At 41.0% G+C, this 120,471-nt stretch overlaps 2 protein-coding genes across 4 annotated transcripts; both read left to right on the forward strand.

The window, feature by feature from the left end:
* The first annotated feature begins 9,055 nt into the window (after positions 1 to 9,055).
* On the forward strand, positions 9,056 to 24,255 carry DSCC1 (DNA replication and sister chromatid cohesion 1). The gene is made up of 9 exons (XM_024572234.4): positions 9,056 to 9,278; positions 9,687 to 9,855; positions 12,203 to 12,337; positions 14,408 to 14,498; positions 15,277 to 15,415; positions 17,712 to 17,764; positions 18,016 to 18,170; positions 20,210 to 20,358; positions 23,216 to 24,255. The coding sequence occupies exons 1-9, from the start codon at positions 9,097 to 9,099 to the stop codon at positions 23,322 to 23,324; spliced, it is 1,182 nt and encodes a 393-aa protein (XP_024428002.2). The 5' UTR covers positions 9,056 to 9,096; the 3' UTR covers positions 23,325 to 24,255.
* Positions 24,256 to 24,656: 401 nt separating this feature from the next.
* Positions 24,657 to 84,261, forward strand: TAF2 (TATA-box binding protein associated factor 2). Of its 3 annotated transcripts, XM_045181490.3 has the most exons (27): positions 24,657 to 24,981; positions 25,417 to 25,471; positions 28,357 to 28,517; positions 32,992 to 33,110; positions 34,859 to 35,000; positions 36,318 to 36,549; positions 38,884 to 39,068; positions 40,089 to 40,202; positions 42,910 to 43,009; positions 44,826 to 44,911; positions 47,702 to 47,837; positions 48,866 to 49,020; positions 49,685 to 49,799; positions 50,136 to 50,245; positions 52,003 to 52,068; positions 53,991 to 54,243; positions 55,590 to 55,730; positions 57,296 to 57,406; positions 60,438 to 60,631; positions 61,400 to 61,539; positions 64,179 to 64,248; positions 67,960 to 68,069; positions 68,519 to 68,748; positions 70,036 to 70,191; positions 70,666 to 70,771; positions 73,606 to 73,728; positions 82,845 to 84,261. In XM_045181490.3, the coding sequence occupies exons 1-27, from the start codon at positions 24,899 to 24,901 to the stop codon at positions 83,105 to 83,107; spliced, it is 3,756 nt and encodes a 1,251-aa protein (XP_045037425.1). In that variant the 5' UTR covers positions 24,657 to 24,898; the 3' UTR covers positions 83,108 to 84,261. The 3 variants fall into 3 exon arrangements, with proteins under 3 accessions (XP_045037425.1, XP_024427920.1, XP_045037427.1); XM_024572152.4 differs by lacking the exon at positions 70,036 to 70,191; XM_045181492.3 differs by lacking the exons at positions 24,657 to 24,981; positions 25,417 to 25,471; positions 28,357 to 28,517; positions 34,859 to 35,000 and having other exon boundaries at positions 33,000 to 33,110.
* Positions 84,262 to 120,471: the final 36,210 nt, after the last annotated feature.

The raw sequence follows: 120,471 nt of genomic DNA on the forward strand, positions 1-120,471 counted from the left end.
GGGCGGGGCCGAGGGAGGAAAATATAAACATCTGGATGGGGCCGCGGGCTCCGTGTTTCCTGTCCCCGTGGAGATTGAATTAGGTGAGCACCTCTTCTTTTACCCACGAAGCTTCTGCTGTGGACCCTAGGGACAAGCTGGGAGGTTACTAAACAAGTGTGAAGATATTTTAATTATACTGCCTATGTCCCAAATTGCTAAAAAGTAAAAATAATAAAGTATAGCTAAATAGTGAACGGGAATAATATACAGGTCACTGCAGGGCATGAAGAAATTAATTTTCTCGCCCCAATCCCCTTCACCAAAGACAGTTTACTTATGTTGAGGTGTTATCAATAAAGAACGCTGGTCTGGGGATCAGACAGACCCAGAATCCAGCTTCACGCCTACAGTTAATCCTCAGTTTACAAAATAAAAATAATTGTGGCTACCACTTGTTGACATCTGCTGCATTAAAGATGCTTCAGGTAGTTGTTACCTTCTTTAATTAGTGCAACAAATCATAAGATGGGTATTGTCTTCATTTTATCTGCGGAAGGCTCAGAGAGATGAGGAAACATGTCCAAGGCAAGCAGCTAATAAGTGCAAAAAGTATTAAGAATGAAACCCAGGCTATTCTGGCTTTAAAGTTGTGTTCTTAAAGATTGTCTCTTAAAATAGAGGGACCAATATGTCTCTGTCTTTCATCACAGTGTGGACAGAAAAAAATATTTTTTTTCTGTGGAATAACCTCACATGGTAATCTGATCACTCATTCCTAACTGGGCAGGTCGGGGTGGGTAGTAACACCCCAGGAATATAACTTCTTTACTAAAAGGCCTATCTTTGCCTTAAGCAAGCCCTGCCGGTTGTTCCTGTGCCAGGTTAACGCACCTTTGAAACGCCCCTTTTCCGACTGCTCCTTCTACAGCAGCTGGAGAGCACAGAATCTTAACTATCCTGTAATCTGATCCGCATGTTGCTTTCTCCCACCTTCTTGTATTCTTCCTTCTGTCCCCTCCGGAATCTCAAATGCATAAAGCGAACTGCACATCTACTACTCTCTGCAGCATTTATTTCAGTCTGGTGAGCCCCTGCTTCCAGATGTAGACTCTGTTTGGCTCAAATAAATTTTTATAAAAATTCTCCGCTGGTTTGGGCGTTCCTAGATTGACAACGAGTGGTGATCACCCGTTGGCCGACCGTGATTTGAAGACTACTGGTTAATGGCAAAAGGCTGTGTAAGACACGGAGCCAAACATGCGGAAGAATATTGTCGATGATGAAGCTTCATAACATGTTAACTATCATTGTTGATGCCTCTTAAAACACACCTGTATTATTTCTGCCTAATCTTAAAGATTAACTTAAATTCCACATCTCTGTGATATGGTCTTGCATTCCCCAAGTAATGTGTTGCTCTTTTCACTGAAATGTTACATGGCATCAGGAGACTTAATTTTTAACCATTAATAAAAGGCTTGATTTTCCTGCCGCTACAATTTTTATTCTTCCTTTATGCATAGAAACAAATTAGTGGTTTAGCAATGTCCTGGTTAGATATTTCTGTTGATAGATTCTTAAAGGGAACTTGTCTTTAGAAAATAAATGTCAAGATAGAGAAAAATAAAATGTTCATGTATTTATTATTCACATTCGTTTTTAATATTTGTTTTGTTTCAGTAACCTTTCTGTAGTGCTAAAAATAAAACATTATAAATAAATCTGAGGTTCTTTTGTTCTCTAGTCCCAGCCCTGCTGACTTCCTAAGAAGTCTTGGTGTTAACCTTGGGTCTGTGCAGTCCTTGATGCTAGTGATGGCAGGGCAAAACAAAAATGCTTAATATTTTGGTATATACTGCCACCTACTGACTTCTTCTGCAATGACACTAAGTGATAGCGAGTCTCAAAAGAAAAAGGCCATCCTTGAGAGTGAAAATTTTCACCTTTGAGAAAATTTTGGGTTGTCACGTTATTGGGGGTGCTACTGGATTTTAGTGAGCAGGGACCAGAGGTGCTAGATGTTAAGATGGTCCCATTTGCTTGGGACATCACTTCACAAAGAAGAATTGTCCTAAATCCAGAATGTTTTCCTTATCTCCTGTGGATATTCATGCAGATGAAAAGTCTATTTGCTGTTATCTGAACCTGTAACATCATTTGGATTTACAAAGAAACACAGTGTATTTTATAAACAATTTTAATATAATGCTGAGTTGTTCAGGATGCAATTATTGTGTACATCAAGAAAAGACTGTATTTTGTTCATTTCAGAACTTTACCAAGAAAGGTTCATCATTGCATAAAACTCTTTCATTTGTGCCCTGGCTGGTGTGGCTCAGTGGATTGAGCACTGGCCTGCAAACCAAAGGGTTGCTGGTTTGATTCCCAGTCAGGGCACATGCCAGGTCCCTGGTTGAGAGGCAACCAGTCGATGTATCTGTCACACATCAATGTTTCTCTCCCTCCCTTCCCATCTCTCTATAAATAAATAAAGTCTTATAAAAAATAAAAGGAGATAAAATGAGAGTTAATGTTTAGTAAACAAATGTTTGTTGGGGTCCTCTGGAAACAATAGGAGATTTTGATTAAAAAGGGCTTTGCTAGGTTCCTCCCTATTTATCACACACTAGTTCAGATTAAACTATACTTGTCTATGATGATAGTACCTTCCTGAAGTAGGTCCTCATTTGTCCTCTAAATCCTTTTGTGGGGGAGGGGAAGGTCAAAGATTCTTTCTGAGTCTTTTGTTTCTCAAAAATAGTCATCTTAAATAACCAAATCTTAAAGAGGCCTATTTCTGTGTGGCAGACTCTGTTGCCCTTCGGAAGCAACCTAGGAAGTCAGACACCTGGAGAAACACAACTCACGCCTAAACAATTCAGGAGCAAAGAAGTAATTATGACGAGAATTAGGAAATATTACAAACATGTGATCATGGAAGATAATGTTTCAAAATTTATGGGATGCTGCTAAAAAGAGCTTAGAGAAAAATTCATGTTTTTAACTGTTTACATTAGAAAAGAAGGAAGGCCTAAAATCAATGATAAAAAGCTAGAAAAAAGTAAAGCGAATCCAAAATAAGTAGCAGTTTAAAATAGATAAACAAATAAACAAAAAACTAAAATAAGTAGCAGTTCATATTTACCAAATATTCCCTTTTATTTTGTAAGGGACATGAGATAACTTTCGGCACAATGAGAGTCGCTGGCGATGTTGGTTCTCTGTTCTTGAGTTTGGTAAAGAAGAATTCAGAGCCAAAAACTCTAGCCCAAGGAGTTCATTTAGCAGGCAAAGTGAAAGTACACTCAAAGGGAAGGGTCAAGTGGGCTGTTCACTGCGCTGCCTTGGCCTTTTAGAAGGAAAGTCACAGAGGAAGAAGTGAGCCGGCTAGGAGGCGTAGACCCAGGAAACAAGCTACCCAGGCAAAAGAAGGGCCCTTGGAGTCAGGGTCAGGGGTTAGCCTGAGCGGAGCTGGTACTGCCCACTTCTCCCCTGGAGGCAAGTCTCCTGTTCGCCTTACAGTTTAGGAGAAAGAAAGCAAAGATGCACACCTGAAGGGAGAAGGGGGAGGGGAGGGGTATGGATTGGTCCAAGGAGAGCAGGTGCTGGGTCCTTTTTTCTAAGAATTTTTATCTGTTTTCTGAAAGGCAGGAATTTTAGGGGATGTCCGAAGGGAGGATCTCAATGAGGTATTCATCAGCTTTCCAGGTGTGTCCTTTTGTTACGAATAGCAAGTGGATTGCTGCTGTCTGCCACCATCCTCTAGGCAAAGTTCCAGAGGCCAGGGTGCGGTGATAAAGGATAGCAGTCTTTATTCAAAAGCTACACAATTTTGGGATTACAGCTTTCCACATGCATTAGTCACTTAAGCTTACCAATTAAGGCTAAAATCTTTAAGTCTTTAGTTACAGCTTTCATCATTTAAACCTATCATTTAAGGCTAAACTCTTTAACACCTGAGTTTTATCTTTCCCCCTGTTAGTTTTTAATTATCTTATTTTTATAGGGTGAGTTTACAAACTAAAACCATGTAAGATACAAAAGCTACACAACTTTGGAAGAACGGCAGACTTCTGCCTCAGAGCTCGTCCCCTCTAGAACACCCAAAGAATAACCCTGCCACCCTCTGCCAGGCTGGCCTGTTCCTAGGCTGCACCCTGGAGTTCCGTCCCATTCAAACTACCGCCTGCAGGCAGCTGCAGTGATACCATCCAGGCATCCTTCAGGAAGAAGAGCCTGAGAGCCAGTCTCTGCCCTCTTTATTTTAAATCTTCCAGCAGCTCCCAGTTCTATGCACTCTGGAAGCAAGGCATTCAGCTTCTCAGCCTGTCCTGTCCTAGGCTGTTCACCATCACCTGGGGAAGCCTCCTCCTTTGGCCTCTCCCTACTCCTCCCCAGTGATCTCATCAGATCTCTCCAGATCACTTTAATATGCTGACTCATCAAAATAAGCATGTAGAATCAGGAACTATAAGATTGTAGTTTCTACTGGTTGGTTGGTGCTGGGGTAAGGGACTCATTGGTCAGCCGTTGCACTGATTCATCTGGTTCTGATACTTTTCTGGGCCTGGATCTGAAACACAACTGAAGCCTAGATGTTACCTCTAGTTTGGCCAAAACTCTCCTCTCTGTGGTCAACAGCCTTGTGACTTTGTTCCTAAGATGACTTGATACAGATCAGAACCTCATTGTCCTGAGGGCCTTATGCTTAAGGGAGTGGTGCTGGGACGCAGACGGAGGCAGGTGAGCCAGGGTGCTGGGTGAGGCCATTCTGAATCAGCTGTCTGTCTCAGGCACCCCATTCCACTTGCCAAGGAATTTTCCTGCTTTTTTACTATCTTGCCTCAATGAGAATGTTTTGCACTTGTCAAATAATTAAATGTACCCTTTCAATGGGTGCAGTTTATTTTACCTAATTTATATCTCACTCAGGTTGATTTAAAAACAAAGGAGCCTTGAGGCAGAAGTGCCTCCTGTGAATTTAGAGAATGTGGGGGAAGGGGTTGTAATGGGGATCATATAAGGTCTTAAGGACTTTTCTTTTGTACTCCGAAGATTGGAATCCATTGGGAGATTTTGAACAGACGACTGCCAAGATCTTATACTATTGCAGGGATTGCACGAGATAACATACATCGAGTACTCAGTTCAGTAAATATTTAATGGATTTTCCTTAGCTTTTTAGGGCAGCGTTTCTGTGAAACATGAAACAATACCACCATCTAGTGGCGAAAATCCTGATTGTTTTTCGAGCAAAACCTTAAAGGTTTATTTAACAAAGGGCATGAAGTTAAAATTTAAACTACTGTATTTCCAATAGGAGTAAATAAATCTGGTAAATCAGAACTTCTTTATATGAAGTGACTTTAAGTAAGCACAAGGTAATATAGTTTCCAAGACACTACTTTCTTCCGTTTCTCCTCCCACCTCCAATATTGGTAGGCCTTCATGTTAGCCTAGTGTTCAGTGGTAAGTCACCCTCTCCCTGGGTGATCTCATGCACAGGCACTCTTATATCTGCCATATACGTGCATTTAAAAGCTTTATCTTTTAGCTCCTGGCCAGACCTTTATTCAAATCCAAGTTCTGAAATAGAGTATTTGGCAGAAGAGCTGCCATCAATCAAAGCTACAGAAACTGTCAAGAAGTAAGACCACCCCATTCCCCATCCCTCCCCACACCGGATTTATGCCTTAAAACTGGCAGAGACCAGCTCGACCCAACAAGGTGACTAATTTCATCTACCGGTAACACCTAGCCTCATTATACACTCATTATACAATAATACATTAGCATGGAAGTATGCTAAACGGCACACCCCACACTGCCATGATCGGAAACGAAAAGCCCATATAAGGACACAAATTGGCCAGTAGAGCTCCTCTGGGAAATCTCCACCTCTTTCCCCGGAGGATTGTGCGTGTTCCTCCCCCTTATTGAATACCCTACCCCCTGCCTGATTAAATGAACCTCAGTATAAAGGAAGCAAATTCCACTAAAGGGGGCTGCTCTGCCTGTGGAGTAGCCTATTTTCTGTCTCACTGCCTCACTAATTAACTCACTTCCATTTTAAAATGTGCCTGCTTGTGTTTGAATTCTTCCCTGCGTGAAGCCAAGAAGCCACAGTGGATCGTGGACCTGTGGGTCCTTAGACCCCCCGAAACACCTGCATCATCTGTAGATCAAAGTTCAAGGCATGTCCTCACCTGTATATTTCCATGGCCTCTCAATCTCCACATATCAAAACGAGAACTCATCCCATCTCCCCCCACATCTGTTCCCATCCTTCCTGCAGCGTGTTGTAAATGACAGGCAATGCTCATGCAGGGACCTAGAACTCATTCTTGCCCCTTTCCCTTCCTAGTCCCCATGTCAGGGCACATAACCACTACTGTGCACTCCATCTCAAAAATTATTTCTCACACCCAGTTACCTTGATCACTCGTTCAGGCTCTGCCTGGTCTCCTGTTACTCTTCTCTCTCTTCAATCTGTGCCACAGAACAGAATGAGCAACTCCTGCTTTCTCCCTTTTCCCTCCCTTCCTCTCTCTACTCGGTGCATGACTGATTTATCACCTGTCCATTTGAAGTTACTTGTCTGTACATTGGATTTTATAATACCAAGAAAAATATTTCTAATGTATTTAATTACACATATTTAATGCATGAATAAACTCAGTGCTAAAATTCATACATTAAAGATAAATCAAAAAACCTCTTTTGATGTTGTCTTCCACCCCCCTCCTTAGAGGTAAACATTATTACGACTCACTCATTTGTTTATTCATTCAATTTTTCAGCAAATTTTTATGAAGGTACATTATGTGCTGGGCACTCTGCTTAATGGTGTCCTAGTGAACTTTATACCTTTACCATCTTAGAGACGATAAAAGACTTGAAGAAGTCACACAATTAAATGCAAAATTGCTTAAAGTCTGAGAGCAAGAGAATTAGAGAGACTTGACCTGACTAGTAATAGTAAATGAGGGCCCACACCAAGGCCGAGGTTCTGACAGTCAGTGATTTTGGGACGCCTGGACGTCAGCATGCTCTTCACTAAATTTGAAAAGAAGAAGAAAGAAGAGGGGAAAGAAGAACAAAAAACATGCTCATGTGTAATTCTTACGTGAAGTATGCTTTACTAAGCAAAATTCCCCTTTCCAACTACGAAACACAGTATGTGAACACTATAATCAAATGCGTAACTTTAGTATGGTTGGTTGGCTCTTCTGAAGTTTTTTCTGTGACTGTTAGTATACCTGTTAAACAAGTTTTTCTCTCTTCCTGTCACCAGATGAATAACTGAGCAAGCCTCAAACATTTAAGAAAAATACATAGAATATGTTTTTATTTAAAAGAATATGTCCATTAACATGCTTTTAAAAAATGAATTAATAAAAATGATCATTATTGTATTTGAAGAGAGGAGCCCAAGTCCAGCTCCCTGCCCTAATAGCAATAATCTGATGCCATTAATTAATAATAAAATTATTTAATAAATGAGACGAATTAACAAGTACCAAAAAGCTGTCATTTATTAAACATCCTTTGTTTTACATGCATTTTAGAATAGGCAGTATTTGTCCTTTTTATGGTTGAGGAAGCTGGACTGAGAGAAATTAAGCAAACTGCTCTAGGTCACAAAGCTAGTGGGCCAGAGTCGGCCTGTCTGACGGAAATGCCAGCGTTCCCTTTGACTAAGCTGCTTCCAGTCGCAGCGCACGTTTCCCATTTAAAAGGGCATCCACAGTGGTTGATCCCCTTCCTGATCGTAAGTTCTCATCAGGCAAAGTCCTTCATATCCAGCACTTTGCTCCACCATATTCTTTATGCGTTCCGCTGTAGTAAAACAGAAGGGTAATGAATTCAGTTACGGGAACCTTTCCACCACCCAGCCCCTTCGATGCTCTCTCTTCTTTGTGTTTGTATACAATTCACCCAAGAGTTCAAAGAAAATGCCTGCTCATTCCTTTGAATTCAACCCCTCAGTCACCCACCCACCTCATTTTCTTACTCCTACCAAAGTCTGATTTACACAGACTAGTGTGAGGCCACCACGTTTCAAATGGGATGTTCCTCCCAGGTTCCTTCAACTCTGCGGCAGCATGAATCCCAAACCGGGCCTGCACGCAGCCCTGGGAGAGTTCATATTATGCTGTTACAAGTTACTCATGTATGTGCGTCTATGATGAAGTCTGCTTTTAAAACTTTGTCTTCAGCTCACTGTAAGGTCTGGTCTAGAAGACGCCTTACAGAACGCCCACTGGGCAGTTTATATGTCTTACAGTGGCGAGTTGGCCTGCCTCCTGCAGGAGACTGCAGGACCTTACCACCCGCAGAAAGGTTTTATTCCTCTTGACAAGTCCCAGCTTGCTCCAGGGCAGACCAGGTTGGTATTCCACCGACCGACAGATGGGCCTAGTTCAAGCCATCGTCTCCGAGATATGATGGTCCACAGATCCAAAGAAGTGCGATGCCCCATCCAGTTCTACCAGGGCGTAGCTTCCGGTCCGAAGTGTGGGCACTAAACTCCGCAGGATGGATTTGGAGCCACAGAGTGGGGTGGAATCAGACTTTGCCACCTCTTAGCTGCGCAACCACCGGCAAGAAGCTTGCTTCCTCGTTTGCAAAACGGAGTGACCAAGAGCCCACTTTACAAGACTGTGGTCAAGGGTTCATGAAATTATTTATGCAAAGTGCTATCACAATGACAGATGAGACTATTTTGCTGGCAAGGAAATGGGAGTATTGGCGGGCAACCAAGGGGACGGCGGGAGGGGTGAGTAAGGGTTCCACGTGGTACCCCGCGGGATCGCAGCTCCGTTTCCGAAGCTTCCGCCAAGTCGGCCCGGGGAAAAAACGTATTTCTTTATCACAGCTCAGGCTCCCCCTGCGGAGACCTGACCGCGCCGAGATCACGCTCGGAGAAAGTTTTGGACTTTCCCGGGGAAGCCTGCGCAGCGCGCTCCGCCCCGGAAACACGCCCCGGCCGCCTTGGCGCGCTTTAGAAACAGGCTCCTGTTTCGTGTAAATTTCGGAGTCGCATCAACTCGGGGGGTTTAGTCCTTGCGCTCTAAATCTGCGGCTCCTCACCGCCCCCAAACGCGCGCAGCGATGAGGAGGACCCGCGACGAGGTGGACGCGACGCTGCAGATCGCCAAGCTGAACCCGGCGGAGCTGCTCCCGGCGGTGCAGTGCCTGGGTTTCAGCCCCGGGGCCAGCGCCGCCGCGGCCGGCGACTTCTACCTACTCGAGCTGGATCCAGCGCTGTGCCAGGAGTTGGAGGCGGGGCGCAGGTGAGCCGGGGCCGGCTTGCGTGCAGCCTCGGGCCGGCCACTTTAAGATTTTGTTTGCGGGGAAACGCGGGATTGCGAACTGAGCCTGGGAGGTGCATTGTTGATCTGCTGGGCGGGCGAAGGGGCGGGGGAAAGCGTCACAGCAGGCTGGTGGCCCATTCCGCAGCTCTCTGCCTTTTCCCTAGGATCCCACGCCGCTGCTGGGCAGTCCAGACAGCTGGAACGGCGTGATCTATGGGACTGCTCCCGCTGATTTCGGAGGCCTGTGTCAGCGGAAAACAGCTCAGGAGACAGAACCTGCGTGAAGTTTTGCAAACGTTAACAATGGTAGCAGGGACTGTACAGAACCTTTGGCCAATTCGACCCCGAAGGGTAGGTCATGCGTTTTCTTTTCCCGTCTTCCTGCAGCATGGTGATTCGTGGTGATAAAGACGAGCAGGCGGTGCTGTGCAGTAAAGACAAGACGTATGACTTGAAGGTCGCAGGCACTTCCAATATGTTGCTTGTAATTCCTGGTTGTAAAACTCCAGACCAGCTGAAGATGGAAGAAACCCACTGTAACATTTTCCACTCCGAGGTACTGTTCTCTGTCTCCTGATTTACATAAGTATAAGAATGACAACATGAATTCTCATCTTGCCTTTAATTAAAAACTTTAGGTAGCCAGTATATAATCACAGGGAATCTGAGAAGTTCTGTGATGAAATTTGAAATTTTTCCACATTATTATTATTATTATTATTAACTTTTTTGTAGTCTGGTGAAGTTGTCTTTGTTTTCCTGATTTAATTTTTAAGCCACAGACAAGATGCCCATTTTCTGCAATGTGGAAAGTTTGCTATTAGGTGAGATTCATGCTAAGAGTTTTATCTATTTTTGTTAAGTTTTGCTCTGGATATGTTTTGAAAGGAGACTCCCTGAAACCATAACTAATGCATTAGGTAATATTTAAGAGGTAGAGAAATAAAGAAATTTGAATTTTTAAAGACATGTTATTTACTTTTAGAGAGAGGGGAAGGGAGGGAGAAAGAGAGAGAGAAACATCAATGTGTTAGAGAAACATTTTCATTGTCTCTTGCACACCCCCAACCAGGGACCTGGCCTGCAACCGAGGCATGTGCCCTGACTGAAAATCAAACCAGCGAGCTCTTGGTTTGCAGGACGACACTCAACCAACTGAGCCACACTAGTCTGGGCAGAAATTCAACTTTGGAGGAAATTGTGTTTCTCGCCTTTGAAGATGGTTTAGTTCTTTACTATCCATAGCCATGTATGACAACTGCTTAATTAGTTTGGAGACTAGTGATGGCAGATACCAAATGAAAGTCCCCATCCTGGCTAGATTGTTACACATGTAACAATTAAAGCACAGCCCCTAATTCTATCAGTATGACTTCAGGTCAGCTACATCCATAACAACAGAATTGGAATAGAAATAAGTAAAAATACTGGGAAAGCTCAGTGATTTGTATGCTATTGGTAGAACAGAAAAATTTCCAAAATATTATATTTTGGTTTTCGTAGGGTTATGCCATTTATTATGATTCATTACAAATATTGCCAGTTCATCATCCTTTTGTAAAAGATGTTATTTTTCTTTTTTTAAAAAAGGTTTTATTTATTTTTAGAGAGAAGGGAAGGGAAGGAGAAAGAGAGGGAGAGAAATATCAATGTGTGGTTGCCTCTCGCACACCCCCTACTGGGGACCTGGCCTGCAACCCAGGCATGTGTCCTGACTGGGAATCCAACTGGCAACCCTTTGGTTTGCAGGCAGGCACTCAGTCCACTGAGCCACACCAGCCAGGGCCATTAAGCTCCTCTTTTGAAAACCTTAAATTCAGCAGCAAACCGCAGGCTATGGGCCTCGTCTTGTCAATCGTGCTTTGTACTAGTTTGAGAGCAGAAGTATCCCTTGACCCTCCATTTTAGAATTGGAAAGCACCCACGATAATCCACTTTCAGCATTTTCTCCTTTCGTGTGAAACACGTACTGGGCACCTACTAACTGCTAGACACTGGGCAAGTGCTGGAGATACAGAAAGGGATAACAGATGCCCTGGCTGCTGTGGCTCAGTGGATTGAGCACTGGCTTGAGAACCGAAAGGTTGCTGGTTTGATTCTGGTCAGGGCACAATCCTGGGTTGCAGGCCAGGTCCCCTGCTAGGGGTGTGCAAGAGGCAACCAGTCCATGTTTCTCTTGCCCATTGATGTTTTTCTCCCTCTCTTTCTCCTTTCCTTCTCCTCTCTCTAAAAGTAAGTAAATAAAATCTTTTTTTAAAAACCTGTAGAATTAAAAGAAAAAGAAAACAAAAGAAAGGGATAACAGATATTTGTCCGTCATTTAGCCCCTATCAGCTGGTAGGACTCTCACTGTTCTCACCAGTCCCGCAAGGAACTAGCTGCCTGCCATTCTAAGTAAGACAAAGTTCTTGCATTGAATAGAAGTCTCCCTTCCTTAACTTCCGTTTAATTTTGACATCATGAGACACACAGAACAAGGGTTCCCCCACTTCCCTTTAACATTCCTTTGTTACTTGAAGACCGTGATAATGTCTCTTCTTTATCTTCTGTGGTTCAGCCTAAAAATACTCATTTTCAGTTGTTTCTATCTGGTTTGTAAAGTTGTCACCATTCTGGTCATTCTTTCCTGGGCATACTCTAGTTTCCAAAGTCCACTTGCGATATGGAGCTGAATAATTGGTTCTCAGCGTGTTGGCAGCGCCTTCTTAACTGGGGTTTGAAAAGACCCCTGGAGATGCCCATCCACCGGATTGGCGGCTGGATGGGTGCGTTCCGCACAGAAGGCAGCACCACTGTGTCCCTCTGCTTGTTTTTTGTTGAGGGCAGTTGGGGGGGCTGAAATTTTGCCTGAGGTTTTTCTTTTAGAATGGCCTCTAAAAGGTTGTACCATTTGTACTTTCTAGATCTTTGGTTTTTCTAATAACTATTGGGAACTAAGAAGATGTAGACCTAAATTAAAGAAGCTAAAGAGACTCTTGATGGAAAATACCTATGAAGGACCTGACAGTCAAAAAGAAAAGGATTCCAGTTCCTCAAAAGTAAGACTACTATTTTCATTTTTTATTTGGAATTTAAAAATAGAAATGTAATTAAGAGTCAATTCCTGGTGACATCTTTGCTTTTTAAAGTTTACAGTGTGAAAATTTCAGATGTATCCAAAAGCAGAGAGACTCCCATGTATTTATCACCCGGTTGAACATTTATCAGTATTTTCTCAGTCTTGTTTTCTTCTTTCCCGTTTCCTCCTACCTTGTTCTCCTTTTTCTGTGAATTTTAAAGCAAACTCTACATATCATGGTGACATTTATGTAGCTGAAAGCTCATGTTCCTAACTATGCAAAATGGTTTTTACACGTTACATTAATTTTTTATTTAATCAAAAGTTATAATTAGAGGTTTTTTAGAAAAGATGTGATAAGTATTGGATTTACATATTACATACATACATCATTGAAAGGACTCTTATTCTAATGTCAGAACTGACTAATTCCTGGACATATGGTAAGATATAAACCAATTAAAATTTTTTTTTTAATGTTTCATGTAATTCAAAATTACAGAGCTGTACTGGTGTTCTGAAGACCATATTTATATAAGAAGTTCTCTTCCTCCGTTGACTGAATGACTGACTTTTGGGGGGGAGGGTACAGCTTTATTAAAATATAATTTATATACCTAACAATTCACTCATTTCAAAGTGTAGATATAATTCAGTGGTTCTAGGACATTTACAGTGGTGGGCAGTCATTACCACGGTGAAGTTCAGAGCATTTTCATTGCTCCCAAAAGAAACCCTGTACGTTTAGCCATTACCTTCCAATCCTGCTTTTCCCAACTTCCCTCTTCCACCTCAGCCCTAGGCAACCACCAGCCTACTTGCTATCTTTATTGATTTGCCTCTTCTGGACATTTCATATAAATAGAATCATATCACATGTGGCCTTCTCTGACTGGCTTCTTCTTTGACTTAGCATGATGTTTTCAGATTTCATTCATGTTGTAGCATGTATTAGTAGTTTATTCCTTTTTAGTGCTGAATATTGCCCTGTTTTATGGAGGTACCGTATTTTGTTCATCCATTCATCAGCGGATGGGCATTTGGGTAGTCTCTACTTTGTAATTGTTACGGATAACACTGCTGTGATGCGGTGTTCACACACAAGTTTCTGTCCGTTGCACCTATGTTTCCATTTCTCTTGGGCATACACCGGAGGGTGGAATGGATGGATCATGTGTTTATTCTGCATAGTCCATTGAGGAACTGCCAGGCTGTCTTCCAAAGTGGCTGCACCATGTTGCATTCCCACTGCATGAGGATGGTTCCAATTTCTCCACATCTCCGACAGCACTCGTTTTATCTGCCTTTTTAATATCCATCCTGGTGGGGTGGAAGTGGTATAATTGTGGTTTCAGTGTGCATTTCCCTCGTGCCTAATGATGTTGACCATTTTTTCATGTGCTTGTGGACTATGTATCTTTGGGGAATTTCTATTTAGGAACTCCTTTCTTGATTTTTTAAGAATTAGAAATGTACATGACGTAACATTTACCATTTTAACAGTATGCGGAGAGTTCTGTGGTGTTAAGTGCATTCACATCGGTCTGCAACTATCATCGCCATCCACGTGCAGAAATTTTTATCTTCCTGAGCTGAAACTCTCTACCCGCTAAACACTACACCCTAGTCTCCCTTGCGTCTCAGCCTCTGGCAACCACTATTGTACTCTGTTTCTGTGAATTTGGCTACTCTAACTATCCCATGTAAGTGGAATCATGCAATATTTGTCTTTTGTATTGATGATGTTGTGAAGTACAAAAGTTTTTCATTTTGCTGAAGTCCAGTTTATCTGTTTTTTTCTTCTGTTGCTTGTGTTTTAGTGTCAGATCTAAGAAACCGTCATGAAATCCACCATCACTAAGATTAACCCCTATGCTTTCTTCTAAGATATCCACCCATTTTGTGTAGTAATCATTACATGTTAATGAAAGAAATTGAGCTAGTATATAAATATTGCCTTAATCTAGTCTATGTACTTATTCCCTCAAATTCGGTAGTCTTAAAAGATATTAGTCAAAGGCTTTAAAGTGTTTTTTTTTTCTCGTTTCAGTATACGACTGAAGATTTGCTTGATCAAATTCAGGCAAGTGAGGAAGAAATAATGGCCCAGTTACGAGTTCTAAATGCCTGTGAGATTGGAGGTAGTGTTACTTGCCATCGTTACTAATAATGACGGAATTGAGCATCATATAAAAGAGAAAGAGACAAGTTCTTGGACATCTTTGCCCTGTGGCATATTGCTTACTCTTTTGGGAGGGCTCACAGATGAGAGTGGTAACCATGGCAGTGCCCTATAGCAGAGGTAATGGTGGGAGGTATTGAGTCCCTGACCTTGACTTCATTTGTATGACATTCTAATGAAATGACTGTGCCAGCTGGAAGTTTCCATTTAGAACAACAAGATCATTGTGAGATAATTGAGTATTAAAGCCCTTGAAAAAAGTCAGTCTTAGTCCCAGGTAAAGTTCTCACTAAGCACTGCCCTGGCTAGTGCGGCTCAGTGGATTGAGCGCCAGCCTGCGAACCAAAAGGTCCAATTCCTGGTCAGGGCACATGCCTGGGTTGCGGGCCAGGTCCCCAGTTGGGGGCGTGCAAGAAGCAACGGATTGATGTTTCTCTAGCACATTGCTGTTTCTCTTCCTCTTTTTCTCCTTCTCTCCCTTTCCCTCTAAAGGTAAATAAACAAAACCTTAAAAAAAAAAACCCAAAACATCTGCTCTCCTTCAAGGCACAATTTGTAATGGCTGGGAGATAGCATTAAAAGAAGCATTGTTTATTAAGAAAGTGAAGACTTTTTGTTTTTGAAAGCGGAGCATCTCTTTTTGGAGCGGCCAAGAGCAGGCTGTTATTTTATCAGTTTATTAGCCAGTCAATTTGCTTAATGTGTTTGTTGATAACTCTAACTTTTCCAATTTGTAGGTTATTGGAGGATTCTTGAATTTGATTATGAGATGAAACTTCTGAATCATATAACTCAGCTTGTGGATTCCGAATCTTGGTCTTTTACTAAAGTTCCTTTGAATGTGTGCCTTCAGGAACTTGGACCATTAGAGCCAGAGTACGTATTTTAATCACCATCCCTACAATTTCCCAAAGGGGAAGAAAAGTATCTCCCAGGATGAAACTAAACCTAGGGCATAGACCACTTATATTTTGATATTTTATAAACCATTAAAAAATATACAACCAAGGAGAGAACCAAGATGGCGGCGTAGGTAGACACACTGCGCCTCCTCGCACAACCAGAACTGACAGAGAATCGAACAGCAAGGGGGACCAACACCAAGGAAACAGAAAATAATCATTCATCCAGACTGGTAGGAGGGGCGGAGACGGCACTGGGGTGGAGAGGACTCGCGTGGCTGTGGCGGGACTGAGACTGGCGGAGTGTGGGACAAATGGCGCAGGCAGTCCGAGCACTAGCAGACCCTGCGGTCCCACATTTGCACAGATAAACCCAGAGGGCCGGACTCAGAGTGGCGGAGAGTGGGGCAGGCAGAGTGGCAGGTAGCACCTTGCGGCACCACATTCGCCCACAGATAAACCTGACGAACGGCGGGCAGAGAAGCAGACCACTGCGCAACCCAGGGCTCCAGCTCAGGGAAATAAAGCCTCAAACCTCTGATTGAAAGCGCCCCTGGGGGTTGGGGCGGCAGGAGAGACTCCCAGCCTCACAGGAGAGGTTGTTGGAGAGACCCACAGGGGCCTAGAGTGTGCACAGGCCCACTTACTCGGGAACCAGCACCAGAGGGGCCCAGTTTGATTGTGGGTAGCGGAGTGAAAGACTGAAATCCGGAGGAGAGTGAAGCGGGCGCCATTGCTCCCTCTCGGCCCCGCCCCCACGTACAGCGTCACAGCGGTGTGACCAGCATTACCCCACCCCGGTGAACACCTAAGGCTCCGCCCCTTAAAGTAACAGAGGCGCCAAGACAAACAAACAAACAAAATGGCCCAAATGACAGAACACTTCAAAGCTCCAGAAAAAATACAACTAAGCGACGAAGAGATAGCCAACCTATCGGATGCACAGTTCAAAGCACTGGTTATCAATATGCTCACAGACTTGGTTGAATCTATTCGAAAAACAGATGAAAAAATGAAGCCTATGCTAAGAGAAACAAAGGAAAATGTACAGGGAACCAATAGTGATGAGAAGGAAACTGGGACTCAAATCAATGGTATGGACCAGAAGGAAGAAACAAACATCCAACCAGAAAAGAATGAAGAAACAAGAACTTGGAAAAATGAGGAGAGGCTTAGGAACCTCCAAGACCCCTTGAAACGTTCCAACATCCGAATTACAGGGGTGCCAGAAGGAGAAGAGGAAGAACAAAAAATTGAAAACTTATTTGAACAAATAATGGAGAACTTCCCCAGTCTGGCAAAAGAAATAGACTTCCGGGAAGTCCAGGAAGCTCAGAGAGTCCCAAAGAAGCTGGACCCAAGGAGGAACACAACAAGGCACACCATAATTACATTACCCAAGATTAAACGCAAGGACCTACATCCAAGATTACTGTATCCAGCAAAGCTATCATTTAGAATGGAAGGGAGGATAAAGTGCTTCTCAGATACGGTCAAGTTGAAGAGGCTCATCATCACCAAGCCCTTATTATATGAAATGTTAAAGGGAGTTACCTAAGAAAAAGAAGATCAAAAATAGGAACAGTAAAAATGACAGCAAACTCACAGTTATTAACGACCACACATAAAACAAAAACGAGAGCAAACTAGGCAAACAACTAGAACATGAGGGTTGTCAATAAGGGAGTGGGAGGGGGAGAGGGGGGTAAAGGTACAGAGAATAAGTAGCATAGATGATAGGTGGAAAATAGACAGGGGGAGGGTAAAAATAGTGTAGGAAATGTAGAAGCCAAAGAACTTATAAGTATGACCCATGGACATGAACTATGGGGGGGGAACGTGGGAGGGAGGGGGGTGGGCAGGATGGAGTGGAGTGGGGGGGGGAATGGGACAACTGTAATAGCATAATCAATAAATATATTAAAAAAAAATATATATACAACCAAGAAGGACTTGGGGATTTTCATCACTGAGGTGAATAAATGTGCATCGTGTTATTTTTGCATTAAAAATATGGAGAGATAATTAAGTGTAGCTATTTTCTGATAGATGTGTACTCACATAATTCACGTAAAATTATTTAGCATGGGGTCTGGCACATAGTAGTTCCCAGTATAAGTTAGTTCCTAATGTAAAGTTTTACTGGGCAACTAAAATCACTTACATTTATTTCAAATCACAAATTTAAATCTTAGCTAGCAATGGTATTTCAAATATAATGTATAAAAAAATGTGATAACTTTTCAAATGAGTGCTTTTACTTTTTTCAGAGAAATGATCGAACACTGTCTTAACTGTTACGGAAGAAGATACACAGAGGAAGGTAAGATCTGGAAAGTACTTTAGTGGGTATAAGCTATTGTACATTAAAATTCGTATGCCATTCTGAGGTGTGATCCTGTTAAAAACAAGGACTCCATGGGTTTGTGGGAGGTGAGTTGTGTATCATTCCTTCTGTGGGTTTCACGGAGGACAGAGAGACGTTAGGAGTGTCTTTAATTGTGAAGACAGTCTGAAAGTGTCCATGCCTTTTCCTTAGGGGAAGTTTATTATTTACTCACTTCCTTTCCCAAGGTGAGATTTACTTTGAATTGAGTGCTGACAAAATCTGCAGGACAACGGCACAGATGCTGCTTCAGAACGCGGTGAAATTCAACCTCGCCGAGTTTCAAGAAGTGTGGCAGCAGAGCGTTCCAGAAGGAATGGTAACGCGGCTGGACCAGCTGCAGGTGAGGGAGTGGTGCTGACTGCCACTGCGCCTCAACAGCTCATCAGGCATTATGAGGTGAAACGAAACTTGCGTTGGAACTGAACTTGGAGCCAATTTACTTTCCTAGCCACCCATTAGAAGGGCACCATGCACTCAATCCATCACAAAATCCTTAACACTTTATGGAAGTATAATTTACATATCATAAAATTCACCCCTTTAAAAGGCTTTTTAAGTAAATTTAGTGAGTTACACTGCCATCACTACAATCTAGTTGTAGAACACTTTTTCACTCCGATGAAGTCCCTCAGTTAATCCATTTCTAGTTAATCCTGATTCCCACTCCATCTGTTTTTCTCCATGTCTACCAGCACCATCTCAGCTCAAACGACCATGTTTGTGTGGCTGTCAGTGATAGCCACATCCCTAAGCAGGCCTTCCATACTTTCAATTTTACCCACTTCCAATCCATTCTCTGTGGTGCTACTAGAGCACCTTTTTAAAATGCCTATCAGATTAGATGACTGTCTTACTTAAATTCTTTTAATGGTTGCCCATTGCACTTAAGATATAAAATCCAGAATTCCTGTCTTGGCTCATGAGCCCCTTCATAATCTCCCCTGTACCCTCATCGCCTGCTGCTTTCTCACCTACTTACCACACACCCAACATTCTTTCAAGTTTACAAGATGATCCAAGCTCTCTCCTATCTTAGGGCCTTCTTCACCCGAGGCCTTTTGTTCCAGAATGATCTTCTCCCTAATTTCACCTGCCACCTCCTACTCTTCTTTGAGCCACTTCATCAAGGAGGCCTTCCTTCATTCTGAAAAAATGCCCCTGTCTTACTTTTCCATAGCACCCGGTAGTTTTCCTTCATGGGGCAGATCACTTAGCTTTGGAAAAGTGTTTAATTTTGTGGTTGCCCACCTCCACTTTGGTAGAAGTCTGTTCACTGTTGCTTGCAAGTATATAGTGTACTGCTTGGCATGTAGTGTATGCTCAGTAAGCATTTGTTAAATAAGAGAAAGGACTTGCTCGACATGTGCAGTGCTCCTTGCAAGTCTCGGCACCGTGCTCGATGCGGAAGAGAAAACATCACACAAGGTGCCATCAAGGCCCTAAACTCTATCTGGGAAGCTCTCTGGGCCCACTCAGTGTGTTAGTTAGAAGAGCAGCCTGATGAGTTTTGCCTTTGGAAAGAATACTATGACGGTAATGAGGAAGGAAGGGTGGGTGGATGGAAGGAAGGAAGTTTGGCTAGATGATAAAAAGGAGAACTCTCTAGGCTCTCAATACTTAGTACTCCTTAGAGGGTAGTGGCCAAAGAAATAGGTGATAGAGAACAGACAGAAATGATGAGACCTTAAAACCTATAGGATTTAATGACAACTTAGGTGTGGGGTTTGAATGGAATCTGAGATGATGCCTTTGTTTCCTGGCTTCCTGGGATAGTGAGACTAGAACAGCTTTGGGTGACAAATACTGTGAGTTCATACATAGGTTTGGATGTAGAGATCAGGTGCTCAGTCTAAGAGACATTTGAGTCACGTGTGCTAATATTACAGTCATTACTAAGTAAATGGTCATTGAAATCATGGGTTTAGTTGCGGTCACCCAGGACTGTGGCAACGAGGCAAGTAGAGGGGCTGGGATGGAGGCCCAGGGCACTGTGGCATCAAGTTAGAAGGCAGATAGTGAGATGGCGATGTCAGAGATAGAGATGTGAAGAGGAAGGAGGATTAAATATGAACAAAGAAAACAGGGCTAATGAGATGAATTTAAGAAAGAGCGCAGTGGAACTGGCAATGACAGGTCACTGGTGACCTTGAACTAGAGCTGTCTTGATACATTGTGTGGTAGAAGGCAGACTGCAGAGGAAAACGGAGAGGCCAAGCTTAAAGCAGCTCTTTATGGAAGTCTCTGGGTGGTTTGTGTATGCTCCCGTAGCTGGCATCTTACATGCCTGGGGCTACGCTACACCTAAAGGTGAGAGAACAAGTTGCATTTCAACATCAGACTGTTACTTTCACTGCTCTTTTTCTTCCCGTTTCTTAATAGGGTTTGGCCTTGGTGGATAGACAGTCAAGACCAGAAATCATATTTTTGCTAAAAGTAGAAGATTTACCTGAGGATACCCAGGAACGTTTTAATCGTCTGTTCTCTCTACGGGAAAAATGGACAGGAGAAGATATCGCTCCATATATTCAGTAAGTAACGTATTAAATATGAATTTTGAGGGTTATCCTTTTTACACAGAGTGGCATAGGGTTGGGAATTACTATCAGGACACAATTTTTTGAGTATTTCCCAAGGACACCACTTCTTCTGAAACTTTCTCAAGTGGAGACTGGCTTCTCTGTTATCCTCCACAAGCAGTGGTCCTGAAGGCGGGGTATGTGTCGTCTTTCTTCCTTACTGCTGTATTTTGCTGTGTATAATGTGTACTTTTTTGCCCAAATTTTTGAGGGAAAAATAAGGATGCGCATTATACATGGGCATAATGATTACATGCCCTGGGTATAATAATAGGCATAATAATCTTGTGTATAATGCACACAAAAATGTGAGCACGCATTTTACAGGGGATTGCATTATGCACAGCAAAACACGGTGCTTCTTCCGAAGCCACTTCTCTGCCCCACTCCCTGCAAAATCGCAGCTCTCTGAGGGACAGTCAGACTATACACCCCAGCAGGACTCTAAGGCAAGCACCCCTTTCTGACGGCCCCCTCTTAGACCTTTCCTGCTACCTTGCTGTAACACTTACAGAAGCCAGATTGCAGGACAAGTCAGCCCAGAAGCCACTGCTTACAGGACCTCAAGTCCACGAACACCGCCGCCTCTTTGCTGTGTTTCTCCTCTCAGGTCCTCTCTCTTTTAACCCAGATTGGATTCCCTGGTTAATCTTTCTACCTATTACTCTACACAATCTGCTCCTTTGGCCCCCTTTCTCTGTCTTCTCGTACCTCCCAGGCAAAAATCTACAAAGATGAAACCCAGCTGTCTGCTTGCTCTGTGCCTACCCCTGGGCAGCTAAAATTTCTTGGAGAAAAATACACAGTGGGGCTCACCAGGCTCTCTAGGCACTTTGCATGGCCCCTGGCAAGGCACCATTTCCTCATGGAACTTTTCTACCCTTGGAGCTCACTTCACAGCTTTTCTCTTTTCATATCATCAGTACCCTCTGTTTCCTCTTCGCCCTCAGCTTATGACCTTGCTTTTTCAGAAAATAGAAGCAGACAAGAGAGGACAAGAACTATTTTCTTTCCCACTCCAAATCAGCGGGCCTACTCATGTCTGCAGCCACTTCCTTTGCAGTCCCTTATGTATAATGCATGAACTGTCTCTGAGGTCAGTCCTCCTGCATTGGATCCTTCTGGGCTTGTAAAGGCTTGGAGTCCTTGTTATTCCGCCCCCTTTGTGTTATCAGTGTCTCCCTGGATTCTTCCCATCAACATGTGATACTGTGTAGACGTTTACTTGGCCTCAGCACTGTTTGATACTCTGGGCCACTTCCTTCTTGAAATAACACCAGTTTTCTCCCTCTCCCCAAGGCAGCTACTTGTCTCTCTTTTGCTGATGTCTCCCTGTTCTTCTAAATCTTTAAATGATAGAGTGCTCCAGGACACTGTTCTTGGCCATCTTCTCTTCTGTTTAGATTTTACCCTTGATTTCCTTATCAAGGCCTGGATTTACAGTTAGCATTTTTTAAAAATATTTTTTAAATTTATTTTTAGAGAGAGTGGAAAGGGAAGAGGAAGAGGGGGAGAAAAACATCAGTGCGAGAAACGTCAATCGGTTGCCTCTCACACGCCCCCAACTGGGCACCTGGCCCACAACCCAGGCATCTGCCCTGACTGGGAATTGAACAGGCAACCTTTCAGTGCACAGGCCAGCGCTCAATCCACTGAGCCTCACCAGCCAGGGCTAGCATTGTCTTAATTTTATCTTCATACTTGACCTTTTCCTTGGGCTCCAGATTCTTATATCAAGCTGCCTAATTAACACTTCCATTTGAATATCTAATAGGAGTTTCACACCTGACCTTCTCATAGCAGAACTGCTGATACTCCCTTGTCCTAAACCCATCTTCCTCATCTCAGTTTACGGCAGTACCATTAATCCAGTTACTCAGGCAAAAAGGCTAGGACTCACCTTTGTGTTTTTCTTCTCTCACCCCTTGGCTCAAACTATGAGTGAATCCTGGTGGTCATCTTGTACCTGACTCTGAATTGGTCTCCCTACTTCTATTTTGCCCCCTTACCCTCTCCTTCTTTTTAAACTTTTTATTTTGGAAAATTTTAAATATTCAGAAGTGACAGTATGATATAATGAACCCTCATGTACTCACCACCTGGCTTCCATAATCATCCCCACTTCCACTATCTAAAACTTAGATGGATTATGCTCTCCGTTAGTTAAAACTCTCCTAGTGGCTTCTCATTATGCTTAGAACTAAATGGTAACTCCTTTCCATGTTCTTTGAGGCCCTACACGATCTAACCCTGCTCTCTTCTCATGTTCTCCCATTCCTCCCTCTCATTGTGTTCTAGTCATAGTCTTCTCCTTTTGTGGGTACAGAAGAGGAAGCTAAGTTCAACGAGGGCAGGTAACCATGACAAGCGCAAACAGGTAGCCTAGTATCCAGGTTCTCCGAGTCTGGGTCCTGCTGTATCACATTGCATGTGTTTCTAATTTGAACATTGTGTGATAAAATGGAAGAAAACAAAGACATAACATGGACTTTGAAGTCATACAGCTGACTGCAAAATGTGGCTCTATCCTTTACTACTTGAGCCTCAGTTTCCTCATATCTAATGTGGAGGAAAATAATACATTACTCGTACTTTCCTTATAAAGTTTGAAGATTATGCATTTAATGTACCTAGTCAATTAAGGCTTAGTAACTGCTCCCTACCCTGTCTCTCCTACACACACATACCCTTAGGCTTATTGGGAAATTGAGATTTAGGGGAGAGAGAGATAAACAAATAGTATTGTGACTGTGAATATTACGTTATGTTCCCTAAAATATGCTATTCATTTTTTGTTTTGTTCCCACAGAGATTTATGTGGAGAGAAGCAAACCATAGGTGCATTACTCACTAAATATTCTAGATCTTCGATGCAAAATGGTGTTAAAGTTTATAACTCAAGAAGACCCATTTCTTAAAAGAATAACAATCTTTTCTTTCGGACTGAAGTTGCTGGTTATAAAAAAAAGATCCTTTTACATTTGTATTCCAGACATTTAAAAACCTCATGCTTTGAGGCATTTTTCTCCTCATCTTAAGCATTGTGAAATTACTGCTGTTCTTTTTTCTTAAATGTAATAGGATATTTCCATCTTTCAAGTTATGTTTGTATTAGGTACACAGTGTAAACAAGGATAAAAAGGAAGTTATTTTTCATGGTTAGTATATGTTTTTATTTATTGAAATTTTTGCTTTTGAAATATTTAACATTGCATTTCTTTAATTAGGATCTGACATTATGATCATTAATAAATTTAAAAGTTTTCAGAGAACTAAATAGCCAAGAAGATTATTTATGCACTTAACTGTCATATCTCAAGCAAGTGGGTTCTCCTCCACTTTCATCCTTCCACCAAAACAGGAAGTCACTACATGCTATCAGTTGTCTACATTAGTCATTTTCATTGATGAAATTGGCGTGGTAATTGTCCCTCTATTTGCTCGGCTGGGATGGGATGAAATGGATTTGATCCTCAATTGTATGAGGGATACTAATAGAGCAGTTTATAATCCTATAATGGAGACACTGATGCAGGTAATACTCACTAGAAAACTACAGAATCTAGTTCAAATTAATTTTAACTTAGCAAAAGCACTTGGCATTGGGAAGGGGAAGGCCAAAGTTGTCTGGTTCAAGGTTAAAAATAACGTTAATGGACAATCCACAATCAACCAAGATTTAACTGTTATTGAAATTTATAACGTTTTTATTCTCAAACACATGAAACACAGATAACGATGGTTTCAAAATTGTTTCCTGTCGTCCAATAAAATTTTCTCTTATCTATATGGATCATTTATTTTTAAATATAAATACCGAGTTGGCCGTGGCTAGTGAACTCTGGAGTTTGAGTCAGATATCTAGGATCTAATTACCTATTTTACGACTTAAATCTCCGGGGGCCCAGTGAGCTGATGGTTGCTGCTCACACAACAGCCTCTGGTTTCAGAACTCCCCAGTTACTAGCCCCAGTCCCTGGCTCGTCGCACACCTTGCCCCCGACTTCTCAACATGCACTCGCGCTAGACCTTTGTATCTCTTAAGTTCAAACATTCCCTTCTTTCCTACCTGCTCTTCCCAACTTAGGCAATAAATATTTGCATTCGCTTTCCTAAACTTAAGCAGTTCTCAACAACCACATACCCAAGCAAATCCGAAACCGCTACAGTATCACTTAAGCCCCGCCTGTTTACAAACTTCCGGCCCTCGTCGCCGTCCCACTTCCGCTGACGTGAGAGGTCATAGGTGACAGGAAAAATGTCCGCTGATTGTGGCTTTGAGTGGTGGCTGAAAGGAGCATCTCCGTGATCGGAGCTCGGCGAGCTCCGGGAACGTGATCGCCGGAGCGAGTTGGAAGCGACGGGTCGTGCGGGGCCGGGCGTGGGCGCCGAGGAGGCCCCGGCCGCGTAGCGTGACTTAGGGAGCGGGGAGTGCGGGGTGCTGCAGCCGAGTAATGCCCCGCAGCCCTCGGGCAAGCCGCAGAGCTGCTTCATGCCGCCGACTGGTTTAGAGCCCGCCAGAATGAACAGGAAGAAAGGAGACAAGGGCTTTGAAAGTCCAAGGCCATATAAATTATAAGTATTTCTTATATCTTCCTTTTCTCTTCTAGGTTTTGTTTTCATTAGTTTATTTTGAGATTGCTTGAAACTGACCTGGTGGGCCTGGGAAACCTAGTGGGAAATGAGAACCCCCTCACTGTGATGGAAATGGTGTTTTTAGGGCAAAAATACTTTGCATGAGTGTAGTTCAGCAGATTTAATGCCCCTTGTAGGTTGATAAAACTTGTTCTTGAGGTGTTAAACTATTTCTCCGAAGGCATTTACTTTCGTGGCTGTTGCTAAATTTACAACAAGCAAGTTACCCAAATTTGTAGGTTTTAAAATGAAAGATAAAGTGTGATTTTTTTTGAGCTGCTTAGAACATAGTCTTTACTTGTACTTGGATAGAATTATGCTTCACTTAATGATAGAAAAACTTTACTTATTTTATTTTTGTATTTTTTAATGTACAACCCATCAGGTCGTCTGCATTAATAACATAAACTTCCAGAGAAAATCGGTTGTGGTAAGTATATTGTCAACAATCATAAGCAGTAACAAATCCACCCTTTACAATACTTAGAAACTTAGAAAAGTTATTTCCCTTCCAGATAATTGTTTCAAAAATAGGTGAGAATTAGTATTCAGATCTGTGTGACTCCAAGGTCTATGACCTTACAATGTACTGGCTGCCTGCTTAATTCTTCTTTTTATTTTTTTCCCTATCTCCTGATTCACATTTTATTCCTTTTAATCTATTGTGGAATATGAAAGTCTGAGTTATCAAACATTTTAGAATTTTTTAAAAAGAAGAATAAGCCCACATGAGATTTTTTCTCCTGTGAAAACATTAAGGTTGGAGCATGCACTGGCTTAGCGTGGCTGCTGAGAGGCCAGTTTTGTTTTCCGATTCTTGGCTGACCTGGTTTCTGTGACATTGCTGGTTAATGACATTTTAGAGATGTTTGAAATCTGGTAACATCCCCCTCTGCCGTTCAGATGTATAGATTGCAGATACGCTTTCATTCCAGGAAAGCCCTTGACGACCTAAGTGCTTAATTTACTGTCTCAGGGGGACCTATATTAAGTAGAACAGAATCTTAGTGAAACCTGGTTTTCTTCGAGTTACAGTATGAACGTTCCTCTCCCACTTACTTACTTAAGATGAGTGGTATAGATTTTAAAGATGTAATCTTTCCATAAGAGTCATAGATTCTTAGATGTTGAGGATCCTTAAAGATTCATTAAGTCCAATTCCCTTATTTAAGGAATTTCTCTTTCAATATTCCTTGCATATGATTCTTTGAATGCAGGCAGTCTATCTCCAGAACATGTGCTTTTAACAATGACATTATACTACCCTTGCTCCTTTACTATATGCTACATAAAATCTGTAAGTTGTCTATGAGTAGCAGTGGAAACTAGGAGGTTTCCTGTTTTCCTCTTTATTAATTTATAGTGAATGAAAGAAAATAGCTTCTTGTCAAGGGGGATTTAAGAGATGCTTTATCTAAAGCTAGAAGGTGGAAAAGGAGTTTTTGAAAAGGTTGAATGGCAGGAGGGGAGGTCACTTAAGGTAGGATAGGGGCTCTAGGAGGATGGTCAGCTGGGAAGTGGGGAGAGAGCAAGGAGCAAGAATGAGATGTTAGATGACCTGGGGGCGGTTACAGTTACACCAGCTGCTAAGGATAACGGATTGGCTGCCAATCAGTGGGGTGAACCCAGGCAGGCAAGCATAGGTTAGGGCTCTAGGTGGTGTCGGAGACCTGATGATACGAGATAGGGCTTTCCTCACCTTCACGAAATACGCTCCATTTGCAGTTTTATTATTGTTAACCTTCATTTAGAAAGCCAGACCTTCTTCTTATGGCCCACCCGTGCAGCTAACTGTTGACAGCACTTTCCATAATCTTTTCTGGTTTACTTTTGACATTATCTTGGTTCTGTTTGCTGTCTTTCAGCTGATCCAAGCTCATCTGTGTAAATGGTCATTGTATTGCTGATACCCTAATTAGGGGAATTTGGGTCTTCCTCCCTACAAGAGCTCACAGTTTATACCTTTAAACACAGAGATTTCATCAACAGCATTTTTGCATTTGCTCTTCTCTGTTCTCATTTGCTTCCATCTGTCCAGATGTAATTTAAGGATGCAGGGTTCTCCCTGTTATTTAGAAATTGAGGGAAAAAGCAGTGGAATCTCTAGGCTTTTGAACAGTTGAGTTGAATGGTATCTAAGAATTCGTGCATTTTTTTTAAAAAAGCCTTATACTGAGACATTATGACATAGTGAGTCAGAATCATTTGGGATTATTTAGGAGGGGATTTGAATCTCAGTTTTCTACTTATTAATGATATAATTTCTTAACTGTTTTAATTTAGCTATAAAAAGTATAACAGTACTTATCTTTTAAAATTGTTATATGAAAATAGTATAATATCTGGCATTTAATAGTGCTCATTAAACAGTACCCATTATAATTGCTATGCTCTAGTCTTCTATGTTTATTGCCTGCCTTTCATCTTAGATATTCCTGTTACAGCCTCTGAAATTTTTCTGTTAACTTTGTAGCCCCTGAAATGTTACTGTTTCATGCCTTCCCATAGTCGTGTTTGAGAACATCAGTGTTCAACTCAGGGTTTTAACTTACTGGACAGAAATGCCGTGTTTCATTGGTCTGTCTTTCTCATTTGATTCAACACAAGAGGGTGGTGGCCAGTCAATGTATGTAGCTGTCTTTTATGTCTTAGGTGCATTTTTCAGGTTGCTCACCACACAGCTAGCGTGGTAGAACGATTTATATGCATATATATATGCCCTCTGTGTCTACTTGGTTGGAAGTCATCCAGCATTTTGAAGTGTCTGCTCCTCTAAGTGGCAGCAGTAGATTTTCCCTGCTTGTCTGAGTGCTTATTGTAGCTCTTGCCTCTTCGCATGTCCTGGTTTACCTTCCATGAACAGGGACTCATACTGTTTAGCTTCGTTGGTGTAGTTTTCTTACCTGTTTGGGATGCAGGGGGCATGTTTTTTCACTGACCTGGTTTTGATTTTCTTTTTGCTCTGTCATTTTTTTTTTCCTTCCTCCTTGTTTAGGTTCCAGTCTGGCTAGAAATTAATGTATTTGAGAGTAGTGAGTCCTTTTCCTTTTCTCCTAGCAGGTGGTCTCATTTTCACTGATAGTGAATGTGAACCACCAGGAGGATGAAGCATACGTAGTTCACACCCACTCAGTCACTAGGACTACCATGTTTGAGATGAAGGTAACTGGGAGAGCACTTGTATGTATGTAGTAGTTACTTGGGATTTTGTCTCTGCAGTGTGCTATGTGTAGTAGTAGTAGTAGAAATCAAAGAAATATGTTCTAAAACATACCAATCCTAATTATAATGAAGTTTCTGTTCTTTTCTTTACAGGGATTTGTGGAACTGACCATATTTCCCACAGTTGCAAACTTGAATAGAATCAAATTGAACAGCAAACAGTGTAGAATATACCGAGTAAGGATCAATGATTTAGAAGCTGCTTTTATTTATAATGATCCAACCTTGGAAGTTTGTCACAGTGAATCAAAGCAGTAAGTTATACACTGTAAAACTTGATATTGCTAACAGTCATGTCTCTCATATGATTTGATTACTTTTTTCAGTACATTTTACTATGATTATTATTAGAGTCTGGTTCCCAGGTTTGTTTTTGTTTTGTTTTTCTCATTTTATTATGTTTGAAGGATTTTATTTATTTAGTTTTTTAGAGACGGGATGGGAAGGAGGGAGAGGAACATTAATGTGTGGTTGCCTCTTGTGCGCTCTCTACTGAGGACCTGGCCCCCAACCCAGGCGTATGCCCCTGACTGGGAACTGTACTGGCTACCCTTTGGTTCGCAGGCTGGCACTCAGTCCACTGAGCCACACCAGCCAGAGAATGTTTTTCTAATTTTGGTATCTGTTGCTTTTACCACTCTGTACATTTTGGTTCAAGAACTTTTATTAGCTCTGCCCAACGTAGTAAGTTACTGTTTCTCTTCTTCAGACTACAGTTTTAAAGAAGTATTATTGGAGAACTTTAAGTTTTCTTAGCCATTTTTTTACATTTAATGTTTTAAAAATATTAAGTGTAATTTCTAATAAGTTAGATGGTCCTCATAATCTGTAGACCAGACACTAGTTTAAAATACTCTATAAAATATTTTTGCTACTTTAGAATACCATGTAAAATATTATGTCTGAAATATCTCATTCCTTCACCTTAAATTAATTATATTGCATGTATTGAGGCTATTTCTGACTTTTATCAGTAAACATATATTATTGTGATCCGTTTTATGTTCCACTTTTTTAGTTTAAATACTTTGTTTTTACTTTTTCATCTATAATATGATAGACTTCATTTTTTATTATTTTATTGGTTAGGTAATCTCACTTATTATACTATAGTTTGAATGATTATTTTCTAATTGTTTGGCATTTGTATATGTGTAATTTCCAGCTTTTGTGTTCATAAGTAATGTTGAGTAGGTATTTTGGAGCAGATTAGATTTTTTTTCCTTTGAATTATTTTCTTAGGAAAATAAGATTACTTACTATTAAAGCTTTTAGCATTTTACTTGGTGGTGCCCCCGTAGGATTCGTAGTAACTTGAATACCGTCATCTGCATGTGAAGGCACTTACATTTTCAAAGCTCTGATAGCATTGGATTATATCATTTCTGTGCTACCCAGTGTTTTGGGGTAGAATGTCCCAAACATAAACTTTTCTTTTTTTTAATTATAAACTTTTTAGTCAAGATACTAGTCTAGGTGTATAATAGTCTTAAGGCAACAGTTCTCAGAGTATGATTCCCAGACAAGAAGCCCTAATACTACATGGATAGATATGGAAATTCCCAAGCATTACCCCAGACCTGCTGACTGAAAACCAGGGATAGGATCCTCCAGTTTGCTTTTAACAGCCTGCCAGGTGATTATGATGCAAGTTAAAGCTTGAGAACCACTATCTTAAGGGATTGGGAGGGTTGAGGAAGGAGGTTTATCTCTAGATACATATGATCCCAATAATCACTGGTTCAGAATCTTTCAGACTCAGAGAAAAGACGATGGTACTGGGAAAATTCAGGAGATCTCTGAATTGCTCCTGCGCCTTCCCATTTCACAAAGGTGATCAGTTGAAATTACATTGCTTTTGCAGCCACACTTGTAGAACTGACATAAAAAGACATTACAGAATCATCTGCCTTTGGAGTAGTAACTCTGTATGGAAACTAATGAGTGGAAGAGGCCCCTCCCTGTAAAAGGACAGGTAGGGGTGCCGTTGCCTTGCCAGAAGGCCAAAATGCTACGCTGTTGAGCTGAGAACACTGAATCTGATGATAGAGTAAGAAGCCACTCCATCCGCCAGTCACAAAACACGGTGTTTGCACACCCGCTTTACCGGTGGTTGCTGGTCGGGTCTCAGAGACGATAATCTGTGACACTGCAGTGACAGGAACCGTGGACCTCAAATCGGTTGAGTAAGCAGGCTTTACTGGGCTGTGATTACTGTGAGGTTGATATCCCTGAAATTTTTCTGTGGAGATAGGGAAGATGTCTCATCACCTCTAGTGTTACAGGTAAAGAAAAGGAAGTCGTAAAGGAAGAGCTTTTGCAAGGTTAGGGATTTGGGGAGGAGAGGGTGTACTGTGAATTTTCGTTAAGCTGGATCCAGAGCCTGGTTAGCCACGGTCACTTGGTAAATACTTGCTGACTGCCTCTGTTTTCTGCCTAGCTCTAGAGTTTTTTGTTTACTCTTGTGAGAGTTCATTTGTGCCAAACTGACTGCATCCTGAGAGACAAGAACTCAGATGCTCCCTAACTCTAGAATCTTGATTACTTTTTAAGAGTGATGACATAAATTATTTTTGCTGGTGTTTGTTTATTCTCTGCTTTAGAGTTTTATTAGACAACAGTTTTTAAAAGGTCTTCATGAAATTAGTCTGTGGGGTGAAAATGGATAGGATGGTGTGTATACACTATGAAGTGACTGCACAATTAGTAGGAAAAAACTGTAGACTTAGTTTTGATATTTGTGATTGCCATACTGTAAAGGGAAACACTATCACTTGTAAACACTTGTTTATAAGGTTCATAAGACAAGACAGAAACATGTCACTTATTCAGAAGAAATACTGCTTTTTTTAGCAGTCAGGTGTGAAAAATATCTCCCATGGATGATGTTATTTTTGAAGGGAACTTTGGGAAGGGCAGATAGTTAAGGTTTTTAGCATATCCCAAGATATTTCTGTTACTTTTCTTATTTCTAAAATAGCTTGCTTTCTTGAGTGAACCCAAAAAATTTCCACTAAAGCTGAAACAAAAAAAATATAGCAGTTTCGAAATTGAAAATTAAACTTAAAATTATCAGTGGTAAAATTTGATCTTTAATATGTACAAGAATGTCCTAACATTCAAAGAAGTAATATACTGCTTAATCACATTTTATTTGTTTTAAAGTTAAGATGCCAGGACCTCCTATTTTTAATGGAAAGAGTGTGCTTATTTACCTTGATTGAGATCCATCACCTTTGAACTATAAGGGGAATTGTAAGGCAGGGAAGCATTTAGATAAGAGTCTAAAAGGTATTTCTACCTATTTTATCCCACTAGATGTTAGCTGTGTTGTTAAATTATGTGTACTAGCACCTAAAAACCCAGTAGTTTATGTAACATCTGTAACCCTTCTCTCGCTCTGGGCTTTCCCCATTCCCTCCCTGCTTCTCTCCCCCCTTGGCTTAGTGTCTCCCAGGAAAATAAAAGTAATTTCAGCACTTGAAGTTTCTTCAAATATATTTTATATTTGAATCTTATGAATTATAGACAGGTTACAGTTTGTATCCATAGGAGCTAGGGCTCTTTAGTGAGTTTTTCTTTCTTTTTTTTTTTTGGCTACATTTCTCTTTTTAGAATAAAATAAGTGTGGACTTTGTCAGGGAAACTGTTTCTGTGGATGGGTAGCCTGCAGTGGCTGACTTCTCTCTTTCCTCTGTGTTTTCTTCCCTAGTGTTCGCCACTTTGGGAAGACTCTTCTTACTTTGCTTGAAAAGTTGGAGGTGGTGGTTATTGGGCAAGGGCGTATTAATATTTTGTAGTCATTATTATTCTGAAAATTGAAAACATTTATTATCTTGCCTTGTAATTTTTGGCTTTTATGAGGTTATTATGAAAGGAAACACATTTGATTTGTATTACGAAAACAAACACTGAAATACAAACCATGAGAAAATTATTCTTCATAACTGACTTCCTAATAGATTTCATTTCTAATGACTCAACGTTTTATTTGGACCACTTTACCTTTCTCAGGAAATGAGGACATTACCAGAATAATTTCCCGTAAAGAAAATGAGCAGCGTAGTATGTAATATTTAAATTTGACATTTTGTAAAATGATTTTTTTTAATTTTTGAATTTCACAGATAACTGTGGGAAATTACAAGTTCTTCAGCTATCTTTCAGCCATCTTTCAAAGCTTTATGTTAAAAGCCATAGTTAATATGACATGCTTCCTGGTTAGTAGAGAGATGGAGATGGAGAGGAATGGCCTCTGTCAAGTTAAGAGTGTATAATTTGAATGTTTTAATGGCTTTTCTTATAGTAACTCTGTAGAGTGTTTAAAACTTGTCTTTTTAACTAGGTTAAACATTTATTGAGCTAGGGAAATTTCACTAACTGTACCTTGTGGATCCATGTATTGGATAGATGATAAGACACATAAGGGGACACCCTCCCCCAAAAAACCCGGGAATAGCTTCTGGAGGGCTTTGGCATTCCAGAATTTTTGAGTTATATGCTGATCATAATAATCACATAGCATTGGCGAGTGGACTCAATATGTCGTCGAGTTTGTAGTTCAATAGTTGTAGTCATGGTGAGTAGAGCAGCAAGTACTTGCCTAAAAAGTGTCCTTAGGAATTATGTAAGACAATGCAGTGCTTTCAAACAAACGGTATCACCTATTGAAGAAAACGCTTGGTGAAATCTGTGGCTTATTGTTAACGTTTCTTTTTAACCCCCCAGGAGAAATCTCAATTATTTTTCCAATGCTTATGCAGCTGCAGTGAGTGCTGTGGATCCCGATGCAGGAAATGGAGAACTTTGCATTAAGGTTCCCTCAGAGTTATGGAAACACGTTGATGGTAAAACACCAAGAATATATTGACTGTGCAACACAATTCCATTAGATTCAGTGACTAGGACTTTTATGTGAATATAATGTCAAAACTGTACATTGAAATATACACAAGTTGGAATCTTTTTTTCCCTTAGGGATCAGATTGCAGACTGATAGGAAAACAGCAGTCAAGGGCTTTGACAAAAATCAGCTCATTTCATTGCTGTTTTTAAAGTGAAAGTTGTAAAAAAAAAAATTAGATGGTTGGAACAGTTTGTCATTACTTGAGAACACGCACAATATCAAATCAGTTTAGAATTACAGCATTTTATAGCAAGAGGGATCCTAAAAAATTACTTGGTTTAATTTCTGCCTTTTACAGAAAAGTCTCTGAAGTCCAAAGAGAGTAAGTGACCTGCTGAAGGTCATTAATTAGTAGTCGAGTCAAGACTAGAACATAGGGTTTCCAGCATTCACTCTGCATACTTTGGAGCCTAGCCTCATTATTTCTAAATTCTTATTTTGAATAAATTTATGGCCATTGTAATACTATATGTAGTTACATATAATACTTTTGTTTGGCCTTAAAGTAATTAACCATGTTAAGGAAGTAAAAGACATTTTTAAAGGTTTTATTTATTTATTTTTAGAGAGAGGGGAAGGGAGGGAAAAGGAAAGGGAGAGAAAACATTGATATGTGATTGGTTGCCTCTCACACGCCCCCCCCTGGGTCCTGGCCTGCAACCCAGACCCGGAATCAAACCGGCCTCCTTTCAGTTCAGGCCTCCTTTCAGTTCATAGCTGGTGCTGGGTCCCCTGAGCCACACCCACCAGGGCGGACATTTTGTTTTGATTTTGCGTATCTTTGGTAGCTTTTATGCATGAGGGTGTTTTTTTTCGGGGTTGGGGGAGAGGCTTACCCAATTTAGGGGACAGGCATGGAAGGTCATCATTTTATGTTGAGAGATTGAAGATAGTCCATATGTTACAAGGTTTGGGGGGAAATTAAAAGAAACTAATCTTATTGTAAAAGCACATTTATTCTGTAGAAATCAGACAAGACAAAAACATAATAAATGACGCAAAATGAAAATTCTTGAGTAGCTTTTCTGTCTCCTCCACCCTTCACTCCTTCACCTACTCCCCAGAGTCTACCAGGGTTAACTGCCTGTGGGGTGATGTAACCCGAGAACAAACTTTGTTGGTCAGTCTGGTTTTGTTTTTATTTCTGTTTATTTTGGGCTTCTGTGTCCTTTTATTTTTTTAAAAAAATTTAAGTTATTGGGCTGACATTTATTGGGTTAATAAAATTATATAGATTTCAAATGCACAGTTCTATGGTACGTCATCTGTATATTGCATTGTGTGCTCACCACCTAAAGTCAAAGCTGCTTCTGTCACCATATATTTGACCTGAAAAGTAAGTTTCGAATTGGATCTAGAAGGACGTAAGTGTCCGATGTGAGAGTTTTGAATTTTTTTCTTTAGGCAGCGTAGCATTGTCAGGAATGTTGGCACGAGGATACAGCATAACCAGAGCTACATTTTGGGAGAGCGTAGCAATGACCCCAGTTGAGTAAAGGCAGGCTGCTGAGTTAACCGAGACGGAGAGATGGCGAAAGCCAAAACTAGGTTGAGTAGGGTGGTTTTTCATGTCAAGCTGAGCCTTGATTCCTATTTTATGTCCAGTGTAAGTCTGCCCGTATTACATAGACCACCATTACTTAATTATATTCTTCCGTATCAATGTATGTGTGTATTTATGTGTTGCAGAATTAAAGGTCCTAAAGATACACATCAATTTTTCGTTGGATCAGCCAAAAGGAGGCCTTCATTTTGTGGTACCCAGTGTAGAGGGAAGTATGGCAGAGAGAGGTGCTCATGTTTTCTCTTGTGGGTATCAGAATTCCACAAGGTAGATTATCACTTCTTATGTATTTCAGTTAATTTTATTTTTCAATTGTATTTTTCCTGTGTAAATACAGTACATGTATTTAGTGTAAAATGAGAAGTACCAGCTTGATCTCCCAAATTTGTTCTCCCTCTTCTGAATCTTGTTCCATTGGTTATTCCTCCTAAATCTTAGGTCTTTCCTTTTCTCTCTCATTAGCAAGTCTACTGCTCTAAAATCATGTCAGTTCTTTATTTTTTTAACTTTATATTGAAGTAAAACAGAATATTACACAAGTTGTATGTAGAAAGCTCAGTAAATTTGCACAAGTGGACAAACCCATGTAGTTAACACTCACTTCAAGAAAAAACATTGCCATCATCTCGGAGTTCCCCTTCCCACCCACTTCCACTCACTATGTCCCTACCTGATATTCTCCTGCCGTAGGGTAATCACTATTCTGATTTCTAAAATACCACAGATTACTTACCCATTTTTGAACTTTACGTACCATATTTTGCTGCGCACAATGCACACTCGCCCAAATTTTGGGGGGGAAATAAGGATGCCTGTTATACACAAACAGCACTGAAAGAATGGGTGTGCATTATACACAGCAAAATACGGTACATGCAAGCGTATGCATCATGCTCTATATCTGGCTTTGTTGTCGGACACTGTGATTGAGATTTAGCTTCACTGTGTGTAGTTGTTTACTCTCATATTTCTACAGTTCATTACATGTTATTGAAATACTACTTTATAATAAGCGTTTTCTCCTCAGATTATTAACTCCTCCAAGCCAGGGATGATATCATACACTTCTTTGTGTCTCAGTACCAAGTACAAACCCTGGCACATGATAAAACCTGACCCGAATTAGTAGAAAGTCAACCAGACATTCACATATGGCTTTACCAGCACTGTGTGAATTTGTACAACGCATTATATACTCCAAAACAGTTTCCCAACCTGCGACATAGATTCTGAACAGTAACTGTGTGGAAATGAACGCTGCATCAAAACTGACTGAGGTGTATATGCAAGTGAAACTTACTCTGTTTCTAATTTAAAGACTGCAAACTAACAATTGCTTACTTGTGTTGAGGGTTTGAACTGAAGGTACCACATGATATATTTACTTTTTATTGCCAAATAATATTTGGAGACATGTTTCTATCTTTAATCAGATTCATTCAAGTTGCACAGGGAACAACTTCAGCAGTCAAATAGCTAAAGCTTTTTGTGGATGCTCTGTGAATGTTAAAATAATTTATACGTGGGGAAGCAATGTCGGTTATACTTCCGGCATATTTCTTACAATGTTGGTCTCCCTTCTAGATTTTGGTTCCCATGTGTTGACTCGTACTCCGAATTGTGTACGTGGAAATTAGAGTTCACAGTAGATGCTGCGATGGTGGCTGTTTCCAACGGCGATTTGGTGGAGACAGTGTACACCCATGATATGAGGAAGAAGACCTTCCACTACATGCTCACCATTCCAACCGCCGCGTCAAATATCTCCTTGGCCATTGGGCCTTTCGAAATACTCGTGGATCCATACATGCACGAGGTATGGCTTTTTACTCCTTCCCCTTTTACCCTTTCCCTCCTGAGAAAAAGAAGGATATGAATGAAATACTAAGGTTTTCTTAGGTCTTCTTTTAACTGTCAAGAATATCACTAGAAAGAAAAGGTTCCCTTGTCTGACACATTTTTAATGATTCGAACTCCTGAATGAATTCCTTTCAAAATATTGTCATATTGTAGATAAAACTTCAGGGTTTTTTTTTTTTTTTTCAGCAGAGGGCTTTGCATTCAAAAGGGCTTCAAGTATACTTTGATTAGAGTATATAGCTTGGTTTCTGAAATTAATCCTGTTCATTATTACTGTCCTCTTTTTGTTCGGCGTGTATTTATGAATGTGGCAGCCCCACGCCTGGGTCTGCGGGCTTGCAGTTCAGAGTGAAAGGGTAGGATTTGTTCCCACCGCAGTGCACAGAGCAAAAGAGAAGAGGCTGAGGCACGGCTAGAATTTTGGTCGGCAAACTCACAAAGGCTTCTTCCAGTTTCCTCCCGTCCCATGTCTTGCAGCAAATCATTTATCAGCTTATAGGTCAGATAGTGCTTTTATATTTCCCCAAGCATGAGACTGCTTATGGTTAGAAAGTAATTCATGGCTTATTGACCCTCTTGGCTACTGTACACATTTAAAGTAACATTTGAATGAGTTTATGATTTACTATTAGTCCTTTATGTTTTCAATTTTAGTTATTATTTTTAATACAAGGTTTATACTGTGACCATATGTATCTCAGCAGCATTTCTTTGAGTTATGTGAGCAAAGATGAGGGCAGCTAGGTTTGGACTGTTGGTGAGTTCCTTGGGCTGCTCTTGTGTTTGCTTTCCTGAAATTCACAAGATTTTTGAAATCACTCATGGAAAATATTCAAGATATTTTGTGAAGAGTTTTGCTTTTACTGTCTTGACAATGTCTCTGGAAAGTATATTCACTGATAAGATTGGCAGTGAATTTTATTGTCTTTGGTAACTGATCAACCTTAAAACATTTAATTAGTACCTACTTTGTGTTTTGGAAGAATTCCTTTCCCACTCTGAGCCATTGGAAAGGTGAATGACAGTCAAGTATTTTTCTTGAACACTTAGAGCCCATATCTTAGGCTTTCTCTGTCTCAAATAGTTTCATTTTTGCCCCAGTATCAGTAGGGCAATCATGTAGTTTTGTCTGCAAGTGAATTCTTTTGGAGGGGAGTGTTTTATTTTTGGTTTGTGAACCAAGAGGAGTGTTAACCATGATGCAGTTTGGACCCTGCCCAGTAATAATGCATACATTTCCATCCCTCATTATCATGGTAGTCTCTGACCTCCTGTTTTATAATGCTGTCAGAAGAGAGATTTTTATCATACGTTTAAACTTTCCTTGCCTCCACAATCCTGCAGTAAACAGAACTCCTTAGAGTGGCTTTTAAGATCTACTAAAATTTGACCCTAATACTCCTTTCTAGCTTTTTTCTTATACTTTCTTATTTGTGTTTGTTATGTTCAATAAAGTTTACTTAGATTTTCCTGATCATTTCTTATTTCTTCCTATTTTTGACACTGTTTGGGATGCTCTCTTTTCCTCTCCTTACCTATCAAACTTTGTCTAATTCAAAAAGATTGGCTCAAATTCGATCTGCCTGAGACCTTGCCAGGTCGTTCTAGTAAGAGTGAACTCTGACATTGTTGATGCCATTGACTTGGCACAGAATCCTGAATTGGGACAACAAGATGGAATGTGATATTTGTGTGTCTTGTCCATGGTGTGATGTAGCCTAGTGAGAAAATCAGAATTACTCATTCTATTGCAGGCATTTCTTACCTCATAACAAGTAATAAACTTCCTGCGGCTTTCTATACGTAGTTGAGATGGTAGAGGAGGACTATAGTAATTGTTCTCTGTGTGCAGTGAAGATAGTATGATTAACACTGACTATTAATTACTAAGTTAGTACTATGACATGCAATATTCACTAGGTTAGATACTTATACATCAAAGGTAAGTCTACAAGTCTTGGAGATTTAAATCTTTTTTGTTTCGTGTGCATATGCAGAAGAATTTTAACTTTATTTGGAACCCAAGTTTTATTTTCATTGGGTATAAAAGCATTTTACAGACTTGCAATCCATCATAAATTTGATTTTTAAGTACAATAAGTATTTTGTTAATATAGTAAAAGGAATTTGTGATGGCACTCTGGCATTTTCTTTCAATACCATGAATTTGTGAAAAGGGAAAGAAGGACTTATATGAACATTTCAGTCTGTCTCAATTTAGGATATTTAGGAAATACAGAATATTAAAGTTAATTTATTTAATGATCTTCTTCTTTGCTTTTATTTTCAGGTTACTCATTTTTGTTTACCCCAACTTCTTCCATTGCTTAAACATACCACATCATATCTTCATGAAGTTTTTGAATTTTATGAAGAAATTCTCACGTGTCGATACCCATACTCCTGCTTTAAGACTGTATTCATTGACGAGGCTTATGTTGAAGTTGCTGCCTATGCCTCCATGAGCATTTTCAGGTTGGTGTGGCTTCGGATGTGAAAGGCTTAGCTAGGGTAATGATGTGAAGACAAGTTATGTATATTATGATCAATTTCAAGATGTTTTGAACTTCTCTTTAATTATGGTTGGCTTTGTAGAAAGTCTAGTGTTTTTAGAATTAAAAAATATAAAAAGTATAAAGAAGAAAATTTTAGAATAACCCAAAACACTCATACTATTTTCATCTAGAATTAACTGATATAAATGTGTGACATATTTTTTTAAAAGCCTCTTTTCTAATGCAATTTAAAAAATATTATACAAGTTATTTTTTGGATAACTGGTGAGATGAGAGGTTTTTTTTTTTTTTTAAACACTACTTAAACATTCACTTATATTGTCAAATTATTTCTAAGAAAAAAGGAAAACTTTATTTTTATTTTCTTTTTCTACCCTCTTTACCTCTCTTCCTTCTTTCTTTCATTCCTTGCAAAGTTTCAAATCTTCAGAAGTTTTATGTGTCAAGGTCAATCATTTTACCCTATCTAGACCTACATTTTCTCATCTATAAAAGGGGATAATGACACTTCCCCTGCACTCTCCAGAGCGGTGTTAGAAGGGTCTTATGGGTCAGTGTGTGTGAAAGTACATAACAGAACATCCAAAATTAACAGTTTTTGTTTGAAAAAGGTTTTTCAAATTAGAAGAGCCCTTTGTAGGAGGATTGGTTTCTAATTAACATATCTGACTGATGATGTTTCCCACTCACCCCCCAGAAATAGGGTGTGTGTGTGTGTGTGCGTGTGTGTGTATATATATATATATATATTCATGGAGATCAGTGGGAAACATTGCAATCCTTGCCTTAAGCAAAACATATCAAGATTATGTGTTCAAGCTAAATTTTGAAAAAATGCAAAAGAACTTCCAGAGAATATTCTAGTCTTTTCTCTTTTATGCCTCACTTAAATTCTGTTCCTTTAAAAGTGTGACATTTTATTTTGACTCAGTAGTTGTTTCTTTCTTGGTTGTAACTAGCTGTCTCTTTTGAATCCCAGCACAAACCTGTTACATAGTGCCATGATTATAGACGAGACACCTTTGACCAGAAGGTGTTTAGCCCAGTCCTTGGCCCAGCAGTTTTTCGGATGTTTCATATCCAGAATGTCTTGGTAAGTAATTTCAAAATTTACAACTACTGAGAAAGAGAACTGAGAAAAAGAAAAGAAAAAGAGAAGGAATTTACAACTACTGAAAAAGAATTGAGGTTTTGTTTTTATTCTTTCCTGCAGTGTAAGTTGACTTTTGTGCTAATGACAGCAGTTCATTTTAGACACTATTCTGTACATATTTAAAGAAAAATAATGAGTATAAATTTTCTCTTGCTGCTTTTAAGACTCTCTCCTTATCTTTAATCTTGGGTAATATAACTATGATGTGCCGTGGTGTGTGCTTCCTTGGGTCCAACTTCTTTGGGACTCTCTGAGCTTCCTGGACTTGCATGTCTAGTTCCTTTGCCAGATTGGGGAAGTTCTTCATTATGTTTTCAAGTAAGTTTTCAGTTTCTTGCTCTTCCTCTTCTCCTTCTGGCACCCCTATGATTCGGATGTGGGAATGTTTAAAGTTGTCCCAGAGGTTCCTCAGCCTCTCTTCATTTTTTTGAATTCCTGTTTCTTCATTCTGTTCCAGTTGAAAGTTTATGTCTTCCTTCTCTTCCAAATTGTTGATTTGAGTCCTGGTTTCCTTCCTGTCACTGTTGGTTCCCTGTACATTTTCCTTTATTTCACTTGGCATAGCCTTTACTTCTTCCTCTATTTTGCAACCATACTCAATCATTTCTGTGAGCATCCTGATTACCAGTGTTTTGAACTGTTCATCTGATAGGTTGGCTCTCTCCTCGTGGCTTAGTTCTTTTTTTGGAGCTTTGATCTGTTCTTTCATTTGGGCCATATGTTTTTGTCTTGGCACACCTATTACGTAGTAAGGGGGGTGGAGCCTTAGGTATTCACCAGGGCAGGGCAACCCACTTTGCTATGTTGTGGCGCTGTATGTAGGGGAGGGGTCAGAGAGGGAACAATGCCACTTACTCCGGTCTTAGCCTGCTTTCAGTCACTTCCCCTTCCATCCATAAGCAGATTAAGCCCTTCTGGTGCTGATTCCCAGGTGGGTGGTTTTGTGTGTACGTTCTAGGACCCTGTGGGTCTCTCCAATGGACTCTCCTGTGAGGCTGGGAGTTCCTTCCACCACTGCAGTACCCACAGGTTTCTACAGCCAGAGGTTTGAGGCTTTATTTCCCCACATTGGAACCCGGGGTTGTGCAGTCTGTCTTGCTCCCCAGTTGTTCCTCCCGGTTTATCTGCACTCGTATGTGGGACTGCCCAGTCCGCCAGCTGCCTCCTTGTCAAGAGTCCTCTCCGCCCCGGCTGCCTGTCTCCACCCCTCTTACCAGTCTGGATGAATGTTTCTTCTTTAACTCCTTGGTTGTCGGACTTCCATACAGTTCAATTTTCTGGCAGTTCTGGTTGTTTTTTGTTTTTAAACTGGTTGTTGTCCTTCTTTTGGTTGTGAGAGGAGGCAAAGTGTGTTTACCTACACCTCCATCTTGGCTAGAATTTGGCAGCAAAATTTCTTAAGAAACTGAATGAATACGGTAGATCAGAAGACTTGAATGTACAGAAAACTATAGTTAGAATTCCAATGTCAGTGCTCAGTCAGTTGGTAATGTTCAAGGTAGTGTTTGAGGCAAAATAATTGTCCTCTACAATAGAGATAATGAGATAGGGATTTTCCTGCTAGTGCCTAGCTTTGTACTAATTTACTGGTACAAAGAGGTAACAGATAAGAACACTTTTTATTTTCTTTTTGATTAACTTGAGATGAACTTGAAGAAACATAGGAAACACTGTTAAGATTATATCTGTAACTGTGACCGTTCTGTGCTATAAATAGTATATAAATAGGGTCCCCCCCCCCATTGGAGAAGAGAGGGCAGAGGGTAAAGCCTCTAGATTTATACCTTTCTTTTAAAAAAATTTTTTTTTATTGTTGTCCATAGATTTGTAACTTTCTTAAAATTACATAGTGTCACTAAAGAATAGTACCTGGCCCTGGCTGGTGTGGCTCAGTGGATTGAGCACCAGCCTGCAGACTGAAAATTTGCCAGTCTGATTCCCGGTCAGGGCATGTTGCCTGGATTGCAGGCCAGGTCCCCGGTTGGGGGCGTGAGAAAGGCAACCAATCACTGTTTCTCTCGCACATCATTTTTCCCTGTCTTTCTCCCTCCTTTCCCCTCTCTAAAAATAAATAAATAAAATCTTTAATGAAAGAAAAAAAGAATAGTGCCTGGAACATGGTAGGGGAAATGTTTGAATGAACAAATAAATGAATGGATAAAGATACGCATGAAGAAATAGATGATGATGTCGATTGCCTTTCTCTTGAGAAACTGAGAAAATTAATTAAGTAATTTGATATCAGGTCTTGGATACCCACTGATAATTATGCATGGGGTTGGTAATAATGGAGTGTGCACTTTAAGAAGTCAGCAGTACAGTCCTGGCCACAGGCACGCGTGTTTCCGAGACAGTGCGGACATAGGCGTGCGAGAGGGAAGCCACACTGCCGGAGCAGAGCGCGCACAGGCGCGTGGCACTGAAGTGAGACCGTGCGGCAGTCCTGCAGCTAAAGGTGACGCCAGATGTGAAGAGGGTACAAGGCACTGACAAGCAGAATTTGGCTGGAAGAAGTGGGAAAACCAAATAATTTGTTACTAACTTTCATTTTCTTTAGGACGCAGAGAAGTATGCACTACACCTGTTACCTCAGTCTTAGCTGAAGAATTTTCATGATTAGTAGTTCTTTTTTTTACTTCTTGCTTAGGTCTGATGAGTGGGTACTGAAGGGAATTTCAGGCTATATTTATGGACTTTGGATGAAAAAAACTTTTGGTGTTAATGAATACCGCCACTGGATTAAAGAGGTAAAACTAACTCGATCCATTATCCACTTCGAAGTCACTAAGACATGTTAGTGTTCTCCTGATTTCCAAGTTGCGTGTCCTTCGATTTTAATAATTGTAAAATACTTACTGTCATTCAAAGTCTCTTAATTTTTTCCCGGTAAACTGAGCATCACTGTGCTGAGAAAGACTAATGGTCTATTTTTTCAGTTTCCATTGTCAGTGTTGGCCTCTAAAAACTTTTTCGCTGAGGAAGAGAATATTTCCTTAATCATCAAGTTAGTCAGTATTCCCGCTTCTCGTTTTTAATACGTTTCTCTGCTTCCTAAATTTGTTTAGACTTAGAGCCCAGGTTCCAGAGTCGGATTGCTCTGCAGTCCGCCTCATACATTTATAAGCTTGGTTACTCTGGTTAATCTTTCCAAGTCTCATCCGTGTATGGAGAGTGGTGTTACTATCTGCCCCATGGATGGGGATTATGAGACATCATAACCTGTAATACGCACGGCGCCGTATGCATAGTAAGAGCTCACTGTGTGCTGGCCAGCTTTGCGTTGCACATGTGTTCCTGTCATTCTTAGTCTTTTTCCTGTTACTCAAAGATTTGGCCCAGAAGAAAAAAAATCAACTGTATTTTGCCTAGCCCATTCTATTCATGTACATATACACTTTAATCATATCATGCTTATTTAGCTTCTTTCTTCCCAGTTGGAAAAATTTTAGCCTTTAATGTCCTTATTAAATAGACCCTTCCACCTTCCCCCTTTTCTCATTTTATTTATCTGCATCATCCAAACCTGAATTTAAGTAACCCAGAGGTAATTGTAAAGGATTTCAAGCATTTAGAACTGTGAAAGAATTGCTGCATCTAGAACTGAATAGTTCACTCTCCATTTCAAAAACTGTTAGTGAAGGAAAATGACATACAGCACTTACAGTGTTTGTAACAGTTGGGCACTGTTACAAACATTTTATAAATGCTCACTGTCTCAATCTTCCTAACTACTCAGTTGTTATCCCCATTTTACAGATGAGGAAACAGGCACAGAGGGGTTAAGTTATTTGACCAAAGTTACACAGCTAGTAAGTAGTAGAGCCAGGATTTAGACCCGGCTTTTAACCACTTCACCATGGTTTTTACCACTTCTCTGTTCTGCTTGTATATTGTTTAAACTAGTCATGAATTTCAAGCATGGTTGTGCTGTCTCTCTCTCTTCTTAAACTTTGATGGATGTCATATTGGAGAATACTGGAGGAATTTTAAAATGTTGATTCCTGTTCTGGCTGGTGTGGCTTAGTGAATTGAGCGCCGGCCTGAGAACCAGGGGGTTCAATTCCCAGTCAGGCTGCATGGCTGGGTTGCAGGCCAGGTCCCCAGTAAGGGGTGCGCAAGAGGCAACCACACATTAATGTTTCTCTCCCTCTCTTTCTCTCTCCCTTCCCCTCTCTAAAAAATAAATAAAATCTTTTTAAAAATTGTTGACATTTGACATAATTTTATCCTCATTTCTTTTTACTTGCCTAAATTCTCCATCAAAGCAAAACTACAGAGAAGGCAGAAATAAACTTGGAAAACCAATTAGAGAGGTTGGGAAGGTCCTTTAGGAAGAATTGCCAGGAACCCTGAAGTCCCAAAGTGGACGAGGCTGTTTAGGCTCTGTCATTCAGCCAGCGGTGCAGTATGCTTTGTTTATAAGAATGTGAACTACTCTCCAAATACATGTCACTTATTTTAATAAATTTACATTCTTATACCAGGAAATGAGAAACTGCAGTTCAATTTGAAGTGTATATGTAAAAAAATTTTCAGTGACACCTGTTTTTATATATTCTTTAGGAGCTGGACAAAATAGTGGCATATGAACTGAAAACTGGCGGAGTTCTACTACATCCCATATTTGGTGGAGGAAAAGAGAAGGATAAGTATGTCCGTTGTTCAAAGATGATACTGTAAACCTTGTTTTATGGGATCGTTCTTGGAGGATCCTTTGTATGGTGTTGCGGCCCACACAGAGCAAAGGGACAGCAGTAACGGTAGATAATAATACTGGGGCCACAAACACTGGCAATCTCATTATTCCTTTCATTACTGTTTTTATTGCACGCGATGGCTGTAAATGGATTTCAGCATTTAAAAAAGGCTTAAAATACAATGCTTTTTTTTTCCATGTTAATTTTTTAATACTACTATATTATACTCCTGTCATAAAAGATTTAAAGTAATGGAAACACTGATAATTATTTTAAGTCTAAGTCAGTAATTTCAGTATCAGGACACCCTGCCTGTACCTATTGATTTGACTCTTCATGTATCTAGATACTTACTTACCCTTTCCTTTTCTCCGTTCGTTCCCCTCTCTCACCTTTCTTCCTTTCTTTCTCTTGCTCTTTTTCTGTTGTGTAGCAAGTCACTGCAAGGGAGACAGCCACACACGATAAAATAGTGGTGCTAGCAGGGATTCTGTTGTCTTTGGGTTCATGGATTCCTGCCGGGAATGCGGATTAAATTGGATGGGAATTTTTTAATATTTTCACGACGCATAAAGTGAAATTTTACGTTTTCTTTGTTTATGTAGACAACAGACAATGCTGTGACTTTGCCAACCGTAGACGTGGATATTTTCATTATATATCCATGAGTTGTTAGCAGGTATCTTGAGATATTCTTTGCACTCATCACTACCTCATATTTACTACAGTAGGCCAATGCTAGATCTCACTGTTTAATGCGTTGATAAATTAACACATATAATGGTATATCGTAACTTTTTTATATCTTGATAACTGCGTTTTATTTTTTTTTAAGATTTCATTATTTATTTATTTTTAGAGAGGGGAAGAGAGAGAGAAGGAGAGGGAGATATTAAAACATCAATGTGTGGTTGCCTCTTGTGCGCCCCCTACTGGGTACCTGGCCCACAACCCAGGCATGTGTCCTGACTGGGAATGGACCCTTTGTTTCACTGGCCGGTGCTCAGTCCCCTGGGCCACACCAGCCAGGGCTGATAACTGCATTTTGTATCATTGACTTTCTTTGTAATCCTGTAAATTTTATTTTGTGCATTTTAAACTGTTTTCTCACATGGGGCTGATAGAATTAACCAGACTGCCTAAGCGTCTAAAGCACAACAAAGGTTAAGAAACTTGAAATTGTATAAATAGTAGCCTTTTTTGTTAGGGTCATTGAGACAAGGTTAAGTTAGTGGAAAGGCATAGGATTTGAAGTTAGAAAAGCTTGGAGATTTTGCCATTATTAATTTTTGTGATCTAAGAAAATTGCTTATCTTTTCAGAGAGTGTGCATGTGTTATAATGTATAAGAGACAGTGGTGGTCCATGACCCATTTTGAGCAGGTTGGTTGTGAGGATTGTTGAGATAAGACTTCATGCACACTGTGTGTGGTACACGCTCACTCAGGAAGCATTCGTTCCTTTCACTTCCTTCCCTTGGCTGCCTGCTGTATGGCAGTTTCCCGGAATATAATTAGAGCTTTCCTACTGTGCGAAAACATTTACACAGGGTGCTCTTACCGTAGTTCTTCCCATTTATTTAGTTCTTGTTGTATGTTTAATTGTTAAAATTTATATACATATAAAAGTAGCACATGAGTAATGCTCATTTGAGGAAATTAAAAACTGAACAGTTTAGAAGCATGTGGAGTAAAACGTAAAAGATCCCTTTTAGCTCTGTTTTCCCGCCCCTCACTCCCACCAAAACCTCTCCTTGGGGATAACCATGATTATAAATTTGGCATATTGTCTTTCAGTATATAGACCTGTTTTATTGCCTTTATTTATATGTATATGACATTTATAAAATGTAATTCAGTCACATGCATATTACTGTGTCCTTTTTAAAAAATTATATATTTTGGCAAATATACATTAATTTAGTTTTGTTCCACGTTTGTTCCATTATACCTTGGAATTTATTTAACCTTTTCCATATTGCTGTGCATTGCTAAAGCTCATAAGCTTATACAGCTTATAAGCTTGGACGTAATAATGAAATATGAAAGTAATTATTTAAATATCAAATTGATAAATATTTTAAATTTCAATATGCTGTGTTTTTAAGGAAGTATAATGACTACTCTTATACATTGATTTTGAGAGTATAATATGGTACAGTGATTTTAAAGGGTAATTTTTGGTACCAACAAAATGGGTAAATTTTAGATTCAGCAGTTCTGGGTGTGTTATGTAGAAATTCTGCTTCTAAGTGTTTGTTGTGCAGAAATACTTTCACATAGGTAAAAAGGTAGTCACTACAGCATTATTTAAAATAGTGAACAATTGTAGACATCTTAAATGTTCATATACATCATAAATATTTTCTGCTAGACTTGACCTTTCTTTTAATTTACTGATGATCTCTTTTCATGTCAGAATTTAAAATTTTTTGCATAGTCAGTCTGGTCTTTATGTCCTCCAGATTTTATTTTATTTTATTTTTTGGAAGATTTTTTTCTACCCCAAAATTATGGAAAGAATTTTTTTCCTTTATTTTATAATTGTTTTTGTTTTACATATGTAGTTGTTTTTGGTTTTGTGTGTGTGTGTGTGTATGTTTCCTAGTCTTTGTTGCTCTCATAGTAAGAAAATTGCTTAAGGTATTCTGATGAGGTTTTTGATTTATTGCCTTGATGTGGCCATGAAATTTACTGTTTACTTACTATTCAAGTTTGTTAAGTGAGTCTGTTTATTTGTTCAGTCCAGCATCCCATCTACACTTTTCAATAAAGCATCCGCATACGCTGTCCTGGGAATACTACACTATGTTTCAGTGTAAAGCTCACCTTGTGATGAGATTGATTGAAAATAGAATCAGTATGGAATTTATGCTACAAGTAAGTATTAAAGTCAAGAACTTAACGCTTGTAAAGAAGGTCTGTTCTGCATATGTGTAATCTGAATACTAGTCGGTAAACGGGGTCAGAGCGTCTGGGTTTGTGTAAGGTGGAGTTCTGTTAGTCATTAGCTGTGGGTCCCCTTAGCCCTGTGTTTTTTGTTCGTGTTTCCTCAGACACAGATGCGTGTCAGTGTTTGACCCATTTAGCATAGGAGTATTATGAAGATAAAATTAGAATGGGAGGCTGAAGGTAAAACCTGTCTATACATATTTGTGTTTGGCATTATTTAGAATATTAAGGATGAAGTGCCATTTAGAAATGTTTTTCTTGGGAAAAGCAAAACTATCTAAAAGATGCTTATTTTTGCTATGGCTGAATTCTGCCATATATTTTAAGCAAGTTCTGGTTCAGGTAGCTGAGCTATAAAAGTCAAGGTAGAAGAAGCCAGATGTATTATAAATGTTCAGCTGTTTCTTTTCCATTAATGACATTCTCGGAGGTAAGCAAAAAATAACTTTAGTAATCTTTTTTAGTTTGCTCTAAAATTAAGTTTCTTTAATTCTTCTGTCCTTCACCTTGCCCTTAGAGTAAAGAACAGAAATACTGGGTGGCCCATCAAGAGCCAGTTAGTTTTTGTGGGTGGCGTAAATCCTATCGAGTGTTCCCCACTTCTGAAATAAACAGGGTTTCGTTTTATGTAAAGCTCACAGCATAATAAGTTATAGACATTATATATTATTCTTATTACAGTTCTTAAAAACTATTGAGTGTTTGACTGGGTTATTATTAAAATTCAATTATATTTAGAGAAAGAATGGTTATTTTGGCTGTTTAATTCTTTTCATGCTTCTTCTGTTGATAATCTTTAACTAGAACAGTCTATATAGTAAGATGTGCAATTATTGTCTTCTGTAATTGACTAGAATAAAGTTATATTGCAAAGCTGTTTAGAAGAGAATTGAAAGCAAAGTGTATTGCGTTACTAAATGATACAAAGTTACTAAATGGCACTTTTATTCTTATAGGTTTTCAACAAACTGCTAAGTTTGGCCAGTACTGCTTCCTCTCAGAAGTTCCAGTCACATATGTGGAGTCAAATGTTGGTTTCCACGTCTGGGTTTTTGAAATCCATCTCAAATGTCTCTGGCAAAGACATTCAGCCTTTAATAAAGCAGTGGGTGTATCCTTTTAAATAGCAGTTCAACAAAGCGGGAAGGGAATAAGGTTATGTGTGTAAGCGGGAGGAGGAAGAAGAGGGATTTGGGGGATGAAAGGAGGTAAGAACTATTTATATTTCAGAATAATGGTAAAAATGACCAGGAGCTGTACATCATTTCCTGTAAAGTGCTTACTAGTGACTGTGCTCACGCGCACACACGCAAACACCTGCACTGTTTATAAAATTTGGCATAGTTCGAAGTAGTAGTTCTTAGTTTTAGTACAGAAGTGGCAGAGGAGGTAACTAATTCATCAGGACTGGCCTGAGGGGTCTTTTGTAAGACGCAGTGGTCTGGTGACTTGTAGGTTAGCAGTTGGCACATCCTGAGTGGTATCTTGGAAATTTTTAGTTTGTACGTTTTCTCATTTCGTTATATTAATAACCCAGTTGAGTGGTTTTACTTCTTTCAAAACACAAATTTCCCAATGTTTCAGAAATTCGTTTTAAATCTGGGGAAACATTTTTCACAAGAATTTTGAATACTTTGCCATCTGCTTTACAATGAAAGATGCTTTCCGAGCTTTGAACTAATGGGAATGCATTTGAAAATTATTACTACCACAATGAATAATTTGTTTAGTATACATTCATTTCAGTATGCAAAAATTCCTTTACAATTCTTCAGAGACCAGAGTGGAGTGGTAAAATTTTATGGAAGTTTTGCATTTAATAGAAAACGAAATGTCTTAGAGTTGGAAATAAAACAAGATTATACATCTCTTGGAACTCAGAAATATGTGGTAAGCTTTTTTCCAAAATGGCCTTTTGCATTGCCTTCTCCCCTGTTACAAAGTAGGAAGGGCTTATGGGTGGCAGATCTGGTTAGAAGTTTCATAATGAGATTTTGTTTGCAAAGAACAAAATTGAGCCAATACCAAGTGTTAGTGAAGGGAAGACGGGTTACAGGTGGTTTCAGGGGGTACAGATTTCCAGTTCTCCCCTCCTTTGGCACCAATTGCCTTTCTCCAGTTACACATCTTGTATACTAGTATTTTATATCTTGATATATGCACCTACACACGTAAGAATATGTATTGGTATTCTTTTAGCACTATGAACGTTGTTTCTTTTTAAAGGGACCACTTAAAGTGACAGTGCAGGAGTTAGATGGATCCTTCAATCATACATTGCAAATTGAAGAAAACAGCCTTAAACATGATATACCCTGCCACTCCAAAAGCAGAAGGTAGGCACTGAATCATAATTATAAATTAAAGCTTATAGTTAATTATGGGTTTCACAGATTAAAATGCCAAAATAAAAATCCTAATGTATACTTAATTTTTTAAAAAGATGTTATTTGTTTATTTTTAGAGAGAGGAGAAGGGGAGAAGAAAGAGAGGGAGAGAAATATCAATGTGTGGTTGCCTCTCACGCTCCCCCCAACTGGGGGCCTGGCCCACAACCCAAGCATGTGCCCTGACTGGGAATCAAACCAGCGACCCTTTGTTTCGTAGGCCGGCACCCAGTCCACTGAGCCACACCAGCCAGGGCTTGTATACCTAATGTTTTAGGTAGAGAATATGTTATCTAGTATCTTTTCCTCCCCACTTTACTTCAATTTAATATTAGCAAACATTCTTTGCTTTCCGCCGGCAACATTTTTATCCTTAAAATTAAATAAATTTTCAATAGGTTAGAGAATCCTTATTTTGTAGTAGTATGGGGAGGTGGAATGGAAGTCAGAGTTTTTGGAGCCTGGGAAAATTCAAGGCAAATTGCTTCCTTTCGTTCTTACTAGTCTCATTGGTTTAATACCTACAGGAAATACTGGGGAAATGATCACTGAATATAAAGGAAGGAGCTGACTACATGCGTCTTGAAAAGCCCTGCACCTTCTACACTGTGTGTTCCCTGCCCCTGTGTCCTCAGGCCCTTACACATGTCCTTACGGTCATTCAAAGGCACAGTGCCATTTTACTTAGGAAATGTGCAGCAGTTCATCCTTTATTTAATACATTTCCCTTTACCATAACTTTTTAAAACTCAGGCACGTACTCTGAACGGTGAAAGATGAGACACACTGTTGTGCTTTGCTGGAGTCCTGTGTGGGAACATCAGAATTTCAGGAGTAGAAGTCTGCACTCGGGACGCACTAGAGGGTCTCGGGTGTGCGAATGTCAGTGGATTTTGATGGCCTTCGTGGAGCTTGATTCTGAGATCTCCCTGTAATTATTCTTTTCTCTGAAAATTCTTCCTTAGTTTAGAGTGAAATTCCGCTTTTTATCCTTTCCACCTTTGACGTTGGGAACATCTGATTGCTGCCCTCCTTGTAGCATTTTCTCAGTTTCGTTTTTTTCTCTGTGATAACAATATGTCACTTGGGTATTCTTAGGTGTGAGAAACACAGGAAGACTGTTCTGTGTTCTTACTCATCCTCACCCAAGTTGTAGGGGTGTTGTCCAGTAGGTTTTATGATTCAAGAGTTGTTTGCATGATTCCAGTTGCTTTGTTTTAGCTTATCTTAAATCTTACACATATTACTGGTACATATTGATTAGTACTGTTAAGATGTCTATGGCTGACCACTTCATTTCATACAGGACACCACCTGCACAGAGAGCGCATGTGCAGAATTATTCATGTCTCATTTCAGGCCTGCTGATACATTTTTTTTTAATACAATTTTTTTTTTGTTTTTTATTGATAGCTCTCATTTTTTCTACATAAAACTGTAATACCAGTTCTTAGGAATATGGTTAGAACTGACATTTAGTTATATACTTCTTTTTGTTAAACTTGTATCAGAAAGACATTTCAATATCAATTACTTCATTCCTTCAGTTTCAAAATAGATTTTGTTACTAAATTCCATTACATTGACTATTTCTTCTTCCTTAGGGTATCTTTCAGTGTTGTGTGAAATCCTTAACTTGAACTTTTTTATCTCCTTTTAGAAGTGGAAATGTCACAATTTTAAATTTACTTGTTCTTAAATGTTAGGAATAAGAAGAAAAAAATCCCATTGATGAATGGAGAAGAAGTCGATATGGATCTTTCTGCAATGGAGTGAGTTTGTTACTTAAGTTTGAGGACATACTATTTTCTGCATTCTCATCTGTCTCGATGTGTGCCTCTTAAAGAACATAGATGTCCTGAAATCAGTGCTTTACAAAGGCAATGTAACCTTATGCTAAAAACAAGTCTTACGTAAAGTCATACACAGTGGAATACTACTCAGCCATAGAAAAGATAAAATATTGCCATTTGTAACAAAATGGGTGGATCTTTAGAGTATCATGCGAAGTGAAATAAGTCAGGTAGAAAAGGACAAGAATCATGATTTCATTCATATGTGGGATATAAAACACAAAAAGTAACAAATTACCAAACAAACGAGCTCATGGGCACAGATGGCAATATGGTGGTTACCAGAGCCGAAGGAGGGTGGGGAGAGGATGAAGACGGTGTGGGAGGTCAAACATAGGGCAACAGGAGGAGACTGGACTCGAGGTGGTGCGCACACAGGTACTGTATGATAAAGCCGTACACCTGAAGCTTACGCAGTGTTATTAACCAGCATTACCCCATTAAAATAAGTAGTCAGAGAGGGAAGAGTGATTCTGTCCTGGCCCTGGAGGACTGACAAGGAACCACGGGGTGGTTTGGAAGTGGGCACAGAACGGACTGTGGCAGCTTCCCTGCGCCTCTGGTCCCTAGACCGGTGCAGTTCACACTGTAACACACATGTCAGTCACTGCCCGCGGCCTCTTAGAATGCAGGTTCTGATCCAGCACTGCACTGGGGCTCCTGATAGTTCGCGTTCTTGACAAGCTCGCAGGTGATGCTTCGTGCTCTTTGTCTTTGGACAGGGCTTCAGGGTACTTTAAAGGCCCCTATGCTTGCAAAACACCATGTAAATACCATTATTTAAAAATTTTACTCATAAAATACTATTTATTGACAGTTTCATTTTTAAATATGTAGCTCAAACTTTTTGTCCATATTGTACCTGTATATTTTTTATAAAACAGCTGCAATTATTTACTAATTTCATTGCCAAATATCATTGCTGTTTATATACCTTTTAAGAAGATATTTTATTTATTTATTTTTAGAGTAGGAAGGGAGAAAGAGAGGGAGAGAAACATCAATGTGTGGTTGTCTCTCACACGCCCCCTGCTGGGGACCTGGCCCACAACCCAGGCGTGTGCCCTGACTGGGAATTGAACCAGTGACCCTTTGGTTCGCAGGCCAATACTCAATCCACTGAGCCACACTAGCCAGAGCTATATACCATTTTAATAATTTTTCCATATCATGTGACTTGGCTGTAGTAAGCACCCAGTGGTATTTGATGAATTGAATTAACATTTCAGACAGTGTTCCTTTGATGAAAGTGTTGATATAGACTGTATATTTTTTTTTAATGTGCTTGTTACTTTGATAAGTTATGTGCATAAATTTGTGATATGCCTCCGAACTGTGATTTTAGAACTTGCTATTTGAAAAAGGTAATCATACGTCTAGCATTATAAAATGAAGTATTAAAATCAGTTAAACAAATTAATTTAGTAAAATAATTCACTTCTTAGATTGCTTTCCAATAAGGGGTGGCACTTAAAGCCTTAGTTTCTTAGCCACAGGAAGTGAAATGAAGAGACTTGGTCTCGTTCCCCTTTTCACATCGTGTAGTCACAAATCAAAGTCCCAAATTAATAATTTCAGATGGAACTTTTTTGTTGTTATCCTTGGAGATCTTTTCAGCAAGATTGATTTAGATACATTGTGATGAAGTTGAAATACATTAAACATATGCCGCGGTTGTCAGTGTAATTAAAAAAAAAAAACGAATACATAAAACCCCAGGCAGTCTTGAATACTACATGAGGAAGAGAAACTGGTTAGTGAGTGCGCTTTGTTTTTATTGTAGGCACATGTAAAATTAAAAAACTGAAATCGCTACAGTGGAAAATTGTGTTTTCTTTCAGCGCTGACTCCCCTTTGCTGTGGATCCGGATAGACCCCGATATGTCGGTACTGAGGAAAGTGGAATTTGAGCAAGCCGACTTCATGTGGCAGTACCAGCTCCGCTACGAGAGGGATGTTGTAGCTCAGCAGGAGTCCATCTCGGCCTTGGAGAAGTTCCCCACTCCAGCCTCCCGGCTGGCGCTGACTGACATCCTAGAGCAAGAGCAGTGTTTCTACCGAGTAAGGATGGCAGCTTGCTTCTGCCTTGCGAAGGTGAGGTTGCGTACAGGCAAAGACCAAAACTCTGACATAGAATTAAAATTTACCATAGTCTTTGATTTTACTCGGTAGCTGGTCCCTTAAAAGCTTTGTCAAAAGCTTTTTATAAAGACTGATTTGAAAGAAAGACATTGGACCTGAAAATAGGTAATTATTAAAATTTTATAGTTGTCAAACTGAAAGTCAGATTTTAAAACCAAAGAGAATTTTTCACCATTGTATTGACTTGCCAACTACATTATTAAGCAAAGAATGTATTTGGTAAGAAAGTCCTTGTTTGACATTAAAGTACATGAAATTAGTTCCTCTTAAGTGTCCCAAAGTGGTGCTTGTTTTGTGTTGGTTTGGGCTTAGTAATACATAATTTAAAATGATAGGTTCTATAATTTAACATGCTAGGAAAGTTAATTTATTAAGAAAACTAAATATTTTCTTTAGATCCAAAAAAACCCCCGAAGGTAGAACAAATGAAAACCAGAAAACGCAGACAAAAATTTGGCCACAAATACTGGGTTCCAGGTATTTAAAAAACATCTCGATAATAGGTTCATTTCCATTTAGTGACTCTCTCGCCTTCCTCACTGCTGAATTCATTCGTCCAACATTTCACCAGATTATAATGGTTTGGATTTGTTGTATCTTTAATGGTCACTAGTGAGTAGTTGGATTCCTACACTCAACTTAAGTTTATGAAGGAAAAGATTATTTTCTTGGTAATCATTGGCTGAGAATACAATAGCATTGCTTTTATAAAGATCTTTGTGATTCTTGCATGCTACATTCTTAGCAGATCCATAAAACTAAGTTATTTAAAGTTAATTATAATCTTATTTTTAGACATGATTTTTGTATGCACTAAAAGTATCAATAGCAAGATTCATTTTTTTTTTTAATTAAAAAATATTCTTACAGACTTACATCGTAGTGCGGTACTTGGTTTGTTTTTCAGCTAGGGTAGATTTTCAAACCTTTAAAATCCATGGTGATGTTTCTAGCTGATAAATTTAAAATTTTAGAATTACATCTGCCTAAGTGGACAAGTACAAACTTATTTAGAATATATGCCTTTTGCAAATATGTTTTCTTAAAACATAAAGAATACTCCGATTTAGAAATTAACTTGTAGAAATAATTGTAAGTGTACATAAGAATTTGGGAGGGTGAATTTGTGTATAATCTCAGAAATGGTAATGGAAGGCTAAAGTCTAGTACACTTAATGAGAATGGAGTTGTTGAACACTAACCCATTTGCATTACTGACTTTTACAAAGTGGCTTTGTTTATTTAAAAATGCGTTTGCTGTGGTGACAGAAATTACTTTGTTACCTGATTATTCGCAGATTGCAAATTCAATGGTGAGCACGTGGACGGGGCCGCCAGCCATGAAGTCACTCTTCACTAGAATGTTCTGTTGTAAAACTTGTCCGAATATTGTGAAAACAAACAACTTCATGAGCTTTCAGAGTTATTTTCTACAGAAGGTACAAGCTTACTTTCCAAATTTCTTACGGTTGTTTTCTGCCACTATGTGTATATCTCAGTTTAACCTGGAGACTATTCAAATAATAGATGTGTTTTGCCGTGTTATTTTTTTGTTTTTAAAATGTTTTTCCAGATTGCTCGTTGATTTTATGAGCGGTAGGAGAGGCACTCCCTCTCCGCGTTAACACTAGAGTAGAGAGCAATGGATACTGCGAATTCGGGTTGGTTACGTGGGGGGTGGAGGCGCGGGTCAGTCCTCCTGGTGGCAGTCCGTTTAGAGTGTGGGCAGCATTTCTGAGCCAGGGAAAGCGGCACACAGCTCTAGCTTTAGGCCCAGCTCCGCTGCTCACCAGCAGTTTGCACGGAGACAAGTTTCTTAACCCTCTTAGCCTCCGTTTACTCAATTACAAAGTTTATCTTTTTCAGAGTTAGCACCGAGCATGTGAAGTGTTTTAGGGTATATTTACCACATAGTAAGTTTTCTATAAGTGGTAACGTAGAAAGTGGAGGTGTGACGGGGTCACTGGGTTAGGAAGGGAAGTGAGTGTGGCAGGGTGGCCAGCATTTGGGCGGTGTGCAAGTCACTTGTAACATTTTGGAGTGATTTATTAATAATAGTGAAAGCAGAGATGAGAGGAACTAGAGTGGAATAGAAGGAAGAGTGAAGTTGAAGTAGAAAAACCAATGAAGCCTGCTTTCTGGTTTGGGGGTGAAGAGTATGAGAAAGGAGACATGCTGAGGATAAAGCAGGGCTGAGAAAAGGACATTTTGGGTTTGTTTTGTTTGGGATAGAGGGAGGAAAAACCTGAGGCACGTTTGGCACAGGGAAAGGAACCATTGGAGAGGGAGAGAGGAAATAGTCCATGGGAGCTGATAAATATAAAAAAGATGGCATGGATCCTGAAAGTGGTGGTAGTGTGTGGGACATAGTTGGGAGGTACATTTAAGAAAAGTAAGAACCTGCCATTTTCTGAGCCAGGCTTCCACCTCCTTAGAAAAGTTGCCTGTGAAAATTCAGGAAGAAGAAAGTTAAGCTGGCCTTCAGATAATGTTCCACTTCTCCTGGATGGTCCAGGAGAGTCACTGTGTTCTCAGACTTGTGGGCAGCCTCCAGCCACAGAGTCAGTCAGTCCTGAAAGGTTGCAAGAAATGGTTGTGAGACTGTGAGGCTTCTGCTTAGTAAGCAGCCAGGTAAAGTCACCCTTCTGAGTAGGTAGTAGAGTGAGAGTTGAATAATGGTTTCTCTGATGTTAAAACCCATACCTATACAAAACCCAGAACCGGATTTGTATAATTTACATGGCATGCATTTCCTCTGACAACTGAAAGACAGAGGCGCACGGGCGACAGGGTGCACCCAGTTACACAGCTCCCCCCTTGGTCTCCTACTCAGCTCCTCTGTTAGTGTTTGGCGACACGTTCTTAGTGGGAGGGGTGGGAGGTAGCAGGTGAGCTCCCTCCCGATACCTGTGTCAGCTCTGGAGCCCCCTTTTCGTGCATGTACTGAGTTCAGTGGTTGTAGTAAAGGCAGAGTTGAGTTACATGTTTGTTTTTTTTCCTGTAGACCATGCCAGTTGCAATGGCTCTGTTGAGAGATGTTCACAACCTTTGTCCCAAAGAAGTCCTAACATTTATTTTAGACTTAATCAAGTACAATGACAACAGAAAAAATAAGGTAAGATACCTTAATGAATATTATAAAACTACCCAGTGTTATTTTGTTTTTAAAGAAATATTTAGACTGTGAAATCATTGTTGAGTCCATAGTACTTGAAGTTTCTAGAGTTAGAAACATGTAAAGGTGATTTATTGTCATAAGCACTGCATGAAAACCAAGGTTAGCTGGTTTTCACGTGTTTCTTGTACCTGTTGTGCTGTGGAGATATTAGGGCATCAGATTTAGGGGTGCCAGCTGAAACTTGTTTTGGTGAAGTCCGACAAACCAGTTCTATTTTTACTTCTCTTTTTTTATTTACCAAGTGACACCCAGAAAACAATTCCCTCTTGGGATAATTTTTTATTGATGAATTTGACATTTTCTTAAACCATTACATATGTTTATGCATTTATTTAGCAAATAGCTAATGGGTGCCATGCTTCAGGTTATTTCACCTTATTTGTTATCAGTCTAGCTTGTCCAAGTAGGGTTATAGTATCTGTGAGAATTGGATGTGGTCTCAGGGGTAAACGTTAAATCATTTGGTTTGATTTACCCACAGCCCCGCCTCCTTTTTAATGTCTGAGTTCATTCTGTGATCCAAACATTTAGGTCAGAAACTGGTTGAATAAATGAGCTTTTGCTCTGCTGGCCAAGTAGTCAGCAGAGGTAGCATTGGAACTATAAACATACTTTAAGAAAACAACCTGTGATGGTTTGCTCCACAATGTGCACTTGTGGAATAGTTTCTGTGTGTTCGCTGTTATGTGCCTTACTTTTTTCCTGCTCAGTATCTGAACGCAGGGCTCTGTAGGGACTCTGTTGCCATGTGTGTCCATGTGAGGTTCTGCCTCCACAATGAAGTCAAAAGGGGTGGGTGTTCCTCTTCTGTCCCTGGCAGTTTATGTTGCTGGTAGAAGCAACTCACTTGCTCCATGTTCAAATTACCAGGCTACAGTATCTGATTTCCTTAGTTTAAATCAAGCCACACCTAGAGTGCCTTTCAATAAATTGCTTCTCTGGGAATTGACTGGGGTATGAGTTTAGGAATTAATTTTTTTTATAGTTTCCTTCTCCATTTTCTCTGTTTTGCTATGAACTCCTATTATTCCTATGTTATGCCTTCTACACCATCCCTCCAATTTCCTTACGCTTTCCTTCCTATTTTTTTGTTTCTTTTTGCCCAAAATTTCAGGAGTTTTTAAGATATTTTATATTTCAATTTAATTTTGATTCTCGGGATATATCTTTCTTTAAGATGTTTTGTTATTGGAAGGCATCTCATTGGTTATTTCTCAGACAACATGATAATTTTGGATTTCCCCCCCCTGCCAGTTTTCCTTGCACTCTATTTCCTTCAAGCTGATTTTTCCCTTTGTTTGTTCTGGCCTTTTTTACGTTGATCCCTGTTAAAAATGCCTGGTGGTCTTTGGGTTGTATGTTTGTATGTGAGAGTAGAGCGCTGAATAGCTGATTTGGAGCTCGGTGTTACAAGCAGGATTTATGAGCTGTGGTCTTCCTTTAGAGGAACCTGGCTAGGTTCCTATAAGAGTACTTTTCATGGAGTATTTGTTGAGTAAACTAATATATGAGGTTTGCCCCCCCAAAATTGAGCCATTGTTTATATAACAAGAATGGTTTGTTCGACATCATTGTAACCTGGCAGCCAAGGAGAGTAGGCTGGAGTGCACAAGCATGAACAGTGACAACTTCCCTCTACTAGTTGGTGGGATGGTAGACACTGTTGAGTGAGCATGTGTACTGTGTGGTGGTCACATTCAAAATGGGAGAGTAGAGCAACAAATCTGCATAAAATTTTGCATTAAGCTTAAACATATCTCCATAGAAACTATTCAGATGATTCAGAATGCTTTTGGGGATGATGCAGTGAGTGCAACACAAATAGAAGTGTGGCGCAAATGCTTCAAGTGTGGCGCAAAAGAAGTGTGGCGAAAGTGTTGAAAGTGATCTGCGTTCTGGAAGACCTGCAACAGGCAGAACATCCGAGAATGTGGAACGTGTACAGGCTGCAGTCAGCAAAGATCAGCGACTGACAGTGAGAGAAGCAGAAGCTGATCTGGGGGTTCCCAAACTACTGTGTCCCAGTTGACGCAGGATCTTGGCATGAAACATAATGACAAAACTCGCTCACAGCTTCTTCCGCCAGAGCAGAAGGAACATCGTGCTGCAGTTGCTGATGACTTGATTCAAACCACTACCAGTGAACCAGATTTCCTCAAGAAGGTCATAACCAGAGATGAATCATGGGTCTAGGTCTGTGGTCCAGAAACTAAGGCCCAGTCATCCCAATGGAAGTTGCCTGGTTCTCCACACCTGAAGAAAGTGTGGCAAAGTCACAGCAAGATCAAGACCATAAAGGTGTTGTCCATCATGAGTACACCCCTCAAGGCCAAACAATTAATAAGGCGTACCATCCTCAGTGTTCTTCATCTGCTGAGAGATGCAGTACCGCGAAATTGGCCTCCACTATGGGCAACCGGTGATTGGCAGCTGCATCAGGACAGTGCACCCAATCATGCATCTCGTCTCGTGCAGAGTTTTTTGGCAAAACATGAAATCACTCAAGTGACTCAGTTGCCCTACAGCCCAGATTTGGGGCCCTGCAACTTCTGGCTTTTCCCAAAACTAAAATCACCTTTGGAAGGGGAGAGATTCAGACCATCAACAAGATTCAGGAAAATACTACAGGTTAGCGGATGGTGATGGGGAGAGCTGTGTGAAACCAAGGTGCCTACTTTGAAGGGGACTGAGGCATCATTGTCCTATGTACAATGTTTCTTGTATCTTCTTCAATAAAAGTCTCTTTTTCATATTATGTGGCCAGATACTTTCTGGACAACTTTGTATTTCTGTTTCATGAATCTTTCACTATTTCCCTTTTGTGTGACTCTACATATAAAGGACCAAGTTGTATACTTACCAATTTATGCTTTGAGATAAACTATGCTCTTAGATTATAAATATTTCATTTTATTACTTTTGAACAGCAGTATGAATTTTGTTATCCTCATATAACTTTTTCCCTTAGTTTTCAGATAACTATTATCGTGCAGAAATGATTGATGCTCTTGCCAACTCGGTTACGCCTGCAGTCAGCGTGAATAACGAGGTTCGAACTTTGGATAACTTAAATCCGGATGTGCGGCTCATTCTCGAAGAAATCACCAGGTTTTTGAACATGGAAAAACTGCTTCCAAGTTATAGACACACCATCACTGTCAGGTGTGATGATTCTTTACACTTCCTTTAAAGTTATTTTTATAATTGTAAGAGAAATTTATTCCCATTATAAAAAACTGGGAAATACAGTAAAGTTAAAGGAGAAAATTAAAACGCTATGATTCTGTCATCCACAAATTATTACTATACTCTCTGGAGAATGGCCTTCTAATTTTCTTTCTCTTGCAAAATAAAAATTTTTAATTAGTGGACATATATTGATATATAGTTTTTGTATTCTGTTTATATCATAACCTCACATCATCAGAAAGTGTTTGAAAGCATTATTTTTGATGTCTGCATAACATTTTATCTCATTGGATATAGTATAAGCATCCTTTATTAGACACTTTTAAGATGACTTTTTGCTTTTCTCAGCTTCTTTGCATGTGATTATCAAAAAGTTCTATCTCTTTAAGAGTTTGCTAAAAATAAAAAAGTTCATTCACTGTTTCAAACATTATGACAGTTTAACCTTCCACATTTATTATTTACTAAACTTTGTAACTCAAACTTTTGGAGAAAATGCTAAGTATAATGATACCTGAAATTGAATTTCCAAATTTTAAAATTTGTTTTCCTTTAATAGCATTTAGATACTTTTAATTTTTATGATCATTGCAAAAATTTAATGATAAGGATTAAAAGTTGGATTCAAATCAGATCAATTTTTCAGTTCACTGTTACAGGTTAATTTCTAATGCCTAACAAACAAGTTTGATTCAAAATACTTTTAATAAAACTATTTCACTCTAAGTACTATTTTCCTAGTTGCTTGAGAGCCATACGAGTGCTTCAGAAGAACGGACACGTGCCCAGTGATCCAGCTCTTTTTAAATCTTATGCAGAATATGGCCACTTTGTGGACATTAGGATAGCGGCTTTGGAAGCAGTGGTTGACTATACTAAAGGTACTGCTTGAGAAGTATATGTTTACATCATTTTAGAAAGAAATGTTTACTATTTAAAGCCAGTCTTAGTTATTGGGGTTTTCTTATTACGTACCATAGAGATATTTTAATTTTAAAATCTTGACCCACTCATTTTTGTTTAACGTAGAATTCTTATAAGAATTAATAAGTGAGGGAAAAGAAAAAAATTAATAAATAGATATCTTTGATCTGTCCAAGAAGTCAGTATATCATGCTTCCAGCTTTAATTATGTGTTATTTTAAGAAATAGAAAACACGTTTTTGTGAAATTTCTAACTACATAGGAGGGATTCAGGAAAGCACCCTGCTCCCGTCACAGATTTGCACCTGTGAAGGTGGAGCGAGCGGCGCAAACTGGGGCTTCAGCAGCGCAGTTAGGCAAGGCTCTACAAAGTTGAAAAGAAAGAGCCAAAAATAAGAGAAAACTTCATAGGCAAAAACATTTTCAGAAATACAGAGGAGAAATTTAAAGAGATGAAAAGGTAATAAAAGCAGAAAGAAGTCATGAAGAATGGAACTGGTGGAAGAAAAGCAATAACCCAAAGAGTAATAGAATACTTTGATAAGGTATAAATGGAACTGACCTAGGCTAGAGTCTGATGAAATTTAAAATTTTAAAGTTAAGGAAAAAATAGTGTAAGTTCCCAGTTATTTTACAAGATAAGAAAATAATGCAGCCCCTGACTTCTTCAGAATATGAAGAGTTCAAAAGAGTTGAAAAGGCCACAGAGAGCGAACATCATAATGTCCAGGGCACTGAATAAAAATAAATTAATTAATTAGAAATAAATAAACAGGGCAATTATGATTTTAAGAAGCTCTACTTTGCCAAGTTGTTTTGTCGCGCACGTAGCCTTGAAGGCTAGAAGCCTTCATTTTAAATAATAAAGTTCCCAAAGATAATTTTCAGCTGGTCTGGAAATGAATCAAAATAATAGCTAAGATCAAAGTGTGGAATGCAAAACATAGTGATCAACAACTATGCCTGTAAAATAAAGAGCTAAGCTTAAATATTTGTTCACATGGTTGTAAAATTTAATGCAGATTTCAAAATAATTCTTAAAAAGGTGAAGGGATCAAGCAAAGAAAATACCTCACAGACACAGAAACAGTACGGTGATTAGAGAGAAAGGGGGTGGGGGAGGTAGAAGAGGGTAAGGGGGGTAAATGGTGATGGAAGGAGACGTGACTTGGGGCGGTGACCACACAGTACAGAGTACAGATGGTGTGTTGTAGAATTGTGCTGCTGAAACCTATATGATTTCCTTAAGCAGCGTCTCCAATAAATTGTATTAAAACCTCTGGGGAAGAAAGTAATTTGCAAATGTGAGAAATATGTAAACTAACCTACATCTAAAATTCCAGACCATAGCACAAAAACATGAGGAGAGTAAAGAAGTTGAAGTACCCTGAACTTCTCATGTGACTGTGAAAAGAAAGGAAGGGGGAGGGAAGTTCTTTAGTAGATACCGGTTAATTTTTACATGTTAAATAGGGGAAAATAGGCTCAAATTTTTATAGTCTTTTGTAAATAGAAATGCTTATTTATAGTTAGGACTTACAAAAGAGGAAGATCATATAGTGTGTATAATACATATGTTGGTCTAAACTCAGAAAGTACAATCATTTGTTCTTTTTATGGAGGATTAAAATATACTTTTAAGAAATTATAGTGAAAATAGTGATTTTTTAAAAACTTAATTTCTTGGCAGGAAAAAAGTGTAATCCTCTATCAGTCTTCTGTGTTTTCCAAGATTTTATCAGTTCCTGAAATTTAGAAGTTTTGAGGTACACTAAACACGCCAGTATTCCCCACCTTCTTTCCCAAGGTATATGGTGTTCACTGCCACCTGGATATGAAGGTTTCATGAATTGGATCTATCTGAGGTGACATAGAATGCTAATGTTACAATTTCCAAAAACCACTAAAGAAGTATAATTTAACTGAGAGGTATTTAAGTGTGATCCATGAATTTTAGATAATTTCAAAATGAAAAACTGTAAAATATGGCAATAAAATTCTGAAAATAAAGCTTTTAAGGTCATAACAGCAAAACTGGTTGAAAAGGAGAATGGAAATAGCTAATGAGTCATTTTATTGGTCAGTTATATTTATAGGACTAATTTATTTTTGTAATTGCCTTTTATATTATGTGGAAAAGTTAAGGCTGTTTTTTGGCCTTAAACAAAAGAAATGAGTGGGGCAAAACAGCTTACCTACAGTCGATCGTTGAGTAGCAGACATCTCTATAATTTAAGCATCTAGAAACAACAATTTTATTTAAACACATTTTGTCCATTTAGAGTTAATCATCTCTAATTTAGGGCTCAATAAATTATAATTTGCTTTATGTTGTATTTGCCATTGATTTGAGCTGCAGTGAAAAATATACACTTGGTTTTGTTTTATGTTTTGGCTACATATAGCATAATACTTATAAAATTTGCAAAGTGGCCTATTATGTAAAAAAAAAACCAAAAAAAGTAAGGAAGTTGTCCACAGCCTTCAACTCTGGAAATCCAGCTACGGCAGAGTCCTAAATATTAAGTGTAAACTCCTTGCCTGTCACTCGTTAATTTGTTCTAATTACAATAATATATTTCATTTTTATTTCCAGTGGACAGGAGTTACGAAGAACTGCAGTGGCTTCTTAATATGATTCAGGATGACCCTGTACCCTATGTAAGGTTAGTTTTTGTGCTACAATTTGTTTGTAAGGCCTAAAGTAAATTGAAAAATTTCAGAAGATTATACATAGAACCTTTGTTATTTTTGAAAACATAGGAATATGGTATGCTCTTAATCATACCCTTATTTGACTTTTTAATTTGATTTGCCTTTGAAAAGACATTTAAAAAATATATTGTTAACAAATAAAATTTATTTCCTGTAATTTTACATATCTCTATTGTAACTTAAAAGAAAGCTTATGTAATAGTTTGTAATGCCCCTGAAGGATCCCTTAGATATCCAAAATTATGATACCTGTCCTGATGGATTTACTTTACTTTAACAGTGATTAAGAACAATGTTTTGGTGCATTCCATTTGTTCCTTTCTGTCTCATATAAAATCTTAATTCTTCTTAAATAGACTTGGGGTTACTTTCTTTTTTTGTATACCCTTCTAGTCTTTTTTTTCCCCCCCAAAGAGAGGGAGGGAGAGAGGGAGAAAAACATCAGTCAGTTGCCTTTCATAGGCCCCTAGCTGGGGCCTTGGCCCACAACCCAGCCTTGTGTCCTGACGGAGAATCGAACCGGCAACCCTTCAGTTCTCAGGCTGGTGCTCAAACCACTGACCCACAGCAGCCAGGGCCCTTCTAGTCTTTTCTGCTGCTTTCTTTTGCAAAGTAGGGTATTTATGGTGTATTCAAATAGGATTAACTTTTTGACCATGTTTGTCTTTCTTTGCACATAGTGGACACTTAAATTTTTGTTCACTTTAATATGATTTTATAAAGTAAAATTTGAAAACTGGAAAGCAACTTAGGTTATAGTCATTCCAACTACAAACGAGAACGCAGAGCTAGGTGTTAATTGTCTTGCTCACCTTTACACATCAGTTGGTAGGTAGTTGTTTTTTTCTAAAAAGTCACAAATAAACTGCCTTATGTCCTTGCTGAAATGCACCTGGGCCTGAATTCATGGAAGACATTTTAGCTCTGACGGAGACTTGGGTATAGCAGTGAGTTTTGGTATTTAAGTCCCTGGTATTTCAGTGTTTTAAATGATGCTTATTACGTAAACACCCTTTATACAGAGTTTTGCTGTTAGTATTTCATAGTTCTTCATTGTGATCCAAATTATATTTTAAATGGTTTGTCATTGTGATTGATGCACAGTAAGGGTAGGGTGGACTTGGACAGTAATCTCATAACCCTCCATACTGAAGTGCATACTCATATCAAAGACAATAGACAGAACACCTGCCCGGATCTCTTACTGGTCGAGCTCATGCGTTTGAAAACCCCTAGGAAGACCCGACCGGTAGTGAGCAGGAACAGGAAGCGTAAACACGGTGTCAGTGACCTCGCAATCACTCGTTTTCAGCTCGCGGCTGTGGAACTGACATTCAGGTGCATGTTTCTGAGCTCTTGGAATTGTGCCTTCAAGACTATTTTTAGCAGATTATAAAATTATGTAATGTTTAAAATTTTTATATTCCTGAATTATACTGTACAATTAAATAATTGCTTTTGAAATATTATGGAACTGTTTATATCATTCAGATTTCAATAGCTCTGTTATTTATAATCTGAGGTGAAAATCTATTGAAAGATATATTTCGTGATTATTTTTGATGTTTTCTTCTTAATTGATGTGGTTCACTTACAGCACCAATAAAGAATCTTTTAGGCTTGCTTTAAAATCATCTGGCCCAGAGATTTTCAACAAGAATTTTTTTAAAAAATATGCAATACCTGACTTTAGTCAGTGGTGCTGACCTCTTTTCCCTTAGATTGTCAAATAAAAATGACAGCGGCCAGCACAACAATATCCATCCGGTGTGAATGAGTCAAAATTACACCTATTTTTTTTTCTTTTTTTGTCAAACTGGCAAGAAATAAATGTTTTGGTGTGCTGCAGAATTGTAGTAATTAGTTCATACATACCATGAAATGAAAAGGTTGAAAATCGCTGATCTAGCCCGTGGTTATACTCATAGTTTAAAAACATTCAGCAGGTCTTAAAAAATCTTTAATGGCATCAAAGTGTTAACATAGTTATTTTATGTGTATATTTTTTGGTGTCTTGGGACTTCTGTCTCTATTTCTGTGTGTTTTATACTTTGAATTGGAACTCTGTTCTTTTCTCTTTGTCCCATCATTATTTACTTTCTTTTTCTTTTTTTTTGAGGTAGGATTGACATATAACATTGTACATATTAGTAATATCGCCTTAGATGGGGTAGGTAATTTTAAAGATGACATGGAATTACCTTCTCGTTTTGGAATCAAGCACGCAGGTGATTGGTGTATCAGTTCAAGGGACATGCTTACATCCAATGCTTCTGCTCCTGGGAGTTTTTGAACTTTCTTTGGCTTTGGCTTGGCTCCGTTTCTAGAGAGAGTGATTTGCAGTGGTATTGGACTAGCCCACAAAGACAGTTCTGAGTTGTCCAGGGCAATTTGCTGTCAGTATGACGTAAACCCACGGCTTTCTTAGGGTTTGCTTCGGGTTCATTCCAGGTGTCTGAAACATACGCTCATTGAGTTTGTAGCATCAGGTTTTGCGAGCATCAGTAAAAATTACAACTGAAGTTTCTTTCTTCCTCCGTTATATCCAAGCATTCCATTACTCAGAGGTTTGAATTTTTCAGCCCTCGTCCTGGGCCTGGCGTTTATTCCTTCACCAGGCGCTAAATTTCCTGTCAGAGCCTCCTTGCTGCTTCTCTTTCTCTGCCCTCTTTTCAAGGTGTCTTCTCACAGCATGGGACATTTTCTTTTTCAGATTTTGTTTTGGTCACATTGCCCTATTTTTCAGAAGATTCTGTAGTGTGTTCACGTAGCCTCTCACATAAGGTAAAAACTCCCAGTAGCGCTGCATAACTGTTGCCATCCGTAAGGATACCTTTTTATGAATCGACTCTTCTGAGTGCCAGCTTATTTTGAAGAAACCTTTTCGCCTTATCTCCGTATGTAAAATGCTCCTGCACATTTCTGTGCTCTACAAAGATGCTGTGATAGTGACGTTTATGTTCATTTTATTATCTCAAATGTAGGCTTCTTCTTGCTCTATTTTTTGCCCCATTTTAAGATTTTTATATTTACTGATTCAGTCTTTTTTGTAAACTTTTCTAAGAGTAAAACATTCATTTTAAAGTTGGGGTGGAAAGGCTGGTTAAGAATACAGAGTCGGTTATATTTTGTTTGCTTTTTTCTTCTGTTGATTATGTTCCAGTTAAAGGTGAGATCATATGGAGTTAAGAACAATCTAACAACAGCCGGGGGGGAGTGGGGGGGGGGGGACAGTGGGGAGAGGGGATTACAGGAACTACTATAAAGGACACATGGACAGAATCGGGAGAAGGGTGGAGGTGGGGGAGGGAGGGGCGTTCAGCTGGGGTGGGGTGGAGGGATGGGGAGAAAAGGCACACAACTGTAATTGAATAACAATAAAAATTAAAAAAAAAAAAAGAGAATACAGAGTCAGGTTTTAGAAAACCTCGTAGTTCACTAAAGCAGTTTTAGAAAGAACAAGCGCACCCGACTTGTTTAGTGAAAAAGACAGTAGTAAATATTTAGAATGTAACACAAACCTTTTGAAATGAAACTAAACCTAAACACACAGCTAGATCTAAGAAGGGAGATAATAAAGACAGGAAGAAGGAGCTACAGGTACAGGTCGTTTTTAATGTTTTTATTTAATGGTCAGCAAAAATTAAATTTTTCTTTTTCAGACATAAGATTCTAAACATGTTGACTAAGAACCCACCATTTACTAAGAACATGGAGTCTCCCTTATGCACTGAAGCCCTGGTAGATCAACTCTGGAAACTTATGAATTCTGGTGAGACAGCAGTGGCTTTCAAAACAATTTTATGATTGCATTATTTTCATTTTATATCAGGTTTTCAATACTTAAAGAGCAATGGTTTATTTTGATTTATTTGTTTTATAAGTAAGATACATATTACACTAAGGATATATTTATTATGCCCTTTAGGGATTCATTTTGTAAAGAGGAATGCTGTGGTGATGAGACATTTTCCCAGTTCTAAAATGCACTAGTTGATTCACTGACACGGACTGTTGCCGTAGCAATTTGTAAGCATCTGTGCTAAGATCAGATGCGTCTCTATCGTAGAGGGCTTGCCAGTGAGGCCTGGACATCAAGAGATGGCCCCTTTCAAGCGTCATAACCCTTTCATCTCTCCCTTCTGTACAAGTTCTGGAACAGTTAAAAATGTGTGGCTAAATGTGCATATTGGGTTTTGTTCCTTTACTTTCCCCTCATAGGTACTTCACATGACTGGAGGCTACGGTGTGGTGCTGTGGACTTGTACTTCACCCTGTTTGGCCTCAGCAGACCTTCCTGCTTGCCCTTGCCAGAGCTGGGCTTGGTTCTCAATCTAAAAGAGAAAAAAGCCGTCCTGAATCCAACCATCATTCCGGAGGCCATCGCAGGCAACCCAGAAACCGCAGTTAATCCAAGTAGCCACGCACAGCTGGTTGGATTTCAGAACCCTGTAAGAATCACATGTGTTACAGAAGATGTGCTTTTGTTGTATAGAGCTACCTAGAGAAGAGAATTGCTTCTTTTTAACTGGCGAATTTAAAGCCCCTAACAGTTTGGTTTGTACCTTTTTAAAAACTGCTGGCCCACATAGTTTACAGAGTGTGCTGACAACTGCGTAGCGCTGCCAGTCCATTCGCGCCTTTCGTGATGATGTAATGATTGTTTGTACTTGAGCATAGGATTTCTTCTTTGAGCAGTAGGAAACTGAAACGAATAACCTGTTACATAGTACCCTTCTTGTCCATATGTGGTCATGGCAAACTGAACACAAGGGGCCCTGACTGTTCTTCCCCCTGTTCTGTGTAGTACCTGGCAGTTCTAAACATGACAGGTGCCTGACAAACGCTTCCTGAATTAAATAAATAGAAAACGAATGACCAGGTAAATGAGTAATCTGACTTGGGAGGAGATTATGCGTTACCTTTAGAATTTGTGTGTGTTTGCTGTTTCTAGCTGTGCATTATAAAATGACCAGACATTTTGTGGAAAGACCTTTAAGATACAGATCAATCATTTTATTGTAGTTTAAAGAACATTTTTTAGAAATGTTTTTTTTTTTTTAATTGATGACAAAATGTCCCCAATATGTCAGGCTTCATTTTTCACCAATATTTAGACCAGGTTACTTGCCTGGTAATTCCCTACTGGTGTTTTGACACTTTATTAAAACTCAGATTCTCTCTATTCTAGTTAGAAATAGTCATTTAAAATTACCTAGATTTTCTGAAATATAATTGAACTTATTTGTTGTAAATTGAAAATGTATTCTAGAGTTTGGGTTGTAAAGATGTAACATAAATCTTTCCATAGGAAAAAAAAGTGTCTCATTAAAGAACTCTTATAGATAGATCTGAATAGTTATAAATCTGTGGAAATGAGTATGTTTATAAGTTTTGGCCATATATATTAATTTATCTACATTCATACTTGGCGTCTTCAGGATAAAAGGAGAAAATCTTTAGGATAAAAGGAGAAAAAAGGAGAAGAAGATATATTCTTTTGGGAAAACTCTAAAAGTTCACTTAAATAACTCTCCTCCCTCACCTCTCAAAAAAAAAACAAAAACAAAAAAACCCAGCAGACAGAAAAAGGGTAAATTTATGTGAAGCCCATTGCTGATAACTCTTAGGCACTGGGCATGCTCTAATCTGCATGGTTGCTCTAGCTCTTAGTTTTCAGCTATAACATGAGCTATTTGTCTTCAGAAATCTAATTTTGATCTTAAATATTGCCGCAGGAAGATGATCACCTTGCCAAGGAAGCATCATGTAATATATCAGCTCATCAGCAGGGAGTGAAGAGGAAGTCTGATACACCACTGGGGTCCCCACTAGAACCTGGTCAAATACTGGAGAAGAATGAGGATAGCAGTAAAGTCAAACTCAAAATCAGAGTAAGAAGTACAGGTTATTAACAGTGTAGGATATTCACCTTCTCATAAATCTTTGTGAATATTTGCAATGGTTTTTCCATAGTGACAGATGGGACAGACTGAATCATAGAAAAACCCAGATGTCCATCTCTGAATCATTCCAGCCAGTTGTTTAACTTGTTGTCACATACTTCTCTCTCTGGGGAGGAACTGTGTACGTAATCTACCACAGCTCACTGCTCTCCCATAACGTAGGAATAGATTGTAGTCGCTGTTAAATTTCCAGTAATTTTCAGTCAGCTTCTTTTGGAGGCTGGACCACATAATCTCTTCTCTCTCTTAATACTTTTTTGAATAAAAGACACTACTTTTCCTTTTAAGATTATTTGGGGGTATAGCCTATGGCCTCTCTGCTACTTTTCCTGAGAGCTAAGATCCAAACATAAAGCGATATAACAGCTCTTTTCCTCTTGTGTTCTTATGTGTCTGTTTTAGTTTTCAAGTTCTCAAGATGAAGAAGAGATTGATATGGATACTGTTCATGATAGCCAGGCCTTCATTTCTCATCATTTAAACATGCTTGAAAGGCCGTCAACTCCAGGTAAGATCAGCGTACTGCAATCACTGGGATGATCGAGAGAGTTTGCCTGTCACTGTTCTAAAAGGTGCTGCTTTATTTATTTATTTTTACTCCTCCCCTGAAGATAAGTTTATTGATTTAGAGAGAGAGACAGAGAAAGAAACAGCAGTGTGAGAGAGAAGCATTGATCAATTGCCTCCTGTACATTCCCCAATCAGAGACCAAATCCTAGTTATGTGCCCAGACCAGGGATTGAACCTGCAGCCTTTTGGTGTACAAGAAGTGCTCCAACCCACTGACTCACCCAGCCAGGGTGTGGTTTAATTTTAAATGAATAACTATAAAGTTTAAAAGTAGCCGGTATAAAATAAAATAGTAGATTGTTTTAGATTATAACACACATGAGCAAAGAAATAAAAAAATGTTTCTTTTGATTTTCCATTTTATTTTTTAACATTTGGCATATTTATACTTCTGGATTTTATTTTTTTAATCCATTCATCAGATTCCTTTCAATAGCTTTAATTTCTCTCTCTCTCTCTCTCTCTCTCTCCCTCTCTCTCTCTCTCTCTCTTTCTCCCTCTCTCTCTCTCATACACTTAACCTAAAAGTTAAAATACTAGATTTAGTTTCTTTTTAATAGTGTAAAGTAACCATAATTATATTTCAAATTCTTTGACTAAAGTTAATGCTGCTCAAAATAACAACTACTTCCTCTTTTTTTGCCTGCCTATTTCACATAATATCATGTCATGGATTTTTGCATGCATCTCTCAAACATAATCTTCCCTTTTGAAAATATTATCTGAGACAGTATTGAGTTGATACACTAAAATTTACCTAATTTCCCTGTTGGTAGGCATTTAGGTATTTTTGGTTTTTATTTGTTACAGGTAATTCTACACTGCATTTCTTCATATAACAGCTTTTGCTTCTTTTTTATCAAATTACGTTCTTTGGATAAATTCCCCAAAATATATTGTTGGTGAAATGATTAACTTTAATTATATTATGAGACACTTCACTTCAGATTGTCTCAGTTCTTGATATATAGTGCCACAATGCTTTTTGAAGAGATTACACATAGTTTATGTCATCAACATTTTTATTTTCAGGAATAAAGCTTAGATATAATTCGCATATAAGTTGTGAAATACAATTTTTTAAAACTCTGTGAGCCTGCCATCCACCCAAACGTCCGTATTTTACTCCCTACCCCCGCTGCTCCCTACCCCCGCTGCTCCCTCTGTGCATCTTCCCGGTATCTGTTCATTGCCTTTGCACTACAAGTAAATACTGTGTTGACTTTAGTTTTTTTTTTTCTTAATCATTCTGCTGTGTTTTTATTTCTATTTTTTTAAGGTTTTATTTATTTATTTTTAGAGAAGGGGGAAGGGAGGGAGAAAGAGAAGGAGAGAAATATCAGTGTGTGGTTGCCTCTTGCACGCCCCTCACTGGGGACCTGGCCTGCAACCCAGGCACGTGCCCTGACTGGGAAGTGAACCAGTGACCCTTTGGTTCACAGTCCGGTGCTCAATCCACTGAGCCACACCAGCCAGGGCTCTGCTGCTTTTTTAATAGTTTGCCACATAGATATATGTTTGCTCACAGTTTTTGAATTTTTTGAAAATGGTATGACACTTGATATTACATCACTCAACATTATGCTTCTAAAATTCATTTGTGTTGATACATAAGGTGTAATTCATTAATTTTCATTTATCATTATTATCATTTTTGTCATAATTATATTGTCATAAATGCAATAACCTAAAAGATTAACTATAAAATAATTTATGATTATTTTATAATATATTTTTTAAAGTATGACTTTTTTTTCTGGGTACGGTTTTTGGGTCTTTTTATTGGAAAATCCTGTTCATACCCCATGCTGGTTGTCTTTTATAATATTTACATTTGAATGAATTTCTTTTCTAACATGTTACTTTTTGGCGAAGGTCCTGTTGTCTACCTTGATCTTCTTCATGTTTGTTTGGCTTTCTGTTTAGTTTTGGTTATGAGACCTAGACCATTTTTCACTCTCTAGCTAGTAGAATTTGAGAACTGACTTCAGGTAGGGTATGAGCCTGAGTTACATTTGAAAACTGACAGGTCATGTGTTTCTTGGCTTTTATAATTGTAAGAGATCTTAACAATTATTTATCTATTCTATGCATTTACAGATAAGTAAACTTATGCAGAAAGATATCAAATGACTTGCCCTAAAGGACACATCCAGTAATAGCCAACTCAGGGCTAGACCCAAGTCTTAAAACTTTTCCATGTGACTAACGAAGGAATTGAGACACAAAGAGATAAATGTTTTACCTGGTATATGTATCTTATTTGTTGATGATTTGGAATCAGAACCTGGGTCCCCTGATACCTACTACAGTGCTGTTCATATTATACCATTCAGACATTTCCTATTTTAAATACTTTGTTACCCCTAAATTATTTTATGTATATATTGAGTAAATACTATAATGGAATTTATTAGCAAATGGGGGGTAGCTAACAGTCTTTACTATATGCAAAGTTCTACGTAAATAGTAAGAAACAGGGCATGGTTTCTGCCCTAGAATATAGAGTCCATTTTATACGTTCAGCAGGCCAGTCGGACTTACTGTCTTTCCTGAGCGTGTATTGTTCTCAGACGTAAATATATAGGAACCCTGACAGAGTTAAAGCAAATGGTATCTTCAGCAGTAAAATCTGAGCTCTTTGTATTAGAATTTTACTGTTGAACTGCTTCCAGTTTAAAGGTTAGCTTATAAAAATCTATCAGGCTTTTTTTTTTCCTTTTGGGAAACAAGGAAATTTATTCATCTTCTCCTTCTTCTTTGGTATTTTAGGGCTCTCTAAATACCGGCCAGCTAGCTGTCGGCCTGCGCTGATTCCCCAGCACTCACCGGCCAGTGATGGCGCGCCCGCCACCAAGCCCCAGTGGGGGGTGGAGCTTGCCCGGAAGGGAGCAGGTGAAATTATGGTTGTTGTTACTTTTTTGCTCAAGAACAAATCTATAAACTTCACAAAGTTTCTTTTTTTCTTTTTTACGTTCAATGTTATATTAGTTTCAGGTGTACAAAAAATTTATTAACTTAAAAATCTAGATCTGAGGACTTGTTTTTCTTGCAACATATTGACTCTAAAGTATCTAACGTAAGGACTGTTTTAAATGAGACTTTTACTCTTTCAAAAGTAATACATTCCTACTTTGTAAAACTCGGAAATAACAGAAAGTAGAAAGGAAAGGGGAAATTCATGTCACGTCATTTAAAGAAACCCATTATGTTACATTTTGATTTTCCCTTGTAGTGCTTTTTCTAAGAATATTAAATATGAAAATGTCAGCTTCTGTAGGAATCATTAAATCTGTCCCTTTGTACTTTAATAATAAAATACAAAAACCAGCCACTTACTTATCCTCTCTCCTCTCCCCTAAACATTTTACAGTTGGTTCAATCATGATGATGCTGTACCTAGAAAGCTAATGTGTTTTGACTTTTAAATTATTTCACATTAATCAGGCTTGTTTATGAAGGTGATTCAGTTGAGATCTGTTTATTACCTATTCTACTATTTTACATTGTCTTCTGCTTACGCTATTCTTCTGTTGTTTGAAAAGAGATTATAATCCAAATAAAGAGCGAACAGTTGAGATGGATGAAAAGATTCAGGCTTCAAGTTTTGGAGGAACAGGGAGTGAAAAACAAGATACATAAGCAAAATCACTTTTAATGAATAGTTTTTCCAAAAGTCATTAATCTGGCTTTAAAATTTTAGTGGATGGGTTTTGCTTATATAAACCATGTTTTTGTGATATAAACAGAAGAGTAACTGTTTGTTGATTTGAGGAGCTTAGGGAACCAACTGTGATTAAGAGACTTCAAACAAAAGCAGCATCTCAGAATATTCTGGGTTTGTGACCCCAGACCGCCGGGTGCTCATATCTCTTCGTGTGCTTTGTGCGTTTGTAGTAGTAGGTTCACAAAATGGACTTCAGAAGGAAGTCAGCTGGGGACTTGAGCGCTTACTTTGACAAGTGAATTTTGACTTTTTTTTAACCATTGCTGATTTTGTATCCTCTTGGGTATTGAGGGGTTTCTTTTGTTTGTTTCATTTTGGTGTAATTTTACCTTATTGTCATTATACTTACTAAAATTTTACTAGACTTGAAAAGTTTTTTATATTTTTTAAAAATTATAAAACTTAGGGTGTTTCACACCTCTTGATACAGCTTGAGAGTGATATTCTGCCTGCCATTTGTGCCTTAAAAGAAGAAAACACTGACTGAATTTCAACAGTCAAATAAATTCCTGTTCCAGAAAACAATCTGAACACATGTGTTTGGTTTATCTCAGTGATATGGCACACTAATCCATGTAGAAGCACACCCCGACACCTTTTTGTGTGCCGTATTTCTTTAAAAATACATTTCTTACTTTTGGGGAACCTCTCTTTACAGTCTTACAGTTCTCATGGCATCGCACAGGAAGTCGGGAGGAGAGAGGCAGGTGGTGGGGAATAGGAAAGCTTTACAGTTTTAACTTGAGTTGCTATCAGTGTAGCGCCCTTTTATGTCATGCGACAGAATGTATACCAGCATATTATTTACAGACTGACCTATGAAACTTAAATTCTGAATGTATTCTTTAATGTGCCTTTGTAATTTCTTTAAACGTGTTTATGCTGTTCAGTACCCTATGGCCACTGAGCAAGTCTTTAAATTCAACAGTGTTGTTATCAGAATTCAGAAAACCTTCATTTTACAAGTGTTCCAAAGGTTTGTATCTACATGTATTTTGGGATCTAAATACAGTTGTCCTGCAGACACTTATTATATTTGATAGATAACTTTCCCCAACCAGACAACAAAAACCCTTTTGACTTACCCCTGAAGAAGAGAAGCGTGAAATCTAGCCGCTGTGTGTAACGATGTTTCTGAGAGAAGGGGCACTTTCAGCTCTGCCTTTCGGACTGGCAAGCACAACTGTAACCTAACCCAAGTGAAGTTGGCCGTAAAAGAGGAACTTGTTCTCCTCCTGCCTCCCGGCGGGAAGGAAGAGAGGGTCTTCTTGGCCTGGGGCTGAGGGTTATGGGTTCATGAAAGGAGCATAGGAAGAACCGAGGTAAGGGAAGCTGTGACTTCCTTCAGCCCCTAGGGATCCTAGAGTTCACAAATGGGTTTTTTTGGCCTTAGTTCATTCAACTGAGGCATCATTATTGGGTCTCTAGAGGTCTTACACCATTTTTTGCACTTGACTAAATATGAAGAGATTATACATGAAAATCTGGGTTTCCAGCTTCTCTTGGAAAAGCGTTAACAGCAACAGCGAGGCCCTTTGAGATAGGGTTGTGCTGTTTCAGTGACGCCACTTGCTCGCACCTGCTAGTCTCTGTGCTCACTTACGCTGTCTCCTTAGGTCCGAGGCTGTGAGTGTGGGGCCCCTGTTTTCCTTTGTTCATGAGCTAAGGTGAAGGCCGAGGCGGCTCCTTCAGAGCCAGCAGGCCGATGGTAACTGACTGAGCCCTGGAACGAGCTGCAGGTTGCACTGGGGGCAGGGGTAGAACAAGCATGAGGGTTTAGGTCAGATAAAGAAGAGCTGGAAACTGTTCAGAGGAAAGTCATGGTTTATACTTTTTAAACTTTCTTCCAACTTTCTCTCTTCTTGCACACGATAGAGGAATATAGGGTGCAGATGATACATGTGTGGTAGGTGAAACCAGCTGGGGTAAGAAAGGAGAAGTGGCAGAAGTACTTTTCTTAATTACTTTATACTAATTCTTTTCTCTCTGCTGAGGTAAGGAAGGGGGTTTGGAGAAAGGGCTTATGGTTCCCATGGGAATTGGTTAAGCCTACCAAGTCTGTCTGCTCTCCCACCTCTGCAGCCAGGTCTCTCGCCCCAGCTGTCGCTGTGACGGAGCGGAGAAGAGGAGTGACGAGAGCAGAAGCCATGGGGAACCCCTGGTGGTTTCTGCGGGGAGGAAAAGGCCACTTCCTGCAGCTGCCTGCTAGGGCTGCTGTATTTGCAGTGCCTTCTTGCCTAAGTCAGCACGGCGGTATTCTGACGCGTGAAAGTCTTTGAAACAAAACCCGAAAAGCTTCAGAGCCCTACAGTCCTTTCTTTTGAAACTCTAATATGGAAAACAGACTTTGCTTTTCTCCTTAAATTTTAATGACAAAATTCTACACTTTATTTTTTTAAAGTGATCTAAAGACTCCAAAGAACAAACTACAATGCTTCTAATAGAAACTGCAGGTTTTGTGTTAAATTTAAACGTACACCTAATGTGAATAAATTTCATAGGATTAGCAGAGTACTCACTACCTGGTATCAGCACTTTCATCCACGGGCTGAAAAACTTCCATAGTAGGCTTTCTATTGGTTCTGTTTGTTTTGCATTTGTTAAAGTGACTGCAGCAAACTCTTACCCATAGTGCATTTAATAGGTCCCTAGGAGAGATTCTGTGTTGGGTAGAACAACAGAACTGAACATCTGTTTTATTCTTTCTAGGTAACGTGAAGTAGGAAGACTATAATGTAAAGTATGTGTGTACATATACACCTACATCCTTTTCCTGATGTATCCGCTATCCTACAATAGAGACATATACTTCAGGTCACTGTAAGGGCTGTAACTGACTTAAAATTGAGTGGGCCTCAAGTGCCCAGGCTTCTTCCAAGCCCCTGCAATACCATGTGAAATCGTGTGTGTAGATGTTTGCATCCGGGATGGTAGCACGTGCATTTCCCCCCGCTGGAGGTGACCTCCTCCTGCCGGTGCGGAAGTCACCTTGCGTGTGTCTGCAGTCTGACTGTTAGCACACGCAGTTCCACACGGGAAGGAGATTGCACGTTCCTATCACCTGGGAGTAGACCTGGTAGGAGTCAGTCAGGAAAGCAGAGATTAAGCAAGCAAAATGTATATTGTCTCTAATAAATGAAAATTTAGGAGCTAAAGGTTAAAAAAGAGCTAAAGGTAGGTAGGTGGTAGTGACAGGAACATTAGGTTTTGTCAGATGCACTGTTGTTGCAAATACTAGTCTAATGAATGTTAGAATATGTCTTTGCACATTTGTGGGATAAATTTCTGGAAATGAACTTTTTCAGTCAAAGAATATGGGCATTTAACGTTTTCATGGATGCAGCCATATTGTTTAACTTCTCCTTTTTAAAAAATGCTTTGTTATGGAAAACTGAAGTAGTCAGATGAGTATAATGAACCCCTAATCTATACCCTTACCCATTTCCACCCTTCTGAATTATTTTGAAACAAATTCCGCATGTCACCATTTAAAATAATGTAGTATGTGGGGAGAGGGTGGGCTAGAGGTGGAAAGCGGGTAGAGCGTATAAGGGGGATAAATGGTAATGGGGAAAAAACACAATACAAAACAAACTATTAAAAAAGGAAAAAATAATTTAGCATGTATCTCTAAATATAAGGACTTAAAAAAGACATAACCATAGTAATATACTTTTAAAAAATTGAGTGTTTTTGTATCATTAAATTAGTCACTGTTTAAATTTTAATTGACTCATAAATACCATTATTTTTACTTTTAACAGTTTGCTTGAATCAGTGTTCACATAAGGCTACATGTTGCAATTGGATGATACATCCTTTACATCTTTTTAAATTTAAAGTTTTCAGTTGATCTCTTTATCTCTTTTTTCCCCTTTACAATATACTTGTTAAAGAACCCAGGTTTTTCACCTGTGGTTATAAGTCTTTATTTTGCTAATTGTGTACCTCTGGTGTAATTAGTGTGTTAGAGTCCTCTGAATTTTCTGTAAATTTGTAGTAACTAGAAGCTTACCAGGTTCATAGGTATGTTCTTCGGTATGGAAGCATGGAGTGGCCGGTTGACTTTGTTATGAGGTTAGTCATTAAGATGTTCAAGGCTTAGATTCATTAACTCTGGGGGTTGTAAGATGGTAATATTCTAATTTATCTTTCCTTTTTTATTTATAAACTGGATTATTTTTATGAAGCTCAATTCCCCTTCATCTGTTATTTTCCATTGGTATAAGTCATATAGGAAAAAGGGAAAGGCTTGATTCTATTTACATAATAACTTTCAAAATAATGAATTGGCTAACTAGCATCCTCCAGCGTGGTGATTAATCAGTTCCAGTCCTACAGTTACTATCCTTATCAGAATTCAAACTGTCCCACCTTTGGACAGTGAGTCCATTGAGAAGACTTTAACTTCCTTGCTGTTATACCAGGTTGTTCAGACTATCCTGTAAATTATCTACCCAGACCTGCAATCAGCCATTTGTTCTTAGCAGCCCTGGTTCCTAACACTTTTATCCTTGGATTTAGCTAATCCATTGGCCTCATAATAGGCTTAATACAAATCAAGAGAAATTTAAGATATATAATCAAGTAACATATTTCTTTTCTTTTTTTTTAATTTTAATTTTTTATTGGTATTCACTTACAGTTGTGTGCCCTTTCTCCCCATCCCTCCACCCTACCCCGGCTGACCCCCCTCCCTCCCCCACCTCTACCCCCCCCCCCCATTCTGTCCATGTGTCCTTTATAGTAGTTCCTGTAATCCCCTCTCCTCACTGTCCCCTCCCCACTCCCCCCTGCCCATTGTTAGATTGTTCTTAACTTCAATGTCTCTGGTTATATTTCGCTTCCTTTTTTCTTCTATTTATTAAGTAACATATTTCTGATGCAAACACAGCACGAACAAAGTTCTCATCTAGTAACATATTTCTGATGCAAAGCATGAGGCCACTAGATGAGAACTTCGTTCGTGCTGTCGAAGTGGTTCTAAGTCTTCCTTGGAAAAGAGTACACCCAGGTACACTCAGTTGTCCACTTGGCAGTTGCCTCTGCTGGAAAATGCCTTTTCAAACATCACCGTTGGCTTCTCTGCAGTCCAAGTAGCTTGGCGAGTGTTCAGGATTAGATGATGAAACTTCCCTCAGTGCCGAAGGGGACCGCAGGCTCCCAGTGGTGCAGACAGCCGGCTGGAGGGCTGCCACGTGTGCTGATCTAGACTGACGACACAGTGAGCTGGGCGCTGGAGAAGCGTGTTCGTGAGGTTTCCTAGTCTCCTGTCACCTCTCCTTGTCACCTGGCTCTGTAGTCCCTTTGATACGGAACTGCTTACTTTTTTTTTAATAGAATTGTGACCATATTCACGTAATTTAAAATACAAATTAAAAGTCATACATTGCAGCAATTTTCAACCTTTTTCATCTCATGGGACACGTAAACTAATTACTAAAATTCTGGGGCACATCAAAAAATGTATTTTTTGCTGATCCAACAGGAAAAAACGGTTTAATTTTGATTCATGCACATTGGGTGGCATCAACGGCTATTGTGTTGGCTGTTGTCATTTTTTAATTTGACAATCTAAGGGAAAAGAGGTCAGTGCCACTTGTAAATCATCAGGTATTGCATGTTTTAAAAATTCTTGTGGCATACTGATATAGTGGCATGTTTCATTGATACTATAAATCAGGTATCTCTCAAAGTTTTTCTTAATCTGAAGAATATCTGTGTTCTAATTATTGCAAAAGATATAGACCCCAAACTTGCTTCTATATATAAATCATCTCTTTATTTAGCTTTTTTTCTTATTATTAGTGTTAGCTTTACCAAAAACTTAGGAATATAAAACATGTAAGTTCATGGTAGCAGGAACTTTGTCTGACTTGTTCACTGGCTTCAACAATTGGAACAGCACCTGACAAAAAGGAAGTACAGTCGTCAGTCGGCACCATGTGGATGACCCGTGATGGTTTCTGGCTTTATCCCTCTGCCTTTAAAATCATGGACCTTCAGTTGCATTTAGTTGTTCTAAGTTCATCTGACATTCTCTTTACAAAGAAACATGAGCTTTGGCAGGGGTGAGGAGAGGGGAGTATAGGGGCCGCTACCGTGCTACACACTGGGCTGCAGAGGTGAAAGGTGGGCTATGGTGGGCACCGTGCTAGCAGACCAGCAGAACTGCTACGAAAGAACTGGTGGGGGTTGCATTTGGGGGGAAGGTCCCCCCCAAAACAACTTTGAGCTGAGTTTTGTATTATTAAAGAGCCTAAAATGTTTTTTCTTTTCTGTTACCTTACTGTAGGTTAGCTTAAACATTATTTATTGGAGATTTTTGCCTCGGATTTCCTCCAACTTCCACCCCCAGCTGATTTAAGCCTCCCGTTCTGCTCCCGTTTCACTCCACGTTTTGTCTTTTTATGACGCAGATGTAGTTACTCAGTGTCCTCCGTCTGTGCTAGTTTGTAAGTGCAGGAGGCCTCTGGTCTGTCAAGGTCACTGTTTTCTCTAGTTGCCATGTGGTTCCTGATGTTTGTTTGTTGAATGAAAGTGTGAGTCAGACTGAGGGGAGGGCATTCGGAGCACAGGGAGTAGCACCTACAAATGTGCGGAGTTAGGAAGGGCTGGCCTGGAAAGGAGGAGTGGCCGGTGGGGCTGGGAAGGTTAGGTTATAAATGGTCAATAAAATTTGTGTTGAAAGTTTTAGAAAATTTCTGTGGTGATGCCTTTTTTTTTTTTTTTTTAAACCATGGTTTGGGCCTGGCTTAGATCAGAATTAGTGCTGAGAACTTACCCCACCTTTTAAAAGGAAAAGAAACTACTGTACTGCGGTCCATTTTAGTGAAAGGCCTAGTTTTTTAGTTTGGATCAAATATACCTTTTCAGGAACTTTCACTGAAGTTCAGGGAGCTAGGACTCACTGAGTTTTCAAGCACATCATGATGATCAGCTTTGCTTTTGGGAGGATCACTGTGCCAGGGTCTCCGAAGCTGAACACTCACTGAGAAGTCTTTGTTGTAGGGGCCGCCCTGTCCCAGGCCTCTACCCACAGGATGCCAGTAACACCCCCCCCCCCACCCCCCTGCAGTTATGACAACCGGAGTGTCTCCAGACATTGCCAAGTAAACCCTTGGGGGCGACAGTGCCCTGGCTCAGAACCACTGCTGTGCAGCTATGTCAGGTGTCATTTGAGTATCAGATGCTTCAGGCCAGTAAACCAGTTCACAGGAGACAGCCCTGCGTAATCCAGAGGAAGTGAGGAGGTCGGAATGAATACACTTGCAGACAGGACTGGGGAGGGGGCCGACTTAAGAGATACTTGTGAGAGTCAACAAGATTTGGTAACCAGCTAGGTCTGGGAAGGGGCCTGAGGTGATTCCTAGGCTTGTTTTTGAGTTGGCGGCAGGCAAAGCGCTGATGTTAACCTGGAGTAATACACAACGTGCTTCTTCCTAGGGGGTGGCCCGTGGATTCTCGGGCCTGGGGGGGAAGCAAGTCTAGACACTGGACTCTGAAAACTACTGTTGTAGGTTCCTGGACTGATAGAACGTTAGAAATGGAAGGAACTTTCAAAGACATTTGATGTGCTTTCTAGGTGAGCTAGAGAAGAATAAGATGATATGCTGGAGGTTGGCAGCAGAGCCCGCTCTAGAGCCCAGTCTCCTAACTGTCAGGTTTCGTTTTTAATGACCCTGCTCGTACTTTGCGTGGAGACATTCTCTTTACCCCCTCCCCGAAGTGTGCTGAACACACGGAGTTTACTTTGCTTGCTCCTAGAAAGTATCTTAAGGACCTAGAGAAGTTGGGATTTTTGTTGAGCTGTCGTTGTCGTCACTTAGTGTGACACAGCCTGCGTGGGTAAGCGGTTCTCCAGGAGTCACAGACACAGTGCTGCCCTTTCCCCGCCCCAGTACCTTCGGGCACAACTGTAGTGGAAGGAGCTGTGTTTTCATTGACCAGGGCGGGTCTTAATCTGTAACCCGAGTGTAATTGTTACTGCCTCAGCGCAGTACTTTAAAATAGTCAAGTGAGTTTTTAGCAAATGGTTTGGTAACACACTGGTATATGTCATAGCGGGTATGGGCAACAGGAATTGAAATATTCTACTCCCCAGCCGCGATGCTGGAAACCTGTTTGAGCGTACTTGTTGGGTGCTGCTTCTCCCATTCCTGTTCATTCCCACGGAGGCAGTAAACACTCGGGATCCCTGCTTTCGGTGCTGTCGTCAGCGCCCTCCGACTTCCGTTTCCCTTCCCGTGTTGTCACAGGCATTCATTGGGTGTTCGTCTTGCAGGTAAAGAACAGTCCCCTTTGGAGATGAGCATGCACGCAATTACAGCGGCCCCGCTCGCGGTGTTCGCCAAGGAGCCGGCCTCCTCCAAGCACAGCGACCACCACCACCACCACCACCACGAGCACAAGAAGAAGAAGAAGAAGCACAAACATAAGCACAAGCACAAGCACAAGCACGAGAGCAAAGAAAAGGACAAGGAGCCTTTCCCTTTCTCCAGCCCCGCCAGCGGCCGGTCTGTGCGCTCCCCCTCTCTGTCCGACTGAGCCGGGGACGAGGGGGCCTTTCCCTCAGTGTCTGGAAGACGGATATAACTAAAGCTCTGGCCTCTGTACAGACTGATAAAAGGGAGAACCCTGCCACCCGTAGAAGTTCAGAATCCATTTGAGTTCTAAGCCTCTGATTGACATTATTTATACAATTGGGATGTGATAAGGAAAATGTGTCTGTGTTCCGAATAAACCCTGTCACCCCATTTCCTCTTTAAAGCGTGCACCAGCACACTCCCCCCCCCCGCCCCCCCCCCCCCCACACACAGAGCGAGCCTCTTTCCTTAAAGGCCCTCACAGCAGCGGCAGGCCCGTCACTGTCAGCGTGTGCGCTGCGGAGGTCGGTTATCTTTGAGAGCCCGTGATGGCTGTGAGACAGACGCACTGTGACCCTCGCGGAGCCCTGTTCCCAGTGGTGCGTGGCGCTACCTGGAACTACTGAAGGAGACGGGAACTTCTCCAGAGGAACCTGCTCCATGGCACGTTTTCTGTGTGTTAACCATAGAATCTGAGCATCAGAATTTATAAACAAGACTATGTGATACTTTGTTTTGCCCTAAAATACTATAATTTTTGGAAGCAGCTTTTTAAAAAAATTCAGTAACTTTTTTGATAATGCACTTGGCAGTTATGATGTTGGAATTTAACAGAATTATCAAATCCAGTTCTCAGGTCGAGATGCTTTACATTATGTTGTTTTTCCGTTAAGTATAAGTGAGTATGTCCATGTGTAGAATGTGTTTGCTGAACATGAACAATTTACACACCCAACATGTTCTGCAGTGATTTCTGTAGAACACAGCTTATGATGCCGGGACCCGGTGTTCACATACTGTTAATTAACTTGGACACCGGCAGCCTGGCCCTCATGTGAACACACCATAAGCGTTTTAAAACATAAGAAGGTTTCGGTTTTAAACATCAGTGGTTTGTGTGCTTGTGTGTTTTTTGTTTTATTTCTGAATTTACCATGTGCTTTATTGTTTAAAAATTTTTCATACGTGTTGTATGTTTATCATTTCCCTTATCCTTAGGAAGTTTGGAAGATACTTCTTCCCAGAATAGATATTCCCAAGGGATCCAATAATGGCAAACTTTTAAAATACTTCTATTTGTATTTAACTTGTTTAATAAATAACTTTTGCAATTGATCATTCTGCCTTCGAGTCTGTATCCCTCTTGTTACCTTTCTCTGTGAGCACGTGGTATGCCTATCCACAAAGTTGGTGGGGAGCTTTGTGGGAGGCGGGATTCGAGCTGCCCTGTTAGGCAGGATGGTCTCAGTAGGCAGAGATGGGTTAAAGTTCCCTCTGAAGAAACAGTGTTTCCCAAAGCCTGGAAGAAAGCAAGGGCACGTTCAGGAATTATAAGTCCGCACAGCTGGCCAGGGGTGTAAGAGCAAAGGGAATGTGGTCAGATGTTGATGGGCCTAAATGGCAGTGATTTAAAGATTCCAATTAGCTGAGTGTTCACTAACTAAAATGATGTTGGGACAAATGGAATATTTTGTATTTCAGAGTGCAGTGATACTGTATATAGAATTCCCAACTTTGAAAATAGTGACGATACATTTCAAAATAATTATGAGTGTTGTAGGAAGACAGTGGCAGATGACAACTACCTGCATAATTTAAGCACCTCGTATGTATCAAGCACTGTACGAGGAGCTATGTTATTTCTCAATCACGTATTTATATTTTATGTTTCTCGTGAGGAACATCTTTTATGGCGAGCTTTCAGTTATTTAAGCTGATGGTTAGAAAGACATTTCAAAAAATTATTCCTGTTTTTGAAGTAGGGGATCACACATCATTGGTACAGAGTTCTAGTGTGAGACTCCCCAGTCTCGTGCCCCAGAGGCGGCCACCTGGTGCCAGGGAGACCTGTACCTTTCCAGAAGGAGTCCATACAGTGTGTACATTATTTTTGACAGATGATACTTGGAGAAACTTCACTTTTGTCCACTTTATCCTTTATGACCACCACATTTTGTGTCCTGCTAACAAAGGTCTTCCTCATTGCGTGATTACAAAAGAATTCTCCCATTTTTCTCCTATTGAAGTTTTCATGTGTTCGGTTTTTATTCTTTATTCAACTGGAATTCACCTGGAATTTATTTTGACAGATGATAGGATGTAGGGATCCAACTTTTTATTTCTCTTCCAGAATGCTACCCAGTATTTCAAACAACATCTTTTCTCTCTAGATTTCAAGTGTTACATACAAAATTCCATAATATATTTGGGTCCATTTCTGGACTTTGTAGCTGGTGTCTGTGTACTCATCTGCCAATACCACACTGTTCAGATTCTTATAGCACTGGATGTGGTAGAGCTAGCTTCCCCTCATTGCTTTTTCAAGTTTTTTGGTTATTCTTGAGGGTTATTTTCTTCTGGTTGACTCATACTCATTGATCGTGGTGTGCTTTTCTGTGGGTTTGGACAAATGCTTGGACTTGCGTGTCCAGCCACCACAGTTGGTCACTCCAAAGTTCCCTCCCGCTGCACCTCTGCCGTCAACTCCCCCACCCACCCACCCACCCCGGGCTTCCGCTGATCAGTGTTCCATCCCTATACCTTTGCCTTTTTGTGGGTTTATTTTCCTATATACATACTGGAGTCAGTCTTTCTACCTTTTCCTTGAAATTGTTTTTGTGGTGGGTATTGGTTGTGTATTAAATCGAGGGTTAACGTAGAATTGGTATCTTGATATTATTCCTGTTAACGGATGTCGATGTTACTATATTAACATAGTGTTTCCTTTTAACTACGTTAGAATGGTTTATTTTTGTTGTTTGGCATTCTGTAAGTGGTTTTTTTTCATCATAAGTTTATGTATAATCCTTTAAGCTAATTTTGTACTTAGCCGCTCCATTAATCGGGATTCTCCAGGGAAGCGGACATACACGGATACACGTTTGTTACAGAGGATTGACTCCCGTGATTTTGGAGGCTGAGAAGATCCTACAAGGGGCTGCCTACGACGAGCCAGAGACCCGGGAAAGCTCGTGTGGAGTCCGAAGGCCTGAGAGCAAGAGAGGCCACAGTACAGACCCCAGTCTGGTTACGAAGGCCTCCGAACGCAGACAGGGAGGGCAGCAGGAGATCGGTGTCCCAGCTCTCCTCCCACCAGGGAGAGAGGGAGTCAACCTTCCTCTACCCTTGTGTTCTGTTCAGGCCTTCAAAAGATGGCGTGGTACCCACCCTCACTGGGGCGGACCGTCAGCTTCACTCAGTCCCCCAGTCTGGATGCTCATGTTGTCCTGAGACACCTCGCATGCACCCAGAAATAATGTGTAGCCAGCACCCAGTCAAGCTGATACACAAAATTAACTGTCACAGCTACGTTACTTATTTCTCATTATTTGCAATATTTTTATTGTATTCTTTCTGTTACCATTTATTCCTCTTATACCCCCTCCCCACCCCGCAATGGCCACACTGTTGTCCATGTCCACGAGTCCTTTTTCCTTTTCGCTCGATCCCTCTACTCCCCAACCACTTCCCACCACCCCCATAGCTGTCAGCCTGCTGTCTCTGGGTCTGTCTCTATTGTGCTGTTAGTTCAGTTTGTTTATTAGGTTGCACTTGGGAGTCGGATCCTACGGTATTTGTCTTTCTCTGACTGGCTTATTTCACTTAGCAGAATGTTCTCCAGCTCCATCCATGCTGTCACAAAGAGTAAAATTTTACAGAACAGCCCAAAAATAAACCCACACCTTTATAGTCAATATCTGGTAGAGGGAGCCAGCACATACAATGGGTTAAAGATAGTGGGGAAAATGGGACAGATATGTGCGGAAAAGTGAAACTAGATCACTTCCTTATACCACACACAAGAATACATTCAAAATGGATTAAAGACTTAAATGTTAGACCCCAAATCATGAAAGGCCTAGAAGAAAACATTGGCCATAAAATCTTGGATGTTGATCATAGCAACATTTTATCTAATATGTCTCCTCAGGCGAGGGGAACAAAAGAAAAAGTAAATGGGACTACATCAAACTAAAGAGATTTTGCACAGCAAATAACACCAACAAAAGAAAAAGACAACCCACTGAATGGGAGGACGTGTTCACCAAAACACCTGGTAAGGGCTTCACATCCAAAATTTTAAAAGAACTTACAAAACTTAGCACCAAAACCCCAAATAATCCAATTTAAAAATGGGCCAAGGGCCTGAAGAGACACTTCTTCAAAGAGGACATGCAGTATTTTTAATGCATTTCTTGGGTTTTACTTGAAAATAATCACATGGTGATTTTATTACCTCTTGACTAATTTTTGTACGAATAATTTCCTAATGTCTTCTGTCTGACTTCCTCTTGCCGAGTGTGCCTGAGAATGAAAGGGAGGTGCCACACCCCTTTATTCTCTCTGCATTCGGCCCCCCTTCCTCGTGTGTCGTGGGTTTGCATTTCAAATCTGTTAGAATTTATAGTTTAACAATTTCTGTTTCTTGTTCTTATTTCTTCCGGATGATTCCTCAGGAGAGAATGGAGAAGCTACTTTACTACCAAAGTCTTGTAAACTTACAAAGACGTTTTGATTGCAGTTGTCATCCCTGTGATGGTAAACAGCTAGAAAACGACTTGTTTTCCCATCCTCTTCTCCTAACCTACCTCCTCTGTCCCAACGCTCTCTGTAAACAAGTGAACTTTCTATCAGAGGTGCTCCAGCCCGAGCAGAAAAGCTCTCCACCTCCGTCACCAACCCCCACCCCCTGCTGCCTTTGAGTGTGCCCTCTGACTCACTTCCAAAGAATAGAGTGTGGAAAGGGGACAACGAGGGCCGCACAGCTAAGAAAGAGAGACACGACCTTAACCAAGTGATCAGGTTAAACGTCACAGTGAGAAGTCACGTTAATACCCTGTCCTCCCTCCCCACTAGGGCACCTCTGTGGAGGGAAAAACCCGCAATCCCAGTCTGCCCACTCTACTCATGAGAAAAAAAACATCAGACAAACCCCAACTGAGGGATATTCTACAAAATAGGCCTCAAAAGTAGTAATCTTACGAAAAACAAGGAATGACTGAGAGACTGTCACAGACCACAGGAGAGACTAAGGCGATATGGCAACAGCGCAAAGCGTTTTCCTGGATTGGATCCTGCAGCCGAAAAAAGACATTAGTGGAAAAACGAGTGAGATCCAAACACACGCTAGAGTTTAGTTAATGCACCAATGTCGATTTCTGAGATTTGGCAAAGGGACTTTGGGAACGTAGCATGTTAACCATAGCGGAAACTGGGTGAAGAACTGCCACCCTTCTAAGCTGTGAGCGTATTTGATCATTTCTGTAACCTAAAGGGTTTACTGTGATAATGCAGTCAATAAGACAGACAGTCCCTGCCCTCACAGGTCCCACCGCTGAGAACCAGTGCTTTCTCACTTTTTCTCGAGTCTCAGTCATGTCGTCCTCACGCCGTGTATTAGGTAGCGTCCTTCGGGGTTTTACTCTGATGGCGTTTGTTTGGAACATCTGATGTGCATTCGCTTAAGTGACATTCTTAGTTTGGTTGACGTGGCAGCTGCAAGCTTGCTCGCCGGTGCATACAGACTGATATGCTGAACTCCGTACAAAGAGAACTGCACGAAGCATGCTATTTCACTTGCTATTTCACTTTCCCACTCTCAGACATCAAGAAGCAGGCCCTAGAGGGCTTTGCTTTTTCAATAGGAATATCTAGGTGCCTGCACCAGATATTCTGTGTAATGTTAAATATTGTAGTGCAGGAAGAGAAAGGACTCAGCAAACTGAGAGTTGAAAAGTTCGAAAAATTTTATTATTTCTGAAGATGCTCTTTTACCCTCTAAACACGTTACTTGGGTGCATGAAGTCCTTCCCATCTGCTCAGGAGTCGCTGTGCGAGAGTGAGGGTGGGGCCGTCCCATGATCCCGTTTATGATGCTGCTCCTCCCTTAACGGCCTAGTGCCTCTGCACGTCACTATCAGTATGTAACGGGCTCCGTTTTTATTGAATTGAACATAAAAGCAGAAGGCGATTTTATCAGCCAGAGAGTAAACAATACTGTGGAGAGATCTTTGCTCTGGAAAACAGTAAACCTGGGCTTATGTCCCAACCTCACAGGTGTCTAGTGAATAAACCTCCCAGCCTCCCCAGGGCTGGACAAATGAGAAGGCTGGGGTAGATCGTCTCAAAGTTCTCTTGCTAGATGCCAAACTCCTGTGATTACCCTGTTACCACCCCACAGTGAACGCATAGAGAAGTTTCCACGTTGTGGACGACAATCCAGGTAATAAAGGCCTCATTTCAGTTTTTACATTATGAGTTCAAAAAGAATTTCCACTTCAGCCTCAGCCCATGTGTCATGCTCAGAGGCGGAGCATAAGACATGAATGGAGTTAGATATGAGAATAGGAAAAATGTCAATTGGCTGTAGACTACTTTTTCTTACCTCTTGGACAGACCCATCTGCTTCCCAAGACCAGCTCACAGGGATGTTCCCCCGCCGCTGTGCTTGGCCTTCAGCGTTTTTTCAGACTGCCCCATCTTCAAGTTCATGCCAAGACAGCAGGTTATCACCAGATGCCCGTTCAGGGTGAGATTCCCAGGACAATTAAGGCCCTGCCTTCAAGATGTCTAGGTTCCGGCAGCAGACTTACAATGCATACATTAAGTAGCAACAATAAGAACTTGAACCTAGAGTCTACCAGGGGTGTCCAACCTTTTGGCGTCTCTGGGCCGCGCATGAAATACATTGCGACACGCAATCACAAAAAAATCTCAGTGTTTTTAAGTAAAAGTACGATTTTGTGTTGGGTCACATTCACAGCTGCCCTGAGCCACCTGCGGCCTGTGGGCTACACGATGGGACACCCCAGGAGTTGTTGAGGTACTTTAAGGCAGGCCATGGGGGGAGTGGGGAAGCCCCACCAAATTCCCTGCTCCAATTACAGATGCGCTCTAAACATTTCTAGTGAAGACTTGTATTTGGGCGAATCCTGAAACGCGTGGGCCCTGCCCGTAGTAATGCCGTCACAGAACCCTCTGTCCTTGATGTCCAGGGTCCAGAAAGAATGTCTGGGACTGAGGGGAAAATGCCAGCATCGGCTCCCTGGCTCCTCAATGTTAATCCGTGTGCATCACCGGAGAACGTTAGGCTGAAGGGGCTTTAGTAGAGCGTGTTCTATTTAAAGTACTGCCTTCTTCTTGGAGAATCAGTATGGCCACACTAGCTGCTTGGCGTTCAAGAGTCCTATTATGAAATGATGACAGTGGTGGGTGGTTTGCTGGCGGCTTGGTTGTTGTTACGACTTCACTTTGATGTTCCTTGCTGGCAAGGTCAAAGTCGATAATCCTTGAATTCCCCACGTCCAGCAAGGACGGCCGTCAGTCCTTTGTTAAGCAGCCTGTGTCTTTATGGAACATGTCTTCTTCTCTTTCCCCTTATGGGAGGAAGTGAAGTCGGCAATACTCTGCTCGTTTTATGGTTGAGCTCACAGACTTGGAGCCACGTGTTCCACATTTTCCGTTAATGCAATACAGGCTTGTCCTGGCATCGATTATAACTCTGCTCTCCAGATACCTCTGTGCACAGTAATTACATGCATAGAGTTATTATGTATGAGGTCACCAGACCTCACATGTTCCTTACACCTTGCAAATATGGAACCACGTCCTTTCATGCGGTCGGGGAGACGTTGTCCTTTAAATATTGTGGTTTTAATTAGTAATGGTAAATTTTTTTTTTTTAACTGAAAAGTAGAGATGTCTACTTCCCTGGTGGAAGCTCCTGACATCTTTGGAATATCTCACTTGGAGGGGACACTTCACACATCAGGTTTTGATTCTCATGCAGTTGTTTTCGATTTCGAGAGGAGCCAACCATTATCCTCGGAGGCCGGTATTTGGTTTCCATGCTTAGTCAAACAATCGCGCTTCACGGCTATTTTTCTATTAAACACAGAGGTTTTTGTTAAATACAGATGTCCTGCTGCCGCCTCTTAGGTGGTTGCCTGGTAATTCGGAAGACTTAACAGGAGAGCTGGCTACCTCTTCACTTCTTTTTCCACTAATCCCTGCAGGGGCTGCAGCTGAGGCAAACCTCAGCCTGTCTCTGAAGGGGGCAAACTGTGAATGAATCTGAAGGAGAGTACAGAAAGGGATTCAGGAGCAAGGGAGCCCTTTAAAAGCGTCTACCCAGTTGTCTTTACATTGTTACTGCTTTGGAGTCCACAGGGCGGCCTCTGAACCTCCTTTTTTTGCGTAGAAACTGTGTGAGTTGGGGGAAATGGTTTAACCACTTCATTTACAAAATAAAACAGCTAGCATCTGTGGGCCCAGGATGAGGACGCCAGACTGTTTTCAGCGCTTAGCAAGAAATCTCTCAGTTCTCCCGACCCCATGGAGCAGCGTGGCAGGCACTACTGATGTGCCTACCCAGTGGCATTCGTTCTCCCACCCCTCGCTTCTAGAGCCCCAGTTTTGTGTGGGTGAAAATGTGTCTCCTACGTATTTGCTTTTCTTTTTTAAAAAAATGTTTTAGGTTTTATTTTAGATTTTAGAGAGAGGGGAAGGGAGGGAGAAACAGATGGAGAGAAACATCAATGTGTGCACCCCAACCTGGGACCAAACTTGTAACCTAGGCAACCCTGACCAGGAATCAAACCAGTGACCTTTTGGTTTGCAGGACAATGCCCAACCAACTGAACCACACCAGCTGGGGCTATATGTTTGCTTTTCAAGCTTCCTTGTAGCTCAAGTGGCCACATATGACAGAGTTCTGGCCACGCAGACATAAGCAGAAATCTTTTGGGGTCTTGCCTTAGCTTTTCTGATCAAGAGGACCCCTGTGGCTGGTACCCTCTTTTGTTGTTTTTTTTTTACCCTAAGCAGTGACGCGATGTCTGGAACTGTGGCAGCTATCTTGTACTCCTGAAGAAAAGGCTGAAAGAGTCACAGATACCAGCCCTGGCATTACTGAAACGCTACACCAATACCTGCATTCACCATTTACCGGAATTTCAATTATGTAGGAGAATAAACCCTCAGTGTAATGCTACCATGGCCAGATATTCCTATACTTGCAGTTGAATACATTTCTGTATTCAGCTGCAAATGGTTCAGGAAACCCCATTTATCATCTCCAGTCTCCAGATGAGGAAACTGAGGGCCAGGGACCTTCAATAATTTGTCCGGTTGATCCATCTAGCCGTTAATAGAACTGGAATTTAGACCCCACAAGGCTGACTTAGAACCCAAGTTTTCCAGCACTTGCCTTGTGACTTTCGGAGAAAGGAAATGTAATGACCTACACAGAGCGCGTTAGCCCGGCCGCTCGTGTGTGCTTATTGAAATGTTCAGACCTCTTCCGCAGCATCAGCTGCACGCGCGTGTTTAACAATGGGACCCCTGCATCAACACTTGAAGTTATTTTCCGTTCTGAGAGAAGGCAACTTTTATCTTAAAAGGATGGTATTTAGTTTTCATGCTTAATTGAACAGTCCAGCTTCATGGCTCTAGGAGGTGCTTAGTAACTTTGCTGAATGAGTGAATGAATCATTCTCTTGAAGGGAATTTCCTAAGCATCACTCTTAGGAGGTTGCTCTATGCATTCGTGGGAATGAAGTCAAAATTTTAAAAATATCAGTATAGTACAGAGGTTCAGTGAAAGTTCTAGAAACTAGCCTGTCTGGATTCCAACCCAGCCTTCCCCACTGACTGATGAGCTGTGTGACCTTAGGCAAGTAACTTACCTTCTCTGTACCTCATTTGCTTCATCTATATGATAGGGATAATAATAATCCCAACGGCCTCATTGTAATGTTAGAATTAATTGAAATAATACACTTAAAAAGTTTTTTAAAAGGCCTAGTATATGCATTTAATAAATGTTAGCTTTTATAACAGTAACTGTTAGTTATTTTTATTAATTCACATGTTCACTACCAAAAGTGTATCCGATTATTGAAGCTGTGTTGAAAGCAAGCTCCTCATGCAGTAAATGCAGAAAGTCCAATGTGGAGTCTTAGCAACTTACCCACATTCCAATACGGTAGAGTCAGAAGGAACACTTGGGGGTCTCAGCTTGGTAGCCAGTACCTGCCTGCCTGCTTTCCTGTGTGAAATATCAATTCACTTGAAGTCTTGGTGTTCGCCTTTCTAAACTTAAAAAAAAAAAAAAAGCGTATGTGCTCTCAACTTGACAAATTATAGTGTTGCAACCACTTGGTTCCCTTCTCCATTTCTGTTTTCAGTCTTGCATACTAGTTTATTTATCTGAGAAGAGTCAAGTTAACTGGATCAGGGAAAATAGCATCACTTTACCTTACCAGCAGGAATTATAACTTAAAAATGAAACAAATAGTCAACAACAATGACAACGAAAACCAGCAGCTACCATGTTAGTTTATGGGATTTTAGTTTTTAAAAAGGGCTAAAACTTCTGGAAAGGTACGGAGAGATTAGCAGACCTCTCTCCAGTGAAACAACTATAACTAGTAAAAATGATCAAACAACAAAACAAAACAAAACAAAATAAATCAAAACAAAAGACACAACTACTTAAAGTCTCTGGACGTTGTCCTGAGCGTGCCCAGCAAATGGAGACCAGATGGAGTCAGCTGCACTGGGGCCACAGCCCCGCCCCCTCTCTCTCCCTGTTACCTGAGCTTGAGGGAAGCTCCACTCCAGGCAGGTGTGGCCAAAAAGGCAGGGCTCCCAGTCCTGTCAGTTCCCAATACCTGGAGAGATGGGCCAACAACCTTCCCGTCCCCTCCAACTTCAAGTGACAGAGCCGAAGTCCCTGGTGAGTGCAGTCATGAGGTGGGGTATTCCCCTCCTCCCTGCAGCCCCCACTCCCAGGGTGCAAGCTCCACGGGGAGCGTGGCAGTCTGGGAATAATGGGTCCCTGATAATCCTCAGCCCAGCTGACACCCTGGGTGAAGGTTTAGGCTGACGCCCTGGGAGAGGCAAGCTGAGAGGCTAGAGGCTACTCCCCTTCCCCAGGTCTCTTATTTTTGATGCTGAAATGCAGCCCCTCAGAATCCTTGGTGGCTTAGGCTCTGCGACTTCACCAGCCATGCTGTCACCTCAAGGAAACTATTGGAAGTTTGCAACCTTGAGCCATTTTAATGCAAAAATGAACAAGAGGTTTTTTTTTTTTAAATCCTTTGATACAATATGAATTTCATAATAATAAGCCAAGCTCTATCTACCAAAGTGTATTCCTATGATTTGATCTTCGTTGAGATTCATTTAAAATTAAAGGCATCGATCTGGTAGTTTGAGGGTGGTTTTGTTTTAGAAACCTTTCAGCACTTCCCATTTTTGAGAGTTTTATTCTAATGGAGTCAGCTGAACAGTAGTTGTACTTTTATTTATTACTTTAGTTTTGTAGTTTCCACTTCCAAGGGTGCTTGATTTATTTGACTGAGGTGTTCCAAAGGAAATGGAAGAGTCATTTAGACCCTGCACCACGAGGTGGTGATAAGAAGTTGTGTGTATGTATTTGCTAGACTAGGTTTAACACAAGAATGAGTGTACCCCCAGCAGTGAAGTACCGTAGGTGCTGGAGATAAGAAGATATGAGAGTTGGTACGACAGGATAGTCCCTGGTGCTCAAGGAAATGGCCATTTCAAGGGACAGGTTGTCCCAGAAACAAGGACTTTCAGTGCAGGGTGGTAAGTATTGTAGTAGAGGGAAGCCGGGGCACCCTGTGAGGAAGAGGAGGGCACCAAGCAGGAGACGGTGGGCAGGGAGTGTGTGTGGGCAGGAGAGCGCCTCAAAGGAAGCAAGTTAGACCTCAGACATGTGTATTTGAGGCAGAAGCACACACACTATCTCTGCTTTTTACATTGGAAGTTAATCTGCACTAAGTAGGAAAGAACATTTGAGAACAATTTTTAAAGAAAACATGCCAGTGATACACATTTTAGTCAGGAATTTCACATTCAAGGGACAGATACCCACAAAAACCGACTGAAGTGGAACGGGGGATTTACCGGCTCCCCTAACTGAGACATCAGGCTTCAGGCAGGCTCGGATCGGAGCGCTCAGCTGGTGTCATCTCCCCGCCCCGTGGGCTTCCTCCTATTGCAGGTTGGACTTAGCACAGGCAGCAGAGCTGAAATGGGTATCCGTAGCCCTAATGGACTAATTCTCAGTTTAGCAATCCCAGGGCCAAAAAGCTTTTCTCTTTCACGAATTCTACATCAATCTCAGAAGTTCTCTCTGGCCATGCTTGCCCATTCGGGCCGTGCTTGCTTGGGTCGTGTGCTCATCTTTGGACCAATCAATGGGCCAAGAGGCTAGGCTATGATGACTCACCCAGCCTGAGCTGCATTCCCACACCCGGTAGAGGAATGTGGAGACCACATCACCACACCACAAGAAATGGTGAAGGTTGAGGAAGAGTTTCTTTTTCTTTTAATAATTTTTTAAGATTCTCACCCAAGGATATATTTATTGATTTTTTAGAGAGGAAGGGGGAGGGAGAGAGAGAGAGAGAGAGAGGCATCCATGTGAGAGAAACATTGATCAGTTGCCTCCTGTATGTGCCCGGACTGGGGATTGAACCTGCAACATTTTGGTGCACAGGAGGGTGCTCCAACCAACTGAGCCACCAGCCGGGGCAAGGGAGTGTTTCTTGATGGAAAAAGGGTTTCAACACCAGAAGAAAAGGGCAGACTAAAACAGTAACTAAGCTGTAGCGGAGAATGCCAGGGGTCCCTCCATATCTATTCCTCCCTTTTGTTTTAAGTAGCCACCCCCGATGTTTTAGGTGTGGATCTGTCCACTGAGAACAAAGGCATATATTTCCGTCGTAACCAGTTGTGGCCATCTGACTAAATCTTGCAAATGGACTGATGTAGGATCTTTGTGTGACAGATTCAGAAAATCTTTCCTTAAAAAATAGCTGTTGTGCACCTTCTGCCTCATTTTTCTTCTTAGGTTTTCCCCTTCCTTTCTTTTGGAAATGAAGAAATGACAGCTGGCTTTCTACCCACTGTGTCTGACCAGGAAGCACAGGGTCCCTGAGGACTTAGTAAAGCAGAGCCGCCGCCATGCCTTCCCTGGACTTCCTGGTCCCAGACTTGGAGGTGGAAGGAAAATAAATGTCTGCCTTGCCTAAAGTGCCATTTACTTTCATTTTTTTATTTTTAATTTTTTATTGTTGTTCAAGTACAGTTGTTTCCATTTCCTTCCCCACCACTCCCCCCACCCCAGCCATCCTCACCTCCCACCCTCAATCCTATCCCCCGTGGTTTTGTCCATGTATCATTTATAGATGTTCCTGAAAACCCTCCCCCTCTTTCCTCCATTACCCCCCCCCCCCAGTTACTGTCAGTTTGTTCTTAATTTCAATGTCTCTGGTTGTATTTTGCTTGCTTGTTTGTTTTGTTGATTAGGTTCCACTTATAAGTGAGATCATATGGGATTTAAAATGCCATTTTTTTATACATACACATCACCACTCACTTCAGGGCAATTCAGTGGCTTCTCCCTAATAACTTTGCTTCTTCAAACCTGCATTATGTTCTTTTTTAAAAAATTATTTCATTGTTGTTCAATTATAGTTGTCTTCATTTTCTCCCTCCCCCTCCCCCCACCCCATCCAAACCCACCTCCCTCTCCTACCTCTACCCTCCCCCTTGATTTTGTCCTTGTGTCCTTTATAGTAGCTCCTATAGACCCCTCTCCCCACTATCCCCTCCCCACTCCCCTCTGGCTATTGTTAGATTGTTCTTAACTTCAATGACTCTGGTTGTATTTTGTTTGCTTTTTTCTTTTGTTGATCATGTTCCAGTTAAAGGTGAGATCATATGGTATTTGTCCCTCACTGCCTGGCTTATTTCACTTAGCATAATGCTCTCCAGTTCCATCCATGCCATTGCAAAGGGTATAAGCTCCTTCTTTCTCTCTGCTGCGTAGAATTCCATTGTGTAAATGTACCATATGGTACATTTGATTACGTTCTTAAGTCTCTGTCAATAGTGTGATGTATTTGTCCATTTAGTCAGCAAATACCATTGAGATCTAGGCACTGGGGAAGCAAGAGTGAAGTAAACTCCTCAGTAGTCGAAGCTTACATTTCAGTGGGGCGAGAAGAAATAAAAGAAGTGATGTAGAATTTGTGAGGAGTGATACCTGCATGGTGAAGGAGGTAGAGAGGATAAGGGATTGTTAGTATTAGTTTATATAGGGAGGGGGGAGGGAACCTCTTTTTGATAAAATAATATCTGAGCAGTGACCTGCACGAATGGAAGGTGTGATGGTTAATTTCACGTGTCAGCTTATGTGTGCGTCCGTGAGGGGGTTTTTAGATGAGATCAACATTTGAATCAGCAGACTGAGCAGAGCAGATGGCCCTCCCCAGAGTGGGTGGGTCTTATCCAATCCATTGAAGACCTGACTAGAATAAAAGGCTAAATATTCTTTTTCTCTGCCTGGCTTTCTTCTAACTGGGTCATCGGTTTTCTCTCCACTTTGGACTTGGGCTGGAACTTACGCCATCAGCTCTCCTGGGGTTCCAGCTTGCCAACTACAGGTCTTGCACTTCTCAGCTTTCAAAATCACATGAGCCAATTCCTTAGAATAAACCCCTTTTTAGACATGGGAAGGTGAGCATTGGTTTTTAAACATTTTGGTCCTGGGGTCCCTTTGCACTCCTCAAAATTACTGAGGATCCCCAAGAGTCTTGGCAATAAGGATTCTATTGATCTTTGTCACATTAGAAGTTAAAATTGAGAGAAAATTTACAAATATCTATTGCCTTTAAAATTACAGTGAACACATCTCACACTAATAAAAGTAGTATTTCAATGAAAAATAACTATATTTTCCAAAGCAAAACAAATCTAATGAGAAGGATAACATTTTGCATTTTTGCAAATCTCTTCAATGTGCGTCTTGCTACAGCACAGCTGGGTTCTCATAGCCGCTTCTGCAAACAATCCTTTATATAGTATGTTTTTGTGGTTTTAGTATATGAAGAAAACCTGGCCTCACTCAAAACTCAAACATCAAAACTCAAACATAAGTGGTAGTCTTTTAAAGTGTAACCTAAAACTGTATCCATAAAGACTTTGTTCTCTGTGCCCCCATGAGAAAACGGGCATGAAAACAACATGAGAATCTTTGAATTAACTAGAATATTAGAATAAAGTTCATTTTGATCTCAACACCCCCGAAAGCATGTCCGGGACTACACCTTGGGACCCATTCATTGCTTTAGAGACAGTGAGGAAAGAATGGAGGAAGGGAGTACTTGGGGTGACTTGTGGTTGTCGCAGGGACTTGGACATTTGTTCTGGGTAAAATGAGATGTCCCTGTAGGATTCTGAGTGGAGAAAGGAATTGGTCTCCCACTGAGAAGGATCACTCTCTCTGTATTTGGAGAACAGCCTATGGAGGATGAGGGTGAAGAAGATAGGTCAGCCAGGAGGCAGGTGCAATAATGCAGGTGTGGAGCTTGGACCACAGAGGGCGTGATGGAGGTCAACGGTCAGACGGACCTGGCGTGTCTATCTTAGGGCCACTGTTTGGTAGACGGGTGATCTGGGAAATACTGATGTCTGCAAGCCTCCCTTTCCTCATCTACACATCCATGGGAAGCACTTGGCCCAGGGCCGGGCACATTACATGCTAAACACGTGCTTGTTACATGCTTGTGCGTCTGAGGGACAGTGTCACACACAACTAGTTTGCTGCCAGGCTGGAAGATTCCCCATCACCCTGAGGAAGTCGCCCCTGCACTTCTGGTCACTGTGTGTGTGCACGTGCGGACGCTGCTTCTAAGACATAAAGAAGAAGAGGAGGAAAAGGGGAGACACGGGCAAAAGGATGATTTGAATTAAGGATGGTTTGTGGCAGGACACACGCTTCCCTTTAGCCTGGTGTTGTTTCTCGGGAGCATCTGTTTTGCCTTAAGCATGGGGTCCCTTTAGGGAATGTTTTTAAAGGAAGTCGATCTTTTCCTCGGGTTTCTTCCAGCCCTGCTGTGTGCTTCGGCAGAGGCCAGTGGCGTTTGGAGTCTGTGCACAGGCCGCCCCTGCCTCCCGGGAGCACCAGCTTAGTGAGAATGAGCGTGGAGTGCCGAATGGCTGTCAGGAGGGAACAATTTTCCATCAGTTCAAATCTAGAACAGATTTGAACAAATGCCCTGGAATTAAAAAGCCATCCTGTCTCTGGTTGAATAGGGAATGATGTCTGCAAATGCCGTTTTAAGTATGTTGCTCGGATGGGTTTTATGTTGCACTAGACACTTCTCTAGTGTGTTAAACACTTTATGAATATCTGTTGGGTCCAGTATGGTTTTGATTAAATGATATTCACAGTTTGGGGGAAACGTAGTCCCTGACATGCCCACATAGTGTGGGCTTTCGGTATCTGAAAGGCTATGCTTTTATAGTGTCTGTCAATTCAGGACCTTGGTACTTGCAAATCAATCACTTATAATTAAATAATTTTTAATGTGCTTAAGGGCAGGAGGCAGAAGATGGGCCACGAAGTTAGAAGGACAATTTTCAGCTCTCAGTTTTCCAGGCACACGGCTTCAACATGTCCCTTAATGCCTTTGAAACTCTCTTTCTCCCCCTGTTAAATGGGCATAACAACAGTTCCTACCCAGGGCAGGCCTGTTAGGAGATTTAAACTGCAAAGTGCGGGCTGAATACCTAGCTCAGTGTCTGGGAATTAGTGGGTGCTCTGAACACCAGATCACCATCTTCTGCTGTCTTAATGGCCTTGAGTGAAAGTAACAAATCCACAATGCACGCAGCAGATGTCTTCAGATCAGGGGGATGCATCTTGAATAGTTTTCCTTCCACATGGCAAGTGCCGGGAGGCAAACCCTGCGGAGACCTGAGGATATCCATCCCGTTCTCACTGTCCAGGCTCTCCAGTGATCAGTGATGTTTTGCACTGGAAAAGTGCAGAATAGAAAACAACAACAAAGGAAATAGATAAGCAGCAATGCCAAACAAATCAAGCCTAAGTTGCAACTTTAGTAGGTAGAACATGGGATTGGAGACAACTGTAGGATGGGCTTGAGTCTCCTGAGGGACTTTGAGAATTAAGAGGGCGGAGTTGGAGATTCCTGGACAGAGAGGAAGAAAGGCCAAAGGCCAGGCACAGTGGCTCCCTCGGAGTTCCTGGGACCCAGACTGCCTGGGAGGATCACAGCCCCCGGCAGCACTGAGAGACCTGGGTGTGGGCTCTGTGTTCATCCGTTCTGCTTGATGGGACAGCGCCTGCAGGATTTATGAACAGGTGCCTCCCTAGCTACTGAGGTCAGCCCCAATGGTCTCCCTCCTTCTCCTGCTGAGATACCCGTGATTGCCTTGGACATCCACTGGTCCTTTATGTGGAGGTGTTTTTTTCTGAGCCAGCCACCTGTATCTCTTTCCCTCAGTACACTTCTGGGAGAGGGAAGTTCCCTGGTTCTTACCTCCTTCCCTGTGTTCGATTGCTGGTTCGCAGTGAGACAGCTAGCTGAGGGCAAGGATGCCTCTTGAAAGAGGAGGACATGGTGCCTGGTACACTATCCTGGCAGTCAGTGTGGCCTAAGGACTTACATCTCAATCCCATCTGAACCGCTTATTAAAAATTCAGATTTCCATGCTCCTGAATCAACCTTTCAGAAGTGAGATCTGGAAATCAGCACGTTTAACAAACACTTGGGGTGATTTGATCACAGTTTAGTTTGAGAGTCCTTGTCATGGTAGAGAGACCCTGGGGTGAAGCACGAGTAGTTTTAAGAAGCCGAATAGATGATAGATTGGCTTACATGGTTGCTGTTGAAGACCAAATCCATCTACTGCACCTCACCATTTTTCTGGAGTGCATGCTGGTACTTACTTCTTCACCACGTGGGGAACGCCTGCACCAACAGGCTGGGATGGAGGTGGAAGCAGAAGGAAGGATGTGTTTTCTTATCCCCTCTCCACTTACTCCTTAGTCTGCACAAACAAAGGTGTCACTCCCAGGTAGAAATATACATGTCCTCTCATCCAAAGTGTGTTCAGTAGAGTACCACTCTGAGCATATCTGCACTGTTTTGTTTGGAGATTCAAGGCACTTAGCAGCTTCCTATAAGGTCATCAGGACCTGGCAGAATGATCTCCAGTGATGGAGAATTAATAAGTCTGCTGTAATGCAGAAACTCACTAAGTCCCTGTCCAGTTCTGTAGGACTCCTTGGTATTTTCCTCAAGTTCTGTGGTGACCTTGTTTCATTTGTGCTTTGTCTTGGCAGAGCTGAAGGAAATCTATACTGGGGTTGTTTTCCACGCTTTTGCCATAAATTGTTATTCTTCTACCAGAAAGCAGAAGAACCATAAGTTAAATGTTCTGCATTTCTGAAAGACATAGACAGAGAGGAAGGAAACTCACAAGGCTCTTAATGGTATAATTTACAAAAGAAAGTCCTTAGGAACCTTCGCAAATGGGACGTGACAGGTCAGTGTCTGAAGGAAATTGATTGATTCCTGTTTTCACCTGAGAGTGAAAGGGGCTGAGACATAATGAATATTGGCTTCTACCCTGATGCCTGTCCTTTAACCTTGCAAACAGAAATAAATGCCCCGAAGTATTTTCTGAGTAGTTGAACTCAGGAAGTAGTTTAATTAAGCTGGTGGTCTTCACTTCTGGTTGGAAAGGAAGGATTTTTGTATATTTAAACAATTTTTTAAAGAAAAGTAGTAATATATGAATGCCAAGGTTTGAATTGTGTAACTGTATATGAAGAGTTTGCATGATGGCTTTGTATATTGTGAGCTTTCCTAAAGTTTTTAAAAAATATATTTCATTGATTATGCTATTACAATTGTCCCAATTTTTCCCTCTTTGTGCCCTTCCACGAAATATCCCCCTTCCCTCCAGCCATCCCCCCTTTAGTTCATGTCCATGGGTCATGCATATAAGTTCTTTGACTTCTCCATTTCCTATACTATTCTTAACCTCCCCCTGTCTATTTTGTACCTACCACTTATGCTTCTTACTCCCTGTACCTTTTTCCCCATTTCCCCATTCCCTTCCCTGCTGATAACCCTCCATGTGATCTCCATTTTTGTGATTCTGTTCCTGTTCTAGTTGTTTGCTTTGTTTGTTTGTTTTTTTAAGGTTCAGTTGTTGATAGTTGTGAGTTTGTTTTCATTTTACTGCCATATTTTTGATCATCTTCTTTGAGTTTTTACCTCTATTTTTCATGTTGGTCAAATCAAGATCCTATCAAAGGCTATGCATTTAAGTTGTGAGTGTATTGAGCATTTACTTTATGCATTATACCAACCCTTTACAAGTCTAATCTTGTAAAAGATCAGAAAGATAGGTGCTCTAAATTTTATTTTATAAATAGAGAAACCGAGGCTTGGAGATACCCAAAGTCAACAACAAAAAAGTAGTGGAAGATTTGTGATTTTAACCTAGACCCTCTGATTCCGAAGTCTATGGAGTTAACACAACCCTAAGCTTATAGTTTTCTACAGTACTTTGCTATGTATGCACATACACACACACGTGCACACACATATATGTGCACACACACAAAGAAGATAATTATTCCCTAGGGACAAAATATTCCTGTATTTCACTTTATAGGAACCAAGTTTGAGAGAGAGAGACAGAGGATATAAAAGGAAAAAAACAAAACACCCAGAAAAGAGTTGGCACTTGGAAAAATAGGTCAGGACTCTCAGACTCCTGTTTCAGCTCATCTTGGCTTTGCATTTCAGTTTTGTTCCTTCATTAAATTTGTTTATTCTTAGGAGCAAGTGGTAATGTCCTTGACTCTGGGTTTTCTCACCTGTAAGAGATGAAGTTGGATCAACTGACTATTACATTGCTTCAGCTTTGAACATTGTATCAGTACCCAAGATACGCGTCCTGCTTTCAAGAAGCTTGCCGCCTCCATTGCTTGTAAAGTGCAAGCAATGCCCGATGCAAATAGAAGTTCATGTGAACAATTGAAGTGTCTCTTAGACAGTCTTGGAATCATTGTTAAACGAATGGTAAAGACTGTAAGGAAAGTGAAGAGATGACAAATCACGGGTGTCATCAGAAAAGATTTCCCCACGGGTATAAAATTTATGCTAGGCTTAAAATTAAAAAAAATTAGACTGAAAAAAATTTACCAGATGGATCTATGCTCTTTGTGATGAGTCTAAGTTACAAAAGTGGATGAAGCCGAAGGCAAGCTAGGAAAGGTGAGAAGAAAGAAGAGAGCCTTTGTCCTGTAATTGTTTGACTTTTCATTTGCTGTTTGCCCTTTGACACTTCACACACGCTGTAGCCAGCTTCATGTCATATCATTGCCAGTCACTCAGGGCACTCCCATGGGTCCAGAGCTCCTTGTGACACGTCTGTGTCACCATATCTGGCACCGTGCCTGCATCGACAGTGCACTTCCTAAATAATCAGTTGAATGAATGTTGGCATATTTTTGAGATGCTTGTTCATTGATTGAAACAACAAGTCTATTGAGTACTTTGGGGGCAGGCACTGCCTGCAATGCAAAGATTAAAGTGATATTGATCCCGTAGCTCCAGAGCCCCGTGAAGATGAGGTCATAAACAGTTGAAATGCAAAGTAGGAAGGGAAGACTGTCCCAAGAGAAATTTTTTAATGGAGACTCTGCCAATGTGGATGGGCTGGAAGGAAGAGTGCAAGTGAAATTTTGACCCAATAAAGCTAGAAGGGAAGACGTGGAATGGGCAAATATAGTCCCAAATGACTAGGTGATTGTTTGCTTGTTTGATCCGTTTCTCAGCTCTCAAGGTGGACCAGTTTCCTTAGGCCTTGGATGTTGACTCTTAAATTTCATTTTTCCATCATCTTATAAGGCTATATACAAGAGGCTGTGATCACACTTGACTTCTGGGTAGAAGTGTATCTAATTCTCGAAGGATCCAGAACATGTATGAAAACAATATAATAAGAGTATTGGTTGCCATCACAGACCACACAAGCACTCAAATGGAGATGCGAGAGGGGAGGGGAAAAGGAGAGGGGAGGGTGAGAGAAAAACTGGCTGGTCTTTTCATCCACATTTATCACTTCCTGGAGAACCAAGCTTGGGAAGACGAGGTGAGTGGTGGTTTCATTTTTAAATTAATTAATTAATTTGTTTGACAAATGAATGGAGTGTTCACGGTGTCCAAGGCAAGGGGCTAAGCTCTGAGAGACCCCAGAAACTCACTGTGTGTGTAAGTCTGAGATCATATGAAAAAGTGTATTAGACTGTTAGGGCTGCCGTAGCCGCACCATAAATAGTTGAAGCCTGGGGGGCTTAAACAAGAGACATTTATTTTCTCACAGTTGTAGAGGCTGGAAACCAAGATCAAAATTTCACCAAGGTTGTTCCTTTTGAGACCTCTGTCCATGGCTCGCAAGTGGCTGCCTTCTCCTTCTGTCTTCACGTGGTCTTTCCCCTGTGTCCTGCTCTGTTCTTCTTGCAAGGACGTATTGGATTAGGCCCCATTCACATGACCTCGTTTTACCTCAGTCACCTCTTTAAAGGCCCTCTCTCCAAATATGGTCCCATCTTGAGGGACTGGGGGTTAGGACTTCAACATACGAATTTCCAGGGGACACAAATAAACCTGTAACAGGAAGCTTCCCACTTTCAGCCTCAATTCAGGAAGGAGAGATGCTTAAGGGTGCTTCTTTTACTAACATTTACCCTTAATAGATAAATAAACATATGTTCTTCTGGCAGATTGAAACCCAACTTGAGAAAGCCGAAGCATTAAAATTTTCCATTCACTCAGGATTTCATTGTTTGATAAAGATGGTGGTTTTTCAACTTTTGGCACTAAGCTGTGTTAACTACCCCTGAGTGTTTTGTTTGTTGGGTCCTTAGTTACAGCCTAGAGTTGACGTAGAATGTCCTTCTCTGGAAATGTGTACACATTGTACAATCTCTAAAGAGGAAAAAAATATGACACTCTGCTGTCCTTCACCTGGGTTTTAGTATAAAGGAGGATTTCAAGGATGTTGAATGATGCTGAGCAACTTTATTCCAATGGACGGAGATGAATTGTTCAGACTTGGATAAGAGAGAATATTTTGACTTGGGATCCAGGGGAATAACAGGACATTGAGATTGTTGGTTATGTTCATCAACAAGAACTTCTGTGCTTGTTAAAGGCCCTTCTGTCTCCACAGAGGGCATTTTCATTCACGACCTTCACTGTGACCTGTCAGAGCCTATGCAAAATAATGAAAGATAATGCAAAATTCCACCTCTGAGCCAATATTATTATCATCACAGGGTGATAACTTAAAAAAATATCCTTGCTCTGTGCATGGAACACTAGATCATGGCTATTTTAAATAGCACAACCTATAGATTTAAAATCTAATAATGTTATCAACTTGATTTTTTCCATCAAGAAAGAATACTTTTGCATAAGGCATTCATTGAATAGTTGAGCTCTACAAAATATCATAAGACATCTTGTTCCACCCCCTTAACTCACAGCTGAAGAAGCTGAGGTTCGCCAATGTTGCATAGCTCTCTTGCGGTCATCAACCGAAATGAATTCTGCATTCCCCACCTCCCTATTTCGGGCTTGTTCTAGCCAGAGTCACAGAGCATTTGTGATAAATAATGACCTGAGAGGCTGTTGAGTCCAACTCTCTTGTTTTGGCTAATTAATTGTCATTAATTAAGGACACTGCAGCCCACAAGGGTGGAAGAGTCTGCTAAGGTCACAGGGAACTGAGGGCAGAGCCAGGACCTGGAACCTACGTCTTCCTTCTCCAGCTGCCTGAGGCCCCTCCCATGGGTTTCTTGCAGGGCTTCCTGAGTTTCCACTGTGCTCAGAGCTGGTGGAAGGGGTCCTGGCTCTATCTGGCAGGGGAAGGGAGCAGGGGGTTTGGTGCTTCTCTTCACGGAATCGTCATCTTCCTTCTGCACAGAAGGAAGACGGGACAGGGCTTAGGGATTCCAACCAGAAGTTGGCCAAAGTGCCAGTTGTAATTTAAATGCAGCGGATCAGTTGGTCAGACTATTGAGAATCTGCTGGTTTTCAAGGATAAAAGACAAAGACAACAGAAAAATGAAGACTCTTTCTGTGCCTTCTCTCTTGTCCATGTAAGGAAAGGAGGTATAAATCTCCAGTATGCCCTAAAGATACACTACACATAGAGCTTTTCTAAGTACACACCAGGCACTCCCTTTTTTATTGAATAAAGTTTTATTTTTCAAAATGTACAGCTGGTGGTACCTGTTGTTCATCTTCACCAGCAGCTGGGCTTGTTGGTGTGTCTGGTGTGAATGGCTTGAGCTCTGTGCTTTGAAACTAGTTGAATAAGTTCTTTACTGAGGAGCTCCTGAAGGGCTGGCTGTCCTGACCAAGGAGCCGGGGATCTTCAGTCTGTCACAGACAACAGCCGGCGTTATACAGGTGTAGTTGGGAACTTCGGTACAGAGTTTGTCCTGTGTTGCTTTGTCAAACAAGACGAGGTTATTGGGCTCGTCCTGAACTTTGCTTTTGGACCACTTCTTCTTTTTGGCCTTGATTTGTTCACTGGGTCTTTGTCTTCTTTGGCTGACTTCCGGGCATATTTCTTCTTCCTGACCTCAGGCAGCAGGGTGGAGCTCAAAGAGCAGCCACACCAGTACAGCCTTGCTATGATGTTAGACAAAAAAGGAAAAGAAAGAGAAAAGAAAACCAGGTATTTCCTTTACTGTAGTCTCATGGATATATCTCCCCTTCTAAACGGAAATTTCTTTGAAGCTAGACTGTATCTCAGTCATTCCTATGTACAGTACTTAGCATAGCCAATACCAGTTTGACTTAACATTCAACAACAATACAAGATGTCATAGTACCCAAGTGGTCACGAGGCTCCCCCACCTTGGTTAGGGTGAAATGCAACTGTGGGCAATGGGAAATAAACGCAGTAGCTTAAACGAGTAGAAATGGTTGCTGCCCCACATTCAAGCTGTCTGTAGGCAGAAGCCAGTGCTTCATGGTACAAGTGACTTAGACACCCTCTTCCTTATTACACCACTGAGTATGGCTTCCATTCCAAATTGGCTGCTAGATTACATATAAACTCTGGCCAGCAGGAAGGAGGAAAGCAGTGAAGAATAGGTTCCCTGTCTTTAAAAATACTTCCAAGAAATTATATACACCACTTCTGCTTAAATCACATTAGCCAAAATGTAGTCATGGCCATAGCTAGCGGCAAAGGAGGGTGGGACTGTAGGTTTTTTCCCAGAGGCTATAGAAACATCTAAATCTCAGGGATTCAACTACTGAAGGAGAGAAATCACAGAGAAAACTGGCAGGACCTGACCTAACTCCAAGCTCCTGAAATAAAAGTTTCCCTGCCACATTGCAGTTCATTTTTTAAATTAGGGGAGTATCACTGCTCTCTAATCTTATGATTAAGATTGCAGACTTAATAGTAAATATGGTTGTTGCAAGAATTAAGCCACAGTCCTGACACATGGGCAATGAGAAATGATGGTGTTTGTTGTGTTTTGGTCATTGATGTCCCTGCTGAGAAATGTGTGTCCGAAAACATGTCTAGGAAAAGATAAATCATCCATTAGCTGGACGATGCAGGCCTTACAAGCTGCAGCCACCACAGTGCCAAACACAAGGGGTTATTCTTTCCTCCTGATGAACTTGGTCTGGGGAATCATTGGTGTGGATATTCTGTATATACAGGTCTTGGTCCTAATTCCCAGGGTACATGCCATTGTTCATAGGATTCTCCACGTCTGGGGCCTAGGTGCCCTGGATGGAAATGGCATAGGGGGACTCCAGAGTCTTTAAGTATTTTCCCATTGTGCGTATGCCCAGGAAACATCTTTTTCCCATATTGAGGGAAACTCAAAGGTTGCTGGTACTGCCTCCAGGCAATGTTACTGGTTGGTTGGTTTTGCATTAGTTGAGCAGTGAAGTTGGGCACCAAATATGCACCCCAGCCTTGGCGGTGTGAGGCTCTTTGTCAGAGAGGCAAGTGGGTTATAGAACCACCTGCAGTGACCTCAGCCTGGAGAAAGAACTCAGTAAAGCAAACATCCATCGAGCACTTGCTACGTGGCAAGCACAGTCCTGGGCACTGAAGATCGATGAGGTCACGTGGGAGAGACAGAATCCAAGAGAGAGGATGGTATCCTGAGAAAGAGCGATTATAGCATAAACTCTCAGGTCAAGAAAATATGTACTTTCATCTCTCTACAGCGTAGTTGGAAATGAATATTCAGAACTCAGGATGCAAAAATTTCTATTAAAGCATGAGCACAGAAAATATAAAATATATTTGCATTGTTGCTTTTCTTCTGCCACTAATTCTGTGACCTTTGCTAGTTTGGTTACCATTTATTGAGCACATACCATTGCCAGGAATGAAGCCAATGAAAGCACCTGGCTGCTTTTTGGGAGGGCAGGTGGTGAGTTAACCTTTCACCAGCCAGTCCTGGGTGCAGTAGCTGTTTTGCCCAACAACCAGAATCTGTAAAAGGAACCCAGCAACAGTGTTCTAATAGGAGTCACTGAGACACTATAATCTGAAATTCAGTTGTTAATTTACAATAATCTGGACTGAAAGTTAACATAGTGGAAACAGGTTGGCGCTTTGAATGCAGGACAGGCTTATATGTAAACCTAACTGTCTGCTTAGCTTCTGGGTGATGGTGCAAAGCTCACTTCATGTCTTTTAGCCTCCGCTTCCTCCTCTTCTGGGGGATTTTTGTGAAGACTCACTGGAGTGACATGTACAGGACACCAGTGTATTGCCTGGTGTGTATTAGATACTTAATATTACTTTGTCATCTTCCCCTCCACTCTCCTTCCTTCCTCCCCAAAGTGCTCTCACCAATTGCCAAATTCAGCGGACAGCTTTTAGGGCTAGCTTTAAACCCCTCTTCAACATTTGACACTGGTGACTCTCCACCTTTTTCCGCTCCTCCTCCTGTTGTTTCCCACAATGCCACTCCCTCTTATTTTCTTCCTGCATTTACAAGTCCATGGACTCAGCTTTCCCAAGCAGCCCCTGAAGGACAAGTGCGTCTCCCTTCCATCTCTGCCAGGGCTCCAGCCACCACACGTTCAGTCTGCTGGAGATTTCTAAACCCACACCAACGGCCCTGGCGCTTTCCTGAATCTCAGCGTCGAGTTTCCAACAGCCTGCTTCGTGCCTTCCTCTGAACGTCCAGCAACGGCAACATGTTAAAATGGAACTTTCCCCTCTGCCACATTGCCTCTCTCGGCTGGTGCATGGCCATCCACTGACCACCTGTATCTTTTCTACTTCCCCGAAACTTCCCTTCTAATCAGTTACCAAGTGCTGTCAACTTGGCCTGCAGAATTCCTCCCAGGCTTTCCTTCCTTCCCTCTACTGCTGCCAACGCCCGGGTTCGCGTTTGTTTCTCCTCTCTTCTATTTCCAATGACCATGCTGGCTTTTCTGCCTCCCTTCCCCACCTCTGGTCCCTGTGTTAAAATCATGATTAGTTTTGTACCAATATATTCTCTCCTGCTTCATTGTCTTCAGTGGAGAAGTTCTGGCTAAAATAGGAGAGTGAAGCTGTTTTTACCCCAACTCTATCTTCCAAAACAAACTGAAAAAAAAAAGAAATTTTTTATCTTCGAAGAACATAGAAAATACAACCCCAAACTCTGAAGAATAATTGCTGAGCACAGTAAATTTTGGAATTACTTGGGGGAAGACATAGTAAACCCATGTTTCCACAGTGGTCTCTAAAAAAGAGGTAGCTCAGTATTGAAGAGCCAACTAGGCTGGAAACAGCAGCGTGTGGGGTTGTGGGGAGACTCAGAGTGTCCAAGGCCATTTCACAGTGCACGGTGCCATGGGAAGTGGAGCCAAAGGAACCCCTCAAGCTGTGCCATCTTCCCAAGAATTCTCCGAGTGAGCGGGCGCAGTAGAGCTTGTAGGTGACGATAATCAGTCAGCTGATATCCGCAGGCAGATGCATCCACACAAAATACTCAAGACAGATGAGGCTTCCACGTGTGCCAGCCAGGCTCCCTGGTCTCCCATCAAATAGTTCTCCATAAAGAAAAGAAAAAAAATTCAGATATCTCAAAGAAGATAAAAACACACCCTGTAGCAAAAATGAGAAGACAGAAGAAGCATTAACAACAGGGAACATAACTCAGAGAAGGGAACTAAAAACACTTTTTATCACATTAATAGATTTGAATGGAGTTAAAATGCTCTATCAGAAAAACACAAGGAATGAATAATAAAACAAAATCCACATCTGATAACTTATAGCAAACTTAACTCATGATTGATTGAAAATGCAAACATAAAATAAGTCAGAAAAGCATGAGAGAAAACATAGGTTGATTCAAAAATAATATTGGGGTGGAAAGGATATTTCTGCAAACTGGCTCAGTCCCAGCAACCATAAATGAAAATTGTGGTCAACTTACCTATTTTCTTAATATATAAAGAGCTCTTATAAATGAGCAAAGAAAAGACCACAAACTAATAGAAAAATTGGCAAGCAAAATAAAAAAGCTCTTCTCAGAGAAAGAAGTACAAACGGTTTATAAACATATTAGCAGTTGCTCATCTTCAATCAGTTGTAGGAATGCAAGTCAAAACAAGGGAATTAAAAAATGGTTAACTTAATGTATTGGCCAAGATTTAAAAGCGTGACAACAGGGAAATGTCAAGGGTATGTGGAAACAGACCCAGTCACACTGCGGTGCTGGCGGTCTAACGAGGCGCTTTTTAAAATGGGCAAGTTGAAAACGGCTCTCGGATTTTAAAAGCCCAGACCCTTTGATCCAGCAATTCTGCTTTTAGTAGTTTTTTGGTTTTTGGGTTTTTTTTGCAGGAATACTCTTACATATTTGCAAAGATGTAAATATGAGGATGGAGTGCAGTGTTGTTTGCAATCATAAACAATTGGGAACAATTTAAACATATCAACTGTAGCATCGAGGGTGGGAGGTGGGGATGGCTGGGGGGGGAAATGGAGACAACAGTACTTGGACAACAATAAACAAAATAAACACGTCGACCAAGAATGAAGAATTTAAAAGATGATGCTGCGACCCCATGTGCGGCAGCCCACACAGCCTACTTAAAACACTGAGGTGGTATTCTGTGTGCTGAAATGGAAAGATCTTTGGGAGATGCAGGGGTCCGGCGCAAATAACGCCCCCTTTTCATTACAAAGTCTTTTACTACAAAATCATAAGCATGTGATTCTGTAACATAACAATATCACACTCAAGCACACCATATGACATTTTAGGTGAAATGTTCAATTAAAACTATAAATTATCACATTCATATTACACACTAACTACCAACCACACTCGAGCAGGCCTTACGTCTGCCGGACGCCGTATGGTAAAGCAAGAAAGAAGCACGTACAGTCGAGTGTATCAACATTTATTCACAGGAAGGTTTGTAAGAGCATTTACATGTAAAATCTCTGCAAAGAGAGAGAATCAAGATTTACTACCAAGAAGCAGAGCCAGTAGTCTGGGATAAAGACAAAAATGAAGATTTTTTTATTATACCCTTTTGCACTGTTTGAATATTTTTTACTATGTATGCGGTTTTCATCATAAGAATAGAAAACGCTAAAAACAAAATACAGATGGTCCCCAACTTAAAACTTTTTTTTACTTTACGATGGTGCAAAAGCACTAGGAGCCAGAAAGTCCCAAATCTGAAACCCAATTCAGTAGAAACTGTACTTCAGGTTTTGAATTTTGATCTTCTCCCGGGCTAGCCGCAGGCCGACGCTCTATCCCGATGCTGGGCAGCGGTGCGGAGCCCCACGCCCAGTCAGCCGCGTGGCCGTGAGGGCGAAGCGCCACGTCTGCAGTGACAGCGTGTTGCCTGCACCTGTTGGATATCATGCTCTGAGCAAGTTCAAGCAGGCTAGATGTCTTCAATGCACTTTCAACTTACGATATTTCCAATTCACAACCCCATCATAAGTCTAGGGGCATCTGTAAAATAACGTGCAAAAGAGAAAATTTCAATTGCCTGCGTTACTTACAGGATTAAGTCCAGAAGCGCTGCTTCACGTGCTAAACTCTTGGGAGACGACCCCAGCTGACCTCGCCAGGCCTGTCTCCCAGCACTTCTGTCTCGTTTGCCTTTCCTCTAGCCATACTAATCAGTTCTTGTTTCTGGAGCACGTCAGGGCCTCAGTGTCTTTATTCACTACCCCTCCTGCATGAAATGTGTCTGACATCCTCCCAGAAAATGGTATTCGTCCGTTAAGGGCCAACTCAAAGAAAGGACGCCTCCTCTGTGAGGTCTGACACGGCTGTTCCGTTCAGAAGGAGCTTTTCCATCCTTGCTCCGGGAGCACTTTAACCCGAGGGCGGCCAGTTTTGGCCTGAGCTCGCCTATTCTGTGCGCATCGGAGCCCTTCACAGGGTACCCTGGTCACGTCTCCAGTTGCTGGGTGAATCGGTCCCATTGCGATAGGACCTTCAGGAGTGGGGACTCTGTTCAGTGGCAGTCTGGGCCCCACACTTGCCGGGGCGGGTCACCATACAGGAGGTAGGAGCAGGAAAGGTCCAGCACGAGTCTGCCAACACTACACACCTGTTCGTGTTTCCCGTAAATTACCTCATCTGGTCTTCATCCTTTAAAGTAGGTCTTATTATCCTTGTTTTGTAAATGAAGAGATCTGAGGCTTCAAGAGGTTAAATAAATTACTCAAAGTAAACGGTGGAGTTGGGTTTCAAATTTGGGACTCTCTGGCTCTACAGCCTGTGCCTGTTTCATTCTGGAATCTGTGTTCTGGGGAGGGAGGGAGCGAGGGAAGAAGAGAGGGAGAGAGAGAGAAGGAGGGAAGGAAGGAGGGAGGGAGGGAAGCTCTGGATGAGGCAACAGTGTTCTCACTTGAGAGGCTCAACCGCAAGCTCCCTCTTCCCTTGTGATGTGGAGTTGAGCAAGGAGGGGCCGGGGTGGGGGCGTGGAGGGTAATGTAAAGAGCAGGGCTGGGGAATGTGGGGAAAGTTGGGAGTGGCGGCCGCCCCTCTGCATGGCATTTATCTGTCAGTCCTCTGTCTCTGGGAGTCCTGGGTCTGTGCATGTTCTCCTGACCCAGGTCCCGCCCTTCCAGAAGGCCAGCTGGAGTAATTCTGTTTTCTGGAATAACATGGGGAGGATGATGATTAATACTTGGCAAACTTCAGTGCAGGAAATGGGAAACACGTGCCTGCCTGGGGTCCCTTCAAATGTTTCTAATCAACCAACCGGATTTCGCTTGAATCTTTTATGGCTTCTCTGAAATTTGTAGTGAAATTGAAAGCCAAGCATAGCCCTGGACCAATTTGTGGTTGCTATAATAACTATCTCCTTCCCTGACTCCTTCCACTGAGCAGTGAAGATTATTATTGCAGTGAAATTATTTAGTCATACTTTCCAGGGGGTTGACATTTCTTAGCTTGTCATACGGCTAAATCTTATGTTCATATTAGAGCTGTATGGTTGTATGGGTATTTGCATGGAATTTGACACAGTTGAAACTAGTATTGAAAATTCTATAAGTAGGACATACCGTCCCTTCAGTTCAGTTCAAGAAGCATCGTGAGTACCTACCTCGTGCACCTACTATAAGGGATGCATTTCTGCCTTTATTTCTTAGGGAAGTCTGTCACTTAAACTGAACACATCTCAAAGTGACTTGCTCTCGTTACAGTCCCCAGCTCAGATGACGGCATCATTAACCATCCAGTTGCTGAAACCAGAAACCCTGGAATCATCCCTGATTTTTTTCTCCCTCATTTACAACCATACTTAATCAAATCCAAGAGACTGTTCCTCCTAAATGTGTTTTGACTTTGCATCCTCACCTCCATTGCCACGATCCCTTTCCTGGTCCAGACCTTCCTCACCTCTTGCCGGGACTGTCCTATTCCAGTGACTTTCCTTCTCACTTACCTGCCCCCAGACTCTCATCTGCCTTACCCTTGCTAGGGCAGCTACTCAAAACCCAAACAGGGATATGTCCCTCCTCTGCTGAAAACCCTGCACGGACTCCCTGTCACCCGCAGGATGAATGCTGAACTCCTCAGCAAGATATGCAAGGCCTTCTGCTGTGCTGACGTGGGCGCCCAGTTAGGGGAGGGTGGGCTGATGAAAGAAAGAGGACGCTTTAGAAAGACCAGCATCTTTTCATTTGGAAACATCCATCGAGACTAAAAGAAAAGGAGTCCAGCATTTTTAGACTATAAAATGGGAAAGCTGTGGTTTCAGATGAGCTGAGTTCTGAATTCCTAAAAGTAAATCCTTTCAAGCGCATTCTGTGAAGGCAGAAAATAAACACATTTAAGACAAATGCAATAGTCCCCCTTTATCCACAGGGGAATTATTCCGAATCCCCCAGTGGGTGCCTGAAACCGCAGATAGTACTGAACTTTCACCTTTTGACTTTAAAGGGAGCACCTTCTGGCCTCTCTTTGGCATATCCAAATTGCCAGCACATCGCTAGTCTTGCGCTTTGGGGCCTTTATTAAGTCAAATAAGGGTGACTTGAACAAGCACTGGGATACTGCACCAGTTGATCTGTTAACCTACGTAGTGAATGGGAAGTTTATACAGCCTGGACATGCTGGGCAAAGGAATGAGTCACATCCCAAGCAGGACAGAGAAGAACAGCATAAGATTTCATCACACGACTCATAAAACACATGCAATTTAAAACTTATAAATTATTTCTGGAATTTTTCGTTGAACATTTTTGGACTGCAGTTGACTGCACATGACTCAGACCGTGGAAAGTGAAGTCGCGGATAAGTGGAAACTACTTTACGGGATAGTATATAATAAGCTTTTAGTTAAAATGTGATGTTCACTGGAAACATACGTTGAAGTTTTAAAAAATATATTTATGTATTTATTCATTTCTTTGATCAACAGATATTTATTGAATACCCAGGTAAGGAGGACACAAGGGACTATGGTACAGTCCCTGCTTTCAAGAAAAGACAATTATAAAACTATAGAATAAGCACTCTGTTATGAAAAACACGTGGTGCATCGAGAACACATATCAGAAGCACCTAACCCAGTCCAAGAGCGTCAGAGAAGATGATGCCTAAGTGGACAGCAGAAAGAAGAATGTGACTTACCTAGGTGAAGAGAAGAATAAAAAGAAATTCAAGCAGAGTGGAACATGGGCAGAGCATTGGAAGCAAGACAGAGGGAGAATTTCGAGAAGCTAAAATGGTGATGTTACAGTGCTAAGGTTAGGATGGAAGCAGGTACAGGGGGGATTATATATAAGCCCACAGCAGGAAGTAATAGGCCTCCAGGGGACACTTCTAGCCTCTTTGGGGTCTTAGGCAGAAGTGGGTCCATGCCAGGGCTCATGGCTGGGCATGTGCAACACGGACTGGATTCCAGCTCACTCAACCCCTTGGCTACAGACCTATGTCTGTAGGCAGCACCTGGACCAGGTTAGTGCTAAACTATATTAAGGAGTTAATGCTTTAACTTCAGGACAGTTGGGATACCCTGCAGGGTATGAAGCAGACAAAGTAGGTGGTCAGGTTAGAATTTTAGGGCAATCTCTCTGGTTGAAGCATGGAAGGGGTGTTCTAAGACTTCAACCTGGAGTCAAGGAGGATGACTGAGTGACTGTCTCAGTGGTCCAGACAAGAGATGCTGTGATGGTGGCCTGACCATAGGAGCATTTATTGGAGTTAGTGCCCTCATGAGTAATTAAGAGACACTCAGCAGCAGCCTTCAAGGAGCTAGGCAGGAATTATAGTCTTGCTCTTTCTTATCCGAAGTCTGCCTTTGTGAGAGACACAGCACTGGGCATGCTGGACCATGGTTTTGACTCTGTGAGAAAATAGGTTCTTTAAAAAACACATATACTGAGCTATAATTAAACACGCACACACACATCTAATGTATATCATTTTATGAATTCGGACATTTGCATATACCAATCAAAGTAATGAACATCCATCACCTCCAAAGGGTTCTTAATGATGGATATTCAACAAAGGAGGAAGAACGAAAGCCGAAGAAGATTCTCTTTGTACTTCAACCTGGCCCAAATAAGTGTCCCCTGTGTCCCTTACTTGTCTAATAATCTCCCCTGAGCCAGATGGGGACATTGATGTTTGTGACAACTTGTTCTGTTTTCCCTCCCACTGGAAATGTTCTCATGAGGCAATTGAAGAATCTCATTCATTACCCCCCAAAAGCAGCTTGAGCTTTCCATGGTTGTGCAATGGTGCCAGGTTAAACTTTTACAGGCCCTTGGTTGACCTGGCATGGGTAAGGGCGGGGAGCGGGTGGGGGGGAGGGGAAGGGCTATAATTAGTACAGAGTCAGACAACAGTGCAATTAGCCACATTGCAGATTTGCTTGAGCTGGAAAACCATTAATGAACAAAACACTCATTCACATTTTCTCTAGTCTTCTAGCCATATTAAAACATCTGTTATTTCAACCAGAGGGAAAATCCCTGCCTGGAATGAACACGATATCAGGAGAGTTTGAGTCTATCCCCATTGTTTTTCCTTCTCAGGCCTTGGGAACCTTTTGAAAACATCTTCCTTGGGCTTCATTTCCTTGTCTCCAAATTCATTTCAGACATAAAAAATCCCATGCTTCTATGAAATGTTGGCATTTTGAAGTGTCAGCATACAGTAGGCTCTCAATATATGTCTGTGAGACGGAGGGATGAGCACTGTGTGCTGGCCCAGGGATACTCCTGGGAGACACAGAGATAAATAAAGGAGGCCCCGGTATTTCCCTTGTTCACGGTCTGGTGGGAGAGATGGTCATTTGTGCAGGTGATAATTGGACACTACTAGGTGCTGTGAGATTGCAGAGGTGAGGAAGGCAAGAAAGAGAGACAGTTGAGCTAAATCTAAACAGAGGGTTGCCAGATGTCAGGAAAGTCCATTCAAAGCAGTGGAAGTCAGAAGAAGTCCCACTAATTGCCCCCCACGACTCAACACAGACACTCAGTGCTTATGTGCAAGAACAGCTCCCCTGGAGCTGGCACCATGTTTGTCTGATCAGTTGGTAGCAGAATCAGTGTACCCTGTGGCCACTTGTTGGCAATGGTGTGTCTGACCATTGGATTGCTTACCCAAGTTCTGATTTCAGATGTACTTAAGAGACACCCCAGGAGGGCTTAGCAGAGGATGCCCCAGGCAGGTCTGCCAGATAAGAATGGTAGAAAGGAAATAAAGAAATTGCTGGAGAGAAGTGGGGGTGAACAGACAAGACCCAAGGTTCATGAGCCAACCTTTTCTTCCAATTAGTGGTGCTGATGAACATTTGGTGGGAAAAAACTAGGTCTTTCCATCAGCATTTATGCCAGGTATGAACCTAACCCACCCCCTCCCCCCACTTCTCATTAACAGCTGCTCTCTGGCTTCAGCTGAATTTTGCTCCTCAAGCAGAGCACAGATGACCATCTGGCAGTGGGTTTCAGACAGTGTGTGAAGTTTTTCTAGAATGACCATTCGCCTTATTTTTTTAAAGCACCAGAACCCTCTTTCCATATTAAATTTTACTTAGAATAACAATATATTAACAGTTGTGGTCAAACATCAACAGCCACAACAGTATAACTATTTATCAGACATTTACAGGCATTTATAGTGTCCCAAGCATTGTACCAGGCACTTGATTGGCATCCCCTCTTCATTTAATTTTCATAACAGTATGATGGCATGGTGCTTGTAAGGCAGGAGTTATCTTTACCCTCTTTTTAGAAACAAGGAAGCAGGGAATAAAGAGTCACAGCTAATCCATGGCAAACCTAGAGTCTGACCCAGCTCGTTTGCCCTCCGTGTGGGACCCTAATGGTAGGAGGTCCTGCCCCATGGCCCCACTGGGATTGGAGCTGCTGAGGCAGAGCCGTGCCATCCTGGAATCTACCCCTTTTCTCTTCATTCTGTGGTAGCAAGTGCAGCTGAGCTGCTCTCTCCTCCTTCCCCGAGCTCAGGAATTTGGATAATTTACCAGGTTTCTGTGTAAATATGGTGGGAGAAATACCTCCTTGGTTTTTCCTTCAAGGTCTCGACCAGAGCCCATATTCTGTCACACTGACTCAACGTGAAAGGGAGGTATATGGTCAAATAAGTCTTCAAAAGCGGAACTATATGCCAATTAAAAAAAACCAGTTATTATATGAGTCCACTTATATGAAATGCCCAGATAGGCAGATCCATAGAGACAGAAAGTAGATTAGGGATAACCTGAGCTGGGAGCCTGGGGAGACATGGGAAGAGACATGGGAATTGGTTTCTTTTTGGAGTGATGAAAATGTTCTAGAATTGATTGTGGTGATGATTAACTGTGACTATCCTCTAAGCCATTGAACTGTACAATTGGAATTGAGGAATTGTTATGTGATTTATAGCTCAATAAAGCTGTTAATGAAAAATCCAAACCAACCAACCAACCAAAGGAACAAACAAAAAACTCTAGAGCATCTCTTTCAAAATTCATTCAATGTGTTAATCCATTAATTTACGAGGACATTCCACAGCATCTGGGGAATGCCATCGCAGGCTGGGCCGTCTGCTGCACGAAGGATTCAAGGAGACGCAGCAGGAGCAGGCAGCCTGGCTGCCCTCACGGGGCCATGTGCAGGGAGAGAGGAGGCCAGGGCCCTTAGGGACCCTGGGAAAGGTCTGGCAGAGGAGATGGTATTAAGCCCCCACCCAGGTTTTACCAGGCAGTCCAGCAGGATCTCCTCAGGTAACCGAGATGGGGGCTGGGTGTTCTTGGTAGAGCGAGCAGCCTACGAACACTTGAAGAAATGAGAGCGTGTGGCTTGTTTGGGGTTTCATGTGCCTGGATAACACATCAAGTGTGGAAGGATGAAGGAGAGGGGGATTGAAAGGTAAGCAGGAGCTAAATGACTTCATTTTTTAAATCATTCATTTAGCCTTTCATTTCTCTCTTGAGCGTCCCCTGTGTGACCAGCAGAGGTTAGGTTGTTGGCCTTAAGCTCAGCTTTTAGAGTTGCCTGGAAAGCCTATAAAAACTGATACCTGGGTTTCACCCCACAGATAACTGGTCTGAGGGTGTTTGGGGCATCAGCAGTTTTCAAAGCTCTCTGGAAATCCTCTTCACAGCCAATGCAGAAAAGCAGTAGGCTGTATGATGGAGATTAAAAAAAAAAAGATTAAAGCTAAGGTGGTCCTAGCACTTGGGAGTTGGCAATCAATGGATGTTTTGTGAGTCCCTACTAGGTGCACTCTGGCCCTGGGGATATGGCAGTTAGTAAAAGACAAGAGTCCCAGCCCTTGTGAAGGTTCAGGCTGGTTTAAGCAACAGAAAATAGGAATTAAGCCAACAGAGGGGTGTCTCATTACAACAGGGGGTAAATGATAGGATGGAAATAGAGAAGGTTAACAGATACTAACAAGGGAGACGCTAGTTCTCCAGATTAGTTGGTCAGGGAAGGGTCTCTTTGAGGTTATTTTAAGGCAGGTTCTAAGGGAAGGAAGCAGCCTTGGCACACCCGTGGGAAGTATGTTTCAGGTAGTGGGTACATGTGGGGCATGTTACAAGGGACAGGTGCAAAAACGTAGTTCGTTATATGGGAGACTTGAATGTGTTTACAGGTTGTGGTGCTATATTTATCCTTTCCTGCCTAGAATCAAAGATGCTGATTGTATACAGTTGTTTTATAAATGTTACCTGAGTAAATGAACTAATGAGATCAGTAGAGAAGACATTGAAAGCTAGGAGGATGGTTGCTGAAAACGTTCTAGATGAAAATAATGAGAGGGATTCCATAGCACACAGAAGGAGGGGCCCCTCTGAGGAGGGGGAAAGGGATTGAGACTGGAGGTGAGTTTTCCTGTGGGGGCAGATGCAGAGTTCCCTTCCGATGGCCGCTGAGCTTTTCTCCGGGGAAGGAGAGGCTGTTTGCTGAAAGAAAGCCAGCAGGGAGTGGGCTTCGTGTTCTGAAGGCGGAGGAACAGTGACTTTGTGTACTGCAGAGTGGGCTGACCAGGGACACTTGTACAGAATACAGTGGTGCCGGGCACCCAGCCAAGGCTGCAGACCATACGTAAATGGTGGTGACGGTGCACGCGGCTGTGTGATAGTGTGTGGCTCTAGCAGATAACTACCTCTCGGGTGGGGGGTCTTGCAGGTGGCCATGGCAGTGGTAGGGCAGGAAATGAACAAACTGAGGTGGAAGGGGAGAAGGATCGAAACGGATGTGAAAGTCTAGACAGGGACATAAAGGAAGTAATGTCGTGAAGGAGCTGGACGGTAACAAGTGGAAAGGAGCCAAGGACAGACTGTAATGACTCAAAAGCCAGAAGTATGGTAGGAAGAAGGGAGTGAGAAAACTGGAGAAAAAGAAGGAGTTCCTTGTTACTCCATGGTAGGCACCGCACACATTAAATGATTATAACACATAATAGCTACC

Source organism: Desmodus rotundus, chromosome 8 (assembly GCF_022682495.2).
Source record: "Desmodus rotundus isolate HL8 chromosome 8, HLdesRot8A.1, whole genome shotgun sequence".
In the NCBI taxonomy this organism is placed as follows: domain Eukaryota; kingdom Metazoa; phylum Chordata; class Mammalia; order Chiroptera; family Phyllostomidae; genus Desmodus; species Desmodus rotundus.

Excerpts from the sequence above, each read along its gene's own strand:
- DSCC1 (XM_024572234.4), top strand. The coding sequence starts at position 9,097 with ATGAGGAGGACCCGCGACGAGGTGGACGCGACGCTGCAGATCGCCAAG. Across the intron at positions 14,499-15,276 it reads AAATGCCTGTGAGATTGGAG|GTTATTGGAGGATTCTTGAA; the intron begins GTAGTGTTACTT and ends TCCAATTTGTAG. Across the intron at positions 20,359-23,215 it reads GATATCGCTCCATATATTCA|AGATTTATGTGGAGAGAAGC; the intron begins GTAAGTAACGTA and ends TTGTTCCCACAG.
- TAF2 (XM_045181490.3), top strand. The coding sequence starts at position 24,899 with ATGCCGCCGACTGGTTTAGAGCCCGCCAGAATGAACAGGAAGAAAGGA. Across the intron at positions 44,912-47,701 it reads GGAGGAAAAGAGAAGGATAA|TCCAGCATCCCATCTACACT; the intron begins GTATGTCCGTTG and ends TTATTTGTTCAG. Across the intron at positions 49,800-50,135 it reads TTGGAACTCAGAAATATGTG|GGACCACTTAAAGTGACAGT; the intron begins GTAAGCTTTTTT and ends TTCTTTTTAAAG.